At 37.9% G+C, this 144,179-nt stretch overlaps 1 protein-coding gene across 2 annotated transcripts; it reads left to right on the top strand.

Annotated features, from left to right (window-relative positions):
• The first annotated feature begins 35,790 nt into the window (after positions 1 to 35,790).
• Positions 35,791 to 136,116, top strand: LOC120529645 (5-hydroxytryptamine receptor 5A-like). 2 transcript variants are annotated; one of them, XM_039753630.1, is made up of 4 exons: positions 35,791 to 35,876; positions 46,342 to 46,391; positions 99,427 to 100,197; positions 134,873 to 136,116. In XM_039753630.1, the coding sequence occupies exons 3-4, from the start codon at positions 99,478 to 99,480 to the stop codon at positions 135,203 to 135,205; spliced, it is 1,053 nt and encodes a 350-aa protein (XP_039609564.1). In that variant the 5' UTR covers positions 35,791 to 35,876; positions 46,342 to 46,391; positions 99,427 to 99,477; the 3' UTR covers positions 135,206 to 136,116. The 2 variants fall into 2 exon arrangements, with proteins under 2 accessions (XP_039609564.1, XP_039609565.1); XM_039753631.1 differs by having other exon boundaries at positions 35,805 to 35,876; positions 46,345 to 46,391.
• Positions 136,117 to 144,179: the final 8,063 nt, after the last annotated feature.

Genomic DNA, 144,179 nt, shown 5'->3' with positions numbered 1-144,179 from the left:
GAATGTAAGTTAAATTTAGTCATCATTGCATAAATTTTTCTTCACCATAGAAATTTAAAGACTAAATTCAACTTCCATTCCTACCAAAGATATTTCTGGCGACTAAATAGAACCTATTACTGTATATCCAAATTCGAGCTATTGAGCTGTCGCCTGCCTGCCTGAATAAGTCACCCTCGCTTCGCTCTTACTTTCTTACCGTTCATGGCTAGTCGCGGAAAAATTATAAAATGGAAGGGGGATTACACTGAGTATGGCTTTACCAAAACAATTATTGATGGCGAATAAAGTATCCATTATTCATAAAGCTTCAATTGGTGATCTGCTTTTCTGCGTTAACCTCATATTTTTTCATACTTCTTCTCAAACCAAGGGGGGGGGAGGGTAAAATCAATCAGGAAGCGCTGATCAATATAATCGGTGTACCAGGAAATCATGCATTGAGAGAAGTTCCCCTTTGCTTGGAATGCAAAGTGTGATTAAATGCGTTATTTTTTAACACGTTATGGAGCACATGCATCGAAGCTTCTCAGCTGTGCTTGTGCTAAGAAAAGGAAACATTTTAAAAATAACGTAACACGATTGTCATTGTAACCTTTTGTAAGTAGTGCCTGCAGGATTCAGAGTGTGGAGAAACTCTAGAGACAGTGTCACAAAGTTGGTTCCGCAAGACTGCGTTAGCTGCGGAGCACAGCTTAGAGCGAAATGAGGTGAATGAGAGGGGAGATGATGACGTGACTCCCTCACCCACCTTAACTGTCAATCCCCCCACAAAGACAGTGTCTCAGAATTTGCATAAGCACAGCCCTTCAACAGCAATTTTAACTTAGTTAGAAAGTGATCAAAACTCTCGTTTATATCCTGCATCCTCTCATTAAACTTGTATCCCGCATTAGCCGTGGGCATGACAAACGCCAGCAGCAGCCTGTCCATGAACTTAATTTAAACTTTAGGTTTACACCGTGCTTTGTTTCTGTAGTAGCTGCACTCATGAATATGCTTGTATGTGTCAGTCGCTCGCTTCTTCTTGTTTTGCTGCCTTCTCAATTGTATAATGCATGTTTTCTTCAGCGCTTTTTGGAGCTCTTCCTTGTTTTCTACATACTGCGTTGACAGTTCACGTGATTACGTGGGAGGCGTGATGATGTCACACAAAACTCCGCCTCCCACGGCCATCAAGCGCAACTCCATTACAGTGTATGGAGAAAAATACCTTCCAGTTATGACCATTACAAGTAGAATTTCAAAATGAAACCTGCCCAACTTTTGTAAGTAAGCTGTAAGGAATGAGCCTGCCAAATTTCAGCCTTCTATCTACACAGGAAGGTGGAGAATTAATGATGAATCAGTGAGTCAGTGAGTGAGTGAGTGATTGAGTGAGTCAGTTAGGGCTTTGCCTTTTATTAGTATAGATTTGATTTGACTTGTTGTTGATGGTTCTTCAATGTACATAATATAAAACTATAATCATTGTCTTGCGGTTTATTCCTCAAGTATCCATCCCAATATCTGAGTATGGGGCAGCACGGTGGCGCAGTGGGTAGTGCTGCTACCTCGCAGTTAGGAGACCTGCGTTCGCTTCCCGGGTCCTCCCTGCGTGGAGTTTGCATGGTCTCCCCGTGTCTGCGTAGGTTTCCTCCCACAGTCCAAAGACAAGCAGGTTAGGTGCATTGGCGATTCTAAATTGTCCCTAGAGTGTGTTTGGTGTGTGTGTGTGTGTGCCCTGTGGTGGGCTGGTGCCCTGCCCGGGGTTTGTTTCCTGCCTTGTGCCCAGTGTTGGCTGGGATTGGTTCCGGAAGACGCCTGTGACCCTGTAGTTAGGTTATAGTGGGTTGGATAATGGATGGATGGATATCTGAGTATAGGCCTACACTCTCGGTTTTTGAAAATAAAATGACACTGATCGAGAGACTGACTAGGTCATCATACAAGATCAACATATTGTTGCTGACCAATCACTTTTGCTTTAAAAACATCGTTTAACAATGAAGTGATACAAACAAAGGTAGGTAGGCGAAGAGAGTCTGCTAAGTGATGAAAAACTAAACATACTAATGTTTTTTTTTTGTTTATTTTATATTTGTTAATTTATCTTTTTTAGTTCATATTCACAACTCAAAATACCTGATATTGTGAAAGTAATCCATTAGCGGAATTATATTTTAAAAATATTTGTCTCCCTTTTTTCAATGTTTTTTTCTCTCTCAAAATAGTTGAAATATCATATTCTTTTTGTTCTTAACATCAGCCATATCATACATATTGTATACCAGGGATTTTTCCTGCCTTACATCTAAACCTGCTGCGGTATGTCCAGGTTCCTGCAATCCTGCTCTGGATAAACAGGTTTAGATAATGTATATATTGTTCTTAATCTCAGATGCTGTCTCTGTTGTTTTGTGCCTGTCCGTACTCCTAGTACCTGCTCTTGCTCTGTTCATTATGGGTTTACTGTCCTTAACTGCCCCTAACCTTGACACTACATGCTTGTTTTTCTTTGTTTCCCTCAATACAGTAAGGTGGGGTCTGCACAATGATTCAAGTCTAAGAGCCCTGTTCTTCCTAAGCCCCTGTGATTTTCATGAGAAAATATTTTAAAAATTATAAAATTGTGTAAAATTGTTCAAACTCAGTATCTAGTTTTGATTATGCTTGTTTTTATCAGACAAAAACAAAACCAGATAATAAACCATGTAGTGTAGAAGCTTCCACTAACATTAAACTAGTATCCAGATCTGTTAAGTGTACAGTTCTGTCTGATTGTGACACAAAGCTAAACTCCATAGGAGCTCCATGCCATAATTACTAAAACTAAAACTAAAATAGAAATGTCTTTGTGAAATAAAAACTAAACTAAAACTTAAAATACATGATAAAGGAAAACTACTGTATAACTAAACTGAATTTCCAAGTAAGGTCAGAAAAAATATAGAAATAAAAACTAATATAAAAAGGCAAAACTATAATAACCTTGGTGTGTACTGTATGTATTGTAACATGCAGGGGATGCAGGAGACAGAGGAATGAAATTAGGTTCTTTATACTGGCCCTAAAAAGGATCTTGTGGCATCTTCAGTGCCATTTTTGCTATAACACTCAGGTCTACATTTAATTTCTTGAAATCAATTCAATTCTTTATTGTCATGTGTACAAGTACCATGTACAATGAAATGCTTGCTTGCATGTGCCCCCGCAGACAGTGAACATAGACAAAAAACACAGACAATAAATAAATTAATATAAATAAGTAAATAAATAAAACTAGAATCCTAGGAATAAATGGAGACAGTGGCAGATGTATATGTGCAGGTAGCAGTGGAGGTGACACAAGGTTACCGATTGTTCATGAGTCTGATTGCAGTTGGGTAGAAACTGTTCCTGAACCTGGAGGTGTGCGTCTGAGTGGACTTTAGTCACTTCCCAGATGGGAGAAGGGTGAAAAGCGACAGTTCAGGGTGGCTGGGGTCCCACCTGATACGGTTCACTTTCCTGAGACAGTGTGTAGTGTGGATGTCATGGATTGCAGGGAGCTGTGTGCCCGTGATCTGCTGTGCTGTATTCACCACAATGATAGCAGTCCTAGCTCTGCAGTCCTGAACTGAGCAGTTGCTGTACCAGGATGTGATGCATCCTGTCAGGATGGATTCCATAGTACACCTGTAGAATCTGCACAGGGTTGTGGGGGACATCGGGCCTTACTCAGTCTCCTGAGGAAGTAGAGGCATTGTTGGGCTTTCTTGACTACTGTGTGACTTGACCATTTAAGATCATCAGTGAGGGTGACTCCGAGGAACCTAAAGCTGCTGACCTGCTCCACAGCCTCACCTCCGATGTAGATCAGTAGGAAAGAAACCAGAGGTCAGCGAGGCATTAAAAAGAGAACAGATGTAGGGGATCAAGAAAGGAGAGATTGACTGTACAGATGTGAAAGAATGAGATTCAGTGCACAGGTGGTGGGTCCTCAGGTTACAGAATAGGTTCAGAAATACAGATTACAGTTCAGTTGTGGTGTTTCCAGTGAATAGTCTTCAAGTTTGTGTGGGTGTTTTCCAATGGCTCTGAGCCTCCGATAGTTTAACGACTAGTTAAATGGTTATTTAAATTAATTATGAAGTTAACCTAATTTTTTTTTCTAGGTTTAGGAATCAGATGGCTGTGTGAACCACAGCTGAATCACCATAGTACTGACAAAGAAGTAATTCAGAGCCACATTTACCACACTTTGTCCGGGAACAAAGTAAATAAAAGCTGTAGCTCAACAAGTACTAATCTTGATGGACAGTACAGTCAGCAATCACAAAGTCTAACCCAAGGCAAATGAGAGACAGCTCGACAAAGAGAGACAATGCTTGCTCAAGATCATTTCACATGTATCAGAGACATAACGACAAACCATCACCTCCATTTCTTGTGAGGACAGGAATCAAACTATAAGAGTTCTGCTTATACTTTGACTTTATAGTTAGGGTAAAGCCAGGAAACATGTTACCATACACCTCTACTAATTTATGAACTTTATACATAATTTGAAACACTTATCGTCATAGTTCTGGAACTGGAGAGAGAGATAATCCAAGGTAAGAACAATGCTGACAGGCCACATTTCTCTCTTGGGAAAATACAAATTTGAATTGATTGCACCCTGTGGCGCTGAATTGGTCAAAGATGATACACATATTGGTAGATGAATGTTCAGTATATCCCCCGCCGCAAACAAATTTCTTTGTGGGATACTAAAGTTGGCCAAACTAAACACCTTAGGCAATTTCACACAAAAATAATTTAAGAATTACCTGAGTACAGGAAAACGTTAATATAAATAAATAAAAAACAGAACAAATACATTAAGAACAATACTTGGAGTTAGGAAAAGTTGACAAACATGCTTTGAATTTAATTTTAAGACAGTGAATTAAAAAGTTGGAGAGGTTATCTTAACCAGATCTTTATTCTCTCTTTATTATCTTTTAATTTGAGAAATTACATCAAAAACAAATTTCTGACAGCAGCTATTACAATTTTTCTCTCTAATATGCTTCTTTACATTCTGTATGAGTCCTGCAACATTATATGGGTTAATGCAGGCATTACTATTAATATAGAGATGAAGACATGTAAAATATTTCTCAGTTTTTTATTATAACGCTGCATAGTTTTAAATGTATAACAAGAATGATTACAGGATGATCTGTGGAAGGTAAAAGTTATTGTTTTTCACTTTCTGATTCCAGTAGAAAAGTTGGAATCCTGGTTGGTCAGAATGGCTTATTATGGCTTTCCTTTCTCATCCTGCATTACTAAACTTTATCAAACAGTAGAGAAAATGTAACGGATTAAGTGTGTTTCCTTTATCCCCTCATCTTCTACTGATAGTACACGTTTGCAGGACCAGCTCAATACTACAGATTTGTTTATCTTGAGCTTAAACGCTTACTTTGTGTTCACTCAGAAATTTGTAAGATTTTAGACTGCTAGAAATATAGAATATATTTCTTAGAATAGCAGTGGAGCATGATGATATTGAATAATGATATTATCTCAGTTACTTTAAATGTGTGTCTATTAGATGAAAATAAAAGCTGGATGTCATATAAAAAATTTTGAATTATGATGAACAGTTCAAAAAATATATTTAGATTTTTTTTTAAGCTTAAGCTTTGAAGAAATGTCCGCTGAAGAAATAAATGATTACAAAGGAGAAAAACAGAAAAGGCAAGCTCAACATTATTCAAGAAAGATTCTCTGAATGGTGATATAGTTGAACTTGTCATGACGTGAATTTAATATCTCCCTGGATGTCCGCAGTGATCAGTCAATGTCCCATGAAACTGTATAACAATTCCCAAAGGAAACCCTGTAGCAAACACATTTTATTAAAACCATTTTCAGACTCACACTGAATTGTAACAAACAACAAGTCATTGTATGAATGTTAGCAGTAGGTAGTTTTAAAACCAAATGCAGATAATGCACTGGAAAAAAGGAGGCCATAGGGTTAAATATGCTCTGCAAATTTGGTATATTTTAATAGACCAGTAGTTATAATCAGGACAACAAAAGAATCAGCATTCATTTTCTAATTTAGCTATCGATCACACTAAAAGTGCTGAATATACTCACTTTAGGAATTTGCAGTTTTATTAGGAATATGTCACACAATAGCAGGATCACAGAACAAAATATGCAAAAGCAGAATGAATCTTATATAGTTACAGGCTGAAAAACCAGAATAGTGTTGAACAATAGCAAATTAATGGTTTTTGGGACCAGGGTTCAATTTCTGGTTTAATCACTGCCTTTATAATATTTATACATTATTTTTAGTTCACATACATTTTCCTAAGATATCCTTGTTTCTTAACCACCTTCATTATTGCTTGTTATGGATGGCTGCCTTGTCCAGGGATATTTTTTGATTTTTTTTTTGATGGCTACCAGTACCTCATGACCATTTAATGGAATAAGTAGGTTAAAATTGGTACTTAAATTATTACTTTGATATGAAATGTTTACATGCAACAAATATATTGGGAACAACTATTGGTCATGACAAACACAATGTTGCCTTTTTTTGATTTTGGTCCTACATTTTTGGTTGTGTGGGATTCTTTTATTCATGGCACATCAATTTAAATTTAAAAAGCATATAATATACAGTAGAGGACTCAATTTCTTTTGGTGGAGGGCACAAGTTATTTTAAGGCTTTATACTGTAAATCAGATGTGAAGGTATATGTGAATTGTATTTTACAGAGGGCAATAATAGAGAGTTTAAAAAAAGGAATATAACACCTGAAAATAATCCGATCACGTGGTAATTTGTTCAAAGATATAAAATTATCAATATCCAGTGTGTGTGTGCATGTGATAGGTGGCTCAGTGGACAGTGGTACTGCAGGCAGGAAAAAGTGGCAAAGTACAAGGGGGGTTCCTAGCAAAACAATAGAACTGGACAGAAGTGTGTTCTGGCAAACATGAAGTATGTTATCATGCCTGAGCAGAATGAAAAGAACCACAAGGAGGTTAGTATGTCATCATTTCACATTGGATACTCCAGAAGAGCAAGAGACATGGCCATCCAGGAAGAAAAGAAAGATAAGATAGATAAAAATAGGCAAGTCTATCAGGACCCTAAAGGACAGGAAACCCAGTAAGTGACAGGAATGCCTGAATCTTCTTAGATTTAAACAGAAAGAGAAAGAAAAAGGCATGGAAACTGAGAGATTAATTGTGCTATGGTTAATGTACAGTTGGTTTTACCCAAAAGATGAGTCTAAACAACATAAGACATACATTCATCCATCCATCCATCCATTTTCCAACCTGCTGAATCCGACCACAGGGTCACGGGGGTGTGCTGGAGCCAATCCCAGCCAACACAGGGCACAAGGCAGGAACCAATCCTGGGCAGGGTGCCAACCCACCGCAGGACACACACAAACACACCAAGCACACACTACGGCCAATTTAGAATCGCCAATCCACCTAACTGGCATGTCCTTGGACTGTGGGAGGAAACCGGAGCGCCCAGAGGAAGCCCACGCAGAACATGCAAACTCCACGCAGGGAGGACCCAGGAAGCAAACGCAGGTCTCCTAACTGCGAGGCAGCAGTGCTACCACTGCGCCACCGTGCCGCCCCATAAGACATACAATTTAAAAAAAAAATCTTTAAAATGGCTTTATCACAACAATAAAATCAATTACAACTCAGGATTATTTCATCAGTGATCCATAATTGAATAGTTTGATTTCAGTTGCGATAAAGCAGAGATGCAATTCATTATGAACAGCACAACTTGTAAGACTACTTTTTGAAGACATATTTGGATGGGGTTACTCTTATTTATTTTTTCTGCATGCATTATCTATATAGTTGGCAGGTGAAGAAAGCATATGCAGATGGCACAAGACATAAGAAGATGTAACCAGGACATACACAGCGAGAATGCAGCAGGCCTTCTACGAGCCAATGTGGGTAGAGAGGGGCTGCCAAAAAGCAGTTTTTAGGGGGCACTATACAAAGAGAAGAATCACAGTAAACTAGCAATATACTCCAAGATTTCTGTGAGTAGCATACACACCCACCATGGTTAGGGTTAGATTTAGACAACGTGCTGTTTAACAAAAGGTGGACTAATTGGTGTGGTTTCTGCACAGTCCAATGGAAGCCACATTGGCCTAGTAGTTTTCAAATTTTTAAGAACTCGTCCAGCTCCAGAAGTGCATTTAAGAATCCTCAGCCAGTTCTCACAGATGAATTTTAAAAGGTCCTTGGTGTTAGGAGCCAAGTCTGGAATTGACAGGCAAGCTGGCAGGGTCCAGGCTACCACCAGTAGACATTAACACTCATTTAAGTCTATGGATTCACCATATACAAAGGGGCTAATGCCAGTGAGGAGATAAACATTGCTATTAAAAGTATTACTATTTTATTTTATCAAATTTTTATTGGACAAAATAAAACAATGGACTATAACAAAACAATAAGTAGAAACAATAATCATGCAGTACATCACCACACCACACCACACCACACTCACCCACAACACACATACCTTAAAAATAAGATAATAAGATAAAAAATAGATACGGCAGGAGCAGGTCACCAGGGGTGACTCTGCCAGTAAATACAGAAACAAGAGAAGAAGTAGAAAATGAAAAGGACAGAAATCTGAATTACAGATCTAGCACTGCCCAGTCCTTTACTAAGTGGACTGCATTAGTCCAAGTCTGAATAGTGGAGCTGGGTGAGTGGCTAATCCAGGAAGCTGAAAGTCCCAAATGTGCGAGACTACAGAGAGAGGATGTCCAAGTGAGGAGAAAGCGCAGTTTTCAGGATGTTTCCAATATGTGGCTAACAGCAACTTTGAGGCTAATGACACTAACATGGATGTTCTTCCGATGGAGAGAAATAAAACATAAAGGGGGAAAATCTAGTAGTAGCAGCAGCACTAGATGAAACAGAGAGATAAGTGAGGAAAGAACTGAAGAGATGGAATCAGCAACATAGAACCAAAGAGAAGTTATGGGTTGACAGTCTCAGACCATGTTGAGGAAGGTTCCAAAAACACTGAGGGAACAATGGTGGCATGCAGAATCAAGGGCTAGGACCATCAAATGACAGGTTCATGGGGTAGGATATAATTGATGAACTGTTTAAAATATTATTAGAATTTAAAGACAGAAGACACCAAAAATGATTAAACAATTTACTAAAGGCAAAGCAGTCAGTAGCTAAATGGTCATAAAGAAGCATAGAGATTTAAAGCATGATCGGGCAAATAAGAATGTAAGAACATGGGAAATGTGTTCACAGGAACAATCTGTTTATTCCCCATTCAATTCCCACTAAACTAACACATCAAAAATGCCAGAATGAGATTTAAAATAGGTAGAAACAGGCAAAAAAAATTGTAAAAATACTTGATGGAAAAAAAAACATTATTTACAATTTAAAATAATTCAAAACATTCAATCATAATATTGAAACAAAGACAGAAAGCAAGTAAAACAGGTGCACTTCTGTTTTATTCTTTACTCTTTCCATCGTGTGAATGCCACGTGGTTGGTATCACCTAATAAAAAAATTAAACTGCTTTGACCAGAGAGAAGAGGGATGAAGAAGGATAAGCTCTGGGCAATGCCTAATAGGAAGTTCTTGAAGATGTAACTTTTAAGTACACTACTAGGAAAATTGTTCCTTGATTTTACATTTACTTGTATGAAAAATATTTTATATCATAGTTTTCTCCATCTTTTGTATCCACATTTTCTAAATTAGTGACACAGGGCAGGGTTGCATACATCTACTCTCTCACACACCGGGCCAATGCAAAGTTGCCAAATAACATAATGTGCAAGTCTTTGGAATGAAAAAATGTGATAAAAGAAAAAAAATATTTATATTACATGCTTCCAGTCTCTTAATGGTTTAATAGAATTTAGCGTAACAGGGAACTAAATTGTCCCTCAGCAGTATTGCAGACAACACAGAACCAACCCTGGCTAGAGCACCAATGCAAAACATATTCACACGCACAACTGCTTTCACTAACAAAGAACCAATTTATAATCACTTCCTTATTTATGACACTTAACTTTAGTATAAATGCAGGAGGAAAACCACAGCACTACAAGAAAAAAACAAAAAGAACATAGGAAGGATGTGCCAGCTCCACAGAGACAGTGACTAGGTGTGATGTCTTCTGGAGCTGTGTGTCACAATTGAGCCACAGTATTGCTTTTATTATTTTACATTTTGTATGATATATTGTTAACAAAATTTTCCTCGATAAAGGACATGTTTTAAATTTTGAATTGACATCATAATTGTTACTTCCTTCATGATTTTAAATAATTCTATGATAACCCTTAATCTCCATTTCCAAAAGCTGTAAAGGTCGGTCTTTCCTCAAAGTTCCTATTCTGCTGTCCTGGAATAAATCTTATAGTCCCTGGGCTTTGTCTGCTGTAACCTTCTTGTAATAGGAAAGCCAAAACCTTATAAAGAATTCTCAATGTGGCCTTACAAGCACATTATAAATGTTAAGAATAACCTCTTGTGAAGTCACATTGAGAATTCTTTATAAGGTTTTGGCTTTCCTATTAGAAGAAGGTTACAGCAATCCTAGACAAAGCCCAGGGACTATAAATACCTATTTTGCTATTCTGGAATAAAAAAAGTGCATTATAAATGTTAAGAATAATCTCTTGTGATTTGCATTCGACACATTGTGCTATACAACTCAGAATTCCATTAGTCTTTTTAACAACTTTTGGTTACTGTCTAGCTCTGGATAGTAATGAATCCAGTAGAACTCCAAATTTATTGTCAGAAGCTATTCTTTCAAACTTTCAAAGTCATATTATGAAATGAAATGATATAACATCATTTAACTTCTCCAAATAAAATGTTACTTTAATTTCCATTAAGCCTAATTTGACACATATTCACATTAATCTGAATATAATCCAGTAAAATATGTGGGCATTTCGAATGAACACAGAGGTGCTGCTGCCACACAGCTCAAATGTTCATTATTCAACAGTCCTGTGCTTTGGAACTTAGTAGTAAATAGTAACAGAACAGATATAACTTGAGTATAAGTGATTACAAAGAAAGTTATTTGAATCAACAGACTACAGGTAAATGGCCAAAGCCTGAAAGAATTTTCAAGATGGACAGGAGTGAAGTGTATTCTGTGAAAACAACAACAGTAAATACATTTCATGTATAGCTCAAAATCACACAAGGAATGCCTCAGTTGGCTTTAACAGGCCCTGGTTTTTAACAAAAAAAGACTAAAAAAAAAACCTTGTTGGAAAAAAACTGGAAGAAGTCTTGGAAAAGACAATTCAGAGAGAGATCCCCTTCCAGATAGTTTGGGCATGCCATGGGTGTCAGAAAATGGGGTCAATACAACATGCTAAACAGAACAGAAGTAATCCTCTTCATAGAGCTAAATGGCCAATGCATCGTTGCTACCTCAAAGGATCTTGGAATATTTTGAGAAGGCAGTATCTTTGCACCTTAGTTTCAGCTTTTGATTCCTATGGGAAACTAACGTTGACTTTTTTTGATGGTCAAAGGAAGCTTCCTGTGCTGGGAGAATCTGCCAGTACTTCAAAAACCAGGTGCTTGTTTTGGGCAAGAAGTGTGGAGAGAATGGCTGCATTTTATTAGAACTTTCTTCAAAAAGAGTCTCAGTTCAGTTTTTAGTCTAGTGAGTGTTCTGTTGCCTTTTTGACACTTTAACAGAAGCCATGGATATTTAAATGGAGCTTGTTTTTGGCTTACTGTAGCTCTTGAACATTTGGCAGGGAGCTCCATCACCAGCAATCTTTCTTTTCACTTTTCAACTTCTTCTTTTTTTGGCTGCTCCTGTTAGGGGTTGCCATAGCTGATCATCTTCTTCCATATTGTCCTGATTTCTCCATCTTGCTCTGCTACACCTACCACCTGCATGTCTTCTCTTACCACCACACCTTCTCTTAGGCCTTCCTCTTTTCCTCTTGCCTGGCAACTCTATAGACAAAATTAAATAAGTGAATTAAAAAAATAACAAAAAACATATTCTGTGGCACATTTATTTATTATGTTTAGATCTAATGCCCTTTTCTTGATTTATTGTCACATTTATCATTACTTTTATTATCTGCTTATGCATTTATTTACATTTTCCCTGAAATATTCATGCATAGAAGAAGAGGTTCCGAAAACACTGAAGTCCCAATTCAAGGGGGTGAGGGTTGAGGATGAAGACTTGGTTCAGTCGTTTCAGTGAACATGTGTCAGCACTGTTCTATAAGAAAAACAAAAAAACAGAAAGGATAATGAAGGAGAAGTAATGATACATTGTGGTAAACTGGCAGAAAACAATGCAAGGTACAAGTTTGGTCAGTGTATTCAAAAGATGCTCCCCTCCCAAGCAATTGTTTAAAAGAAATCATAAATATGATAAAAAAAATAAAATCATAGACGTATATGTATTTTAACGAATGTGTTTTGCATAATAAGAAGCAAGTAACAAAAATGATCGAAATGAAAATTGCTTCTTGACGATGGGTAAATATGACATTTTTTTCCCTGGGATTCTGGAGGGCACGTTTAAGAGCGCTGGATAAGAAGCGTTTGGTTTTATGTGCTACTGCTATTATAGCTGTTGAATATCCATTGCATGTGAATGAGAAAAACAAAAAATAAATATGAGATAGAAAGTACCAATAAAAGATATATATCACACTATCATTATTACTCAAACTTGAAGTTAACATTCAGTAAAAAAGTATTTAAAGTACCTGCAATTCCTACACTTTATATTTGTGGTGTATGAGTTGTTTTTGTATCTACCAGATTTTAATTGTCCAAGTCACCCCATGTATATGTAATATGGGATAGCATAAGATATTCTCAGAAATAAACCTACTTTCTTAATTTAATCTAAAATGCAACAAAATGAAATAGTTATATGTATTTACCCATGAGTCCATCTTAACACTGTCCGTCTGCCTATGCAAACTCTTCGCACTTCGGGATAGGCTTTTAACTTCATAACTGAAATGATATTTCTGTTTACTGCACAGTAAGTGCATAACCTTTACAAATTAGTTTACTTACCATAAATACTGAGAAACACGTTGATCGTTTTAATCTATCGCACTTCAGTGTGTCGGCCGCAGCTCAGATGTCATAACTCTAGCTTCTTTTCAGTTCAGTCCTGTGGCACTCTGTTGGGTAAAAGCAAATTATTTTTTCTTTAATCTGTTGTGGACATGCTCTCTCAAAGATGTGCTGTGGATCACATGTCACGTGGCCTTTATCTGGCTTGTAATTGCACTTCTCACCCTGTTGTGAAAATCCAGTTCTGCTATGCTTGGCTTGACCCAGTGTTCTAACGAAACATCTTACCTATTGAAATGATCTACTCACTGAAACCACGCATGCGCAGACCAAAATTACGCAACTTAGCCTTACTACATTAATGCATTTATTACAACTTACTGCATAGGTATTTACTGTCAACATTTTATAAGTTGTATATTTTGCATGTGTGACTTTTAATCTTGTACAGGCCATTGTATCCATGCACGAGTAATGACCGTCTTGTGAAATCTTTGCTTAAATGATGCATATAGAATAAATTGAGAAATGTTAACATTTCCATAAATTTGATTTCTAAATACAACATGTTAAATGATGACATGGTATAACATTACAAGTTTAATGTTACGACATACAATAAACTATGGTAGGATACTTCGACAAAGTAATTAACTTGTAACAATATAATGGTCCAGGGAATAGCCATAGTATTCCAAATACCATAACTGTTTTAGCGTTGTTACTCTCACTGCACCTTCTTCTTCTTCTTTCAGGTGCTCCCGTTAGGAGTTGCCACAACGGATCACCTTTTTCTATATTACTCTCACTGCACCACTCGGAGTATTTATATCACTGTATCTGAGTGGGGAATCACAGCAGCAGCTGATTGGAAAGAGAATTATCGGTATACAGCTTCAAGCACACGCTGTCTCAGCCATGGCAATACGTTTCAAAGCCTTTCCTATACAGACCTCGCGGTTCAGAAACAGTTTCATCCCAAGAACTTTACACGCACTCAATCAATTGCTCCTTGTAGAACTGTGTGTACTTATAAGTACAATTACCCCACTGTAAACTTGCACTACAGTTATAATATTACACAACCTGAGCCACTTTATAAAGCATGTATTTACATATGATGACAATATAATTTTTAAGGTGAAGTGCAGCAGAATATGTTTATTATATTATACAGATAAAACTTAAACTTTATTTAAATCTATACTAATAAAAGGCAAAGCCCTCACTGACTCATTCACTCACTCATTCACTCACTCATTCACTCACTCACTCACTCACTCACTCACTCACTCACTCACTCACTCACTCACTCATCGCTAATTCTCCAACTTCCCGTGTAGGTAGAAGGCTGAAATTTGGCAAGCTTATTCCTTACAGCTTACTTACAAAAGTTAAGCAGGTTTCATTTCGAAATTCTACATGTAACGGTCATAACGGTCAACAACGTCCGCCATGTTGAACTTTCTTATTTATGGCCCCATCTTCACAAAATTTGGTAGGCGGCTTCCCTGCGTTAATTGAAACCGATGTACGTACTTATTTCGGTGGTATGACACCACTGTCAGCCGCCATATTGCACTTTCCAACGTCACTAATTCTCCAACTTTCTGTGTAGGTAGAAGGTTGACCCCATCTTCAGGAAATTTGGTAGGCGGCTTTACTGTGCTAAATACCGATGTAGTACTTATCTTACTTACGTACATATATACGTCCATAGCCTGCAGCTCGGTCACTGTGTGAGGCGGCGTTGGGTCCCCCATCCCAACACCTCCCACGTTGTTGGCTACCTGCCTATATAAGGCCGTCCGTCGCTCCAGTCTCTTCATTCCCTTCCTTGCTTTGCCACGGGATTCACGTCTCCCTGCTAATAACTACAGCCTTTTTATTTAATCCACGGCTTCTCCGCTGTTTTATTGTTTGTTTATTATGATTATAGTTATTGTGGTATTTTAGACTTACTTTACATTGTTCAGGTACCCATTTCCTTTATCATTCCAACCGTACCCCCATTAATATGTCTATAGAGGTGATCACCACTGATCAAAGAACTGTCACTTACCGATTGGTTTCTATGCCCGGAGATGGCACCTGCCTTTTCCATTCTCTTTGTTACATATTGCATGGCCATATCAGGCTCACTCTTGATATCCGGAGGAACATTGTGTCTTATGTATTGAATGACTGGGACAGGTTCAAGGTGTGGACTGATGATGGTACAGGAGATAATTATACTACACAGTAGCACTATAAGAGTGAAATGCTTAAGCCCTTCACCTATGGTTCTGCATGTGAGTTGCTGCTGAATTGTTTGGTTTTCGCTTTCAAGTGTACCGAAATGGCCAAATATTTTACACCTTTCGACAACTGCCAATGCCTCTTAAACATCTTAGATTCACAGGTGACGATTTCAGTAGTGGACACTTTGATGTTTATGAATGTTTATACTCTCAAAAGCTGGATGCGAAGTTATCGATGAAACTGGTTGCATACTTACAACGCTTGACAGATGCCAAATGTCACTTCAACACAAGATCTGCAAATACTGTCGTAATTGAAACAAACCATGAAACTCAAACCGATTATGACAGCAGCAATCCAAGCTGCGAGATTTGAGACAAGATTACTTTTCACATGGCCAACTGTTTGTTGCATGCTCAAGAGTAAGCTCAGTGCACAGCTTGGTCATATTACAACCGGATCGCGGAACTGACAATGTGGTATACAAAGAGATCCTTAACAAATTATTGGTATATTTTCCCTCAGTTTAAAAAGGTTTAATTTTCTTCTTAATAAAAATTTTAAGGCAGTACTTCGCCACTGCGAAGCGCGGGTATTTTGCTAGTAATCTATATTCTTCACTGGGACTGGCGTGAAGGACAGAATAATTAAACATTTACTATGAAGATATTTGAATGTTCCTTAAACGTTGTGATGAATCGGCGCTCTAAGCTTATAGATGGCTTAACGTCTGTTACAGAGCTGATTGTGTGGCAATCGGTTACTCAGAGAAAGAAAAGCAAGGACTGCAGGGGTGGCCACGCCAATATATATTGAATATAAAACAGAAAGAGAAAATAACGACACAGCTAAAAACGCAGCGGCAAATTTCGACAAAAGTCGACACGAATGTAATGGATTCTGTGTCCAGTCGGAGGAAGAGAGACGGTTTAAGAAGCAAGTAGTGATTCACACACATAGAGCACATAGAAGATCACATACAAAACAAAGTATTTAATGTGCTACTTTAATTATGATGTGATTTGAGAAACTGGTTAATTAAACGATTTTAAGATGAAGTTTATGATGTTCTACTTTAATGACAAAATAAACAACATGATTAAAGTGGAAATTTCGAGATTGAAGTTGACATTTCGTGCTTTTTCCCCACTGTGTGCCTTTTTTTTCTCTGCACCCTAATAAGCTTTCATATGACTATCAGACGGTGGGATTCGACTCGCCTTTTCACGGTGACTTTGATATCTGACAACTTTTTTTTTATTTCCGGCACTGTGCGACTTTGTGAACATGAGCTTTCAAGTTTCTCCAACACGCTATGTTGCTTGATCAACTTCCCTCTCTGAATAACTAAAATACTGAGATGTATACGTGATATCATTTTCATGATGATGGGAGTTAAAGCACGTTATTAAACATGGGTTTCACGGCGCAGTGATTGTGCACGACCTTTGATGAAATTATTTATTGCAGCAGTACTCATGGGTGGCTCTAGGCAGAGAAAGAATCGGTGGCCCCTTCGCCCGCCAATGTCAGTATGGTATTTTATGCACGGTGGATGGCCATGTCCGTTGCGGACACTGCATAGCCGCCTCGTGCTTATGACACTAGCGTTTAACTTTTGTCGAAATTTGCCGCTGTGTTTTTAGCTGTGTCGTTATTTTCTCTTTTTGTTTTATATTAAATATATATTGGTGTGGCCACCCCTGCAGTCCTTGCCACACAATCAGCTCTGTAATAGATGTTAAGCCACGTGTAAGCTCAGAGAGCAGATTCTTCAAAACATTTAAGGAACATTAAACTATCTTTGTAGTACATGTTTAATTATTCTATCCTTCACGCCAGTCCCAGTAAAGAATATGGATTATTGAAATGAAGTTAAAGTTTTACCTGTATAATATAATAAACATATTTTGCTGCATTTCATCTTAAAATGATATCGTCATCATATGTAAATACGCGCTTTATAAAGTGGCGCAGGTTGTGCAATATTATAAGTGTAGTGCAAGTTTACAGTGAGGTTATTGTACTTATAAGTTCAAACAGTTCTACAAGGAGCAATTGATTGAGTGTTTTTTGGTTCTTGGGATGAAACTGTTTCTAATTCTCTTTCCGATCAGCTGCTGCTGTGATTCACACTCAGATACAGTGATATAAATACTCCGAGTGGTGCAGTGAGAGTAATATGGAAAAAGACGGGAACAGCTGAAAGAAGAAGAAGAAAGTGCAGTGAGAGTAACAACGCTAAAGCAGTTATGGTATTTGGAATACTATGGCTACTCCCTGGATCATTGTATTGTTACAAGTTAATTACAATCAGATGCATTACACTAATAAACAATATACGGTTAGTTTCAGTGTATTTATAAAGCTGCGTCAGGAAAATAAAGAGTAACCATACAGGACGCTGGGTGCCGCCAGTCGGCAAAACAGACCGAAGAACTTACGTACGACAAGGTATGAGGTACAGTGGAAAAGTGTGTGGCTTTACACCAAGTGTAGATTATATATATTGCTATTTGAACGTGGAAAAGTTCTTATGCAACATTTCTGTGCATACGCACTGTTTATACATGAGGCCCCTGGACTTTTTCAAAAGACGGAAGGAAGAGACGTCGGAGCGTCACACTTGAGATCGGTCTTTAAAGCCCCGTCCTGACACATCCGTCCTCCCTCATCAGCTATGGTGCGTGTAATAGCACGGAAGCCTTTTCTGTTGTCATGCCAGAAAGAGATTTGCACGACAGAATAGAATTCAATACAAGCAATAGGGATGCGTGAAAATTCAATCATGTGACAAGAATAGAACCCAATACAAACAATAGGGACGCGTTTAAAAACAGTCATGTGCCAGACAATAAAAAAATAATTGCGCATGACAAAACTAAACCTCCTGTTAATGCACACCAGCTGCATTAAAAAAAAAATTGTGTGTCAGAAAATCGAAAGACCTTCTAGTAATCATCACTCACTCCAGTAGGAATACTTGTATGGAGGATGATGTAAGGAACAACTGGCCCACATGTGGACAGTTGCCATGACATAACTAAGTAGCTAATTTAGTTTGCTCTCAGGCTGTGCCAGTTACTCCTGCTCTTTTTTGTTTTCAGTGCATCAGACATTAGTAGAGGTTTCGAAAACACTAAAGACCAAATTCAAGGGGATGAGGGATGAAGACTCAGTTTCAGTCGTATCAGTAAACAGGTGACACTGAGTGTTTTAAAAGGAAAAACAAGAAAGAGTAATAGAGAATGAAAGGAGAAGAAATAAAACTATATTGTCAAATAACATAAAGCAATGCAAGGTAAAAGTTCAGTAGGTGCCTTTGGGTGGACTTCTTGGGCCATATTAAAAAAAAAGTTGCCAACCAAACCAATTTGTAAAACATCAAATTTCACATAGGTTTATAGGCTTTTACTGAACATGTTTTACTTATTAAAACTTAAAATAAATAAATAACCTGACTCAAATTTACTTTTTGTCAAGAAGAGTGAAATGTGTTGTTATTTTGCCTGGACAGCAATTTCCTGAGATTCTATAAGACAACTTTCAGAGTGCTTGGTTTAAAAAGTGACAACAAACGATTTCAGCTTTAGGGTTTTCTTTGAACTTCTCAGGTATAATTTGAAAAAAAGTGTCTTGATTGTTTGTGTTTTTAAACGTTTTTGGATGCTGAATTCCCCATCACGAAACCTATTTTTAGCTATCAATTAGTAATTTTGTTTTATTATTTTCACACTATAACTAAACATCAATATTTTATTTTAATGTTGCTTTGTTTGAATTTTAATATTTCCAAATACTGAAATCTATTTTTAAAGCAAGCATTTTTTAACAGGTTTTAATTACTTTGAGCATCATTGGTTCGTGTGGAGACCTGAAACTTCTGCGTGTATCTTACCGAGTCTTAGTCAGGATAGGCACAATAGATTTGCTGGACCTGATAGTAGAACACAAATTTCAAATGCAGAACTAGATGGTTTGATAAATGATGGAGAGGAAAGGGGGATTGTGTGTATCCCCAACTGCAGATCCAGTCAAACACATGGATCGCTCAGGTGTCCCCATATAAATCAATAGTGTTCAATTACTTCAGAGCAACAACACTGCCAATGCAGTTTAATGCAGTGAGGAGTGAATACATCTGTACATGGGAGAGATGAAATAACCACTAAGCAAATTCATGGCTCATAAATAGGAGGGCTAAATCCTGTGGTCCACACTCCTTTCAGCCTAGTGAAGTTGGTGTCACCCTACTTGAGCTGAAATTAGATAGATAGATAGATACTTTATTAATCCCAAGGGGAAATTCACATAATCCAGCAGCAGTATACTGATACAAAGAAACAATATTAAATTAAATAGTAATAAAAATGAAAAAAAAAAAAAAAAAATTAAAATAAAATTAATCTCTGCCACAGATGTTAAACTGTCCAACTTTAATCCTACAATGGAGCCTGCCTTCTTAACAAGTTTGTCCAGGCGTGAGGCGTCTTTCATCTTTATGCTGCCACCCCAGCACACCACCGCGTAGAAGAGGGCACTCTCCACAACCGTCTGGTAGAACATCTGCAGCATCTTACTGCAGATGTTGAAGGATGCCAACCTTCTCAGAAAGTATAGTCTGCTTTGACCTTTCTTACATAGAGCATCAGTATTGGCAGTCCAGTCCAATTTGTCATCCAGCTGCACTCCCAGATATTTAAAGGTCTGCACCCTCTGCACACAGTCACCTCTGATGATCACAGGGTCCATGAGGGGCCTAGGCCTCCTAAAATATAGGTATATATATATATATATATATATATATATATATATATATATATATATATATATATATATATATATATATATATATATATATATATATATATATAGGTAGCTTTGACCTGCAGAATTTCCAATTTTAAAAGAGTCAACGTCCCCTTTAACCTATTTGTCACAATCTCTGAAGAGAAGGGGCGGTGTCCGGCCAACTCAATCCTTAAGCAGACCTAGACAAAGTCTCACAGAAGTTTACTTCTCCATGCTACTAACTTAATCCTTGAAGGGCCGACAAATGGAAACCATCTAACTGGAGACAGAGGTTGTACCGTACGTAGAGCTCATTTCAAACTACACATGGCTCGCCATCTTCCTTGTCATGGAGTTGTCTTTTATGAGACCGTGGAAGGTTTATACTGGTTTTCCAAGCTGCTGGTCCCTTAATGATTAGTTGAAACATTGATACTTTGAGGAGTGTCTCTCTGAGAGGTGCTTGTTTAAATCCCACATCATGGTCCAGTAATGATGCATAAACATCTCTCAAAATCTCCTTTCATGCTCCAGTGGCTATTCTGACACACTATGGACACGGCTGAGTGGGAAAGAGCCCCAACTTTGTAAATCTCCTTCAATATGACCTATCTAGAAATAGAGAAGGAGAAAAAGGAATGTTTTTGTGAGCATTTCAGAATTCACTCAATTTGTGCTTTATATTACAGAACACCATTATGCTCATGCTACACAACATTCCTTCTTGCGATCAATTGCCCTGTCCGGTGGTAGAGTGCATGCTACACAATAAAGTGCAGATGCCTTCATGAACTGCAACATCTTTCCCCCAACAAAGAGCACCAGATTCCAAAACTTCATTGTTTCAGGAAAACGCGTTGAGACATGACTGTTTCTATTGATGTGACTTTCGTAATATATATATATATATAATTTGTCCCGGAAACGTGCTCGCAATCCAAAGCACTCGTATATCAAAGCGAATCTCCCCATAAGAAATAATGGAAACTCAGATGATTCATTCCACAACCCAAAACTATTCATATAAAAATAATTAATGCAAAATATAAAGTAAAATACATAATACAAGTTAACCTGCTCTTTACATTTAAAAAGAATCATGGCTGGTGTGAGTTTCTAAACTCATGTGGGATTCCACCCAACGGACGACACGCGGAAGAGCGTCCCAAAGCAATCGCAGTCTCCCAGCGCTGTAGCAGTTCGCCGTATAAGCGCATCCAAAAAGATCGCAGACATGCTATAAGCGCCTGTCGTCAATGGGTCATACAAGGAACATTATAAAGATCCCGCTACAATAAATAACTGCGCTGTTGCTGTTTCAAGCTGAATAAAGCTGGTGTTAAAGTACTGAGACTCAGCTTCGTGTTTTGGGGAGCAAGATGGGGACTCGTACTTCACAGCGCACACACACACACTCACAATGCTGTAGTAAACAGTATACGCTCGTACGGATGTTGACTATATGAGTGAGGCACACAGACTCAGACGGAGAATAGGAGACGATTGCCAGAGAGAGAGAGAGAGACGCGCTGGGCGAGCGAGATAAGGAGAGAGAGACAGAGAGACTTACTGGGCGAGCGAGCGAGCGAGATAAGGAGAGAGAGAGAAGAACCATCAGCTCAGTTGTGATTACATGACGCTCAGCAGACAAAGTGTATCCATACTACTCGTATTGCAAGACATCGCTCGTTTATCAAGTCAAAATTTATTAAAAATTTTTGCTTGTCTTGCAAAACACTCGTAAACCAAGTTACTCGTAAACCGAGGTTCCACTGTATATATATATTGATTTTAAAATTCTGCTTATGGTTTATAAAACCCTAAATAATCTCACTCCATCTTATATATATCGAAATGTCTGACACCCTATATCCCAAATCGTAACCTTAGATCCTCAAATGAGTGTCTCCTTACAATTCCAAAATCTAAACTTAAAAGAAGTGGTGAGGCGGCCTTCTGCTGTTATGCACCTAAAATCTGGAATAGCCTGCCAATAGGAATTCGCTAGCTAATACAGTAGAGCACTTTAAAACACTGCTGAAAACACATTACTTTAACATGAACTTTTCATAACTTCAATTTTACTTAATCCGGATACTCTGCATGTTCAATTCATCATAATAACTATTCATAGTGGCTCTAAAATCCGTACTAACCCCTACTCTCTCTTTTGTTTCTTTGTCCGGTTTCTTTGTGGTGGCGGCCTGCGCCACCACCACCTACTCAAAGCATCATGATGCTCCAACATTGATGGACTGAAAGCCAGAAGCCTACGTGACCATCATCATCAACTCCTTCCGTGAGATCCCTAAATACAAAGAGGACTGTTTCATTTATGTTAGGTAGATTGCCCAGAGGGGACTGGGTGGTCTCATGGTCTGGAATCCCTGCAGATTTTTTTTTTTTTCTCCAGCCGTCTAGGGTTTTTTTTTTTTTTTTTCTGTCCACGCTGGCCATCGGACCTTACTTATTCTATGTTAATTAATGTTGACTTATTTTGTTTTCTTACTGTGTCTTTTATCTTTCTATTCTTCATTTTGTAAAGCACTTTGAGCTACATTTTTTTTTGTATGAAAATGTGCTATATAAATAAATGTTGTTGTTATATATATATATATATATATATATATATATTGTGAGGTTTCTGAACTCTGTTTGGACTCCCCTGCCTCAACAGGACGACACGCCAAAGAGTGATTGCCTTGTCTGTGGAATGCTGCCTGTCCATTGCAGAAGCAACCGCAGGTTTGCGGCGCTGCAGCATAACACTGCAGAAGCAACTCAGAGCCAATTGAGGTCGCGCTATAAGCACCTGTCATCGATGTGTGATGCAAGGAACATTATAAATGCAGAGAACAGTATTACTTGGCCACTAACCTGGCCCTGTGTTTGCTGCCTGTTTGCTGTGTCTGTGTATTGGAGAGTGGTAGATGACCGCTACAAGTTGAATAAAGCTGGTTTTGCTGAAGTACAGAGACTCAGCATCGTGTTTTGGGATGCAAGACAGTAAATCATGCGTCACTATATATATAGTAACCACAAGGGGGAACCACTGAGCCCCAAAACACAGACACAGTAAAACCCAACACAATGCTGAGATACAATAACAGATATTTATTTACCCAAGATGCCTTTTAACAATCACCCTTGCAAAGAACAATGAACAAACCACAAGACAAAGCAAATTTTACACCTTCTGTCCTTCAATTAAGTGTTGCCTCCCGACTCTGACGTAATCTCAAGTGTGGTAGCAGGTTTTTTTTTAGGTTGACCCCGGAACTGCTTCCAGCTTCCTGTCTCAGTCCTTTGAAGCACTTCTAGGTTGTACATGAACAAGTGCAGTCCACCCCCAGCCATGCCCTCTAAACTGCAGCTCCAATGCACTCTGTGGGTGTCCTAAAGTGATCCTGCCCTGAGAAATGCTGCCACCTATTATATGGGGTAATAAGCTGCTCCTGGTGGCCTTGTATGCATGTCCTTCCATGGCCTGCTGGCCGGGTATGAATCCTTCATTTATCCCAGCCAGATCACAATCTGATTATTTGGGTGGTTACCTACCAGGTAACTCTTGTGCTTGATCAGATGTTGGCAAACATCTGCCACGGGGATCAAACTTCGGACATCAACGCCTGAAGCAAAGCCTCTGATGTTGTGCTGGTGAAGATCGGAGTATTACACTCTTAGGTCTGAGCTGCAATCTGATTTACCTACCAGGTAGTGCTTGTGGTTGGCCAGCCAGTCGGCAAACATCTGTCATGTCCTCTCAGTTGAAAGAAGCAGATCATAGATATGTCCTTTCAGGACTACCCAAGAAAGACATCAATTGGTTGAAACTAGTGCAGAAACCAGCTGCCAGAATCTTAAGTAGGAAAAGAAAATTTGAGCGCATCTCTCCAGTTTTCATGTCATTGCATTGTTTACCTGTGCCATTCAGAATTGACTTTAAAATACTGCTAATGGTTTACAAAGCTTTAAATAATCTTTATATTTTGGAATGCAATCACATTTCACCCCAGGTTGTAACCTTAGATTGTCAAATGAGTGTCTGCCTATAATTCCAAGAGCTAAACTTGGTGAAGCAGCCTTCTGTTGTCATGCACCTAAAATCTGGAATAGTTTTCTGATAGAAATTTGCCAGGCTAATGCAGTGAAGCATTTTAAAAAACTGCAAAAAACCCACTAGTTTAACATGGCTTACTCATAGCTACATTTTAGTGTATCCCTGTTAAGCTGTATTTGCATTGAATTGTCATATTTATCAAGTCTCTGCAATCCATACTAATTCCTACTATTCTCTGATGTTCCTTTTCTGGTTTTCTGCAAGGCGCCATGCAGTCCCTACATTGATGGATTTAAGGCAGTGTCCCAGGAGTACACATGACCATCATCATCAAATTATTTCCCATGAATCCTGAAAGCCACAAGGACTGATTTAGATAATTTATATTAGGTACAATGCCAAAAGGGAGCTGGGAAGTCTCTTGGCCTTGGAACCCCTGCAGATTTTTTTTGGTCCTTCTGGAGTTGTGTTTCCTGACCTGTTGGCCATCTGACCTTACTTTATTCTTTTTTACTTAGTATTGCCTAATCTTATTTTTGTTTCATATAAACTTTTCTTTCATCATCTTGTAAAGCACTTTGAGCTACACCATTTGTATGAAAATGGGCTATATAAATAAATGTTGTTTTTGTTGTTTTTATTGATCAAGGCTTTTGTATAGGCTGTTATAAGAAAAATGTTTAATGCTGAGATATATTAGAAGAAACTGAAACAAATTATTAGGCAATTTGGGCAAGTTTACCCCTTAAGAATGAGGTATTGTGTGTTGTTTAGTGTATGCAAAGAGAGAATTCCTATAGGCCTTAACTCATATCAGTTCATTCAAATTATTGTTTGGATGACGACCAAGGGGAATGTTAGCTGTTCTAAAAAAAGACTGAAACATTAACTTTGGTATCATCCAGAATACTAAATAACCATTCTCTTTAATGATGAGCTGAAAATGCAAACTGGCTCTCAGTTCTTTGATAACAAATAGAAGAGCAAACACTGCTGACGTCAGAAACCGATTTTAGTCAACTGTCTTTCAAGTGCCTGTTGAAGATACTGTATATCTCTTCAAAAAGTATATGACAAATGCCACCCTGTTCTCGTTTGCATATCAACAGCTTATTCAGATCTTATCAAATCTCTTTTCACTGTGCTTTGCTAATATGTTGGTAGACCATCAAGCAATTCTGACATCAGCTGCCATACTAAGCTTTCTTCTTACTCTTTACCTTAGATTGTGCTCTCAATTGCCTATTAAATGTGCATTGTCATGCCAAAAACACACAGATATACCATACCTTGGGTGTAACCTGTTTTATAAAAACAGAATTCATAAACTGGATCAAGCTGATTTAAAAACAGATTTACGGATATTTTATAGGCCACCATAGTCAAAGTTAAGTCCACAAGAAGAATGAGTTAAAGATATGGGTGTGCAATATATTTCCAAGCAAAAAAATAAATGAAATAATGTAATTTTTCAAAAGAAAAATTGGAACAGTGAGTATGAATGCAGAAATTATTTAATAATCCACAGACAAAAGTGAGGCAGTGACATGTCAGATGGGTGGCACTGTGGTTAGTGCTAACATCTCGCATTAGAACATTAGAACAATCTAGACGAGAACAGGCCTATCCACTTCCACATCTTCAGAGTAATGGTTTGAAACAGGTCAGGGAAACTTCTTTTATAGTGAGGCAGTGGAGCTTGAACTCTGAAATTGCTCCGGTTGACTGCTTTCAAAAGACAGACTGGGAAATGATGTGCAAGTCACATGGGAATAATATTGACTCAGTCACTATATCACAGACTATATTAACCTCTGCCAACACTATTGTACCATCGAAAACAGTGAACAAGTTTCCAAACAACAAACCCTGAGTTAATAAAGAGCTAAAAAGTCTCCTGAATGAAAAAATTGTTCAAATCTGGTGACAAAGAGACCCTAAAGTGCACACAGTGAGTGCTGAAAAAACACCTGAGGGAAAGGAAGAGTAGGGAGTTTACCAAGCTAAAACAGAAGTCAATCTTTATGATATGAAACATGTTTGGAATGGACTGGGTATAATTACAGGACTCAAGCAATCCAGGGCTCAGGTGTTAGAAGAGAATGTGGACAAAGCAAACTTCCTGGACCGAGCTGGGAGCACAGTAAATCATTTATTTTGATTTCTTCAGTGTCTACATTACCATCCAGCCATCATTGTTAAGAGGTAAGCTCAGAGATATGCATGTGGATAATCCTATAGAGTCCTGAATGATGGACTATCTTTCTGGCAAACTACAGTTTTAATATATCAAAGACTGTGTCTCTGACGTGGATGTCAGCAGCACTGAAGCACTACAATGGACAGTTCTGTCTCATATTCTCTTTACCCTGTACACATTGGAATACAAATATAACATCAGATAATGCCACTTGCAAAAATTCTCAGCATTAATTGGGCATATTGGCAAGATTGATGGACAGAGTATAAGGGTCAGGAGGAGAACTTTGTCACGTGGTACAAAAAGAATTGTCTGCAACTTAACATCAGCAAAACCGTGGAATTGGTTATTGACTGTTACCAGACCAAAGAGCCTCTATGCCCTGCCTCTATTGAGGGAGTGGATGTAGAGGTGGTGCACTGCTACTAGTACTTGGGGGTGTACATCATTGACAGGCGGGACTTTAATGTGGATAGTGGCATCCTTCACATTTTCTACAACTCTGTAATGGTCAATTCGATTTTCTACACTATGGTATGTTGGGCTGGTTATGTCAATTCAAGAGACACTATGTGAATCAGAAAGTTGATTAAGAAGGCTCAGAGACACTCTTGACCCGCAGGAGGTAGTGGTGGAAGAGTGAATTATTCAGCAGAAGTTTGTCAAGAAATTCTACCTGGGCTCCTTTATCCCTCCAGTAATATGCTTTCACACTGTAATGCCTCACTTTGACTGTGACTGCTCTTTTTATTTTGAGTCAAGTCAGACATTTTCTTTCTTTTTAGTAATTCTGGTGTGTATTTGAGGGAGGTTCTTGTTGTTTGTTACAATATTTATTTATTAAGCTTCTATAAGAATCTATCTATCTATCTATCTATCTATCTATCTATCTATCTATCTATCTATCTATCTATCTATCTATCTATCTATCTATCTATCTATCTATCTATCTATCTATCGTATAGGTTAATTGGTGACGTTAAATTGGCCTAAAATGACTAAGTTCAGTCAGTGAGTAATTCTACCCTGTGATAGAACAGCACCTCAGGGTTGCTTTTTTTCTAGCAACTGATGCCACTGGATTTAGCGCTGGCCATGGATGCAAAACTATTGTACACTATATGCCATATAAAATTTTTTGAGTATATGATACAAACACCAAACAAAATCTGATGAAGCTTATGTCCTTATATGCCTCGACATAAGAAATCAAAACAAGGATGAGCGCCAAAATTTACCACAAAGAAATGGATAGTTCTTATTGGAAACAGAAATCCCCAACTAATGAAGCATGACATTTTAATAAATTTTTTTGTTACAAATTATCAGAAGCATGCTATTCTGCAAGCTCTTCATAATAATAATGACAAAACCGGATTCTTTATTAACTTTAGACAAAGAAACTGTTTATATATGGTGTGCATAAAATACTGCACATAGAAAATATTCTAGAAAAAACTGTTACATTACATCACAAAACCTAGTGACAGGCTAAAGGGAAAATTCAATTTGAATATTCAAGCAGCGAAAAGGCCTCTTTTTCTACTCCAGATGGCTTATTTGATTAATTTGACTCCCATTTGGGTTCACTGGCTCCTCTCACATTTAAACATATGATGGCTCTGTTTCTGAAAATACTTGATACTTGAAGTTGATATTTGAATAATGTGCCTCTTTTTAACAATGACGTTTCTAAATAGTCCTAAACCTTGGTATTTTAATCAAAATCAGGAAGCAGGAACACGGATACTTCCTAATTCAGGAAGATATTACAACGGCATTATATCTAATATTGCTTTTCTCGTAAACGATCTGACCAGATAACCTAAGAAACACAACATATACCATTTAAGAAATGTAACTAATATGCAAGATCTTCTAATGTCTCTTCCCGTCATTTTTTAAAAGGTATAAGGGACTCTGTTTCAACCTCATGAATTGTACAGCGACTGAATAGGCACTAGAATGTTAAACCACATTTCAAAACTAAGAATGCTTGCTTGTTGTTACCTCCAGTTCTAAAGAAGCCATGTTTCACATAAAATAGATTAAACTGTCAAGCTTATTGCCACAGAATTATGGTTTAGGAGCAGAACTAAAGGAAGTATTAGACGGAGGAAATTTTTAATTTGTGTTTATAATAAGAGAAAATAATTATTTGCAATGCAGTGAAAATAGTGATTGGACTCTTATGCTATGTTCATAGTAAAAATTGACACTTTAATCCGCTTTGAATTAATTTTACAGATATATGGATATGAATTGATGTCTTACAAGATTTTTTTTTTTTGCTGTAGTAGTACTGTTTACAAGCCGAACAATGCACATGTAAAGAGCTTTATAATAAAGATGTCTCATGTGGCTGAACTTGCCTAAGCTATGAATGTTCAAACAAATTAACACTTTAAACAGCATAGGAGGAGAGCCTAAATCCACACACAACTCAACTTCTTCTTCTTCTTCTTCTTTCGGCTGCTCCCGTTAGGGGCTGCCACAACGGATCATCTGTCCGCATATGGATTTGGCAAAATTTTACACCGGATGCCCTTCCTGACGTAACCCTCCCCATTTATCCGGGCTTGGGACCGGCACGAAGAAACACACTGGTTTGTGCATCCTCAACAACAGAAACATTTAGAATCACTTACAGCAGGCAGAAAAATAGTTTCTGTGTACTTGGAAAATATTGGAAGATGTAAAAAGAAATGACCTGAATGAGTACTGCAGCACTTTTCAGAAACCCTGCCCATCCATCTGCCTTCTAATACACTGATCCAGTTCAGGGTGGCTGGGAGTCAGGAAAATACTAGAACATTGACTGGAAAGTAAACAAACTTCCTCACACTTAAAACCTACTAATTCACTGGCCAATTTAGAGTAGCCAATTAATCTAATCTGCATAAGTTTAGAATGTGAAAGGAAAACCAGAACAAGGTTCAAATTCTACCCCTGAAATTCTATGACACTCACCTATACATGTCAGCTATATATATATATATATATATATATATATATATATATATATATATATATATATATATATATATATATATATATATATATATATATATATATATAGTACTAGCTGCCACACACAGCTCTGGCCGTGTAGTAGTGAAACAGGACAGTGAGGAGGGCCCTGCCAAGCTCCTCAGTCCTGACATCACGCTTCTGCCTCTTCTGTTTCAGATTAGAGCAAATATATCACTGCTTCAAGCAAACTATGATTCTTAGTGTGATGATAGAAGTTGCAAAATCAACTGGAATGTTCAAGCGAATTATAGAAAAAAACCTGATTTAAATCCATTAAGTAGTTCTCTCGTTCACTCGCTAAGCAGATGTAAGGTACACCCCAAGGCTGGCAGGTGAATGAGTAGGGCCCTGCCCCTTCCCCTTGGCCTGCTGTGTGTCTCTTGGATTCTCACAGATAAATCGGTACCACAAGCGAACCATGATACATAGCGCAAGGAGAGAAGTCGCACAATCAAGCGCACATTATAGAAAAAACCTGATGTGAATCCGTTAAGTAGTTCTCTCATGAAAAGTGGACAGATATACAAGACAGACAGACGTTGGATTTTATATATTGTCACGCATGAGTGCATAGGGAGCAGCTGAAGGATCCGACACGCATTGCGACAACCTGCGCCAGGGGACAAAGCCGGAGCACTAACCTCTCTCTCTCTCTCTTCTCCCATAGAAAGGACAAAATGCAGCTGCCATGATCCATCCCGCATAAAGAAAAAACAAACGCCATCACTTCCGGGTTCTTTTCTGGTCCCCTGTTGATGTCCAATAACCATCCACCACCACGCCTTCCCAGCATTCCACGTCCCTAATTTCCTGTCTGCCTCTTTATAATGTCCGTGTAACCATCCCTGATTGTCTGATGTAATTTTCTGTTTGGATATTCTGAAGACCGTTTTTTGTTACAGTATACAGGGCCTAAAAACCCCAAACCTTTATGATCTGTTTGTGTGCTTATTACAGTGGCGTATCTGGCAGGATTAAAGCCTGAAAAAGATATCAGAAGGGCAGGACTTGAACTAGGTCCACAACACCATGGCCACCCAGCTCCAGGCACTCGAGCTGGAACAGGTGACCACAAAGGCGGAGCTGGCTGAAGCACAGAGACGGCTGGCAGCGGTAGGGATGGTAAAACCAGAGCCTTCACGACCCCCGCCTCCTCCTACCATTCCCCTCTCGGATGCGGATGATATAGAGTCGTACCTCTCGATATTCGAGAGGACGGCTACCCGCAACCAGTGGCCACAGGAGGAGTGGGCTTCCATTCTGGCCCTGTACTTGAAGAGCCCGACGGAGCGGGCCTATCATGACCTCCCCAAGGCGGAAGCTGCCCAATACGACCTCCTTAGGGCCAAGATCTATAAGCGCTGCGGCGTGACTTCTGGCCAGCAGGCGAGGGAATGGCGTCACTGGAAAATCGCCCTCAGCGGGCTACCTAGAGCACAGACCTTCGAGTTCTGGGGTAAGATCGGACGCTGGCTATGGCCAGACATCAACCAGGCTCGACAGGTGGTCGAGCAAGGCATGTCTGAGGTGTTTATATATGCCATGCCTGATTATCTCACCCAGCAGGTCCGGAGGCATCCTTTCAAGGACATGAATGGCCTTTTGGAGGGACTTGAGAGACAGCTGGTGGTCAACCAACTCGGGGAGTCTGAGAAGCTGGCCCGTGGGGTCCGACAGGGATGTGTGGCCACCCTGGAGGCCACCTGCCGCACCGCGGAGGCTTCGGCTAGACCGAGGGACAGACTACCCACCCCGCCGCGCTGTTTCAAGTGTGGCGAGATGGGACATATCGTCAACTCCTGTCCCCTCAACCAGGAGCCCATGGACTGCAGCTGGATTAAGGGTGAGAGGTACTGTGCCCTTTCTAATCCTCTGGCAGTCCACAATACAGGAGTGGTGTTGGTAAATGGGCATTCGGTGGTGGTCCTGTTCGATCCCGGGAGTAACATCACCATTGTTGTTCACCGTTATGTTTTACCGTAACAATGGCGAGCTCCTAATTACATGTGTGCATAGGGTGACCAAGACATATAAGTCCGGCATCTGCAAGAGAGAAAACGGCTTTTAGCACCCCTAGCGGGCACTGGCAGTACAAGGTACTCCCATTTGGGCTGCACAGAGTGCTATGGCCCCACCAGTTCTATTGTGCCGCCTACTTGGATGACGTGGTCATCTTCTCTGACACCTGGGAGGAACATGTACTGCAGGTATTCGCCGCCCTCCTGGCGCTAGCGAAAGCCGGGCTTCATATCAACCCCCGGAAGTGTTTTTTTGGTCCGAACGAAGCCAAATATTTGGACTACCTGGTGGGAGGAGGGCTGGTGAAGCCACAGTTTTCAAAGATAAAAGACATCCTCGAATGGCCCCGTCCGATAGTCAAGAAACAGGTGCAAGCCTTCTTGGGTTTAACGAGTTATTATCACTGGTTTGTACCTCGTTTTTCCAAGAGAGTTGAACCCTTGACTGATCTAATAAAGAAACGGTCCCCCTTCCATGTGGTGTGGAATAGCGAGACAGAACGGGTATTCAGTGACCTAAAGTTGGCCCTAACAACGGCACCTGTTTTGAGAACCCCTGATTTTACTCTCCCTTTTCTCATCCAGACCGATGCTTCGGACACAGGTCTCGGTGCTGTGCTGAACCAGTGCATCGATGGTGTCGAGCACCCCGCCATATACCTCAGCCTGTTGGACTGAGAGATGCAGTACGCAGCAGTGGAACAGGAAGCTCTGGCCATCAAGTGGGCGGTGACGTACCTGTGGTACTACCTATTGGGCTGGGAGTTCACGCTCCAGTGGATGGCCCTTCATCGGGAGTCAAATCTTTGGGTCACTAGATAGTTTTTGCACTTGCAGCCCTACAAGTTTACCGTCACTTATCGCCGGGGTAACCTCCAAGCCAATGCTGATACCCTCTCCCAGGCTTACGACCTCTCGTTTCAGGCTGCCCGACTGGATGGGTCTGGGCTGAAGGGGGGGTAATGTCATGCACGAGCGCATGGAGAGCAGCTGAAGGACCAGACGTGCATCACAACAACCCGCGCCAGGGGACAGTTACAGTATACAGGGCCTAAAAACCCCAAATCTTTATGATCTGTTTTTTGTGCTTATTACAATATATAGAGATGTACAGTATAGATCACATGATCTTGCAAGAATACCCATCTTGTTTCATGCAGTATTTGTGATTCTTAGTTTCAGTTTGTTTTTTGTTTTGTAATGTCAACAAAGTATTCTATTCACTAAGAAGGGGGTATACCAGACTACCAAATCTGTAAAATTCCCCTTTTATTTTTGTGATCTCACAGACAGATACATTATCAGTGGGGAAGACAAAGTGCAATGTTTTCAGACAACAATAAGAACATCTTTAAATCATTTGTGCTTACTAAAAAGGATTTTTTTAATTGTCAATAACTAGCCGTATTGACTTAGCTAAGCGTTGAGAGGTTGCAGTCTAGCTTTGTGTTGTCTCGTTTTATAATACAAATTTATCTAGACATTCTACTTTTGGAAATATATTAAAATGATTTAATGGGCTATTACCATCTAATTAAACAAGTCTATAATCAGTAACATCATATGTAAGTGCAGTGGATTCAGAAAGTATTAAGACTGATTCACTTTCTGCACAATTTACTGTGTTGTATATTTAATTTTCAATGGATAATATACATTATTCCTATTGCTCTACAACAGATAACCCATGACGATAAAGTGAAATAATGCTTTCAGTTGATTCTAAATTATCTGCTCATCCACCTAGTGGAATTAACATCCAGGATCCACTGTACTATTTCCCTTGATAATTTTAAAAACTTCAGTCATGTCACCTCTTGATGTCATTTAACCTAAATGAATTAACAGGTAAAATTAGGGCAATAAACTCTTAAATATAATACTTTCTTAAAGGCACATTACTAGGATGTCTCTTTTTTGCAGAACCATCCTTCTTTTAATATATAAAGCTTTAAATGATCAAGGCCTTGTTTACTTATCTGAACTTATAATTACTTACAAACCAGAGCATACATTGAGATTTCAATAAGGCAGCCTATTTGAAATTTCAAGGATTAATAAAATAACAGTGGGAGGTCAAGATTTTAGTTACAGGGTCTTGAAACTGTAGAATGATCTGTCTGCCTCTTCATTCTCAGCTTTTAAGTTCAAGCTGAAAACTCACTACATTAGTCTGGAATACCCTGACTAGAGCTCTTGATTAGCTGTGCATACTGAATTTCTGTTTGTTACTCATGTGGGCTTATGTATGGCATATAAATATAATCAATATAATAATTATAAATCATTACTAACTTTTTACTCTATATATCTTCTCAGAATCTGGATGTGACACTTGACGCCACTGCTCTCCTGCATATGGAGATGAAGGAGAATTGGAATAATCATACGAAAAGATTTTCTCATCAGATTGGACATGCCAGCACACTCTACTTTAGAATGCCCAGGAGGAGGTGTTGTGGCTAGTTGGCTGAGGTCTCCAGGACTCTGATTATGTATGATTTTATTTTTGAGTTTCTCTGCTATAATTTATGATATCTTTTGTTATCAACTGTCCATAGTTCATCAATTAATTAATGGACATATATTGCTGGTTTCCATTTATGGTTAATCAGTCTCTTGTTTGACTGAATGTTTTAACAAATCGGTATTTGTATGTGTACTAGTTCAGTATTTAGTAATTTGGATAATCTGTTCATATATTTTAACTGAAAATTGTTCACAGTGCACTGTACCTGCACTCAGTGAAGAATGCTATACAATAATAAATCGTAATATAACGTAATGTACGGTATATAGTATCTACTTCCAGACCTGCACAGCTACCATATAATCATGTAGGACCATTTTTAATCTTTTATGTTTTATTTTGAATATCAGTGGTGAGAAAAAGTTATAAGCATGCAATTTTCATTGCAATAGCACTTCCATCAATGAAATAAAGACCATCTGTGCTCTTCTAAACATAATAGCGCATGCATACACACACACAGACATAACTGAAAAAAAGAAATGTGCAGTGGTGGGAAGTCAATCTTATATTGCATCTTAAATGAAAGTGAGTGAGACTGGTAGTTTGGCCATGTGGGATTTTAAAACCATTTTTACTGAAGCATGTCAAAGAATTGGGTAATTTCAGTTTGTGAATTTGAATGAGGATAATCCAAGCTACAGAGCTGCTATTTAAGCAGACCTACAGCTGCCAATTTAAACTAATTGGAATATCTCAGGCTGCCCGTAATAGCAACATTTACAACATCACTTCAATGTCTTATATTTTATATTTATTAATATTCTTGATCAAATTTATCAGGGAACAAAATAAGAAACTAATCTACTATTTCCTGTAAAAATATAAATGTAATACTTTTAAATGAATATTGAAAAGAATATACTTTTGAGAACACTTGTTCACCCTAAGCAAATGTGACAATCAAAAAAAATGACTTCCAGTCAGTGTGATGAAAAGTGGGGTCTTGCTGAAAGCTAGTGACGCACACTTTCACACCCCAGTGAAGAGCTTTGACACCTCTGACAGGAAAGGGAGAAGGGATAGTAAGTGTACATTACAATGATCTGAACAAGTAATCAAATACAAATGGGTCTTTCATAGGAAAAAAACACTTATTTACTCCATACATGCGGACCCTTTTTATATACTTTCTAATACCTTAAGTTTCAAAAGGAATTAGACAAGATGTACCCTAAAAGAGGTCGCCGCATATATGTGCATTTTATAAATACAAATCTTTGGTAATGAAAGTGGATTCTGAATTGAACTTGAATGGTACAAAAGCACATAGAATAAATCAAGCAGGATTCTGAAAACCCGAATCGAGGGTCTAATTGTTACAGAATGTTCTTATAGGGAATGAACTCTAGACCTTTCTCGGTGCATCTCATTTTAATTTATTTTTTAAGAATTTACTTAGGTTTAATGAGTAAAGAGACAGTAAATTTTGCAGCAAAATCGGCAAACTGGTTTACATTCTCCCAATTACAGCTCTCAAGGGAAAGCTAAGCAGCAGCGTGTTCTGCGCGTCTTCTGGACAATGGGACTTCAGTTCTTTGTTAACGAGCCAGACTTTACCGGCTGTTCTTCATATAAGCCGTGGGAAACAAAACCAAACAAATAATAATAACAATAAAGTATCAATATTAATACTGAGTAGACACCATAATTATACTTGTTTTAAAGCGCTGAAGGCTGATATATTTACAAATTCACCTCATTCCCCCTTTCTATTGTACTGTTTGGTTTGATCCAATCTCGGTGTGCTGACAGCCTTGAGCCCAGCATTCATACACCCTGCAAGAGGTGGTGAAGGAGGAGGAGGTTCTGTGCGAAATTACGGACTAAATAAACAAATAAACATGGGGGTGAAATGTAAATTTTAAAAATTGATTTAAGGTAAGTCACCCTTGAACGGCGACCTTTCATTTTCCATCCTGTGAATGACTGAAAATTTGCTAATGCCATTTCGCTTTTACCAATATGACTTGAGTAAAGAATATGCTGAATTTCAAAGTACAAGCAAATATAGACAGTTTGGTGGGAAAAAAGTTTGTCTCTGTGAGTAAGAACACATACACTGAGATTTCACAGCAGTTTCGTTACTAAGCCTGTCGCCACTTCGTGATTATTGCATTTTTGTCTGTTTTCGTATGCCACAGTGTGACTAATGCAACTTTTTTACTTTTAAACAATGACGTGTATATAGTAGACAATGCCAGCAGCTGTAAATTTGGAAATGCGTTGTATTCCTTTACTTTGGGAATCGTGACACTTTTTGTAACACGTTTAAGCGAATTATGTGATTATTTAGTAATTATCAAGTTCATTACTCTAAACCTGTAATCTTGACTATTCATGATACTGCAAATCATGTGAAGCAAACCAGCTTTGTATAGCAGTCAAAATACATTGGCATAGTAGTTTCTTAATCCACTGAAATCGGTAAGTCGATATTTATCCCATCAGTTGAATGTCAATTAAACTACTCAAACCTAACATGTTTGAAAAGGCTTTTTACTGCACGAGATTTTCAACTCTGCCATTATCACGAATCAAAAGTGAATTTATGTAAGATCTGACTTTAGGTCGATTGCATTTATGTTATTTGTCGTGGCATATTTATGAATTCATTTAGTCTTTGATACTGTCTGTTTCTACTGATTGGGATTAATGCCCACTGTTGCGCTGCTATGCTTAACCCTGACAAGGCATGAATATTTCGCCAGGAGCGGGAATGTATTTTTAAACTGGAGTGTCTGCAGTCTCTCGAGAACACTATTCTTCTGTGACCTGACTTCGCCAGCGCAAACCCGTGAAATAACGGACCACAGCAGTACTAGAGTCATTTCTAGCGTTCTTTAGCATGATGTTCGAATGCTAGATATTATCTACCCAGTTCACTTTTTAGATCTTTTATAAAAAGAAATCTAAGTACACGTCTATAATAATAACTACACATAATTACCATCCCAGTACCATAGTAGTAAAATAAGTAAATACATAAAGAATACAGAATATTTTGATTTTAGTTTGATATCTGTATTATTGTCTAGTAAATCGTATGGGAAAATGAATGCTCGCTGGAGTGGTGAGAAAACGTAACGCCGGTTCTCCTTGTCCATTTCACCCACGTTTGAAGCGCAGGTGTTGGAGTGCTTTCTGGCCCCTTATGACATCTCGCATCTTTGCCGCTGTACCGCTCCAAATCATAGACTTCAAGATTAATTCTCGTCGTGCTAACAACCTTGATTAAAAAAAAGTGAGAGATTCTTACACTTTGTGCACAGCGATTCATTCCGTGTCTCCATGTGAACTATATCAAAGAAAATATGAGACGATCAACGCGTCATTCTTTTAATTAGGCCAGCTCGCAATTCTCCTTCTTTTGTCTCGGAGGCAGTGGGAGGTAACTGGGGCGTCATTAAACTTTACTGAAAATGTCGTCCTCTTCACAGTCCTAATGGTTGTCTCCTAAATTACAAGTCGTCAGGTTTCACAAATCATTGACGATGTGCACATACTGTAATTGTCGTGCATTTAGGACTCGCGTTTCTTTCTTTCTGTGGCTGGTGTAGTATCAGAAAAGTCAAGCCACAGTATTTCATGTCTTCAGTCATTGTGATATACCATGTGTTTAATAATCCTGCATTGCTGCTTAAAATGTTCACATGGAAAAACTAGCTTGTTGGTCAGCTGAACTTTGAAAAATGAATATTTTAAAGAATTAGTTTATTTTATCTTATTTTACATGAAATTTATTTCAAATACACAGAACGTGAATGATTCGCAGCGGAACGCCTGCTATATGTGTATATCACACACACAGAAGAGTAAATTGCAAAACAATTAACTAGTCAACGAATAAAAGAAGCGTAATTTAGAAAATTCACATTCCCATTCTCAGTAGTCTCCTGGCAGTTGCTCGTATTGAATACTTTATCAAAACTACAAATTTTTATGCTTTTTGTATAATGATACTTACACTGCGTTAACAGGGAATACACCATACCAATATTTTTAGCTAATATGTTAACTCTTTTCTTTCCAGAGTTAAGTGTAATGCATTTTGGCTGACACTGCAGTGGTGTGGTAATTCCATCTATTTTTTGAAAGATATGTTAAAAGCAAATGCAAATGCTGGTTGTTTTGGAAACTGGTGATTTTTTCATATACAGTGTTATATTTGTTGTTAAAATAAATTACCACGTACTGAATAAACTAAGCAGCATACATTTTGTTAAACATTAAGCCAGTAGGTAGCCTTTTTATGATTTGAAGTAGTTAAATTATAGTTAGAAATGTAGTTGTCCATACTTTATAACATCTTTGAACATAATTTAAAATGTGGATTACATTTGAACCATATGTGAGAAAATATAAGTAATACCAAGTTTGTCTGACAATGGTAAAGAGCCAAAGCCTTAATTTATTTTCTACTTTGGGGTGTATTTATGGACAGGAGAATGTGGAAGTAGTGAATGTAAATGTACGTTGACTGTTGTGATATAATAATGTGTCCCAATAAGCACAATTTATTTTTTGTGTGAATGTTTTATATATATATATATATATATATATATATATATATACACACACAATACTTAGGAAATCATTAGAAAATGTGAACCGGAACTGGATGACTGGGTTTAGGAAATGATTGGATTGGCTTCCCATTTGCTGTCCTGGAAAATGCACTTTAAAATATACCATTAAGAAAGGATGGAGCTTAAAAAGCTGAAAAATATGGATGGTGCTCTGCGTCAGTGCTACCCTGAAGGAAATCATGACATATCTAGTAAATGACAAGACAGAGTGAAAAGAAAATGAGGCATTCCATTAGTTTAACTACATAGTTAACAGATGTAAAGGAAATAAATTCAGATTAATTTGCAATTGTAAATAATGGAATCCAATTATTTCACCAATTATTATTCAACTGCCACAATGTACATCAGATTTGACAGTGCATTTGCACTCTTATGAACACTATATAAAAAAATACAGCTGCAGTGCAAAAGAACTGTCACAGCTTAAAATGAATTTATATATTTCTTTTGTTTATGAAAGAGTGTTCTCTGTCATCAATACATAAAAGCTGTTCATGACAGATGTGTTGAACTAATTGTTTTCCCTATATGCCATTGAAAAGAGATAAAGCAGCATCCAAAAAGTTTATCAGATTGGCCTATTCAGTGTTTGAATACCAAATACATTTTATTATGACACCACTTTACAATAAGGCACATTTCTATCCAGTCATTTTCTGAACGTGCTATATCTATCATAGACTCGCAGGGCAGAAACAGGAATTTTGTTTTATTACATTGTAAATTCAGGATTTGCTAGAATTATAGAGAATATGCACCCTTTTGTAACAAATGTATTACATCTGACATTTCATCATAAACCTGTATAAATACATTCATGAACACGTACACTGATTTCTTGTACCTTCACAGTTGCAAATTGCATGTAGTTCTCTGAAATGTCTGAAAGAGTCAGCACTATTACATGAGATCAAGTCATCAACATTTTCTGCTGTGCTGACAGCAGCTTACTTGAGGGAAAAAGGTTGTTGAAAACAAACTTAGCTTTGATTGACTCGTGATGATGAGGCCATGCAGAGAAACATGGGCTCGCTTGTTGTGCTGTCTATAAGTCAAGCTTAGGCAGACTTTTATGAAATCAAAACAGTGTCTACATGTCAAAGACAAATCAACCTTTCAGATGTGGTGAAATCTTTTATGTCTCTGCAAGAATACCATTAAAGACATAGAAATTTCAGTTTGCAAGCTTTAAAGATTTCGGGTGGTCTTTATTGTTCAATTCATTCTTTTTAACCTGTTTTTGGTATAGTAGTATTTTTATATTTAGATGACAATTTGAGCTGAATAAAGTCGCATGTCTTTAAATGTGACATTTTCATATACATGATCACTTAATAATGGCACAATGTAATTGGTTTACTTAGTGAATGATACAAAGAAAGGGGAAAATGCAGTATTTAGAATAAAACACTCATATTCATTCAGCATATATGGTATGGTAAGACTTTACACATTCTTTCACCAGTTTTATTCTGATCACATTGCACAAAAAAAGAAAAGCAGCAGACATGCAGGCACTGCCAGAGAGTCATATTAAGAAATTTTGTCATAAACCCATGTCTGCAATAAAATAATAACTAAAATATCTATGTGTTAATTGAATATCACAGCTAGCAAACATTAAGAACATTCAAAATTGGTCTGTTCCTTTCAAGACATACTGTACAATATGTGCCTCTAACTCAGTGAAATAGCAGTTTGCTTTTTTCCCTCTTTGAAACTTGTAGCAATCAACTGGAGCACAAATGGCTGACACCAATTTTGATAAACAACTAACAATAACTACCTTTATAGTTACTAAGATTATCCTCCTCTGAGGTGGCAATAGACAGAGAGGTGATGTCCCAGTAAGTGATTTGTCCATTTATTTTTATAATTTATATGTTTTTCTTTTACATCGAATGCTCCATTGCTTGAGGTCGTTAACCGTCTGGCCGATTTCTTTGTGCAAATTAGTAGTAGCTGGTACTCTGGTTTCCTCCCACATCTGAAAGTTATACAGATTATTTTGACGAATGGTTGCATTGGCCTATTCTGAGTGACAGAGTTTGCATGTAAGTTTACAAACTCCAGATAGGTGGCCAACCAACCTCACTTATGATACTTCTAGGATAGACCATGTCCCAAAATATGTATAAATAGTATGACCATTATATCCCAAGCTCATTGGAACAATTCTAATCTATAGTATCCCAAAGAATCTGAACATGAATTCCATAGTTGTTTGGAAAAATAATTCTTTTCATTTTAAGATGATTCATGACTTCCTTATTTTTGACCTTTGCTGCATCTGTATGTTCAGTATTATTTTAAAATATTTCTTCTTAAAAGCTAATATTTTTTGCCTGCTTTTTGGCTTTCAGATTTAATTCTCACAAAGGCAAACCCCAAAACTACAAGTCCTGAGAATATACTTTTGTCTTCCGTGTTGAATGTTTTACGTTTACAACATTACTGGATGCTCTCATCACTCTTATTGCCCATTGATAGCCTTGTGATTCTCATTGCACCATTTTAATTTAAGAACATAAGAGAATGAGATGTATTCATTAAGTTTGTCAGGTTTATTTGGTTAGCCAATAAACAAGTTATCCCGGTATCTCATTCAGATGTTTTAATCTATTTAACAAATTTAAATTCTTAAGCCAAACGTTTCAGTTTTTATAACAATCTAACAGTGTTTTTCCTGTTGCATTGAATGAGTCTACAAATCCTGGGTCATTGACTTCACATCTATACAGGCCAATGTCACATCTTTTGTACTCTCTATCTACAGCCTTGTTAGTATGCATTAAGATGATTATACTCATACCTAAATCTATTCCTATTAATTATGTTTATGAATATGCTGATGTGCTGTCTCTCATACAGTACATATGATAACAAGAACATCTAATCTGTTTTCCTTTATCTACTGCTGTGGGGATGCATCCTTTTCAGAATGTAGAGAAGATGCTGCAGTATTACGCAATTTTGTTCTTTCTACTGTCATTATACCTCTGTCATTCATGTCTTTAGAGCACAGAGCTCTAGGTTTCCTGCTAACCTGACTGTCTCTATTGATCTCATATGTTTCCCTGTTTATTAGAAGCATTATCTTTATTTTGGACCTTTCAGACATTTTTGTCCATATGCTGCATCAGCTAACGTAAACTTCTTGTTTTTGTCAACTTCATTGTACATGTGTAAGCATTTTCTTCCTTTAAGCTTCAGAGTTTTTTGGTCAGCTTTCTTGGATTCACTCAGTCTCTTTAGTATGTCACTCAAGCTAAAGTCCTGAAACATGATCTAAAGAGGTTAGCCTATAACATCATTGTAATGTTAAAGCAACTTCTTAGCCAGCCTCACTCTTTGTGATCTCCTTCTTGGTGATACTGTGGCATCTTCCCTTTCCTGTGGTTGACTACTACTGGACCAAATGTCCTGCCACCAGTATTGGCCCAATTAAAAATGAAGTTACATGAAAGAAATATAAATGTAATGTTTCTAAAATCAGAATATTGTGAAGAATATCACAAACAAGTGCAAAATTATTCATTTTCTGCAAGGACCCAGCATTAAATGTAGGTATGTTTTCATTTTCTCCTTTGAAATGATTTCCTGTTTACTTGATGCACATAATGGAAAGAGTAAGTGCATTGTTCATCACCTGGGCTTACAGATTGTGGCCACTTAGTATCAAATATTCAAAAGAAGAATGTAAAAGTATAAAAACATTTTAATTTAATAAGAAACATCTATGAAACAAAATTAATCTTATTTTGTGTAGTGCCATTTACAGTATTTATCTTCAAATAAGACTGCAATTTATTATCAGCCAGAGAAACGTATGTGTACACATACAGTATCGCCAAACCTAGGGAAAGCTTGAAAAGAAAACAGTGCCATTATAAATGTATACTGCATAGTTGTAACACAGGAAATACTTTGCACAATTATTTTGGCAGTAATTTCAGCCTTGATTCCTCTTGGGTGTACAGTTATTGTTGTTAGATGTGCACTTCTGAATTTAGGGATTTGCATTTGTTGTTCCTTGAAGATTCATTCAGGCTGAAATGAGAATTTCACAGAATTTTAGTCTGTTAATTATTTCAAGGATTTCCAGTGAATTTCAAGTCTGAGGTTTGACTGAGCCACTGAAGAACATTCATCTTCTTGTCTAGGTTTGTTTCGGCTCAATGTTTAAAATCACCAAGTTAGAATACAAATATGCCCAGTCTGTTGTAGCCAGTACTGAATAGGTTCAGAAAATGGATATGTGAATGGAGAACCATGTTACTTGTGGTATCATTCAGAATCTCGTTCACATGTGTTAGCAACATTCAGGGAAACAGCCCTGTCTAGGAAAAGTCTGAGTGATTATGTATTATTTAATTTTCTTAGAAATTAAATTAATTGTCCTCAATCAGGAGCCTAGTAACCTTACATGTGCATTTTCAGAATTCTGTGTTGGAATTGTACAACAAGGTCCTTGGTCTTCCAGGTAAAAGTTATCCTCTAAAGTAGGGGTCTGCAACTCCAGTCCTGGAGAACTGCAGGTTTTCATTCTCACTCTTTTCTTAATCAGTGACCAGATTTTGCTGCTAATTAACTCTTTGCCTTAATTTTAATTGATACACTATCTTAAGACTCAGGCCCTTTAATTATTTCTTTTTTCCTTAATTAGCAACCAAACAATAATAAGACACAAAATGTACCAACACAAACAAAAACCTTCATCCATCACAAAAAAACTGAAAATAATGAAAGGTGAAGACCTTAGTAATGCTGATCTGCTCAAGTCCACAAAACATTTTGACAACATTCTTAAAAAAGAAAATCAACAGTTTTGGAAATGTCTTCCATGACAGAATGAGCACCATGGAATTAAATAACGGGTTTAATCAGCAACGAGAATTGGCTTCAAATTAAGAAACTGAATGAAATGAAGTTGGTTGGAGTTTGAGGCCCCAACTCAGTTGGTCATCTGTTGGCTCAGTTCACATCGTTTAAGGAGAAAAGAATCAATTCAACGGTCAGAGTCTCAAGAAAAGTCAATGACAATAAAGGGAAATAGTTAATTAGCAGCAAAAACTGGTCACTAATTAAGAAAAGAGTTATATTTTAGCTCTTAATTGCTGGAATTGGAGACCCCTGCCCTAAAATGTACTGTCAACTGTGTGACTTTATTATTTTTTTTAAACACATTACTTTCCTGAAGTGATCTCATATAAAATCTTGGATATATACTAGAGCATTTTTGTTTCATTATTTTAAATTATTTGTAGGAAAATATATTTACTTTGATATAGTTTAACTTTATTGGCTCATGTGTAAAGATGAGGTGATAAACATTACATACAATAGTATTTTAGTCTCGGTTTGCATTAGAAATATGAATAAAAAAACATTTAAACATTTAGCTGATTTGAAGATGAAAACCATTTATGAAATTACAAAACTGTTGGCACCTAAGCCTCACACATAATCACCATGAACTGTACAGAGAAAATAATGTATGAACATAGATTCATTGTCAAACTGTAAATCAAAATGCGTACAACTGGAGCAAGTCAAGTAATATAAATAGAAAAGTGTGTTCTGGCAGACCATGTAAAATGGGTTTTCAAACCTGTCCTCGTTGATCTTCCTCATTTTACACACTTTGATAATGCACAATGAGAAGAAGATCTATATACAGTCAAGTCTTCCTGCACTTCCACATTTCATAACACAAACATGGAAGCAACACTGAGAGAATTGTCAAGCAGCGAGCAAACAAAGTAGAGAGAAAGCTTGAGACTGAGATTTGAGTGTGAAGTATGGGCATGCTAAAAAAAGATTTGTTAGAACTTTCTTGGATTCAGAACACATTATTGTGAGTGCAAAAAGTGATATTTATTGTCATATATAGCAGATGTATATGTCAGTGAGCTCTTGCTGATTTAACAATTATAACCATTAATGGCTTGGCTAGTTCATCTGCATACAGATAGGTTGGTGATGCACACAATAGAATGCAGCATGTCAATATCCCTTTCACTGATTTTAAAGTAGAATTATATATATATATATATATATATATATGTATATACAGTGGTGTGAAAAACTATTTGCCCCCTTCCTGATTTCTTATTCTTTTGCATGTTTGTCACACAAAATGTTTCTGATCATCAAACACATTTAACCATTAGTCAAATATAACACAAGTAAACACAAAATGCAGTTTTTAAATGATGGTTTTATTATTTAGGAGAAAAAATCCAAAACTATATGGCCCTGTGTGAAAAGTAATTGCCCCTAAACCTAATAACTGGTTGGGCCACCCTTAGCAGCAATGACTGCAATCAAGCGTTTGCGATAACTTGCAATGAGTCTTTTACAGCGCTCTGGAGGAATTTTGGCCCACTCATCTTTGCAGAATTGTTGTAGTTCAGCTTTATTTGAGGGTTTTCTAGCATGAACCGCCTTTTTAAGGTCATGCCATAGCATCTCAGTTGGATTCAGGTGAGGACTTGGACTAGGCCACTCCAAAGTCTTCATTTTGTTTTTCTTCAGCCATTCAGAGGTGGATTTGCTGGTGTGGTTTGGGTCATTGTCCTGTTGCAACACCCAAGATCGCTTCAGCTTGAGTTGACGAACAGATGGCCGGACTTTCTCCTTCAGGATTTTTGGTAGACAGTAGAATTCATGGTTCCATCTATCACAGCAAGCCTTCCAGGTCCTGAAGCAGCAAAACAACCCCAGACCATCACACTACCACCACCATATTTTACTGTTGGTATGATGTTCTTTTTCTGAAATGCTGTGTTCCTTTTACGCCAGATGTAATGGGACATTTGCCTTCCAAAAAGTTCAACTTTTGTCTCATCAGTCCACAAGGTATTTTCCCAAAAGTCTTGGCAATCATTGAGATGTTTCTTAGCAAAATTGAGACGAGCCCTAATGTTCTTTTGCTTAACAGTGGTTTGCGTCTTGGAAATCTGCCATGCAGGCCGTTTTTGCCCAGTCTCTTTCTTATGGTGGAGTCATGAACACTGACCTTAATTGAGGCAAGTGAGGCCTGCAGTTCTTTAGATGTTGTCCTGGGGTCTTTTGTGACCTCTCGGATGAGTCGTCTCTGCGCTCTTGGGGTACTTTTGGTCGGCCAGGCCACTCCTGGGAAGGTTCACCACTGTTCCATGTTTTTGCCATTTGTGGATAATGGCTCTCACTGTGGTTCGCTGGAGTCCCAAAGCTCTAGAAATGGCTTTATAACCTTTACCAGACTGATAGATCTCAATTACTTCTGTTCTCATTTGTTCCTGAATTTCTTTGGATCTTGGCATGATGTCTAGCTTTTGAGGTGCTTTTGGTCTACTTCTCTGTGTCAGGCAGCTCCTATTTAAGTGATTTCTTGATTGAAACAGGTGTGGCAGTAATCAGGCCTGGGGGTGGCTACGGAAATTGAACTCAGGTGTGATACACCACAGTCAGGTTATTTATTAACAAGGGGGCAATTGCTTTTTCACACAGGGCCATGTAGGTTTGGATTTTTTTTCTCCCTAAATAATAAAAACCATCATTTAAAAACTGCATTTTGTGTTTACTTGTGTTATATATGACTAATGGTTAAATGTGTTTGATGATCAGAAACATTTTGTGTGACAAACATGCAAAAGAATAAGAAATCAGGAAGGGGGCAAATAGTTTTTCACACCACTGTATATGTATGTGTGTGTGTATATTTAATCAAGTGTTTATGGTTTTATGAATTTCCTTCTCTTTGCTCCCAGCAGAGTGGAGACAGGGTTGTGATTCTCTGAATGTAAGCATCCAGGAGTCTGTGAGTACTTTTTTTTTTCTTTTTTTAAGTAGAGTAATGTGAAACTATGTTTAATGTGACTGCATTCAAAACTTCTAGGTTCTTCATAATTAATAAAAAGGCACAGGTATTTTATTTGGGGTAGCGATTCAAGAAAATAATATTAAGACTTGTTTTGTTTCATAGGTTTAGTTTAGCGTCTCAAGGTTAGACAAATGGTTTTCCTTACTTACAGTTCCTCAACTTTTGTGTACAATTCTTCTTCTTTTGGTTGCTCCCGTTAGAGGTTGCCATAGCGGATCATCTTTTTCCATATCTTTTTATCCTGTGCATCTTGTTCGGTTACACCCATCAATATTGACTTTTTATGTTATTCTGTGCCAGTCCCATATTAAACAAAGCAAATCACACATTTGGGACTTTGCATTCTTTCTCCCTGCGGAGTGATAAGTATTTGTAAGTGTAGTTCTCTCTTATGCAGGTCGCTTCTTAGTGTGTGCTATAATGGGAGAGGAGCTCATGTGTAAACTAAAAACTGATGTACTCTGAATTGCATAAATAAGTGTTATCTAGTTTAATAACATTTACCCCAAACTACTGATCAAATAAATTTTTACTTTATTCCCTATTTAACAAGTTGAAATGAGTCCAACTTAAAAACAAACAGGAAACAGCAGCATCACAAGCTACCCGACTTGTGTTTGCAGTTCGAGTGAGCAAAAGAGACAGAGAAAGAGCATGAGAATGGGAAGAAGAGAAAGGCATTGTAATAACAAACAGGAGAATGCCTGCTGCACATTCAAAACCCTACCTCTCAACATTTATTCCTCAATCTGTTACATAAATGTGAAACATGCAATAACTAGCAAAACATTTCAGTACACTTCATAATATGCAAAACACACTGAAAATTAAACATGCAAATTTTATCCTTTTCAAAAGTGGACAAACAGGATGACTACCATCTGTAATTACAAGGGGAATGCGATGGTGGTTGGCAGCAATTATGGGTCTTGAAGACACAAATAAGGCAAAATTGTGTTGCTAACAAAGTTTCAAAACCACTGCTTTATATTAAATGTTTACCAGAGTTCTTGGATTTTACCATCACTAGTTTGGATGACATGGTGCGAGGTCAGTGGTTAATGACGCTACCTACCAGCTCTAGGGAACTGAACAGTCTCTGCAACTTTGTGTGTTTTTTTTTTTGGTTACTGCAATTCACCTCCAATACCCCAAAGATGTGCCTGTCAGTACCTAGTATCAGTGAGCGCAGGTGTGTGCATGAATGTCCTCTTCAACAGATGTAAATTTCCGCTTTGTGTCTGACACTGTTCAGGATGGGTTATGACAATTTTTGAACCTGTGTTAAAGGAAGCAGGCCCAGATAGTTTGCAATATAAAAAGTTAGGACATTAAATAATAATTAATATATAGCACTTCTTGTACTATCAGCTATCGTGAACCATAATGTACACTGTTTAAATAAGACAAATGCCTCTTGTGAAGAACAATACCACAGTATTTAGCTTTCCTGTCTCAAAATAAAGAGATCTTTGTTCAATAGCCAGTCACATCATTGATTTTCTAGATATTCTATTTTCTTCTCACATCTCAATGATGTGCATGTTAATTCAATTAGAAACTAAATTATCAGTGAGACCATTATACTGTAATAAAAATGGACTTAAAAAAATCAGATTTTTTATCATTAAATATTTGGATAAACTTACCATTAATTATCATTCTTTAGTCTTATTTGACAACAGAACCATAGGAAGAAAATATGTAGAGTTGACAACAACATTGAATGGAGTGAGCCTAATATGAAGAATATAATTGTTAGTCTTACACAGCAAATACAGGAACTGAATGGCCCTTCAAGCCCATATTCTTTAAGTGCTTCCTATACTACACAATATAGTACACAGTAATAAGCTTCTCCATATTAAACCTATTCACATGTGACCAGATTGTTTCTAAATATCTGTAGCAGAGCTGAGAGTTGCTTCACTGACCTATGGCCAGCACAGAATCTGTGTTTTCTTCCTGGACCTGATCTGCTACTGTTGGATGCATAATCATAGGCTTTCATAAGTTGGTTGTGAAGTGTGTTCTCTTGATAATTTGTGTAAACCCTCTTGTCTTTCCTTTAAAAAAAAAAAAAACACTCCACTTCTTAGTTCAGAAGTACTGTCCACACTTTCCATGAAATATTGAAGAGTGTTAGCCCATCACTCCCACAATATCCAGAATTGTCTAAATTTCTGGTCAGATCTCATCCACCCCTTCAGGCTTTTTAGTACAGAGCACTGTAGTAACACTTACCAAAAACATGGACTAAGCCCAAATCAATGCTTCTGGTGCTGCCTCCATGTTCAGGGTGTATGAATCAAGTTTAAGTGTTCCTCTGTGTACTTCTTATATCCCTTGACAGTATCCAACATTGAGTTCAGCATTTCCCCACCCTTGCTGAGAACAGCCAGGGTAATACACTGTTTTTATTATTACACCAAATTAGATAGATAGATAGAAACTTTATTAATCCCAAGGGGAAATTCACATAATCCAGCAGCAGTATACTGATACAAAGAAACAATATTAAATTAAATAGTAATAAAAATTAAAAAATGAAAAAAAAAATAAAATAAAATAAAAAAAAATAAAAAAAGCAAACAATAACTTTGAGTAATGTTAGCATTTACTCCCCCGGGTGGAATTGAAGAGTCACATAGTGTGCCGGAGGAACAATCTCCTCAGTCTGTCAGTGGAGCAAGACAGTGACAAAAGTCTGTCACTGAAGCTACTCTTCTGCCTGGAGATGACACTATTCAGTGGATGCAGTGGATTATTCATGATTGGCAGTAGTTTGCTTAGTGCCCGTCGCTCTGCCACAGGTGTTAAACTGTCCAACTTTAATCCTACAATGGAGCCTGCCTTCTTAACAAGTTTGTCCAGGCGTGAGGCGTCTTTCATCTTTATGCTGCCACCCCAGCACACCACCGCGTAGAAGAGGGCACTCGCCACAACCGTCTGGTAGAACATCTGCAGCATCTTACTGCAGATGTTGAAGGATGCCAACCTTCTCAGAAAGTATAGTCTGCTTTGACATTTCTTACATAGAGCATCAGTAATGGCAGTCCAGTCCAATTTGTCATCCAGCTGCATTAATATAAATATGAAAAAAAAATCAGTTACACAGTCATGATAGTTTTAGTAACTTGAAATTCTGAGATCATCACAGACAAATTGCCCATCTTTTGATACATTAAGCTTCAGTAATTGTTTTGATTTGTTCTTGACCTTTTTCTACCTTGTACTTGTCACACTTGAGTGTGTGTGTCTGTGTTAGAACTACTTGCTAAACTAATAGGTAACTGGTATCTTCATTCTGTTCTTAACTCTTGTCGTTCTTTTACTAAACTGTGATTTCTGGGTTAATTGCATGTCCCTTCTAAATGGATCAGGTTCTGCTGACCTAAAACATGTCAGAGTTTTCCTTTTTCTGAAAAACATACCCAATATCCAACCATTCTGTTTCAAGTTGTGCTCCAAAAGTTTATTTCTGTTTATGATTGCATTGTTTTGTCTTTAGCAAACATGTTTATCATAAACATCTGTTTTAAGTTTTGTTTGTTTGTTTTCTGGTAATATGACTAACACCTATCAGATAAGGTTGATTATGATGTCCTTCTTAATGCTTACATTAGGCCAGCATCTGCATTCATTCTCTGTGACCTTTCCACTTGGTGCTTTGTAGAATTAATTGGAGTGACTGGTACCTGCCGCTCACATAATAAAACTTCCTCTCCTGATGTTTGCAGTCTGTTTTCCCTGAAGGTGAAAACAGATCTCCACTGAATTTGTCAAATCAGTTTAGCTGCTGGTGAGTTTCTCCCATTAGATCATGTTATATTCAAGCATGAAAAAATGTTTCATTTCTGTGCTAATAATAAAAATTTCACTTACTCCAATCATCTTTATTGATCCTTAAGAGTACTGTGTCTCAATGATATTAAAGTTTAGCATTCTTTCTGCTACTAAAATCTTTTGAATATTAAAAAGGGTAAATCAAATTTCATTCTCCTTTGTGTTTGGAGTTGTCAGCAGTTGTTTAAAATGCTATGGCTTCTTACTGTATGTCCAGTCATATTTTCACCCCTTTATATGCAGAATTTCTGTGAATGTATTTTGAAAATAAAACAATCTAAAAGTGAAAACATTCAACAATTGTTTTAAGGTAAGTTAAAAAGCTTACTAGTGTAATAAATATATTTTTGATATCAAATGCCATAATTCAGATTTTTTCATGATTTCTTAAAGTAAAACCCAATTGAACATTTCTGCATATTAAGTTTATAGAAATTTAAAATTCTATGTTTAGTTAAACAAGGATGTCTGCAGAAGAAAGAAGATGGTCTTTAATTGTGAATTTTGTTTAGACTAAAAGTCATTAGCTGTTAAGTTCCTCCAAGACCAGGAACTAATTTCGAATAGTAACTCTGGATCATTCCACAAAATAGAGGACAGACAGGGTGTTGGGACCAATACCAGGCTACTTTCTGAAAGTAGCATTTGCTATATGTAGGAAGTACTGAAGAAGGGGACAGACAAGTAGGTTACAAATATGCCCTTTAAATGGTTGTTCTGAGCCAGTGCTTATTCAAATCCTGTTTACCTTATTTATCACTAAAGTTTAAATAACAAAAAAAAAAACAGTTAAAATTAATGAACTTTACATGCTTTATAAACTTACCCCAAGTGTTGCTTTTTAACTATACAAATGAAAGAAATCAGACTATCTGTAAAAGAGGTCAGGCAATTATTTAACAAAGCACGGCTAATTAATTTATTAGAAAATGAGAACCTAAGCCCAAAATACCAACGTGTGCAATGTCACTTATGCAAAACATTCTCCAAATCTACAGAAATTAAAGATCAGCTGCCTTTCTTTTCTCCTTTAGACTAGTGTGTGACAATTGTCTCCTTTCATCCATCAATCCATTTAATGACCCCACATATTTCACTACTGGCTTATGGTGAGCCAAAACTGTGAGAGACATAATTTGCAGTCTGTTATTACAGCTAATACATTCTAAGGCAGTTTAGCATCGTTTATCAAGGTTCCTACTTTTTTAAAAATTGGAAATAGAATTAAAGAAATTATTAGAGCATTAGAATAATCTAGATGAGAACAGGCCATTCAGCACTACAAAGCTTGCCAGTCCTATCCACATATTTCTTTCAAAAAAACATCAAGTCAAGTTTTGAAAGTCCCTAAGGTCTTACTGTTTACCACACTACTTGGTAACTTATTCCAAGTTTCTGTCTTTCTTTGTGTAAAGAAAAACTTACTAATGTTTGTGCAAAATTTACCCTTAACAAGTTTCCAACTCTGTCCCCGTGTTCTTGATAAACTCATTTTAAAATAACTGTCTCAATCCACTGTACTGATTCCCTTCATAATTTTAAACACTTCAACCATGTCACCTCTTAATCTTCTTTTGCTTATACTGAAAAGACTCAGCTTTTCTAATCTTTCTTCATAGTTCATTCCCATGTAGCCCTGGAATCAGCCTAGTTGCTCTTCTGTGGACCTTTTCTAGCACTGCTATGTCCTTTTTGTAGCCTGGAGTCCAAAACTGCACACAGTACTCCAGATGAGGCAGCACCAGTGCATTGTAAAGCTTGAGCATAACCCCCTTGGACTTGTACTCCACACATCGTGCTATATAACCTAACTAGCAAAATACACACGCTTCGCAGCGGAGAAGTAGTGTTTTAAAGAAGTTATATAAAAGAAAAGGAAACTTTTAAAAAATAACGTAATATGATTCTCAATGTAATTGTCGCAGGCTTATTTTAGTATTGAGAGTGAATTTGATGATTATCCATCCATCCATCCATTATCCAACACACTATATCCTAACTATAGGGTCACGGGGGTCTGTTGGAGCCAATCCCAGCCAACACAGGGCGCAAGGCAGGAAACAAACCCTGGGCAGGGCGCCAGCCCACCGCAGATTTGATGATTGTAAAGAGTTTAATTTATGATTGTAAATGTTGTGTATGAGAAATGCACATTTTTAGGATATAGGGATCTCTTTGTAAACAATGTTTGTAGTTCTGCCCTCGGGCTGTAAAATGACCAGGCTGTCTGTCTGAAAGTGTTTATTTGACCTTTGGACCTCAGGCTTCACACATTATATAGTTTATGCCAATATTCTGTCATTTACTACTAAAATATATAAAATGTTTCTGTTTTAACAATGTGTTTACACAGATTATTGTAGAAACGGAACACACATGAAATGCATGTGTTCCAAATAACAATCTATTATTTCCAACAAACTCCCAACACTTCACTCCCAGATAATCAATTAAAGCATGAGCTGGGAGAACTTTGTGCACGTTTTGCAGCTGTGGGAGGATGGAATAGTAGGCTGCTTGCTGCTTGTCTTTATCGGCACATTTACAGGACAAAAGACGCTGACGGAGAGGTGCGAACGGATTTAAGGTGGGCTGGATCTACAAGTTTTTTCTTAGGCTCTAGTAATTCTAGTGTTAAGGATAAGAGAGTTGATCATTAGGATACAGAAGGAATGGCTGCTGAAAATGAGACTTTAATGTCATATCTGAATGTTAAGTAATAATAGCCATTAGAAACACTAGTGATGTCTTGGCTGTTTCTTTTACATCAATTTAATGATATCTTAATAAAGTATCAAAATGGAATGAAAATTTTTGGGTGTATCCAGATTTTTTACTGCCACTGTATATATAATATTATGATAATAATATAATTTTAAGTTTAATATACTTTTGCCGTGCTGTAGTTTGACGATGATTATCTTTATATACAGTATATATATATATCTTTATATATTTAGTATATTTATATATAATATGCTACCGTGGCTGTTCGTTTGTCTGTCCAGGATTTTAAATTACCTGTAGTTCGCAAACCATTTCACCTATTGACCTGAAATTTGGTACACATATACTATGTGATGTTTACTATCCGCTTATGGGGTGATGATTGACTTTTTATTTTTATTTTATTTTATTGTAGAATCAACTCTCGGCAGCGGGCAGCAATGCCGTGCATGTGTACGGGTGCCGTTCTCATCCCTAACATCTTTGCCATCACTTCCCCTACCTCTTCATATCTTAAATCATTCTTGAGGCAGATTGATGACTTAAGTGCCAGCTTAAGTTAAAAATTAAAGAAAACATACTAAGTAATTGCAACACAAACACTGACAGAATTTTAACGTGAAAAGATGCCGACAAAAGAAGAGAAGAAGCGGGCTGCTAGGGTGGAGAAAAGAAGAGCTGCTCAGGAAGCAACAAGCGCATCAACCTCTAAGCAAACGAATGCTAAACTGACAGAGAAAGATTATGAAAACTCGGAATGCCCAAGTCAAGTGTATTCACTGCACGTTATCGTGCAGTGCGCCTTTACTAGTATACATATAAATAAAATCCAATGTCTGTCTGTCTGTATGTCTGTCCACTTTTCACGAGAGAACAACTTAGCAGATTTAGACTGAGTTTTTTTCTATAATTTGCTTGAACATTCCAGTTGACTTTGCAACTTCTCTCATCATGCTAAGTATTATAGTTTGCTTGCAGTACAGATTTATGTGGATTCAACAGGGGAGGGGCCCTCTTCATTCACAAGCCAGCCCCCGTTCAAGTCGGTCTACCTGTCGCCACATGTTAGAGCATACCTTGCCTCCGCTTAGCTAGAGATACATGTATATGGGTGTGGCGGTGTATGGGAGGCTGCAGGCAGTGTGGGGAAGGGTTTGGACGAGGACGAATAAGAATCAAGAAATGCCGTGTCGGCTGCATGTGGGCAGGATCGTTTTTGAAAAGGAAGGAGGATGAACCAGAAGAGAAATCTATACGAGAAGAGATGTGTGTGTGTGTGTGTGTGTGTGTGTGTGTAAAACAGAGTTGCTCCTTTTCCATTCGAAATGCATGCATACAAATTATACTATGGAGACTCCATTGACACATATAAGAGTTCAGGCTCTAAATATGTGTTTTTCCTTTAAAAGGATAATGCTTCATTCTCTTTATCCATCCACTATCAAATGGTAGCAGAAACATAAAATGACATGGTCTTATCATTTTGTTATTAATAATAATAATAATATTACTAACAGCCATGAAAGTAGCATAATAGTTATGTGGTCATAGCTGCTGCCTGGTAGTTTCAAGCCACATGGCCAGTTGTTGTCTGTTTGGAGTTTGCACATTCTCCCATGTGTGGGTGTGTTTTCTTCCTGGTATTCTAATTGTTCTCTGTTGTCCCCAAAATCGTGTATGTATCAGTTTATTTACGACTATTAAGCTGGCCTAGTGTGTGTGTGGATATGTGCATGAATGCCCCTTCTGATGAACAGCCACCCTGTCTAGGATTTTTTCTTGCCTTGTGCATAGTGCTGTTGGGATAGGCTCCAGCACCTGATGGTTCAGCTAATCCTAAATTGGATTAATATGCTATTATTACAATGACTATTACATTATCTGTTTTTCATATAATGCTAAAAATGTTTTTTTTTCAGATCGTCAGATAAATATTTACAGTTGAGCTGCCTTTCCAGGATATTCTATAGATTTTAGAAGGAATATCTAAAAACAATAGATTATTCAAAGGTACAAACATAATAAAAATAAAAATTTGCATATGCATATATTTAAAAAGATGCAAGCCTATCATAACATGTACATACAATGATTAATATAAAAATGAGTTTCACAACAATAACAAGCAACACACTTGAATAAGTTAAATATACTGAGAGCTAAATGCCTTTGCATATACAGTAATTTGGTTTTAAAACTACTTCTTAAACCTGTCAGCTGATGTTGAGGCATTGATGTACCATGGGAGAGTTTTACATTGCTTCCTTGCTTCTTTAAAAAGTATAGCTCAGGGATGCAAAGTATTCCAGAGTATGTACAGTAAGTCTAAGAGTACATGTTGATTGGCATTGACAATTATTTCTATTAGATATTACGTTTTTGACTATTAAATGCTATAACAGTTTTTTAAAAGTAGATTAACATGTCTTCTGGAATAACTAAAAGTAAACTGGTGATGTGGGATGGTATTGTTTTGTGATGTTCTTGCTGTTGCAGTATATACTGTAGTTATAATCTGTATAACACACTGATCACAAATCACTGAACAGAACAGATCATATAGCACATTTTTTTAAGGAATATCTGTTTTAGTAGTTGGATGTAAGATGGATGGTATAACATGTGGTATTGTGTAAATGAAACAATTCTAATTTGGTTACAATGGAGATGCATTTAGTAAAGAACAATGCAGCCCCCGCCCCTCAAGTTATTCACAGATAACGTATTCAGAACATTTAAAATTCTAGAATTTATGAAAGCTTTTTTCATAAATAATATCTATAAAAAATTCTTTCTTTCTCGAGTTAAAGGATATTTTTAGACATTCAGTCCTTTACATTAGTTAAACTGTTCTGTAATGCTGTGATATTTTCACACACAATCAACATAAGTGCCCTTCTGCTTGTGCACTTTTAATCAAATCTCTTCTTGAAATTGTATAACTAGAAGAAATGTATTGTGTGATTCAATTGTATGCAGCCTGTGCAAAAAAAAAGGCAAATACTGAATTCAGTTAAATAAAAAAAAAACAACAACAGCAATGCTTAATAAAAGAGGGGTGTTTCTACAAAGTTATTTATTTCTTTCTTGCATGTAATTCTTTGTAGATAATACCTGGCTCTCCAAAGTCAGACTTTCTGCTGTACCTGCTCCTTTGTGAGTTCTGTCCACCCACAGGTTTCTAGCCACAGGAGCTTTTCAACATGAACTGGCTGACCAATTGGGTATTTCTCAGGCATCACTGAGTCATGCCTCGAAAGCTGTTTTGGATGGTATTATCCGCTTATTATCCAGTGTAACAAAGGTGCTATATAGGCGCCTGACCCGACACGGAGGCACGTATAAAAAACAGAAAGACTTTTATTGTATCTTCAGCTGTGGGACACGTCTTCCCCGTGCCACACAGCCCAAACACAGTCCCAAAGCACAATAAACACAACCAACAATCCTTCTTCTCTTCCACCACTCCTCTTCAAGCTTAGTCCTCGTCCTCCCGACCCTGGCTCCTCGAGTGGTGGTGGCTGGCCCTTTTTTATAACCCACCCGGAAGTGTTCCAGGTGCTTGACCACCTGGTCCTAATTGCCCCTCCGGGTGGGGCTGAAGATTCATCCAGCCAGGCTGCTGAGTCCATGCAGCTCCCCCTAGCAGCCATCCGAGCCCCCAACCAGGCTGTGGAGGACTTCATCTCCCATGGAGCCCTGTGGGTGGTTGGGGAATCACCGTCAGCCATGGTGGCTGCCACCAAGGGTCCCGGGGGAGGTACTGGACTGCCCATGGTGGCTTCCCCGGAACATAAGCAGAAGGGGCGTCCCTGCCTGACATGGGACCCGGCTGTCCTTCACACCAGATATGTAAGGTTTCTTTACACTGTTGTTGAAAGGGCACACATCAAAGCACAATTCTCATTCTCTTTCTTATGATCTAAAAGTAATGGCACTACTACTGGGAATGCAGCTTGCATATGTAGAGGTACTGTTGTTTAATTTGCAAATAGGATAGCCATGCCAAAGAGTCTCATTACCTTAAAAAGAACTGGCTACTCCATAAACATTTGGTTTCATGGCAAAAAAGTGTGTCAGAGAAACCACTTGTTGACTCAAAAAAGTTATTTTTGCATCCTGTTCACTTTGACTGATGAACAAGGAAGGTAAAAGATTTTAATATTTGAGACAGCTGTTTCCATGTATAATTGATGCTAAGATTAAGGAAGGTATATTTGTTGATCGACAAATCAGACATCATTAATGACAGGTAGTTCGAAGACTTGCTGGTGGGGTCAGAGGAAATCATATGGAAGGTATTCAAGGATGATTTTGAACTTTTTTTGGAAAATGCAGAGCAGCAAACTACATTTAACTGGTTCAAGCATTTAAAAGTATTAAATGCAAAAAATTGTTGAATATTAATTTTCTGCAGTCACACTTGGAACTTCTTCACTGTTAATCTTGGCGTAGTAACTGAAAAATATGTTGAAAGGTTTCACCAGGACATCGCAGCTATGAAAAAGCAACATCAGGGCAAGTAGAATCTATTAATACTAGCCAACTATTTTTGAACACTGAAATAAGAAGTATCAGATGCTAAGTACAGTAGAGGCAAAAATAAGTAACTAAACAATTTTAACTCAGTTGAACTAAGGCAATGTGTCACTATCATTAAGTGATTAGACACCCTCATCAGACCAGCAGAACTTGTTCTTAACCTCAGTGCCTTCTCTTTTGATAACATTTTTCAGCAGCTCAGTGTACCATTAATATGTACTAGAATGGGCCTTGCTATACCAACATACTTGCCAACTGGGTAAAAAAGACCATATTGTTTTCTTCCTGCATATGAAATATGTGGATGATTGTGTTGGTGCCTCATTTTGCTCCAGAGGACATCTAACAGATTTCACTAATGACTTTACTAGTTTCCACCAGTCTCTCAGGTTTACAGCTGAAGATTCTACCACAGCTGTACCTTTTTAGATATTAGTGTTTCTATCAGCTTTCCAGGACTAAAAACTGTTTATTACTAGCTAGCCAACTCACACAGTTAACTTCTCTACACCTCTTTCCATTTTTGGCATACTAAAATCCTTAGACTCTACTTCCTCAGCAGTGATATGTTTTACTTCTGTAATGAAGCACAATCAAGCAAAGGTGCTGACTTTGTAACATCCATTCTGTCAGGATCCCAATGATGATACCCACAATCTACTGGTCTGACCATTCCATCCTAATACTGTATCTATCCCATAGGTCATTAAACATAATTTCCCCATTAAGCAGACTGAACCATCCATAGGAGCCTTTTTCCCTAACCCTCTCTTGATATCCTTTCATCAACCTAACGTACGCAAACTTCTCATCTGAAGCTCACTTTACAAAGAAGAGACACATCTAGGAATTTTGAGCTGTAATGGGAGCTGCTGTGTCATTTACAAATACAGGGGGCCCTTGGGTTACAACACTGTTCTGTTCCTACAACAATGATGTAACCCAAAACAGTGATGTAAGTCGAAACACACCCTACCCTAAGTCACTTACCTATCCTAACACATTTGCAAAATCATAATCTAGAACAAAAAAACACAACTAAGTCACAGAAAAAGGAAAAGGACATAAATACACTGTACTGTACACTGCACTGTAGTAACAGAAAAAATGACAAAAAATTAGTGTAAAAAAAATTCCTTACCTTTATTCCTTCTGATCTCTTTACAATGTCTAATTTCACTTCCATCGTGATGGTTTACCTCTTCTTCGAAGCACTACCATCTGAAGACTCTAACTTTCATTTAGAATCCATGATAAGGGCTAAAAAGTTGCCAAAGCAACACAAACCGAACACTTCCACTACGTGCAACCAAACTAGTTCGCCCACGTAGTCTGTAAGTATTCACTAACAGCGTAAGCCGAAACACCCACGTATCAATTTTTTTAAGTTTGTATGGGAGTGAGTGTTGTAAACTTGAAACGTCGTATATCGAGACGTTGTAACCCGAGGACCCCCTGTATGTCACAAAGAATACCCTCATACAGTATCTGGTCACTCTAGTAAAGTCAATATTAAATTAGAGACTTCTTGCCAATCTAAAAGTCTTATTTACTGCATTTTTTGTAGCAAGTGTCCAGAAATCTACATAGGTGAAACAGGGAGACGGACAGCAGACTATTTCAGGAAAAACATTCAAACTGTTAAGATCAAAGACTTCAGTTCAAAAAGTCTATTGTAGAACACTTCACATCCCTTGATCTTGGCCACACTGATCTTTCTGTTTGTATTATTTTGTGTTCTTTCACAGGATTTCCAAGAAGAAACAGAAGAAGTTGAGCTCATTCTCAGCTTGGGATCACATATTTCTTCAAGTCTCAATGACCAACTAACTTTTTAAACTCTCCCTTAGTATTCTCTTATGACAGCTTTTTCTCTCCTACTCTCACCTTTTCTGCTTTCATCTGTCCTGACTTGTTATCTCGTTTCCCTTCTGTGTACCCCTGATGAACACGAACAGTCAAAATGTTGCAACTTTACCTTCTCTCTTCTTGTAGATGGAAATAACCTTTAACTTTTTCATACTGTGTACTGGCATACATAAGTGCATTTGGTCCCTCACCAAAGAAACTCATCATTTTATAAGCTCACTTAAAAGCAACCAAAACCAACTGCACTGTCACACTTTTTTCCCCAATTAATTTGTGCTTTTGGCACATTGATGCTTGTACAGGCCATAGTGAAAATTATTTACATTTTAAATGGTAAAAGGTCATAAATATCTATTAAAATGTATGATGCATTTCCATAAAATTAATTAAAGAAGATAAAAAGTCCCAAAAATCATGTTATTTTCTAATCCACATAATCTAGATCAGGGTCATGGAGGGCCGGAGTCTATCCCAGCAAGCACATGGTGCAAGGCAGGAACAAACCCTGGAAAGGGCACTAGTCCATTGCATGACGAACACACCCACATCTAAACACCATCGACACATTAGGGTCAGTATATGAACATTAGGATCAATTTAGTGTTGCCAATTCACGTTTTTGGATAGTGGGAGGAAATCCATGCAGACATGGGGAGAACATGGCAGTCTTCATGCAGGGAGGACCTGGGACATGAAACTAGGTCTGCAAGGCAGCAGCACTACCACTGCATCACCAGGCTGCTCAAAAATTGAAATGTGTCCCTCTAATTAGGGGGCAGCCTCTTGCATTGGGATGTTTTGTTGTAGTTTCAAAATTGCTTAACAAAATTATTTTGACAATAATGGTAAATGCTTAATGCCTCAGTTAGAAGTTACACATATTATTAAAAGATTCTGTTCAAATATGCAAATATAAATATACAAATAATAATGCTAGACTACCGTTGATGTAATTTATTTATGGGATTTAGTTCACAAGTTTATAATCATTCAGTTCAGTTAACTGCATCAGATTATAGTGCTATTTATTCATTCATATTCAATAACTTCTTATGTATTCTTTAAATATTTATTTCCAAAAGTTAGTTGAAGATAATTACTTATTATCTTGTTGCACATGAAATTTCTGTTTTTACTTCTTCATATTGTCTATAATAAAACTGTAACATTACAGTTTCAATTTTGCTTAAACCAATTCACTATCAAAGGGAGCCAGAGCCAATCCCTGTGGCACTTGGTACAAGGGAGGGAACAGCCCTGGGCAGGGTGCCAGTCTATCACAGGGCCCTCTTGCACACAACAACACAGGAACCAATTCGGAATCAACAATTCACCTTAATATCTTTGAAAAGTGGAAGGAAAACTGGAATGCCTGGAGAAAAATCCACACAGACATTAGAACCAAGTATGCTGGATCCATGAAGTAGTCGTGCCACCCTGTCACCCTAAATGTAGTTATTTATCAGAAACACTGTCATGAAACCATAATGCCATGTTTTATGATGTTAAGCTGCTGTGGTTGTGTTAGAGTAGCATTCTGGCACTGGAAACTTGGTTTGGATTATCAGCCCAGGATCGGTCTGTGTGAAGTTTCCACATTCTTCATGTGCCCATATGTTGTTTTCTTTCACATCCCAAAGATGAACTTGTTAGGATAATTGGTGACTCTATATTGGCCTTGTATATACTTGTACCCTGTTCAGGAATTTCAACACAAAATCTCTAGATCTTTGAGGCAGCTAGGGCAAGTACTGGGCATAGTATTGCCATATTGAAATACAAAACAACAGAATTTGCCACTTAAGAGTGTATAATATATCTACCCATTGATTCATCCCTTGTCCGGGCCCTTCTTTTGCTGTGTTGTAGCTCCTTGGATCTAAGTTCTAATTGCAACCTAGCTACAGTTTATGTGAAGTTTGCATTCTCCCCACATGTTTGTAGGAGTTTTTTTCAAGACAGGGTATCACAACAATAGAGGACTGCCTGTGGGTTATCTGTTCCCCAAGTAAGTTGGGTGGCAGCATTTCACATGAGCAGCTTCAGTCTAGATTCCCACAGGGCTGCATGGGAATTGTAGTTGGAGCATGCAACCCTGTTGGAGACCTTTGGAGGGGCAGCTTTCTTGCCCTCATCTGACTAACCTAGATGAGTTCCCAATGTTTCCTGGTGATGGACCAGAAGTACTTCTGGGTTCCACATTAAAATTTGCCTGTTCTTCTCAGCTGATTGAGTCAGAGTCAGGAGAGTAGTAAGATGATGCTTACTTGTAGTGGAGGTGATGGATGAAAAGTAAAGGAATGGGACAAAAAAGTGATAATGAATTGGCACTAAAAGAATATGTTGGTGTTCTGGCTAGAGTTTATTTCTTGCTTGTGCAAAGTTTCAATTTTAGAAATTCACTAATAGGTGGCTGTTTGAAGTGCAACACGTTTATTGACTTTTGAAAGTACTTTTGAAAAACCTGAGCACACTGTTAACTATTGTACTGGGTGTAGTATGTGAGAATGAGATAACTGACACGTTTGCAGGAAATGATTAAAAGGAAATACTTCTTCAAACTATATCAGTTTATTAAAACTGTGACTTGTGATAAGTATCCATATTGCAATAAGTGTAAAAGTACCCTCTGTTTGGGACAAATTAGTTCTGTATTCTTGTTAATCAGTTCCTTATTTTGTAGAATCATGCAAAGTATAAACAGTTGTATCTAGAATCAGTGTGTTGTAACAAGCACTGGCTCTCCATCCCTATTTTGAAACATAGCATCATTTAATAATGTAAAGAAAAATGCTACACTGAACTGTACAATACATATCATGTATGTTTTTCACAAAATAGACCTTCGCTAACCATAAGACGTATTATTCTGAAACCCACTTAATGATACCCACACAACCCTTGGCTTCTTGGCTTGTTATGATTTTTTGCTTACTATAGTATTTTGCATTCATTGTAAAATAATGACACTTTCTTGACCACTAATCTTTAATATAATATTTGGAAACAAAATATTATAACAGAAAACAACTCCATCAAACATTTGAAAAATAGCGTAGAAAGTAGAATAGTATGCTACAAAGGTAATCCTTGAAACTCATCATTGAGCACCCATCCAGATAAGAGAGCCATGCAGCTTGAGACCCCTGTTTAAAATGATTCTTTGTAAAGAATAAAACAGCAAATAAAATTAAAAAGGTTAAGCATTGGCTCAGCCTATTTACTTTAGGATTAAATTAATGACAACTTGCAATTGTTTGAATAATTTTTGAACAGATCCTCATAAAAAAAATTACAATTTTCCAGTTTGAGATAATATAGAATAGTATGGACTGAAATTCTTTCAATTGAGCAAAATAAGCCACGATTTTTGTTCACAGAAATAGTTTGAAATATCGATGAACATCTTTGTCTCCTGCTTGGATCACTCAAGCCTTTACTTTCATCCTGTATGATTTCCCACAGGAATATATGCTTGGCAGCCTGTGCAGCTCAGAATAAAACAAAAAAAAAAAAAACACAATTTTAACACCTGCATGATAAAAAACAGCATCCCCATTGCTTCAAGTATTGTTTCAAAATGCTTTTGTCCATATCTTAGCCCAGATGTTTACACAGCCTCTTGGATTATATCCCCTTTTGTTTTCCTAAAACACGAGTGTGGTGTTGTGATTCTAAATGCTAGTGTAATTTTGTTGTCTTATTAATTTCAAAAAATACAATATATCCTTAAAACATACCAAATAGTATCCTAACTTGGACAATACCAAATGCATTCAGAATGTACAAACACGATTTTTAATAACCTAAAAGGATGTTTTTATGTTTTATTTTTTATTATATTGGCAGAGCTGATTGTGGTTGGTCCTTCCTACAGAGTAGTCCTTCGTAAATTTCAGTCTTACAACATAATAAACTAAAAGTTACATCTTAATACATGGACATTCACAGTCAATTAATGGGGTAGCAGGTCAAGACCAAGAAAAATAGTGAATAACTAGAGCCTAAACATTGGTGTTAACTCTCAATTAAAAACACAGTCGTTATCCATTAACCAGACTTTCAGAAATAGCAACAAATGTTTGGAGCCAATTCACAGTCTTAGACAAACCACCCAGTGCAATGCTTGCTTAACTAGCATTAAACTTGTGACACCACATGATGCAACATTCAGGAGACGTAACTAGCAACTGGAACCCACATTTTAGCAATGGGTGCCTAAAACTGTGCCTCCCATTGAAAAATGTAATGGGAGAATGTGATAAGTTAAAAATGGCAACATGAAAATAAAACATTCAAAATGAATTCCTTGGTTATCAAAACCCCAGAAACAGTGCAAACTGAAAATTAAAGGACCAGATAATGGGTAAAAAATAGTTTTTTTTCATTAAGCTTAAAAATTTCAATTACAATCTTAGCTTGTAACACTTGCTCTCAAACCTCCAGAACTTGTAGAGTGAAATAATATTGTCTCATTCATTGTATGATGACAACATCAATAAGCTGATGACAGTGGTGCTAAAGCAGTTAGAATGCTGAAATTTGCATATATGTCTTCAGTTACAATTACAAAGAATACAGTGCATGAAAAAGGTTTGGTCTGTCATTTTATTCAATGAATATGTTCTATCACTAAAATAACTAGGTGCCCTAGTTAATATGATTTATATATGTATAATGCTTTCTACTTTTTAAGACTCATCATTTATTTCAAAGAAAATTCACATAAATTTTAGATGGTTGGAATGTCATTAATTCAGCTTTCAGCTTCATTTCAATATTGGGAGTAAATGATGAAATTAGACTTGACATCTACCTTAATTTCAGGTGACCTCACAATTCACAATAACAAAACTTTTAATCATCAGGTTAACTATCTTCAAACAAATTATTCAGACATTCAGCTGATCTGGGGCCTCATGTATAAACGGTGCGTATGCACAAAAATGTTGTGTAAGAACGTTTCCACGTTCAAATCATGATGTATAAAACCTACACTTGACGTAAAGCCATGCACTTTTCCACGGTACCTTATACCCTGTCGTACGCAAGTTCTCTGCTCGGTTTTGCAGACTGGTAGCACCCAGCGTCAAAGCAGTGCTACTGTTCCTGTGTGGTTACCCTTTATTTCTTAGAACCACATTCCTGATGTGGCTTTATAAATACACTGTAACTAACCACATATAATTTAGTAGTGTAATGCATCTGGTTGTCATTAATCTTTTTTATTTTGGCACTGTGCGACTTTGTGAACTTGAGCTTTCGAGTTTCTCCGATACACTATGTCACTCGATCAGCTTCCTTTTGTTGATTATACCACTGTTTAAATCAACAAATAGTATGTTTTTTTCTTTGCCTCCACTTGGTATTCACTGAAATTCTTATATATTCCCCCATGCTTTTCCCATTGTCTTTTCACAGAACGCTGAGCTTAAGGGCGATTTATTTTGATTTGCATATTCAAAGAGGCATAATTCTGGGAGGAATTGGGGCAAGACAGCAGGTGCATGCACTTACGTTACTTTTAACGCTGACCGGGATTTATGTAGCGGAAGAACACGGAAGTTGGAGTACGCACAGATTCCTGCATCTTGATTTTTCTGTGCATAAGCACATTTCAGCTTTTGTGCTTGCGTCATGTTATAGTGCGAATTCTATGCACGGCGTTATGCATGAGACCCCAGGTCTTCAACAGACTGGGCTGGCAACAGGCTGTGTAATGTGAAGCTGAACATACACACAGAAATAATATTATAGATCATGAGTTCAGTAAGTATGGGAAGCAATCATCGGCAATGGTAAACGAAAGCACTTGACCAAAAATCAATAGTAAGAAAGGCAAACAAAGTTTCTGCTCCACTTTAGAAGTAGACTACATATATTTGAGAAAGATGAGGAGACTATTCAGTATATTAAGAATGTTTGTTAGTTAATAGGTAGGTCATTTCATAATATTAACATACTTTTAATAAGCTGACAACATTTCTCCTTCAACTACATGACTTTCCACAACCCCTTTTGTGGGTCCTTTTTAATATTAATTATATTAAGGATGTTGCCACAATGAAACAGTTACAAATCATAAGATAATGTTTTACTAATATGTTAAATTTATATGAAGAAGCATTTGAATATGGTGCTATAGTTTTTAATTATGATTTTTATTTTGATAAAGTATCTTATAAGAGACAAGTGGTACAAAAAATAAAACATTAATCTACAGTGTGTAGACTGGTGTAAAACTGACTTGTACAAATTGGCAATTGGACCACTGCCCTTTTAATTTGCATAGGCAATGGGACTAGAGAGTGGCTATGGTTGTAGACAGCATTAAACTAGGTATTTTGGCAGATATCTAATATTCAGCAAAGCCATTTACCCTAACCTTGCTCACTAGTCACTATTCAATTAATCTATGCAAAATATTGTTAAATACAATGTGTCTACAAAAGTACGACTCCAATTTGTTCTACATAGTGCTATAGTAACATTTCTGTTAGAATGAAAACTTGGAAAGGTTTGGGTGAAATGTGCTGTTTTCTAAGTGTTATCTATAGACAGGTGAAGAGCATACACACAATGTATGTAATATAGAGACCAGGGGGCCATGAGCAAAGCTCCTTGGGGTTTCAAGTTCAATGGTCATTCTTTTGAGAAGAGGGTTCCCCCTTGGGGTTTCCAATTACTTGTCGGAGTCTGGGAGAAGACGTTGATTTCTGGGAGACTTCCAGAGCTTCCAGGAGACATAGCTTGTCTGCATCTAGGTCCCCATAGTACTGCTGAAGTACATATTTTAAAGAAAAAACTTGCATCAGATCTAGTAACTTCCATCATAACATTAATCACTTTAATGCTCTGTAGTCTTGAGTGAAAACATTTTTTATTGAATTACATAGTCTTGAAGCAGCAAACATGCTTGCACATGTATTTGTGTTATATAAGTGTTACATCTGTCAGGTTCACTTGTAATAGTCTTTACTTGTTAAAACTTTTTTAATTCATATTTTACAGTAATTAGCTTTAAATATTTTTAACAAGGGAAAGATATTAATAATAACAGAGGTAAAAGCATATACTGTCATTAAAAAAACTTAACTTTTATAATATCTCATCTTGAAAGTCACACCTACTTTAGATGTCCTCTGAGCTCTTATACAAAGGGCATCTTTTTAAAGGTGCTGAAAAAGCATTTGGTAACTGTGCAACACAGGATGTTCTCAAGATGGCTTACAAGAACATAACAAGGTTAATTATCATTGCATCCATCTTATTATATTAGCTAAAAGTCTATTTGCTCATGAATTTACTGTAGTTCTTACTTAAACAACAACAAAATATTAACATGAACTTCATGGTTAATCCGTGTGTGATAGTTTCCTACTATACTTCATACAAAGAAATGCTTAAAGTTGCAGTGTAAGCAGTAATCTGCATGAATCAAATTTGGGATAGAACAGTAGTTTATAAAATTGCATCCCACTTATTTTAAGTAACACAGTAATTCATTTCATGTACACTGATTTGTAACAGATTTAGACAAAGATGTTTAGGTTTGTAGGATGATAAAGTTATTGTTTGTTAATTTTTATGTATATTTATATTTTGTCAACGCATAACTCCAAAGTGACATCACTGCAATTTAATAATAGTGCTGATTAATTCTCTCACAAATTTAAATTAATTGTTACTGAAATCTGCTTAATTATTGGTTATAGATGTGCTTTACTCCTTGAACATGTTCATGAAATGTTTGGTCACATATTAGAAATATTTGATGATGGTTAAACTCTTCACCCATAAATCCAAAAAATAAATAGGTTTGAGGACAGCATTAGTTTATTTATTGTCTAAAGGGCACCTAAAACAAGACACATCAGTGTTGATCGTTAAATAAAGATTTAAACTATAATAAGGGAAAGGTTAGTTATCTGTTTGTAACCAACTTAGGGTTTAGTTAAAAAAAGATTGATATTTTTGACATTAAAAACATTTATTTCTATAGCACATTTTCATGCAAAGACTGTATCTCAAAGTGCTTTACAATATCATAGAAAACATTGTAAAAAAAAAACTAAACAAATTAGGAACATAAGAAAAAGAATGAATAATTGCTAAAAATAGTATATTACAAATATTTCAGTATGTATTTACATAACACAAGTATATATAAGTAATAGAAAAAAACAGAGGCCTTACATTTAGATTAGTTAAGTCTCTAATGACAGGGAGGACAGAAACAAGAAAAAGAAAAAAACTCCAGGGAAGAGATGCTGATCAAAAAAACAAAATCTGCAGGGGTTCCAAAGCCAAAAGGCTACCCAGCCCTCACTGGACATTCTACCGAACATAAATGTTCTTAAGTAGTTTCTCGTTGATTTTTACACTTTAAGTTCGAGTATCAAATTTATTCCAACATCAACACCAGCACCGAAAAAACAGAAGAGAAAGAGGTAAGGAGTACAGAATAATAATGATTGCAAATCTAAGAAGTATATGATATTCCTTTTCATATAAAACTATTAAATAAATGCAGCTATGAAAAAAGCCAGGTTAAAATAGTGGGTCTTTAGGAGTTTTTTTTTATGTTTCATTCTGTCAGTGTAGTGTATTTCTGTTGGTAAAGAATTTAAAATTTTTGGTGTAAAACAGCAACAGGTTTTCTCACCACTTTGTTTATACTTAGCTCTTGAAATTAATGAGCAAGCCAACAATTAAACACACAGAATTGAAAAAAATCCTAAAACCGCCACCCCTCTCTGACAGAGTCTGTGATGTCTTTGCTGTTCTGCCAGCCAGCCGGCTATTGGTGACCTGTTGAAGTGTGACATTGGGAGTGAGCTGGGGTGTGGACGAGACTGTTTGCTAAACTAAACCAAAAGCTGTTGTCATGATGACTGATGGCTGCTTCTTGCATCCTTTTCATTCACAACTATTAACATAAGCAATCAAAATAAAATTTGCTCCTCAAGTCCTTGAATCTCCTTGAGTGCATTTACATGCACACACAAAATTGGGATAAGGTGAGTATGCCAGTTAAGGTAGAAGCATTTTAAGCTTGCAGTAATCTGTATGTGCTATAAGCAAGAAGCTTTTTAAAGGAATACTCTCTCTGAAATTTCTTTTATCTGTTACTCATGCTGAATTTTCTGCCGTGATAGCTGAGACAAATATTTAATTGCAAGTTTTAGGAAAAACCGGGAGCCTCATGCATAACGCCATGTGTAGAATTCTTACTATAACATGACATAAGCACAAAAGCCGAAATGTGCTTACGCACAGAAAAATCAAGATACATATATCTGTGCGTTTGCCCACTTCTGTGTTCTTCCGCTCCATAAATCCCAATCAGCGTGAAAAGTAATGCACGTGCACGCGCCTTCTGTCCCACCCCGTCTCCTCCCAAAATTAAGCCTCTTTGAATATGCAAATCAATATAAATAGCCCTTAAGCTCAGCGTTCTGTGAAAAGGCAATGGCAAAAGCAAGAGGGAAAATATAAGAATTTCAGCGACTAACAAGTGGAGGCAAAGAAAAATGTACTATTTGTTAGTTTAAACAGTGGTATAATCAACAAAAGGAAGCTGATCGACTGACATAGCATGTTGGAGAAACTTGAAAGCTCAAGTTCACAAAGTCGCACAGTGCCCAACATAAAAAAGAAGTTGTCACATATCAAAGTTGCCGTGAAAAGTCGTCACGTAGCCCACCATCTGAGTGTCATATGAAAGCTTATTAGGGTACAGAGAAAAAAAAAGGCACACAGTAGGAAAAAAGCACAAAATGTTAACTTTAATCTTGAAATTTCCACTTTAATCACATAGTTTATTTTGTCTACTTTGTCATAAATTTCATCTTAAAATCGTTTAATTTACTAGTTTCTCAAATCCCACCGTAACTAAAGTAGCACATTAAATTCTTTGTTTTGTATTTGATCTTTTGCTCTATGTGTGTGAATCACTACGTGCTTCCACTTTCTCTTTCTCCAACTGGACACAGAATCCATTACATTCTTGATATTACAGCTCTCTGAATAATTAAAATACTGAGATGTATACATGATATCTTTTTCATGATGATAGGAGTTTAAGCATGTGATTAAACATGGGAACACAGTGCGTGATTGTGTGCGACAGTACTGTCTCTTTCAAACGTACTAATCTCCAATTCTTGTCCTTACTTTTCTTTCTCCAAATACCCAATCGCCACACAATCAGCTCTGTAATAGACGTTAAGCCATCTATAAGCTTACAACGACGATTCTTCAAAACTTTTAAGGAACATTGAAATATCTTTGTAGTACATGTTTAGTTATTCTATCCATCAGCACAAGGTAGGATGAATCCGTGAACTAGCTAGCTCTGCGGAACCGTGTGCACACATGTTTGATTATTAACAATACAGATGCTGCATTTCATCTTAAAAATGATATTGTCATCATATGTAATTACACGCTTTATAAAGTGGTGGAGGTTGTGCAATATTATAACTGTAGTGCAAGTTTACAGTGAGGTGATTGTACTTATACTGTAAGTACAAACAGTTCTACAAGGAGCACTTGATGGACTGATTGATTGTTTAAAGTTCTTGGGATGAAACGCTGAACTCTGAACCGCAAGGTCCGTACAGGAAAGTCTCTGAAGTGTTTTGCCATGGCTGAGGCAGCATATGCTTGATGCTGTATACCGATAATTCTCTTTCTGATCAGCTGCTGCTGTGATTCCCCACTCAGATACAGTGATATAAATACTCCGAGTGGTGCAGTGAGAGTAATATGGAAAAAGATGATCCGCTGTGGCAACACCTAACGGGAGCAGCTGAAAGAAGAAAAAAAAGGTGCAGTGAGAGTAATAACGCTAAAGCAGTTATTGTATTTGGAATACTATGGCTATTCCCTGGACCATTATATTGTTACAAGTTAATTACTATCAGATGCATTACACTAATAAACAATATGCGGTTAGTTTCAGTGTATTTATAAAGCCGCGTCAGGAAAATAAAGAGTAACCACACAGGAACAGTAGCACTGCTTTGACACTGAGTGCCGCCAGTCTGCAAAACTGAGCGGAGAACTTGCGTACAGCAGGGTATGAGGTACCATGGAAATGTGCGTGGCTTTACGGCAAGTATAGGTTTTATACATCGCAATTTGAGCGTGGAAATGTTCTTACGCAACATTTCTGTACGTATGCACCGTTTATGCATGATGCCCCAGCTGAACAACATTTATTTATATAGCACATTTTCAAACAACAGATGTAGCTCAAAGTGCTTTACAGGATGAAGAAAGAGAAAAAAGACAAAATATAAAGATAAAATTAAGCAATACTAATTAACAGAAAATAAAAGTAAGGTCTGATGGCCAGGGAGGACAGCAAAAAAAAAACTCCAGACGGCCGAAAAAAATATGTATATCTGCAGGGGTTCCAGGCCACAAGACCAACCAGCCCCTAACATGAATGATCTCAATCAGTCCTCATATTTTTTAGCTATTACATGGAAGAAGTTGATGATGATGGTGATGTGGACTTCCGGCCTTCAAACCATCAATGTAGGGACTTCACAGTGCTTTGATTGGATGGTGGTGGTGCACCACAGAAAACCTGGAAAAGAACAGCAGAGGTAGTAGGGGTTAGCACGGATTTGGGACCCACCAAGGATGATAATGATAATTAAATGCATATACAGAATAAACTAACATAAAGCTATGAGAAAGCCATTTTAAAATAATGATTTTTTAGCAGTTTTTTTAAAGTACTCCACTGTATTAGCCTGGAAAATTTCTATCTATAAGCTATTCCAGATTTTAGGTGCATAACAGCAGAAGGCTGCCTCACCACTTCTTTTAAGTTTAGCTCTTGGAATTCAAAGCAGACACTCATTTGAAGATCTAAGGTTATGATTTGGAGTGTAAGGTGACAGGCATTCTGAGATATAAGATGGAACAAGATTATTTAAGGCTTTGTAAACCATAAGCAGTATTTTAAAGTTCTTTACCTCTATCTTGACTTTTAATCCAAATGGATCAATTTTAATTCTAATACCCTCATTATATCCATTTTTGCCAACTACTAAAAGTTCTGCTTTCTCCCTGAAGGCTTTATGCCATGCTAGAGTATGACAACTGTAATATGTTCAGTAATATGCAAAAAAAGTCGAAAATACAATGTTCTGCTATGATTGGACTCTAGTAGTGCTCAATTGGTGATTAGAAGTATGAGATAAGGAAACATGTTTGTCAGATCTCAGTCCTATTGAGCAAGACATCAGCACTGGTGGCAGTGTACATTGGGAAAAGGTAACAATTCCAGAGACCTAGTGAGATGTAGTGAAATCTTCTCATATGATGCAGAATTCCTCCAATAGGTAGTTCCAACTGTTACCATATAGGAATTTAAGAGACTTCCATTCACTAATGTAATTGGTCTTCATGTAGTGGTTCATCAACTAGTGATCTGTCTAGCATTGATTTATATCTCACGCTTGATACCCCTATAATTGGCACCAACCCCAAAGATGTTAGAATTAGATAATGCAGGCAGAAAAAGAGTAGGCAGAGTTTGTGCAGGCATTATTTTATAGTTGTTAAGGAATTCAATACCAGACCACAAGGCTGTGTAAGTTCAGCTTCAGCCTCTGACTCACTTTAAGACCCTCTGCCAATCACCCAAATTGCGTTTTTCTTTATGTGACACATACACTCACTAGGTGGTCAAATTATTTGGAACACTATCCAAATACTGGGTAGGCCTCTGCACTTAAAACAGCACAATTCTTCATTGCATGGATTTCACAAAATGTTGGAAATACTCCTTTGAGATGCTGGACCATGTTTAAACAATTGCATCATTCAGTTTCTGCAGATTCATCAACTGCACATCCTTGAATCTCCAGTTCTACTACATCCCAAAGGTGTTCTATTGGATTCAGTTCCGGTGACTCGGAAAGACACTGAAGAACACTGAAATCATTGTAATGTTCATGAAACCAGATTGAGATGGGTTTTGCTTTATAATGCTGGAATTAGCTTTTATAAGATGCGTACATTTCTGGTCATGAAGGGATGCATATGGTCAGTAACAATACTAATTGAGGCCTGGGCATTAAAGCAAAGCCTGGACTGTTGACACAGGGCAGGTTGGATGCATGGATTCCGACCCTACCTTTTGTGTGTTTTAGCAGAAATGGTAATTTATCTGTTCAGGCTATGTTTTTCTAGTCTTCAACTGTCTAGTTTTAGTGAGCTTTTGCCCAATGCAAAGGTTTTCTACTGTTGTAGCCCACCCGCCTCAAGGCTTGACATGTTTTGCATTCTGAGATGCGTTTCTGCTTATCACAGTTGTACAGAGTGGTTGTCTCAGTTGCTGTAGCCTTTCTGTCAACTCAAACCAGTCTAGCCAATCTCTTCTGAACCCTCATAAACAAAGTGATTTTTTTTGTCAATTTCAGTAAACTCTAGAGACTGTTGTGCATGAAAATACCTGGAGCAGTTGCAGAAATACTCTAATCAGCCTGTTTGGTACCAGCAACCATACCACTTTCAACATCACTGAGATCACATTTATTCCTCATTCTAGTGGCATTAATTGATGCTCCCGACCTGTATCTGTATGATTTTATGCATTGCACTGCTGCTACATGATTGGCTGATTAAATAATTGCATGGATAAGGACAGATACAGGTGTTCCTAATAAATCGTTCAGTTAGTGTATACATACAGTTAGTTATAGGCCTATGGGAAACCACTGCTTTTCATTATTGCTTTAGAAAGATGCTATATAAAGTAAAGGATGTTGGTGTAAATGGTTGGATGTGTATTACTACTTCTATAATAATGAGTATTTTAGATTCAGTAGTAAGCATGTATTTCAGTTCTTATTAGTTCCTTTTGTTAACCTAGTTCAAAGTTCTCTAACAATCAGCGTTTGAGAACACACTGTATGGGTTTCATTTACCATTGTTGTGAATTACAGAAAGGCTGTAATAAAACTGAATAACAATCAACACTGTTTAAAGATTCAAAACGAGTTTTCATTGAACCATCAATGGTTCTCCAGGTACAAAGGAGAAATGTAATAATTGATTAAATATTCAAGTGAAAACAGTATGTGATACAGCAGGATTCTTCTTTCTATTTTACAGCACAGGATTTAAGAAGGGTGCTGCTAAGAGGTGGTTGAGAATGTCAAGAAATTACAATACCCCGCTTTTAAGTAGCAATATAATTTGTGAGATACCTTTCATGGTAGACATGCTCATCCTTTTGATGCTGAAGCAGTATGCTTATTGATCCTGCTAAAAGTAAATTACATTCACTGCAGTAAATGATGAATGGGATTCACTCCAGTTGATGCCTAACCACTTTGTTTTCAGCTCATGATGTGTGAAAATAGAGAAAGATCCTTATTTTACCAATGGTTGCTTCATTTTTACATATGAGAAGATACTATTAATAATGTGTAACAGGATGAACGTGATCATCTTAATCTATGTTCCTGTGTTTTTCTGATTTTTCTTTGTAAGTAATTCTCTGATGACTAATACTGTGAAAATAAAGAAGAGAGAAATAAATAAATAACTGTACAAATATACAAACCACCACTAAGAACTGCTGAAAAAACTGATTTAGTATAATGTATAAAAAAATCATGTATTGTTAATAAAGATATTTACCTCAATACGCACTCCAAGACACTTACAGCTATTCCTTAAAGGAAGGGATCTTAAAGGTTTTATTCCGAGGATCCAAATAAAAACAATATCACACTAGGACCTTATTATAAAAACAGTATAAGGTTTTGTTTCCGTTTAAGACAATTTCTCCCATGCCTATCATTAGTAGAAAAAGTGAAAAACAAGCATATTGTTAGTATCAATGGTAACTTAGTCACCTCACTCACAACACCAGATAAGGAATAAAGTAGTCCAAAAAAAATAATTGGTGCAGTTTTTGTACCTTGAACTAACTTTTTTTAAAATAACATTTTCAAATGAGCTCCATGATTAACAATACTTAAATTTTCAAATGCATATATAGGTTTTCAGTTAATAAGTTTTTAAACAAAGCCCAAATGTTGAGCCATGTAGCTAAATTATTCCTAGAAATGCATGAAGTATTTGTATTTTATAAGGGTGACAGAATAAAGCTTGATGAAGAATTCTGCAAATAGTCCACGCTGGAAGGTCTAATGCTACTGGCAGACATTATTTTGAACTCAGAAGGCTCTGGACTACAGCCTGTCTCACCATTTTATTATTTCCTGGTGTTATTACAGTTCCTTAAATATGTCCTTTACATTACTAGTATTTGAAAATTGACAAATTTTAAAATTGTGTTACATGTAGAAATTCCTACTTGCTGAGACATATTAAACTTAATTTTTGTTTTTTTTTGCATCTCAGTTATAAATTTACATCCAGTGCATATCATATGACAAACACACGATGAGGCACAAATCAGTTGTCCTTGGCCAGTGAAACTGCCACATCAATATATTGTAGATACCGTCACCTTATAAACTCACCCCTCAAATACTCCAAAGTTCATCACATCCTTGTGCACCGCCCATTATTTTCAGTCTGACATTTCAGTTTAAGGGCCGATTTAGGGGCGATTTATACTTCACGCTCAGAACGCGTACGCGCCCGCATCATGGCTGCCACGCGTTCCCAGCGTTCATTTCATGCGTCCTTTGAGCAGGTCCTCAGAAATTAACGCGACGCATGCGCGAGTTGCAGTACCAGCAAAAAATCGGGGGGCGCAATGTGCTAAAAGTCGGAATGTGACGTCAGAGTCTTTGTTTACTATCTACATGTGACAGCAAGCCTCTATGGAGATCCTTCGGGGATCGATGTGCGCGCTTTGCTGTTTGATGAATGGTTCAAAGTGGTGAAACAAAATGCCGACATACAGATGCATTCGTGGTGCTTTTATATTCAAGCGTCGCGTATTCCTGATCATAATGACACGATACATTTTAAAAGTCTCACATACCATGTTTTGTGCCATCTATTTTTTATTTTTTTTACTTTACCTGCTGTCAGGTCCAAGAAGCTCGTAGCGATTAAAAACTGGGATGAAGTTTACAATGGTCTGCTTTAATAATAAAGTAAACTAATGAGGTTAAAGTGGACATTTCGAGATTAAAGCCGAAATTTCCACTTTAATCACAAAATACACGTTTTCACCGTGTCTTTTATTTTTTTCTCAGTGGCTCAAATACAGCGCTATACATTATGTGCCGATGTGAAGTTGAAAATAAAAAATAGACGGCACAAAAGATGGTATGTGAGACTTTTAAAATGTATCGTGTCATTACGATCGGGAATATGCGACGCTTGAATATAAAAGCATCACGAATGCATCTGTATGTCGCCATTTTGCTTCACCACATCAAAGCATCCATCCCGTAAGAACGGCATAGAGGCTTTCTGTCACATGTAGATAGTACCGGAACGTAATGACACGATACATTTTAAAAGTCTCACATACCATCTTTTGTGTCGTCTTTTTATTTTTTTATTTTTGCAACTTAACAACAGCAGCATAATGTATAGTGTTATATTTGAGCCACTGAGAAAATAATAAAGGACACGGTGAAAACGTGTATTTTGTGATTAAAGTGGAAATTTCGGCTTTAATCTTGAAATGTCCACTTTAACCTCGTAGTTTACTTTATCATTAAAGCAGACTGTCGTAAACGTCATCCCAGTTTTTAATCGCTACGAGCTTCTTGGACCTGACAGCAGCGGAAAGCAATAGATTGCCACACAGAACAAATTAAATGTATGATATTCCAACTCTCTGCACATTTAGAATCTTTAGATTTATACTTGATACCACTTTCATGATGAAATGCAATAAAGTGTGTATGTTACATTTTACATATAATTTCGTTTAAATAATGAATACTGTTAATAATTACACTCATGGGGGTGTCACGGTGGTGGAGCGATAGCACTGCTGTCTCGCAGGGAGTTATGTTGCTGGTATTTCCTGCTTGTCTTCCACACTGTGCTCCGGTTTCCTTCCAAAGATATGCAGATTTGGGGATCTGGTGCCGCTAAAATGACGCTAGTGTATGTGTGTGCTTGTATTCACCTTGCGATGAGCTGAGGCCTCGTCAAGGGACTGTTTCTCACTCGTGCCCAATGCTTGCTGGAATGGACACATCCCTGAATTGATGGATTTAATCAATAAACATCCTTTTCAGAGATATTGCGGTAAGGTGTAATCAGAATTTAATAGGTGTTCTTGGCAATTCACAACACAGAGAAGCCGAACCTGTTCTCACCATGATGATATCTCACACTGCCACCTGGTGGATTCCTCCAGATTTACGTAAAGTACGCGCGCAAGAATGAACACTACAACACTTCCGTAGCAGGAGCGTCCGCTGCAGCATTCGTCGCGTGAAGTATAACTCCGGCCTAACACTGAAGACCTTTAACCACAAAAACTTGGCTGTGTCATTCTCCCCTCTCTATACCTTTCCTATACTTGTCTTGTTATGTCAGTCATTCTGCATGACACGACGATCCCTCTCACAAACTGGAAAACAAAATTGACATATTTATTATATTTTCCTACCATAGAAATCAAAACTCTCTTTGATGCTTTTTGATAGGCTACTGTATATCTCAGATTACATGGTACTCCAATAAAAATCTCATTGACTAGAAGGAGTTATATCACTTGCCACAGATTTTGCACATGGGAGAACTCGGATCATTTTACTGCATAATCATGTGGCTACCATCACAAACATGTCCATGACCCATGTTGGATTGAGACTGATAGTTTAAGAAACACTGCTTTAAACAACCACAATAATTGCCATGTCTCCTGATACCTCTTGTAATACAGAACTCATCTGACAACATTCTTTTACTGATGTCAATATTCATTGGAATTCACCAAAATGTTTTTTACACCGAACTTGCTGGGTTTGCTTGTGACCTTGTTTGTCATATTTTTCCCTCAAAATTCGCCATCAGGTTGGCTTACAGTAACTTTTTTCCCCAACACCCAGGAATGCTTTGCAAGGCCAGCGGGAGATGACAGAGCTGTAGCAGCCATGTTGGATGGGGAAGTCACTGCCCAATCTGTGCTATCTGCATATACAGGACTTTCACACATGTATACTATAAATGTACTCCACCTCACACTTTAAAGCACTACTCGATGGGTTTCACACATGTGTAAATAATTAATGGTGTGTATACACGTCTCATGTCATTACTTGATCGGCACTCCATTTAGATTAGCACCCTGCATGTTTTTTTTAAAAAAAGGAAAACTTCACTCAACTTTACACTTACACTACAGCATGGCCTGAACTGAACTGTGCATACAAATGCATAACTCACTCATTAGAGGATTATATTAGCTGATTATAATGGGAATGTTCTGAAAATACTTCATTGTTCTTTGTATATTTATTGTATGCTGTGTTTTCAATGCTGGATTAAGCATGTTATGCTCTCCGCTCCGTAGCATAGATCAGATAGTGACAGGAACAGACTCCTGAGGATAAAACACTGATCCCCTGCTTCACAGGTTCTGTGAAGTTAGTTAATCGTAGCGATAGAAGCATAGAAGATGCAAAGAGAGAAAGACAAAGGACCCAGAGTATTTTGGACTCGGATTATAATTTTATGCCAGGGAGGGACAGTGGAACAATGGTTAGAACTGCTGCATCAAAGCTCAGGTCACACTTTTGACCACAAAAGTTGGTCCAGCATAGATGGCCTCAGTGACACTTTAAAGACCAGTGTACCATTATAATTCACTCACAACTAGTTCAGTTTGCTCATCACTAGTAGTCATTATCATCCCTCCCTATCAAATGTGTAAAAAAATTAATAAATGTCAGTAAGTGACTGTGCCCTGTAGGTGAACTGTATGATAGTGCATTTATGGTATTCATGGTTTTAAGCACAAATGAGTCCTAGGTAGAGAACTTTCCAATTGAAAGTAACTCTGAAATTATTTACAGTAGGTGGCAACTAACAGTCTTTGGCAAAGATATGATACTATTGTTCAATGTAACATAATTTCACAATCAAGGCATATGTGGAAGTTTAAGATAACATGAATATGCTTCAGTATGTACTGAAAGTGGTTCACACCTTCTGGTGGAAAGTCTTTTGGTCCAAACTACTTTAATATGTATCAGGTTATCCCATGAACAAGCTAGACTACACAAGACTATAATTGACTGAAATATATTTTATTTAAGTAAATGTATCCAGGGCAACATCCAACTTTCAGGCTTTGCCAACCAGCATCACTGTTTTCGTAATGCACCAAATTAACATCATTTTGGACAATACTCTTTATATACTTATCAGGCAGCCTTGGGGTCACAATCATTCCTATTCCATTAACAGCTGTATTGGTGTATTTCCAGAAGGGATTAAAATGGAAAGGGACAAATTGATTGTAATAGCCTACACCACACTACAAGCATGTAGATTTATTCCACCTTTTATAACTCAGTGGGTAACTGACTTTATGTAGAATCTGCAATTAGAAGAAATTAGATTGTTGTTTAGAGGATCCTAAACATTTTTAAAACATGGAAAGACAATTTAAAAAAATTGGAGTAAGCATTCCTATAGAATCCCTCGACTCTTGGCTCTCCTCTCTTTTTCTTGGGTGACCATTGAATTCTTGTTTCATTGGGTTTTGTTTTCTCTATTTTCTTTTTTAATTTCATTCTCTGGTGTTTTTTTTTCTAGATGGATTTTAAGGTTATCTACTCTCTATATATATAAAATCCTAAGCCTAAAAGTGCCACGATCTTATGTCATGTTTTTATGTCATGCTTTAAATCTGGCTTATTTTAAAACCTACATATATATGTTTGGTTACATTCTTTTCATAATTTATCAAACTTTAATGTGATGTTGTTAGATTTTTAAATTCTAAAGTAAAATATCAAGAAAGTCGTGGGGCGGCCTTACGGGCCGCAACTGGGGGGTTTGGTGCCACAGGAACCAGGGGGGCTTGTAACATATCTTTCTCTAATGGAGCGGCTCAGCTGTGGGATAGATGGGGGCCCAGCGCCCACCCCCAGGTTTGGTGAGCGAAGCGAGCAGTGGGCGGAGCCTCCTAGTATGTTTTATAAGTTCTGCAGGTTTTGTCTGCTTGATTGTATACTATGTTACTTTCTTGAAGTAAGATTAATTTTTAAAATATTTTGGTTAAAAAACATAATAAATATCTATTTATTCACTGCTTTTTGTTCTCATTTTCTTCCTCTACTCCAATTAAAAATTTATTCAGTTTGTTTTCCACAAAGATTGCTAATTGCAAGGCTATTCAAACTCATTAAGCCCTTCTTTCCTTTATTTAAAGGTCCATTTGAAAGCTGATCATAATTTAAAATGGTTAGTAAAAAGGTGTTCATTGGGCTGGTAACCCTGAAAGGATTAGCAATCACAGTGTGGGTGCTTTTGGGTTTTCTTTTACTTTTCCTGTTTTTTTTTACTGTATAAATTGATTAATTCTGCTTATACAGGCTTTGTTTAGTTTATTTTCTCTTCCAGTAAACATTTGAACAAAAGTATATTATGGGATTGCTTCTTTAATGTTTCATGGGCAGTTAACACAGAACCCCAAGATTGAAATATTAGGGGAGGTGACGATTTCTATTTTATACATGGGATGAATAAGAGGGTGTGTTCCAGCTCTAGAGTGATCTCACAAGTCACGTCAAGTGGCTTTACTGTCCATACACAGTATTGCAACATACAGTGGCACAGAATGGCATTAATCAGGACCACAGTGCAACATAAACCTTGTACAAAAACACAGGACAAGTGCAAGACAATTGAAAAGCTATACTTTAAATGTATGATTAAATAAATAAATGGTAAATACAAATAAAAACAACAGTTGTAACAAATGTAACAATTGTACTGTGCATAAATAAACTACTAGGAGTAGAACAGGCAGCACAAAGTTCAGGGCCTGGACAGCCAAGGGGTAGAAGTCATTGCAGAACCTAGCAAAACTCGTTCAGTTTCTACAGAACCTTCTGCCTAGTAGAAGCTGGACCAAGTGATTGTTTCAGGGGTGGCTTAATAAAGATCACTTTAATGGAGAGCAGGTATGTCCCAATGATCTTTTCTGCGGTGTGCAGTATTTGTGGTTAAAAAGCTCTTGACGGTATCCCTGTAGGATGAGGGGGGTAGTCTTGTCTTGTCTAAAGTGGAGACACTGCTGTGCCTTCTCAATTATAGAGGTGGTGTTAATTGATCAAGTCAGGTCAGTTTTGAGATATTGTTGCTCTTGCCAGTTGCACTACAGTGCACTCAATGTACAGTGGGGTGTGCGCAGCATGGGCCTTTCTAAAGTCAACAGTCCTCTCTTCCATCTTGTCCCCATTAAGAATCAGCTTGTTACTCTTGCACCAGTATGTCAATCATTGTGTCTCCATTCTGCAAGCTGACTCATGCTAATTGATGATGTGACCTACTACCATTGTGTGTTCAGCAAACATAATTATAATGTGTTATAGCTGTATGCAGTTGTACAGTTGTGAGTTAACAGAGTGAACAGAGGTGAGCAGACTATACAGTCCTGTGGGGGATCAGTGCTTATTGTGATGGTGCTGGATATGGTGTTTCCAATGGAGACTATCAGGGCTCTCTCTGTCAGGAATTCCAGGATCCAGTTGCATAGAGAAGTGTTGTATAACATTTAATGCAAGTTGATTTTCACAAAAGTGAAATACCCACAAGGTATATTTTCACAAGGTGTCAAATGACAATTCAAACCATATACTGGATGTACTGTATAGCTAATATACAGAATTATCCCTCTCACCCCTTCACCACTTAATAGCTAATGTGTTGTGAGCATACTGGTGTAATAATGGTTGTCTTTGCATCTTCCAGATGGATACTGCACATTGGTAGTGGTAAAACTGGCTCCCCAGTCTCTGTATAAAGCTTTTTCCGTAGCTAAAAAAGTGCTATACAAAAGGTAATTATTATTATTATTGTTACGTATTCTGTGTTATCGGTTTTAAAAGATGACATAACAATATCTTACTAACTGACTGCAGTTCATAAGAAAAATTGCTACAAAATTCTGTCATGTTCTAATAGTACTGAACAAAGTGCTAAAGTTTAGAAGCAAACTCATTTCTAGATTTTGGAGCTTGCGTCATATTTACAAAGGTATTAGTATGATTAACATGGCTTCTTCAGCAGTCCTTGGTCCTGGAAGGACATACTGGTTTGGAGGTAATATAAATAATGTGTTTTACTACAATTTGCTAAATCCTCTGCCTTGATGCTAAACCTAGAGCAACTGGATCATTTATTGTGTATAGTCCATTGTTATTAGGGACAGAGCTAATCATGATATTTTTCAAAATTCATAGACAATGACACTACCTATTGACTACTGAAAAAGCTTCTGAAAAAGAATGTGCTAACTGATCTGCACAGGCATATAAATTCAACAACACTTTCAGTCTATATTATAAGGTTTGGCAAGTTTTACTTATGTAAATTGGTGACCTGAGTGTTAATTCAATTTCATCAGCAGACTGAACATTCTTTACATTGTCTATTGCCTTTGTCTGTTTTGAAAGTAAGATTATTGGTATCAAACCTGCAGTAAAAATGATCTGATCATTTGCAAAATGAAGTTGTTTAGCAACTTTAATGCAATGCTTCTTGGGCATATAGCAAATAGATAATTGAAATCCTAGGTGATCTTTCATTACCTAGCATAGTTTGTGTATACACATTGCCTTATATTCCTTAATTGTACTCTTATATTCTTTCTGCACATGTTAAAACATTTCTTTTTAATTGTAAAGGTTATTTTATTCTATTGGTCCCAAGGGTTATTGTTTGGCTAAATTTTATACTTCTTACCTGGAATGAATAAATCCTCAAAGATATTAATTTATCTGGAAATGGATGTCTATCACTCATTGACATTCTCTGTTTATAACACCTTAGTCAGTGTATTGAAAACACTACTAAAGTGCCTCATTTACTTTATGTATACTTATGTACTTACTTATATGTAACTTCCACCCTATTTGCTTTTGTCTACCATAGTGATGACTTAAAGGTGAATTTCGGGAAACCAGGTAGTACTGTTGAGATATAACTGTTATTAACGGTGCTATAGCAGCGATCATGACAGTTGTTGGTCCAGGTGGAAACGGTGACGCCCTGAATGTGCAATTATAAATTCTCATTTATGCAGACACAATGCATACAATAATTAACATAGTTGCCACCAATGATTCTAACACACCATCAGTCACAAGTTTATTAATAAAAATAGTGGCTGCCTGAGTGTCAGCAGGTGGAGCAATGTAAATAGCAAAAAGTCTTATTTGAAGCTTTTCTTACGGAAATTAGTAAGATCTATACTAATAAAAGGCAAAGCCCTCACTGACTCACTCCCTCACACACTCATCACTAATTCTCCAACTTCCCGTGTAGGTAGAAGGCTGAAATTTGGCAGGCTTATTCCTTACAGTTTACTTACAAAAGTTAAGCAGGTTTCATTTCAAAATTCTACACGTAACGGTCATAACGGTTGACAACGTCCGCCATGTTGAACTTTCTTATTAATGGCCCCATCTTCACGAAATTTGGTAGGCGGCTTCCCTGCGCTAACCAAAACCGATGTACGTACTTATTTCGTTGTATGACGCCACTGTCGGCCGCCATATTGAACTTCCAATGTCACTAATTCTCCAACTTCCAGTGTAGGCAGAAGGCTGAAATTTGGCAGGCTCATTCCTTATAGCTTACTCACAAAAGTTAAGCAGGTTTCATTTCGAAATTCTACACGTAATGGTCATAACGGTTGACAACGTTCACCATGTTGAACTTTCTTATTTATGGCCCCATCTTCACGAAATTTGGTAGGTGGCTTCCCTGCCATATTTACTTTCCAATGTCACTAATTCTCCAACTTCCCGTGTAGGTAGAAGGCTGAAATTTGGTACTTATTTCGGTGGTATGATGCCACTGTCGGCTGCCATATTGAACTTTTCAATGGTCTTTGTTACTTATGGGCTCATCTTCAAGAAATTTGGTATGCGGGTTCCCAACGCTAACTGAATCCTACTTACGTACATATATACGTCCATAGCCTGCAGCTTGGTCACCGTGTGAGGCGGCGTTGGGTCCCCCATCCCAACGCCTCCCACATTGTTGGCTGCCTGCCTATATAAGGCTGTCCGTCGCTCCGGTCTCTACATTCCCTTCCTTGCTTTGCCACGGGATTCACGTCTCCCTGCTGATAACTACAGCCTTTTTATTTAATCCACGGCTTCTCCGCTGTTTTATTGTTCATTTATTACAATTATAGTTATTGTGTAGGTATTTTAGACTTACTTTACATTGTTCAGGTACCCATTTCCTTTATCATTCCAACCGTACCCCCATTAACATGTCTATCGAGGTGATCACCATCGATCAAAGAACTGTCACTTACCGAGTGGTTTCCATGCCCGTAGATGGCACCTACCTTTTCCATTCTCTTTGTTACATATTGCACGGCCATATCAGGCTCACTCTTGATATCCGGAGGAACATTGTGTCTTATTTATTGAATGACTGGGACAGGTTCAAGGTGTGGACTGATGACAGTACAGGAGATAATTATACTACACAGAAGCACTATAAGAGTGAAATGCTTAAGCTCTTCACCTATGCATCTGCATGTGAGTTGATGGCTGCCGCTGAATTGTTCGGTTGTCGCTTTCAAGTGTACCGAAATGGCCAAATATTTTACACCTTTCGACAACCGCCAATGCCTCCTAAACATCTTAGATTGACAGGTGACGATTTCAGTAGTGGACACTTTGATGTTTATGAATGTTTAAACTCTCAAAAGCTGGATGTGAAGTTATCGATGAAACCGGTTGTATACTTACAACGCTTGGCAGATGCCGAATGTCTCTTCAACACAAGTCCTACAAATGCTGTCGTAATTGAAACAAACCATGAAACTCAAACCGATTATGACAGCAGCAATCCAAGCTGTGAGATTTGAAACAAGATTACTGTTCACATGGCCAACTGTACATTGCATGCTCAAGAGTAAGCTCAGCGCACAGCTTGGTCATATTACAACCGGAGGGCCGATCTCACAATGTGGTATACAAAGAGATCCTTAACAGATAATTATTGGTATATTTTCCCTCAGTTTAAAAAGGTTTAATTTTCTTCTTAATAAAAATGTTAAGGCAGTACTTCGCCGCTGCGAAGCGCGGGTATTTTGCTAGTCTTCAATAAAGCAGTAATAGTTCAATGTCCTTTGTGTAGACCTGGTGCTTTGCTATAATTTGACATGGTCTACAGGATTCTCATTGATGTCTATTCATACCCATTTGCTTGTTATGTTCTTGACTTCCTGTCCTAATCCATTCCCATGAAAGAAAAATTCCTCAGCACTGTAGTCGAATAAAGGTCCATTGCTATTCAGCACATTTTACCAAAGGCAGATCAGGAGTGCCAAAACTTTGACAGATGTTAAATACAAGCTCGTTTGTTTGGTTTTTTTTTTGCCTTATTCATAATAATATGTGTGTGTCTACATATAACTGATGGGAATGATCATTCAAAAGGTTGCCTTTTAATATCACAAATCTTGTGATAGCCGTGTCTTTGAAGCATTTTTATGTTAATGTTCCATTAGTCATATTATATTTAAATTGGTGTGATTAAAGGCATGAGGCGAAATAAATGTAACTTTCAAAATTACAGCAAGACTATGAATAAACTAAAAACTAAACATATGCTGTATGTAATTCTGAGCAAATACTTCCATCATAAACAGAACATTTTCCTGATTCTTCTCATTTGAGAAATTAATCAAGCAAAAAAACAAAGCCATATTCAATTCAAGGTAGTGTGACGGATGATGCACATGAGCAGGTGCCCCAGCCGGGATGGGGCTAGGATCAATACCTGGCCATGAGACCCCTTGCAGGCCACCAAAATCCAAAAGAGGGTCACAAGCTAGTGGTTAGGCATGTGCAATATACATTGTTTACAATTATATCTTAATTGCTGTTTTAATGATGTGCGAGATTAAATTATCGAGTATGTAACTCGCTTTGCAAGAAAAACACAGAGTTCATTCACTAATGTAACAATATAGACCACTGCGTGTGCACAAAGCGAGTTGCGTAGGCGTGCACGTTCAACAAGACGCAAGTTAGCGTTGCTTGCTGCATCAAAATGAGTGAACAAACAGCACCAGATAATAAAACCTCGCCATCTACGTCGTCAGAGATAATTGCCAGACGTAGTTCATTCTCACTCGCAGGGCAGTGGTTTTGTTTTGAAAAGACTGATGTTGCTCAAAAGACGGCAATCTGCAAACTATGTGGTAAATCGGTTGCTGTTAAAGACAGCTCGACAACTAACTTGTTTCACCATTTGCAAACTAACCACTGCACAGAAAACGAAGAATACGAAAAGCTTAAGGAGTCAACTGTCCAGCACAAGTCTAAAGTAACCAAGGTGCAAGCACAAAGACACACTCAACAAACTGTAGCAGACTCATTCTGCAAACAAGTGCCTTACGACAAGGAAAGCAACAGATGGCATGACATAACAAATGCCGTCACCAATTACAGCACAAAAGATATGGTGCCAATTCAAGTGGTTGAGAGAGATGGTTTTAAACAACTTTTGAATACTTTAGACCCAAGGTACACACTGTCTGGCCGAAAATATTTCAGTCAAACAGCTCTGCCTAAGTTGTATGAGTCGTGTCGCCAAACTCTGACGCATAAACTGCAAAAGGTTTCACATTTTGCCACAACGGATTTATGGTCAAGCCGAACATCCGAGCCATACGTCTCCCTGACGGTGCATTTCATTGAAAAAAACTGGCAACTGCAAAGCTTCTGTTTGCAAACATCCTACTTCCCAGAAGATCACACTGGCAACATCATTGAGCAAGGTCTGAAAAATGCGCTGGCATCATGGTCACTGCGAGAAGACCGCATGGTTTGCATGACAACAGACAGCCGGGCTAACGTTGTCAGTGCACTATGGATCAATAACTGGAAGAGGCTACCTTGTCTTTGGCATAGGCTTCATATTGAGATTGGTGAGTAATTTGGGGTTCCTCAATAAAATGCAGTTAAGGTTAAATTGATCTTATTTATTATGACGTTTAAAGATATAAAAAGACCTGATAAGTAAAGCTGTAGATGACAAAAATATAATTCAATATAATTTCAAATAATACATTACATTATACAATAAAAATACAAGAATGTTGTAATGCAATTATTATATACAGTACACTTTGAATGTTCCGTTAAATTTTATATTAAATGTTTTCCAGAGAGGATCATGCAGGATCCAAGGATAGACAGAGCCATAGGAGTTTGCAAAAAGTTGGTTGGAGCTTTTTCCAGTAACTGGAAAAAGAAGAAAGCACTTGTTGATGCACAAGAGCAGCTCAAACTCCCAATGCATAAACTTATCACCGAGTCACCAACAAGATGGGGCTCAAGACATGATAGATTGATTTACTGAACAAGAAAAAGCCATTCCTCATGTTTTGACTGCAGACCAAAAGCACAGGCATCTTGTCCCACCCAACACGGCAAGATGTTGAAGTGCTGGAGGCAGTAAGTAAAGCACTAGGCCCTCTTCTGGAGTTCACAGATGCTCTTTCAGGTGAGCAACTTGTAACAGTTTCTTATTTAAAACCTGTGTTGGCCTTATTCAACTCTGATGTCCTGGAGGTGAAGTCTGATGACACAGACCTAACCAAAAAGATCAAACAAGCCATTCTAGAGTATCTGAACTCCAGATACACCGAGGACTGTGTAGACGAGCTGTTGGGTTTGGCATCCACACTTGACCCACAGTTCAAAAATCACTTTAATAATGATGACAGGATCGAAGCCATTACAATGGCAGCTGCGAGAGAACTTATGGCTGTGGCGACAGAGGAAGACAGCCCTACCTCAGGACTCTCAACTGCTTCAGCTCACCTGAAGGCTGCAGAAACTGGATCAGGGAGGGAGCAAAAAGAAAAAAAAAGTCTTTTGGCAGCTATTTCAAAAAAGCTCAGCAATTCAGAGAAGACGAGACTCTGCCCACTGCCATTGAAAAAGAGATCAAGAGCTACTTAATGATACCCGAGGTGGACAGTGAGGTACTGTAAATCCACTTGAGTGGTGGAAAACACAAGAAATAAATTTGCCCAGATTGGGGAAACTAGCAAAAAAGTACCTGTGCATTCCTGCCTCAAGCAGTGCTACTGAGAGGGCTTTCAGCACCGGAGGAAATGTTGTAACATGTAACCGTGCTGTTTGAAGCCAGATGCTGTGGACAGACTGGTGTTCCTGTCACACAACTTGAAGTTTCTCCAGTAGAATTTTACAGTTCTCATAACTTTCTCAAAACTCATAACTTTGTGCAATATTGAACAAAGGAAGTTAGTAATTTCTTTAATAGTGTTAGTTTGTGTAAAACTTGTTTACACATGCTACTTCTGCAGCATGTTTAGATGTTTACAGTATAGTACAGTATGTTAGATTTGTGTTCTTGCTTGCATGCCGCACATGTTCAGTTCATGACCTGTAATTGTGATGTTCAGGTATTTTATTCCCTGTGCGTTTATAGCTTGTTTACATGAATAGTAGGTTCTCTCATTTTAATAACAACAACAACAACATTTATTTATATAGCACATTTTCATACAAAAAGTAGCTCAAAGTGCTTTACATAATGAAGAATAGAAAAATAAAAGACACAGTAAGAAAAGAAAATAAGTCAACATTAATTAACATAGAATAAGAGTAAGGTCCAATGGCCAGGGTGGACAGAAAAAACAAAAAAAAAAAAAACTCCAGATGGCTAGAGAAAAAAATAAAATCTGTAGGGATTCCAGACCATTAGACTGCCCAGTCCCCTCTAGACATTCTACCTAACATAAATGAAACAGTCCTCTTTGTATTTATGGTTTTCATGGAAGGATTTGATGGTCACGTAGATTTCTGGCTTTTGATCCATCCATCATTGTTGGAGCATCATGATGCTTTGAGTAGGTGGTGGTGGTGCAGGCCGCCACCACAAAGAAACCGGAAAAACAAACAGAAGAGAGAGTAGGGGTCAGTACGAATTTTAGAGCCACCATGAATAGTTATTATGATGAAATAAACATACAGAGTATCAGGGTTAAGTTAAAGTGAAGTTATAAAAAGGCCATGTTAAAATAATGTGTTTTCAGCAGTGTTTTAAAGTGCTCTACTGTATTAGCCTGGCGAATTCCTATTGGCAGGCTATTCCAGATTTTTAGGTGCATAGCAGCAGAAGGCCGCCTCACCACTTCTTTTAGGTTTTGTTCTAAGGAGATACTCATTTGAGGATCTGAGGTTACGATTTGGAATATAAGGTGTCAGATATTCCGATATATAAGATGGGGTGAGATTATTTAAGGCTTTATAAACCATAAGCAGTATTTTAAAGTCAATTCTGAAAGACACAGGTAACCAGTGTAGTGACATCAAAACTTTAGAGATGTGCTCAGATTTTCTTTTTCTAGTTAGGATTCTAGCAGCTGCATTCTGCACTAGTTGCAAACGATTTATGTCTTTTTTGGGTAGTCCTGAGAGGAGTGCGTTACAGTAATCTAGTCGACTGAAAACAAACACGTGAACTAATTTGTCAGCATCTTTCAGTGATATAAGAGGTCTAACTTTAGCAATGTTCCTTAAGTGAAAAAATGCTAAAATTCAGATTACAGTCAACAATTACCCCTAAGCTTTTTACCTCCGTCTTGACTTTTAATCCTAATGTATCCAGTTTATTTCTAATAGCCTCATTGTATCCATTATTGCCAATCACTAAGATTTCAGTTTTATCTTTATTTAACTTGAGAAAGTTACTATTCATCCATTCTGAGATACAAGTCAGACATTGTGTTAGTGAATCAAGAGAATCGGGGTCATCAGGTGCTATTGATAAGTACAGCTGTGTGTCATCAGCATAGCTGTGGTAGCTCACGTTGTGCCCTGAGATAATCTGACCTAATGGAAGCATGTAGATTGAGAAGAGCAGCGGACGCAGGATAGAGCCTTGTGGAAATCCATATAGTATATCCTGTGTCTTTGAGTTGTAATTGCCACAACTAACAAAGAATTTTCTCCCTGTCAGGTAGGATTCAAACCAATTTAAGACACTGCCAGAGAGGCCCTCCCATTGACTAAGGCAATTTCTAAGAATATTATGATCTATGGTGTCAAATGCAGCACTCAGATCTAAGAGGATAAGAACAGATAAATGGCCTCTGTCTGCATTCATCCGCAAATCATTTACTACTTTAACGAGTGCAGTTTCTGTGCTGTGATTTGTTCTAAAACTCGACTGAAATTTATCAAGAACTAGCAAAATAAGAAGTATTGTGTTAAAGAAGTAATGAAAAAGAAAAGGAAACATTTTAATAATAACGTAACATGATTGACAATGTAATTGTGTTGTCATTGTCATGAGTGTTGCTGGCATATATATATATATATATATATATATATATATACAGTATAGATATATTTATATATATACAGTATATATACACACACACACATATAATCATATATATACACACATACACATATACTGTATATAGATATATATATACACATATATATACACACATACATATATATATATACATATACATATATATACACACAGACACACACACATATATATACATATATATGCATATACATATCTACATACATATATATATATAAACTGCTCAAAAGAATTAAAGGAACACTTTGAAAACACATCAGATCTCAATGGGAAAAAGAAATCCTCCTGGATATCTATACTGATATAGACTGGGTAATGTGTTAGGAACGAAAGGATGCCACATCGCTTGATGGAAATGAAAATGATCAACCTACAGAGCCCTGAATTCAAAGACGCCCCAAAAATCAGAGTGAAAAAATTATGTGGCAGGCTAGTCCATTTTGCCAAAATTTAATTGCAGCAACTCAAAATTGTACGCAGCACTTTATATGGCCCCTGTGTTCTTGTATACATGCCTGACAACATGGTGTTGTGGGGGATCTCCTCCCAGATCTGGACCAGGGCATTACTGAGCTCCTGGACAGTCTGAGGTGCAACCTGGTGGCATTGGATGGACCAAAACATAATGTCCCAGTGGTGTTCTATTGGATTTAGGTCAGGAAATTGTGGTGGCCAGTCAATGGCATCAATTCCTTCATCCTCCAGGAACTGCCTGCATACTCTCACCACATGAGGCCAGGAATTGTCGTGCACCAGGAGCCACTGTACCAGCATAGGTTCTGACAATGGGTCCAAGGATTTCATCCTGATACCTAATGGCAGCCAAGGTGCCTTTGTCAAGCCTGTAGCGGTCTGTGTGACCCTCCATGGATATGCCTCCCCAGACAATCATTAACCCACCACCAAACTGCTCATGCTGAATGATGTTACAGGCAGCATAATGTTCTCCATGGCTTCTCCAGACCCTTTCACTTCTGTCACGTGCTCAGGGGGAACCTGCTCTCATCTGTAAAAAACACAGGTCACCAGTGGTGCATCTGCCAATTCTGGTATTCTATGGCGAATGCCAATCGAGCTGCTGGGCAGTGAGCTCAGGGCCCATTAGAGGACATGGGGCCCTTGGGTCACCCTCATGAAGTCTTTCTGGTTGTTTGGTCAGAGACATTCACACCAGTGGCCTGCTGGAGGTCACAACGACTTTATTTAATGTTAGCTAAGACCCGGCACTTCAAAGTTTCTTGCTACAGCAATTTTAACTCCGCAACAAAGTGATCCAAAGTCTCGTTTATACCTCATGTCTTCTCATTAAACTTGTATCTCGCGAATACCATACTCGTTGTAGGCATGACAAACGGCAGCGGGAGTGTGTCTATAAACTTAATTTAAACTTACGGTTCACACCATGCTTTGTTTCCGCAGTTGTGTAATTCGGTTTTTTCTTCAGCACTCTTTGTAATTGTTGCTTTTTGTCTGTGCACTGCGTCAGTTCACGTGAGCCGCTCGGTGTACATGCATCGAAGGTTCCCAGCTGTGCTGGTGCCATCTCGTGCGATGTCCATGGCTGTATTTAATGTTAGCTTAAAAAAGGGTTAGCACTTAAAAGTTTCTCTCGCAGTTTCGCTGAGTTTGTGCCAAACACCACCCTGACCATCTCATCTCTTTCTGCATAAGCACAGTCCTTCACCCGTGAATATTTAGCGGCAGTGTTTCTATTGGATTGCCGCTGACGGACGGCTTTATATGGGCAGGCACTAAATTACGTGGGAGGCGTAACTCCGCCTCCGATGGCCATCGAGCAGACGTCTATTATAGTCTATGGACGAAAAAATAGGTTCCAGTTATGACCATTACACGTAGAATTTCAAAATAAAACCTGCCCAACTTTTGTAAGTAAGCTGTAAGAAATGAGCCTGCCAAATTTCAGCCTTCTACCTACACAGGAAGTTGGAGAGTTAGTGATGAGTCAGTGAGTCAGTCAGTGAGTGAGTGAGTGAGTGAGTCAGTGAGGGCTTTGCCTTTTATTAGTATAGATAGCATGTTTATTGAGGTGGTCATTTAACTTTTCAATCACTGCCTTCTTCAGAATTTTACTTAAGAAAGGCAGGTTAGAGATGGGTCTAAAATTTTCAAGAGCCAAGGGGTCGAGATTATGTTTCTTAAGTAGGGATTTAACTACAGCAGTCTTAAAACAGTCTGGGAAGACCCCCGAACAACCCCCGTTGTTGTTGTTGTTGTTAATCCCAACTGGGGTTCCGGGAACAACAGGCGCTGGCAGGAACCAACTAGAGTGGGCGCCAACACATCGCAGGGTGCACACACTCACACAGCCACACCCACACTCACACAATTACAGGGTAAATTTAGACTCGCCATTCAGCCTACCCTGCACACTTTTGGACTGTGGGAGGAAACCGGAGCCCCCGGCAAAAACCAACGCAAACACGGGGAGAGTGCACAAACTCCACACAGAAAGGACCCGGGTCTTTTACTTCAGTTTTAATTAAATAAATAAGACCTGTTTTCCTGAACTGTTTCATTAAGCTACAATTAATTTTCTATTACCAAGACCAAGCTAGATCTTAATAAGACTTATAAACACGTTTAAAGGATGCAGAATATCTTGGAATTATTGTTAGCATCAAAGTTCCAGAAAATATTGAGATTTTTTTTTCCAATATCGCACACCCCTACTAGTGGTTGTGAAACACTGATCTAAGGGGTATGACATAACCTAGAAGTTGTGTTTTTTTTTTTTTTGTTGAGAAAGGAAAGACTCTGCTAAGGGTGAGAAAGAGACAATTATAGGCCTGATACAGAATCTCCCCGGTAACTGACAAGCCTCCAGTTCTATGCCATCTTGATGGCAGCCTTGCCTCTCAAAGCCTTTGTTACGCAGGCAACATTTAACTTTTCAGTACACAAATGAAATTTTGTAAAGCAAATATATTACAAATTGTGCAGCAGTAATTTAATAAGTATAAAGTACTCTCATAGAATTAAGAAGCACAAATACACTTTATGATCTCAATTAGGGCCCCAAAAGATAATTAATTGTAAGTGAAATGTACTGTCTAGGTGTCATTTGGGCGCATGACTGGCTTTCAGATTTTTTTTCTCGGAATGGTAAAGGAAATGTACAGATGACATAATATTCAGGTATGTTAATTTTTTTCAGATTTGAAAGTATTTTACATTTTGTAGTTGCTTTGAAATATCATTTACCACATTTTTGTTTATTAAACATTTTGTATAACACTAATTCATATTCAAAAATAGCAGTGATAATAGAAGATAATAGAATACTGATACATGTGTCAGCAGACTACATTAAAAACATGCTTTTTAACAGTATTTTATAATATCAAGTACTCAAAAACATAACCCAAATGGAGAATGTTGTGGTTTATGTAGAAAAGAAACTCCAATTGAAGTAATGTAAAAAGGGCATTAAATAATGTCCTATTGTTAGTCATTGGAGTTAAATCTGTTAACTGTCTAGGTAAAGTTGAACATAAATTAAAATAATTTAAAGCTTTGCCGATAAACTATGGTGTCAGAGAAACACTGAATCAGTATATTGTGCAGATAGTGTAGCTATGAGGTTATTTTTAGGGTACCGCAAATACTGAGTGTGTACACATAATTTCTTTCCTCTTGAATTTGTAGATAAGATATATATATATATATATATATACAGTATAATATAAAGGTAATATAAATATTGCACCTGACCCGGCACAGATGGACACAGAGACATGTATAAAATGAAAGACTTTTATTTTTCTTTTCAGCTGGAGGGCATGTCTTCCCCGTAATCCCTCCAGCCACAACACTGTCCCAAGCACCAAAAGTAACCACACCACTATTCTCTCTCTCCGACCACTACTCTCCACAAGCTTAGTCCTCCTTCTCCCAACTCTGGCCATCGATTGGTGGTTTCTGGCTCCCTTTTATCAGGCCCCCAGAAGTGCTCCAAGTGGTAGATTGCTGGCCTCCAGCTGCACTTCCAGGTGCGGTGAAACCAGTGCCCAAAAGGGGCCAGTCGGTCCTGTTGCAGCATCCCCCTGGCGACACCTGCGGAACCCCACAGAGCTGCACAGAACTCCAACCCCCATGAAGCCCTGGGGGAGTCAGAGGCACCGCTGCAACCTAGGGTTGCTGCCACCTTGCGTCCAGGGGGAGATACTGGGCTTCCCATCCTTGTCCCCCTGGCAGATGTGGTGAAGGGGCGTCCCAGCCAAGCATGGGCCCCGGCCATCTGTCACAATATATATATACAGTAATCCCTCGCCATATCGCGCTTCAACTTTCGCGGTTTCACTCTATCGCAGATTTTATATATAAGCGTAACTAAATATATAACGCAGATTTTTCGCTGCTTCGTGGGTTCTGCGGCAATGTGTCTTTTTTCTTCCTGTACATACTTCCTCAGTTGGTTTGCCCAGTTGATTTCATACAAGGGACGCTATTGGCGGATGGCTGAGAAGCTAACCAATCAGAGCACGCAGTTAAGTTCCTGTGTGCTGAATGCGATGTTAACCAAGAAGTCTCGTCTCACTCATTCAGCATCAACGTGTTTCGCTGTGTAAAGAGTTAACTTTCGTGCTCTTTTGTGTTTATCTTTGTGCATAGTCAAGCCCTTCATTATGGCTTCAAAACGATCTGCTCTGCTACTGCTTCAATGAGGCTATGATTCTTTTTATTTAAAAAGTAGGAAAGTAATATAAGATCTACGGCAGCAGTGTCCTTTTAACCAGGGTGCAAAATGAGTTGTAAGTGGATGTAATAAGGCAGTAGTCTGGATGAAATCTGCTTTAGGGATTTGGATTGAAGTCTGCTGGAAGAAGAACAACAACGGTGATATACAGTTGCCTGAAGAGGCTCCTTTAGAAAGAAGAGCTGTAACGCTCTCCTTTGTTGTGCAATAAAACTAAACTCATCGTTATTGGACAAGTCGTCCTGTCATTGTTGGTGAGTAACTATAATTAATTTTCTACTTACAGTACTTAGTACATGTACGTACGTTTAGTGTCACTGTACACACATTTACTGTATACAATTTTTCTTGCATTGTACGTATTTATTGCTGGTGGCCTGTCTATTGTAATGGCTGTAACATATGTGATATCAGAGACACTCGATATCTTTAAAATAATATTTAGGTTTTACTGTATATAAACAGTGTGTTTACATACATAATTTCAATGAATCTTACCTAATATCTAAGAGAATACAAAGGGTTTATGCTGTATAACTGTGCTGGGAATATTTATAAACAGTGTGGGAGAGTTTATAAGGGCTTAAAATATATAAAAATAACCACACAAACTTATGGTTTCTACTTCGTGGATTTTCACCTATCGCGGGGGGGTCTGGAACGCAACCCCCGCGATCGAGGAGGGATTACTGTATATATATATATATATATATATAGTCAGGGATGCCAGGAGCGACGACCCGGCTGGGACGCCCTGAAGGACCGGAAAAGGGTCTACACCCGCCCTGGATCACGTAGGGGCCGCCACCCTGGTTGCTTTAGGGGCCACGGGTAGAGGGCTTGGAAGCCCAACCCTATAGGGGCCTGTGGTCACCATCAGGGGGTGCCCCAATGCCTTGGGAACCCTGGACCTCAGCACTTCCGCCACACTCCAGTGCTGGGGGGAAGAGAAGCAGGGACACCCGGAGAGCTTCCGGTAGAACAGCCGGCACTTCCGCCACACTGGGGCGTGTCAGCGGGAGATTGCCGGGGAGCACCTGGAACACATCCGGGTGTGGATAAAAGGGGCCGCCTCCCTTCATTCGAGGCTGGAGTCGGGTGGAAGCAGGACAAGGCAGAAGGAGCAAGAGTGGAGGCGGCCCAAAGAAAGGCAAGGTGTTGTTTGGCCAGGACTCTGGGTTGTTTTCTGTGTGCACTGAATATTGAAAATAGACATTGTAAATAAACGTGTTTGTGGGTGAAAACAACTTGTCCGCCTGTCTGTGTCCGGGCCACGTCCACAATATGTACAATATATATATATATATATATATATATATATATATATATATATATATATATATATATATATATTATTTTTTTTATTTTTTTTACGATTACATTATATCAATAGGAGAAGAGAGTTGGTTTACTAGAGGTGCAGAATGTAAGAATGCTTTCTCGGCATTTGACCGACTTATATTGGGGATCCATGTTGTTGTCAAGAGATGCTGTTAGACGAGCAAAAGAGGATAACATACAACTATGGTTGAAATGACCTCTTAAGGTAAATCTAAAAATGTTAACTAATCTGCAATTAAACTTGCAAGGAGCTGCAAAGCATAGATGAGACATCATAAAGGGGTTTGAGAGAAAAACTGGAGGGAGAAAATCTTTTATAACCTTTGTTAAATGCATTACATTGTGGACATGAATGGAAAAAATGGGATATTCATGTTTTGGAGGGAAGCGATTATTACAATTTGAAAACTGATTTTTAACATCTTTGTAAATTGTGTGCATTATGTTATAGTGGAATGGTTCTGTGATACACAGAGAGAAATTTAAACATTTCATTTTGTGGTTCTTGAAAGCCTCATATTGAAAGATTCTACTTGAAATATTATTTTGTCCATCCGTGATAAAGATATGAGGTATGGGACTCTGATAGGCCAAAATGAATTCTGTCAAGTGAAAGTCTCAGATTTTTTTTTTTTTAAGTTTTTGGTCTAGAACAGGGTTCTTAAGTTCAGTCTGGGGTACCACTGTGGCTCCAGGTTCACAAATCAATGAGTAACTCTTATGTACATCCATTAATCCATCCATCTTCCTAACATGCTTATCCAGTACATGGTCAAAGGGCAGTAGAAGCCTATCCCAACAATGATTGGCGCAAGGCAGGAACAATCCCCAGATGGGGTGTCGGTCCATCACATAGTGAATAACACACACACTCACACATACTAGGACCAATGTAGCATCACTAAAACACCTAATCTTGCATGTCTTTGAAAGAAAACCAGAGCACACACAAAACATCTGAACATGAACCCCACTCTTCTTATTACAAGGCAGCAGTGCTACCACTGCACCACCGTGCCACTCCTCTTCATTCCAATTGATCTGTTTAATTATGCTGGCCTTCCTCTTTTTATTTTGCATTCAGAAAAGGTATTTACATTTAGAAGAAATGTATATTTCTGCCATACTTTTAAACACATAAATTACTTTTTACCATTTTGATTTTTAATTCACCTTGCAATTTGGTGTCTTGATTGTCTCCAGACAGGACAGTTACTGACAGAAGCAGTGCAGTAACAAGTGCAAATGATATTGATTGTTAAAGAGAGCACCTACATCAATGTCATGTTCATTTGTGTGCGAATTAGTAGTAAAAACTTAAATTGGTGGTTTTCAGGATGACCTTAACTGAGATGATCATTCATACCACCTTCTTTTTTAAACTGGACTCCCACATTTTTGAGTCAAGCTGTTTTTACGCTTTTACTGCTGTTTTTGCATCAGTCCAAAATGACATAAATGGGTTTGCTAATGTAGTACTGGAATATTGCAAGCATTTTTGATTTTTATTATTTTTCTTTTCTGTTTAGTTTAGCCTTTCCTACTAATTAGCTTAGAATTCAGTGTCATTTGCATCTGTGTGTGCACTGCTTGTTACTGTCAGTATTTGGATACAATTAATCGAGCAAACTTCACAGAAAAATATGAATTTAAAAGAATATGGTTTAAGAAAGTTAACATTTAAAGCTATGGCATTTCTGATTCTGATTTTTTGTATAAATATATTAACACATTTTTCTGAATGTAAAGTAATGTAAAAGAAAGGCTAGCTAATAAATAATAAGATAAATTAGAAGTAAGGCTGATGCATTGATTTGTGAAGCTGATTGAAATGAAAACCTGAAGCCACAGTGTTACCCCAGGACTGAACTAGAAATCCCCTGGCATGGTAATCAAGTTAAATAATAAAGCTGCAAAAGTCAAACCTGACTCTGTTAACTCTGTTAACTGGAGAATGGAGAAATGTCTTATTTTCACTTGTGATCTAATCACATGACCTATGGTTGTGTGGGCTCAACAGAATGCATATCTCAATCAGCTTTCATGCAAGTGAAGACTGCGTTTGTATCCCTCATTCATTTTTTAAACAGGAGAAGGACATAAGGAGCTTCAAGAAAGTTGGATGCAGTTTTCTAAGGGTCAGCCACCTTTCTTTCTCAGCAGTCACATTGCCTTTGCCTTAAGCAGGATTGATGCATAAAGAACTCCCACGACAGCGTTCCTCCTGCAAAAGGTGAAGTGTAGAGTATCTTGCCAGTCTTGGCTTGCGTGAGGCTTGACATGCACTATGACGTCAAAAAGTGACCTCTCTAACATACTTGTGAGCATTGCTGCAATCACAAGGAGGGATTTTATATTTAGATTTCACTTCACATTTTTTATGAGAGGCTTCAAACACAAAATAAGACAATAGCATTTGAGTGAAAATTACAAAGTGTGGTGTTATTTGGGCATAATGTAATCACAAGAAAGCTGCCACTGTAATACATACTGTCGATTTTGTCACTCAGCAGTTACAGTACATAGTTCTTCCTTTAAGGAAAATTCATTATATTTAAAACTCAGCTATTTTTGAGGACAGAATTTAAATTTTAAATAATGAAAAGCCATTTTGTAAAATGAAATTGAAACTACTGAGAAAGGGTTTCTGTTAAAAATGCAATAAATATTACATTTAAATCTTTATATGTATTCTACTATCTGATCATATCTTCTGCTGTACTGGGAATAAAGCATTTAAATATCTATGTGTATTCTGCTTATTTTACATATGCAGGTCACATTATGCTTATAAATATCTGTATGCTTTAGTTGGTAAGCTCATGCCATAACCCATTTTAAATGTTAATATTGTATTTATTTTTGTTATGATATAAATTGTTCAGTTTTGCATTTGTTATACTTTTAAAAAAATCTATATTAAGCTTTTTTTAAACAATACTGTATGTATAGCAGGTAATAATGTTAAAGTTCATTATGACTGAATACCCAAAAGGACTTGAAGGAATTCTCAGCGTTTCTTTAATTTTAATCAAGCAAAACATTTAGATTAACATAATTTTATACAAAATATTGATTGTTAATATGATAATAATAGTAATGTGATTAAACGTGAACCTGTTAAAATTTGCATTTGCTTTTAGACTTCTGGTTTTATTTTTATTCTGTTCAATGTATGCATTTATTGCTTTCATTTTATTTATCTATTAGATACAGGAGTTTAAATTGGTCATAAACCTGAAACTGTAACAGTGTCTAATGCATACATTTCAGTTGTTATCATAAAGTTACATTTTTTGTAATCCTAGAAATTAGCAGCAGACAGTCCTGATCTGCACTTCTAATCCATTGACTTTCTTTTGAATATTGCAGGTTAAGTCAATGGGATCAGTCGTGTAAGGAATTTGACTCAAACCAAGATTAATGTCAGCTCTGCCAGAAGAAATGACTTTTTCGAATTTAACTGTTTCAGCCAACAATGGCACACAGGATGAGGACTTCTACAGGCCTTTTTCAGTTTTCAGTGTTTTAATATTAACTTTGCTTGCCATGTTAGTCATTGCCACTTTTGTATGGAATGTACTCGTCCTCGTTACAATTCTCAGGGTAAGAACATTTCACCGTGTCCCCCACAATCTTGTTGCTTCAATGGCCATCTCAGATGTGATGGTGGCTGCCCTTGTGATGCCTCTTAGTCTAGTTCATGAGCTCAACAGCAGGCACTGGAAACTGGGGCGAGTTCTATGCCAAGTGTGGATCTCTTTTGATGTCCTCTGCTGCACAGCTAGCATCTGGAATGTTACAGCTATTGCCTTGGACCGATATTGGTCAATTACCAGACATTTAGAGTATACACTAAAGACAAGGAAACGAATATCGAATATTATGATTGTGATGACCTGGGTTTTGTCTGCAGTGATTTCGCTTTCCCCCTTGTTTGGCTGGGGAGAAACCTATTCAGAGGAGGCTGAACAATGTCAAGTTAGCCAGGAACCATCATACACCATATTCTCAACATTTGGGGCTTTTTACCTCCCACTTTGTGTTGTTCTGTTTGTGTACTGGAAGATTTATAAAGCAGCAAAATTTAGGATTGGATCCCGTAAAACAAACACTATTACACCCATGGCTGAAGTGGTTGAGGTAAGTTTGTCCTTCTCTATATTCTTTATATATTGTTATTATAGTATATAATCATAATCATTTTTCAATTTATTGTGTTTACTGTTAATTATTTTGAATCTTTATGTAAGTTGATGACTTAAAGGATATCATTAATGTATTTGTACCATATTTATAGCATATGAGGATTTCTTGTTTAATTGGTAAAGGTTTTTGGTATGCAGGTTACAGTCCATTTTTATTTATGTAGCCACTGATCACACAGATTTCAGATCTCTCTTTTATTCATTGGTCATGTCCAAAATGATACTTGGTGATTTCTGATAAGGAGAGATACAGTATAAATCAGTGGTCTCAAAACTGCAGTCCTGGAGGGCCCCAGTGGCTGCATGGTTTCATTCTAACCCTTTTCTTAATTAGTGTCCCGCTTTTGCTGCTAATTAACTTATTTTGCATTCATTTCGATTGACTTGCTCTTGAAGATTCAGGGCCCTTCACTGTTTCTTTTTCCTTAATTAGCAGCCAAACAATAATGAGATACAAAATGAGCCAAAACATGACCAGTAAACTGTGTCCATCATACAATATCTGAAAATAAAGAAAGATAAAGGTCTCAGGAATGCTCAGGTCCCTAAAACATTTTAACACTGTTCTTAAAATAGAGAAAATCAACAATTTCGGAAATGTCTGCTATTGCACAATGAGAGCAGCAACAAGCTATGGAATTAAAGAACGGGTTTAATTAACAACAACAATTGGTGCCTAATTAAGCAACTGGTTTGGATTGAAATTAGATGGAGTTTGAGGCCCTGACTTAATTGGTCTTCCTCACTTCACATTTAATTTCTGTTTGGGTGCCATTTAAGGAAAGAAATGAAGCAATTTAGAGGAACAATGAAGAAATTCAGGGGAAGAAATCTTAAAAAACAAGTCAAACAAAATGAAAGGAAAAGGAGTTAATTAACAGCAAAAACAGGACACTAATTAAGGAAAGGGTTAGAATGAAAACCTGTAGCCACTGCGGTCATCCAGGACTGGAGTTTGAGATCACTGGTATAAATGATAAATATATGCAGTCATATGAAAAAGTTTGGGAACCCCTCTCAGCCTGCATAATAATTTACTCTACTTTCAACAAAAAAGTTGAACATAACAGTGGTATGTCTTTCATTTCCTAGGAACATCTGCGTACTGGGGTGTTTTCTGAACAAAGATTTTTAGTGAAGCAGTATTTAGTTGTATGAAATTAAATAAAATGTGAAAAACTGGCTATGCAAAAATGTGGGTCCCCTTATAATTTTGCTGATTTGAATGCATGTAACTGCTCAATACTGATTACTTGCAACACCAAATTGGTTGGATTAGCTCGTTAAGCCTTGAACTTCATAGACAGGTGTGTCCAATCATGAGAAAAGGTATTTAAGGTGGTCAATTGCAAGTTGTGCTTCCCTTTGACTCTTCTCTGAAGAGTGACAGCATGGAATCCTCAAAGCAACTCTCAAAAGATCTGAAAACAAAGGTTATTCAATATCATGGTTTAGGGGAAGGCTACAAAAAGCTATCTCAGAGGTTTAAACTGTCAGTTTCAACTGTAAGGAATGTAATCAGGAAATGGAAAGCCACATGCACAGTTGCTGTTAAACCAAGCAGGTCTGGCAGGCCAAGAAAAATACAGGAGCGGCATATGCGCAGGATTGTGAGAATGGTTATAGACAAACCACAGATCACCTCCAAAGACCTGCAAGAACATTTTGTTGCAGATGGTGTATCTGTACATCGTTCTACAATTCAGCACAATTTGCACAAAGAACATCTGTATGGCAGAGTGATGAGAAAGAAGCCCTTTATGCACTCACGCCACAAACGGAGTCACTTGTTGTATGCAAATGCTCATTTAGACAAGCCAAATTAATGTTGGAACATAGTGCTTTGGACTGATGAGACAAAAATTTAGTTATTTGGTCATAACAAAAAGCGCTTTGCTTGGCGGAAGAATACCGCATTCCAAGAAAAACACCTGCTACCTACTGTCAAATTTGGTGGAGGTTCCATCAGGCTGTGAGGCTAGTTCAGGGACTGGGGCCTTTGTTAAATTTAAGTGTCAGATGAATTCAACCCAATATCAACAAATTCTTCAGGATAATATTCAAGCATCAGTCACAAAGTTAAAGTTATGCAGGGGTTGGATATTCCAACAAGACAATGACCCAAAACACAGATCGAAATCTTCAAAGGCATTCATGCAGAGAGAGAAGTACAATGTTCTGGAATGGCCGTCACAGTCCCCTGACTTGAATATCATCGAAAATCTATGAGATGATTTGAAGCAGGCTGTCCATGCTCAGCTGCCATCAAATTTAACTGAACTGGAGAGATTTTGTATGGAAGTATGGTTAAAAATACCTCCATCCAGAATCTAGACACTCATCAAAGGCTCTAGGAGGCATCTAGAGCCTGTTATATTTGCAAAAGGAGGCTCAACTAAGTATTGATGTAATATCTCTGTTGGGGTGCCAAAATTTGTGCACCTGTCTAATTTTGTTATGATGCATATTTTCTGTTAATCCAATAAACAATGTCTCTACGGAAATACTACTGTTTCCATAAGGCATGTCATATATTAAAAGGAAGTTACTACTTTGAAAGCTCAGCCAATGATAAACAAAAATCCAAAGAATTAAGAGGGGTTCCCAAACTTTTTCATATGACTGTATAATGAGAATCAACAGTGGTATTAAAAAGCCATATAATATCATAGATAGAGATACCAAATTAGGACCAAAGCACAGACGCGCAATGGGTGGCACCTCAGCACCACACTAGGAACAGTGTTAGTTTTTTTTTTACATTGACTGGAGTGCCAATCCTGCCACCAATCCCTGTGTTTTCACTTGCAAGTTGGAAGACCTGCTTGCAGGGTTGGATGCATGTTAATGTCAAACCCAGGAAGGAGCAATTGCAGGTTAAGGGCCTTGCTCAAGGGTCCAACGGAGTTGAATTACTTCTGGCATTTACAGGATTCGAACCATCAACCTTCTGATTCCTGGCACAAATCCCTAGCCTCAGAGCTTCACTCTGCCATATAATATTATGGGGTCAAAAAAATATTAGTCATTGCATAATTTAATGTTCCTTCATCATTACACAATCTGAAGTAGACTTTCATTCAATACTCGGGGACACAAGTGGAAATTAAGAGGATAGTGCATGTAGGACTGAAGCCAGAAATCATTTTTTTACACAAAGAGTTCTGGGACAGACAATCTAGACATGTAGTTGAAGCAGAAATCTTTACTACTTTTAAGAAGAATCTGGATGATATATTGGTACAGCTCAGTTAACAGATAAGCAAGTTTGATGGACTGATGGTCTTGACTATCAAATTTCTTTTGTTCTTGTGCCCTTATTTTATTTGAATTTGCATATGTTTGTGTCCTCACTTTGACCTTTTATCATCTTGAATCCAGATACTTTAAATTGGAACAATGTATAGTGTATGTGATTAGGAACTAAAGGAGTAGTCATTCTGCTGAACAGTAAGATCCCTACCTGGCAGTTAAGTGAATGAGGACAAAATCCATGCTGTTATAGCATACGCTATGATACTATAAATACTGCATGTACGTAAATGGGCAATACTTTAGGTAGGTACAGCAAAAATGCATTTATTATTCATTTACTTTTATGTAACAAAACCTTACCAAAGGCTTCTTTTAGTTTTCATGACACTTATAAAATATTATTAGATAGGTTATTCATCTGTGGGCACTGTGCCATATTGACACGATGGTAAAATTACTTGTTAATATGAAGGATTCACAGGTCATAATAAATATGCAATTTCAAGATAAATGCGTCTCTGTTAAGCCTCCTCAGACTACTTCAAAGTGAAGTTTTTTTGCAGAGATAAATAAATACTTTACTGATGCTTTGTAAGTGTTATGAAGACCCTTTGAAGTATATGTTAAGATCTTGTTACATAATGGTAAATGAGTAAAAGATGCATTTTTGCAGTACCTAAACTAAAGTGTTACCAGTTGGGTATGTTTCATTTTTGTTGTAGAGGAGCCAACATTCATTGTTTATGAATGAATTTAATAGTGCTACATTTTTGTAATTTTCTCCCCATATATTTAGGAGAATAGGTACTTGCATATAATTACAGAAAACTAAATGAAACATACAATAAATTATTCCATTTATTCAAAACATCAGTGCAATTCAGGTTTACGGGGAGCACTATTTTCTGTGGTAGTATCATTACAAGAAATCAAAGGAGTTAACTGCACTTATTTCAAATCAAATCAAAATCTTTATTGTCATTGTAGCAATGAGACATTGTACAATGAAATTTTAGGTGCAATTTTCTAGTGCAAAAAATAAAATAAAAACAAAACACAATTGCTTAAGTTAAAACTAAAATAAAAAGGGAATAAAATAAGTACCAAAATAGTCCATAACAGCAGAACAATATTTTCCACTCATACATACTTCATATTGCTCTTGTCCCTTATCCAATGTAAACATGAGAGTGTATTGTATTGTAAACATGAAGGTGCAATAGGTCAGATTGACCACTTAGCAGCAATCAGCATGGTGATGGCTGAAGGATAGAAACTGTTTCTCAGTCTATTTGTCTTAGTCTTTATGGAACTAAAATGTCTGCCTGAAGGCAGGCGTTCAAACAATGCATGTCCTGGGTGTGATGGGTCCTGAAGAATTTTCTTGACATTCCTGAGACAACAGGAACTATGTAGATCTTCTAGTGAGGGGAGAGGACAGTTGATTATCCACTGGGCGACCTTAATGAGCCTGTGGAGCTCTTTCCTCTGTGCTACTGTGCAACTGGAGAAACATGCACAAAGACATTAGTCCAGGAAGCTCTCTACTGTGCAGCGGTAAAAGGACACCAGCGGTTTCTCAGGGATGTTGTTCTTCCTGAGCACCCTCAGGAAGTAAAGTCTCTTTTGGGCCTTCTTCACTACCTCAGCAGTGTGTGTTCCCCAGGTCAAGTCCTCACTAATGGTGACTCCCAAGAAGCGGAAGTCTGAGACCCTCTCCACACAGTCCCCGTTGATGATGAGTGGCTGGATGTTGTCTGCCTTCTTCCTGAAGTCCACGATGACCTCCTTGGTCTTGATTATATTTAGGAGCAAGTTAATATTCCTACACCATGTTTTCACCCACTCCACCTCATCCCTGTAGGTGGACTCATCCCCCTAGAGATGAGCCCTACTACTGTGGTATCATCAGCTAACTTAACATTGGTGTTACTGTGGTGGGCAGGAATGCAGTCATGGGTATAGAGGGTATAGAGCAGAGGACTCGGCACACCCTGTGGGGAGCCAGTGCTGAGGCTGGTGGGTGTGGAGATATAGGGGCCTACTCTAACCCTCTGAGAGGGATCACTCAGAAAGTCTTTGATCCAAAGGCAGGTGGAGTGTGGAAGTCCTATGTCAGTTTGGTCACCAGTCTATGGGGTAAGATGGTATTAAAGGCAGAGCTGAAGTCTATAAGGAGCTGCTGTGTGTAACTCCCCTGCTGCTCTAGATGGGACAGAACATTTGACTTTTGTTTCTACAGTTTACTGGTATGCATCATCACAGGACATTTCATAAATAATTATATCTGGAACTGTTTTTGTTAAATCGTGTTTTTTTTAATCGAGTATTAAAACATATACTTTCTACCACTTTGAAATGGAAGTGGGAAGAAAGGGTAACAAGGTTTTTAGTTCATGTTGTTAAGATAATTTGAAAGAGTGAAAGGGTATTTATTCATATATTTCTATAAAACCTAAGAAAGTTTGTGATTTTTTTTTTGTACTTCTATGTTTTCTCAAATGGAAAACCATATATGTTCAATGTATTATGGTACACAAGACTCATAAGAGACATAAATAAATGGAAAGGTATATTGAAAGCTGAAGAGAGGGTATGATGGAGCAGTGGAACAGCCTTAGAGTTTCAGTACTCGAGATTTGACTGTGGACCTGATTATTCACTGTCTGGAGTTTATATATTCTCCCTCCTTTCATGTGGCTTTTCTCTGAGGACTTCTGTTTTCTGCCACATCACAAATATGGTACGTGTTACAGGCTAACTGGCGAATTTGTGTTAGCCCGGTACATATAATTGTGATACTACGTTTGACTATTCATGTTAGTTTCTGCTGTTATACTGTGCTGTTTGGATAGGCTGAGGCTACTCCTAAAAGGAATGAGTAGATGCAGAAATGGATGGAAGGAGGAATCAATCAGATAAAATGATATATATGTGACTGTGATAAATTCAATAACAACGTCCAATGAAGCTATTGCCTTTTGTGTTCTACTCCTGTAACAATATTACAAGGTTGATCAAAGGCAAAGTAAATTAAAAACCTTATTGCCATTTTAATGTTAGGTGAATGCAATATGACTTTGTGAAGCTAATGCTAGTAAGACATCAATACAAATCAACAATATAAGTACAAGTACAGTAAGCATCATTTCCCCAAATCCTAAAAACAACAAATTCAACACAAATGCATTTAGACATAGTCATCACATTAGTTGAGGTACAGATGTTAAGTTCATGCATCTCACAGCTTGTGGAGAAGTACTTTTACCAAATCTGGTTGTCCGTGTTTTAATTGATTTAAGTCATTTACCAGATAGAAGGAAACTGTACAGATGGCTGGTGATGTAGGAAGGATGAGATGGCATTACATTAGCGCTGTAAAGTTACAGTAAACACATATTGGAAAAGTGGTGACTAATGATTTTAAAAGTTGTACACATCACTCTCTGGTTGCTAACTTGCTTCAGGAAAGTGGTTTACATACCATACAGTGATGGTGAAGGTCAAACCACTTTCAATAATGGACCTGTTAAAAATGGCCATTGCTCCCTATGACACACTGAATGTCTTTACCTTACTAGAACAAACAGGCTTTGGTGAGCTAACTTGACCAATAGATGTTCTGACCTTTTATGATATTGTGCTAAAAATATGGTGATGTTCAGGAATTAGAAATTTTCTGATGCCTCTATATCCTGGTCATTGATGTATAAAGGCTTGGGTAAACTTTCTTAAATTAAAGTCCTGATTGCGAACTGTTGAAACCTCATATAACCTTATTGCTAGTAGATAGGATAATTACTTTAGATGAATGGCAGTATGTGAAGAAATGTGTCTGTATCATCTTCTCAGGAAGTATCACAGGAACTCCACAAATATGCATAAGCACATAGTTATTCTAAATAAAGCAAGCTTAACAGTATAATTTACACCTTGATATTTCATATGTTATATTTAGAGAAAGAGGTTAGGATCACGCGCTAATACAGCACATTGCCGCACCCACCGCATGACAGACCTCAGGATCCCAGATTAGGACCCAAGTGCAGCCATGCAATGAGTGACACCTTAGCACCACACTAGTTCAGATGGAAATGGAACAGAGTTAGGTATTTTATGATGGCAGTTGGTATTATATTTAGCCATTAACTAAATGCAGACAATAATGAGCATTTTACTTTTAAATAACTTTTTTATGTGGTAAGACTTTTCTACAGAGTCAGATGTGTTCTTGATAAAATGTATTTTTACTTTTTAGATACACACATGTTCAGTATCACTGAAGCAGCAACTGAGAGTCACCAGGAGACAAAGCAGCATCATGTAATATATGAGAACCAATCTTTGATGGCATGCAAGCCTATTGCAGAGCATGCTAATTCAATATAGAGCTTCTAGTTATAGCAACTCACAAGTATTTAAAGTATGTGTCATAACCAGATAAAATAAAGAAAACCATGAAAACAGCAGGAGAACATACAAACTCTACACAGGCAAAGTCCAGGTCTAAATGTTGTGGTCCCCGGCCGGACGCCCAGGAGGACGAGAGGAGGGCTTGTGCCTCCTCCACACCGCGAGGGGGCGTCCGTCCTGGTTCTGTTGGGAGCCACGGGTCGAGGGCATGGAAGCCCTACCCTGTAGGGGCCCGTGGTCACCGCCAGGCGGCGCCCCGATGCCGGTTTATCCCGTACGGTCCTCGGCTGGGGCTGGAGCCCGGCCGGGACGCTTTGGAAGGCCAGAGGAGGGCGAGTGCCTCCTCCAGACAGAGTGGGGGCGTCCGTCCTGGTTAGGCAGGGGGCCTCGGGTACAGGGCATGGAAGCCCAGCCCTGTAGGGACCCGTGGCCACCGCCAGGCGGCGCCCGTGCCTAATTATCCGGGAGCCCGCACTTCCGCCACACCAGGAAGTGCCAGGGGGAAGACTTTGTGTGGTGCCCGGAGAGCCGCCAGGAAGGCAGCCGACACTTCCGCCACGCTGGGGCGTGGCTAAGGAGAAGAGGCCAGAAACACCTGGGGCTTATCTGGGGGCATTATTTAAGGGGCCGCCTCCCTCCAGTCATTGGTGGATGTCGGGTGGAAGCGGACAGAGCTGGAGAGAGAGAGGACGGGAGGCGGCCAGGAAGGCACAAGAGACTGTGGGCCTGGACTTTGGGGAAATCGGTGCGAGAAGGCACTGGGGGTGCACGTGAGCACAAACTTGTAAATAGTGTTGCTTAATAAATGGTGTGTGGTGAAAATATGATGTCCGTCTGTCTGTGCCGGGGCCAGCGTTCACAATGTGAAGCAGCAGCACTAACCACTGAGCCCCCATGCCACCTGATTTTTATTCTAAAAATTTTAAATATGACAAAAACAAATGTCCTCTGTGAAAGCTAACTTTTATATTACTCATCTCAACATAGCTTCTATTTTCTTTGATCAATTTAACTATTTTCTATCTTTTTAACATTCATTCTTGTGTCTTTGAAGATGTTGAATACTTGGGGTGACCAAAAATTCCTAAAATTGTTAAACAAAAACCAACAGCAATTCGCTTTTAGTCTCCTTCAAAATGCACTCCTTCAGATGCAATACACTTGTCCCATCGCTTCTCCCATTCCTATGTCTAAAGCTTCCTGCCCTTTTTCCTGCATTTCTTGCACAGCAGCAAATCTTATTCCATTTGGTGTCAATTTTAATTTTGGGGAAAATAAATATCACAGAGAGTAAGATCTGGCAAAGCAACAGTCACGTGGGTTTCGGTCAAAAACTCTTTGACTGGCAGTGTGTTCAGGTTTACTGTCATGATGCAAAATTCAGTTTTGGGTGCTCCACTTCTCCAGATATTTTCTCCTAATGCTGTCCTGTAGAAGCCTCAGTAGTTGAATATAATGTCTCTGATTAACATTCTGTTCATGGGTATCAAAGTCATTATGAACAAGTCTATCAACAAGCCTCTGTTGAAAAAACAAGATCATCATTGCCTCTTGCAGGCTTGGAGAAAAAAAAATCTGGTAAGCATCCTGCATGATCGTAGAATAAACGTGAGAAATACAAACACAATAAACTTAGCATGTTGCCATGCAACGCACTGATTAACAAGACTGCAGGCATACAATCCCTTTTAGCGTATTCGATAATTATGAACTATGCCTAATCAATTCTAGGAATTTTTGGGAACCTCCTTGTATAAGCTCTCCAAAACATTTATAATTAATGCAATATATCATCATCAAAACAAAGTTATCTTCAATCAAGAATATATTGCTTTTATAATCCTTTTCCAGTGTTCGCACATGAACATATTGTAACTAGCAGTCATGTTCAGTTTTGGTCTGTAAATTTTAAAACAGCATAAATTGTTAACAAAACATTCTCAAGACCTTTTAATCCTGTTCAGGGTTGTGAAAGGTTGAAGACAATCCTGGCAGCATTAGGCACAGACAGACTGAGCTCCCTCCTGAATACACGGGGAAGATTTAGAACCATCTGTAAACCTAACACAGTTCTTTGGGATATGGGAGGAACACCAGAGTAGAAAAAGAATGACAAACTGTACACAGATGGTGTACAGAATTCAAACCCTGCCTCTGGACCAGTACGACAGTGGTGTTAACCACTGTGTCACAACTTTGCATTAAAAAAAAATATATATATTATTTAAATACAGTCATATGAAGTCATATTGCAGTCTTAATTCTTTGGATTTTTGTTTATCATTGGCTGAGCTTTCAAAGTAGCAACTTCCTTTTAATATATGACATGCCTTATGGAAACAGTAGTATTTCAGCAGAGACATTAAGTTTATTGGATTAACAGAAAATATGCAATATGCATCATAACAAAATTAGACAGGTGATTAAATTTGGGCACCCCAACAGAGATATATTGCATCAATACTTAGTTGAGCCTCCTTTTGCAAATATAACAGCCTCTAGACGCCTCCTATAGCCTTTGATGAGTGTCTAGATTCTGGATGGATTTTTAACCATTCTTCCATACAAAATCTCTCCAGTTAAGTTACATTTGATGGCTGTCAAGCATGGACAGCCTGCTTCAAGTCATCCCATAGATTTTCAATGATATTCAAGTTAGGGGACTGTGACGGCCATTCCAGAACATTGTACTTCTCCCTCTGTATGAATGCCTTTGTAGATTTCGAACTGTGTTTTGGGTCATTGTCTTTTTAGGAATATCCAACCCCTGCTTAACTTCAACTTTGTGACTGATGCTTGAACATTATCCTGAAGAATTTGTTGATACTGGGTTGAATTCATCTGACCCTCGACTTTAACAAAGGCCCAGTCCCTGAATTAGCCACACAGCATGATGGAACCTCCACCAAATTTGACAGTAGGTAGCAGGTGTTTTTCTTGGAATGCGGTGTTCTTCTTCCACCATGCAAAACCCTTCTTGTTTTGACCAAATACCTCAATTTTTGTCTCATCAGTCCAAAGCACTTTGTTCCAAAATTAATCTGGCTCGTCTAAATGAGCATTTGCATACAACAAGCGACTCTGTTTGTGGTGTGAGAACAGAAAGGGCTTCTTTCTCATCACCCTGCCATACAGATGTTCTTTGTGCAAATTGCGCTGAATTGTAGAACGATGTACAGATGCACCATCTGCAGCAAGATGTTCTTTCAGGTCTTTGGACGTGATCTGTGGGTTGTCCATAACCATTCTCCCAATCCTGCACATATGCCGCTCCTGCATTTTTCTTGGCCTGCCAGACCTGGGTTTAACAGCAACTGTACCTGTGGCCTTCCATTTCCTGATTACGTTCCTTACAGTTGAAACTGGCAGTTTATACTTCTGAGACAGCTTTTTGTAGCCTTCTCCTACACCATGATACTGAACAATCTTTGTTTTCAGATCTTTTAAGAGTTGCTTTGAGGATCCCATGCTGTCACTCTTCAGAGGAGAGTCAAAGGGAAGCACAACTTGCAATTAAACACCTTAAATACCTTTTCTCATGATTGAACACATCTATCTATGAAGGCTTAATGAGCTAATCCAACCAACTTGGTGTTGCAAGTAATCAGTATTGCATTCAAATCAGCAAAATTACAAGGGTACCCAAATTTTTGCACAGCCAGTTTTTCACATTTGATTTAATTTCATACAACTAAATACTGCTTCACTAAAAATCTTTGTTCGGAAAACACCCCAGTACTCAGATGTTCCTACACTGTTATCTTTTTTGTTGAAAGTAGAGTAAATTATTATGCAGGCTGAGAAGGGTTCACAAACTTTTTCATATGACTCTATATGCATACTAGGGGGCTTACTCCCTGCTTGCTTTGCTCGCCAACCCCCACTTCGCATTTCTGCCACTTGCATTGTGAAGAGGGGGGCTAAACACATCCCAAGGAGACACAGTCGCTCCTTCAAAACCCCCTCTAAAACGGTGATAAAATGGGAAACAAATAGTTTTGGTTTTTTTTACCTCCTCTTTGCTTGATCAGCTGCTGGCTTGCTGATGCTGCTGCCACCATGCCGCATGATCTGCATCTCACGCAATGCTTCAGACATTTAAAAGCCTGTACAGCAGCTGTCTTTGTCATCTACTCTTTATCGTTTTATTTCCGGCCCCAGGCGTGGTTAAATCTCTTGGCACAAAGTCTCACCTTGTGGGACGTGAGTTCTTGTTATTTTAGTTTATAATTTAAAAACTGAACAAGAATCTGAAAATCTAACAACATCACATTAAAGTTCGATAAATTCTAAAAATAATGATACCAAACATATATGTAGGTTTTAAAATAAGCCAGATTTAAAGTGTGACAAAAAACATCACATAAAATCGTTGTACAAAATCATTGCACTATTATGCTTAGGATTTTATATATATATATATATATATATATATATATATATACTTCAGGCACTAAATAATATAAGTTTGCAGCTGTCTAGTGCTGTTAGCTGCAGCCACACTGGACTTTGTTCGGTCATTCTTTCTGATCGTCAATAACAACTTATTAATAACAAGTACACACTGATTCTATTTTTGCACATATTTTGTACAGTCATTTTAGTCTGATGAGTGTCTTATGGGGTCTTGTTTGGTCATGTTTAAAAGGATACATGGAGAAGAAAAAAGGTGCTACGGTGTCTCTAACATTCCTTCCTTTTCTACACTTAGAGTGGAGGAAGAGGCAACTGAAGAAGCTTGATGCCACTTTTCCTCTGCCTCAAAGTTCCACCCCTTCTAGTGTGCCTACATAAAGGAAATGCTATACCCGGAAGCTGTCTTTCAGTTTGAACCAGCATCCACGAAAAGCAGATCACTTTGTCAAAGATCCAAACCTGCTTGCATACAAGCCGACTCACTTTTACGGATTCAATACCGGTGGCAATTAAAGTGGGTTTTTCTGGTTGTAGGCCCTATATTTTCCCAAACATCATGTCAAGCCCTCCACCCACACTGTAACGTTTCAGTTGGCTGGCGCATGAAGTGAGGCAATAAGGCCTCAGGAAGTTAAGGGCAGCATTATCATGTAACTTTCTTTTTTAACATTCTGAAATAAAACAAAACAGTTAAGTGTGAACCCTAAGAATTGCATACACATCCAGTGCCTTGTTTATATACAACCTTTTCAAAATTCTGAGCTGGAGTGGTACGAGAGAAAAGCCGGGATGGCAAAATGCAACTATAAGGATGATGAGTATAATCATCAAGTCATTTGTGATAGTGGACAATATTGATATTTGTGGAGTTTTAATGCAAGTTTTAATGTTAGCCCATTTAAGAGATGAAATATACTTGGAACTATGTATTCAAAGTCTACCACTGTATTCATGTTGCCATGTTGATTATTTAATTGTACTTTGCAACATCTGTCATTGTTATTATTACTATTGTTGTTATTATCTTTGTTGTAACATAGTGTATACTTTTTTTGTCCTTCCTCCCAATATTTATGGCAGGTCTGTGCCTTTGCACATTGTATTTTATTGTAACAAGCTGAAGGGACATGCTCCTCAGGTTTAAACTCTGGGAGTTACGGCGTATATACCAATAATGTCATTTTATAAAATTTTGTTAATTTCTAGAATTTGTTTAAATTGTCAGTTACAATGTCTGTTAAACAAAGTCTCATAAGTTTACAGTTAACAGGGTAGACACCCTTTTAGCTTGTAGGACAGTTTAAAACAACTGAGATATTTAGATTAGCACACAGAAGAAGACTACAGCCAAGTGTCGTTTTGCATTCAGTTTCGTATTATACATTGTATTGTTTTCAATACCATTTTATTGTTTTTAAGCTAATAATTTTTATTGTTTTACATTTTTCCAAAACTAATACAGGGTATATATATTTTATGTCTGATGTCCAGAGAATGCACTGCTTCAGAAAGCCTGTGCAGCAGTATATATTGGATGTGAATTAAGTGTATCATCTCATGCCTGTGAGCATTGCCCTCACCAGCATAAGCACTTCCTTTGGTACTAGCTGTTGCTGGCGTCACATTTGTATTATTTGAACGCGTCAGACCTGCTCTTCGTTATATTGTTGAATTTTTAAGACTTCATCAAACATTTTGCTACCCCTAGCATTTCAAATGGCCTCCTTACCATTTTGGTCTGGAGCCAGGGCTGCCTGGCAGGACCCCAACTCTCCTTACATCTCTCTTGTGTTTTAATTTATATTTTACTTTTTTATCTTTAGGTTATGATTATTTCTTTATCATAATTTTGTTGTCATTTTGTGCTGTAACTTTGTGTTTTGTATTTGTTCAAGAATGTCACCATTTTGCATTTCTTTCTGGTCATGCCCATATTGTTGACAGCTGCCTGGATTGTTCCAGCTGCATGACCAGAAGTTGTCATGAACACGAGGTCACAAGCCATTTCTAATTTAGGAGGGCATAGTGCTATCTTTAGTGTCCAACTGTGTCTTGATTTCTCCTCTAGAAACCTTTGTGTATTAGTAATTGTTGCAGACTTTGAAATTTTCAGACATTTTTTCTTGACATATTTGGGATTTTTAGTTTTCTTTTCTGTTTGACCTCTTGGCCCGTGCTTCATGATCTGATTTCTGATCATTGTCATCTACCGGTCTTACACCTTGTTGCTAATGGGCAGAACAAAATGATTTTTATAGTTAAGGCAAGCAAATGAAGATTCTTATTAACTTGATTATTTGAGGCAATAGATTCAAGAGCATTGCTACATTCAACATCTAAGAACAGAAGAATAAAACTTTTAGAACCAGCATAGTAATGTGTCTGTATTTTTAGCAAAGTCTCAGAAGTAGTCATGCAATACATGGCGGTATACTGATTATTTACATAAAGAGTCGTAAGAACAGCATGACACTTATCAAATTTCTATACATGAATGGTATTTTATCCATCCATCCATCCATCCATTTTCTAACCCGCTGAATCCAAAGACAGGGTCACGGGGGTCTGCTGGAGCCAATCCCAGCCAACACAGGGCACAAGGCAGGAACCAATCCTGGGCAGGGTGCCAACTGGTATTTTATGCTTTTACTTATTAATCACATGCATTATAAGATTAATATGTCGATCAATTCAAGATTTAATGTTTTAATTTTTTAAGCTGAACTCAATTTCCAGTCCTTATACTGTATGTTGTTAATATCAAGCAATATTTGAACAAAGGGGACAGTAAAACATTTTTAATATAATAGCAGCTTTTTTTGGTTAGCCTTGATTTTAAAAATAAGCAATGAATTTCAGACTCTCAAAACACTTTTGTTCTGGAAGTACATGCATCATTTCCTTTATTCCTTTATAATTTGTACTGGAGATAATGATAATTTTCACTTCTCCTCCTGCTATGAAGCACAATTTTCATTTAAGGTAATAAGATGTTTGGGAGGTTTCTCTGTCTAATGAGATCAATGCAGGAAATCTGTTTGTCCATGAAAGTATAACCTGTTGATGCTGCATCAGTGAAGAAGACAATTAGTTTCAAATGGAAAACAAATTGAAAGCGTATCAGTCAGCGTATTTAAAGGTGCTCATATTTTGCATATCAGAGGACAGCAAATTGTGTTTGATTTTAATTGCTCACTTTCATTTTCTTCTTCATTTCCTAACAAAAAAAAAATAATTGCAAATGTACTTTAGTTTAAAGTATAGCCACATCATGAAAATATACATAAAAGGCATTTCATTTGACGAACCCTTTTCTTTGTGTTGATGATGGATGTGTTTATTTTTCCACATCAAATTACATTTGAAATGCATATTTCATGGGCAGTTGACAATAATGTAATCATTCTCAAACAGTACATTGACAAAACAAAGAATACACTGGATGTTTCTTTTTTAGTTCTCTTCACTACTGTTCTATTTGACAGTTTTTTTATTAAATGCTTTTTACTTGACTTAAAGGGTAAATAATATTATTAAGAGTCTAGTATATTATGTGTCTGTGTATATGTGCATGTATACAGTATATAAATATACTGTAAATACAGTGGATTCATAAAATATTTAGACTCCTTTACTTCTGAACTTTCTGCACGTTCTTTTTTTGTGTTGTAGAGTTAATTTTAAACTGAAAAACATATATTTCAAAAAGCTTTGCAATTTTTAAAAAAATCAAAACTTATATGAATACTCATTCATATAAGTATTTAGCCCATTAATTCAGTACTTTGTAGAAACACCATTGGCAGCAATTACAGCTTCAGATGTTCTTGCGTAAGTCTCTACAAGCTTTGCTTACTTGGATTGATCTTTTATCTTATTCTTCTTGGTAGGGAAGATCCTCTCAAGCTTCATTGGATTGCTTGGAAAGTGTCTATAAACTGCCATTTTCAGGTCTCTACACACAAGTTTCATGGGGTTCAACTTGGAGCAGTGTCTGGTCTTCACCAAACATAGTGCTTCGAGTTCTGCACAAAGAGGTCAATTTATGTCTTCTCAGATCAAAGAAACATTCTCTTCACATTTTACTTCAAAGATCATTTGGCAAACTCCAATAGGAATGTCATATGCCTTTTACTCCCAAGTGGCTTTCCTTTAGTCACTCGGCTACAAGTGGCTGATTGATGGAGTACAGATGAGATAATCATCCTTCTGACAGGTTGTCCCACCTCAGCAGAGGACTTCTCTGACCAAAGTCCTTTTAGCCAAGTTACTTGGTTTTGCTGGATGGCCAACTCTACGAATAGTCCTGGTGATTACAAACTTCCTTCATGACACACTTATTGATGCCACTGTGTTCCTGGGAACATTCAGAGATTTAGAAATAAATTTAAACCATTACCCTGATCTGTGCCTCACTACAATTTTATTGCAGAGGTCTACTGAGAGTACTTTGCATTTCATGGCTTAATTTTTCTCCTGGCATACTGTAAATTGTGGGTCCTTATACAGAACACACAGGTATAGATAGGCCCTTCTAAAAAATGTCCTTTCTAAATGCTGTCCAATCTGTATTAAATTTGCCACATATGGACTCCAGTCAAGTTTTAGACACAACTCAAGGATAATTAAAGCAAATAGTAACTACCTGACCATAATGTGGAGGGCCACAGCTACTTATGTAACTGAGAGATCTCAGGTTTTCATCTATACTAATAAAAGGCAAAGCCCTCACTGACTCACTCACTGACTCACTGACTCACTCATCACTAATTCTCCAACTTTCCGTGTAGGTAGAAGGCTGAAATTTGGCAGGCTTATTCCTTACAGCTTACTTACAAAAGTTAAGCAGGTTTCATTTCGATATTCTACACGTAACGATCATAACGGTCAACAACGTCCGCCATGTTGAACTTTCTTAGTTATGGCCCCATCTTCACGAAATTTGGTAGGCGGCTTCCCTGCGCTAACCGAAACCGATGTACATACTTATTTCGATGGTATGACGCCACTTTCGGCCGCCATATTGAACTTTCCAACGTCACTAATTTTCCAACTTCCCGTGTAGGTAGAAGGCTGACCCCATCTTCACGAAATTTGGTAGGTGGCTTCCCTGCGCTAACTGAAACCAATGTACGTACTTATTTCGGTGGTTTGACACCACTGTCGACCGCCATATTAAACTTTCAAACGTCACTAATTCTCCAACTTCCCGTGTAGGTAGAAGGCTGAAATTTGGCAGGCTTATTCCTTACAGCTTACTTACAAAAGTTAAGTAGGTTTCATTTCGAAATTCTACACGTAACGGTCATAACGGTCGATAACGGTCTACAACATCTGCCATGTTGAACTTTCTTATTTATGGCCCCATCTTCATGAAATTTGGTAGGCGGCTTCCCTGCGCTAACCGAAACCAATGTACATACTTATTTCGATGGTATGACGCCACTGTCGGCCGCCATATTGAACTTTCCAACGTCCCTAATTTTCCAACTTCCCGTGTAGGTAGAAGGCTGACCCCATCTTCACGAAATTTGGTAGGTGGCTTCCCTGCGCTAACCGAAACCAATGTAAGTACTTATTTTGGTGGTATGATGCCACTCTCAGCCACCATATTGAACTTTCCAACGTCACTAATTCTCCAACTTCCTGTGTAGGTAGAAGGCTGAAATTTGGCAGGCTCATTCCTTACAGCTTACTTACAAAAGTTAAGCAGGTTTCATTTCGAAATTCTATGCGTAACGGTCATAACGGTTGACAACGTTCACCATGTTGAACTTTCTTATTTATGGCCCCATCTTCATGAAATTTGGTAGGTGGCTTCCCTGCGCTAACCAAAACCGATGTATGTACTTATTTCAGTGGTATGATGCCACTGTCGGCCGCCATATTGAACTTTCCAACGTCACTAATTCTCCAACTTGCCGTGTAGGTAGAAGGCTGAAATTTGGTACTTATTTCGGTGGTATGATGCCACTTTCGGCCGCCATGTTGAACTTTTCAACGGTCTTTGTTACTTATGGGCCCATCTTCAAGAAATTTGGTACGCGGGTTCCCAACACTAACTGAATCCTACTTACATATATACGTCCATAGCTTGCAGCTCGGTCACCATGTGAGGCGGCGTTGGGTCCCCCATCCCAACGCCTCCCACGTTGTTGGCTGCCTGCCTATATAAGGCCATCCATCACTCCAGTCTCTACATTCCCTTCCTTGCTCCGCCATGAGGATTCACGTCTCCCTGCTGATAACTACAGCCTTTTTATTTAATCCACGGCTTCTCCGCTGTTTTATTGTTCATTTATTACGTTATTGTTTAGGTATTTTAGACTTACTTTACATTGTTCAGGTACCCATTTCCTTTATCATTCCAACCATACCCCCATTAACATGTCTATCGAGGTGATCACCATCGATCAAAGAACTGTCACTTACCGAGTGGTTTCCATGCCCAGAGATGGCACCTGCCTTTTCTATTTTCTTTGTTACATATTGCACGGCCATATCAGGCTCACTCTTGATATCCGGAGGAACATTGTGTCTTTTGTATTTAATGACTGGGACAGGTTCAAGGTGTGGACTGATGACGGTACAGGAGATAATTATACTACACAGGAGCACTATAAGAGTGAAATGCTTAAGCCCTTCACCTATGCATCTGCATGTGAGTTGATGGCTGCCGCTGAATTGTTCGGTTGTCGCTTTCAAGTGTACCGAAATGGCCAAATATTTTACACCTTTCGACAACCACCAATGCCTCTTAAACATCTTAGATTGACAGGTGACGATTTTAGTAGTGGACACTTTGATGTTTATGATTGTTTAAACTTTCAAAAGCTGGATGTGAAGTTATCGATGAAACCAGTTGTATACTTACAACGCTTGACAGATGCCGAATGTCTCTTCAACACAAGTCCTACAAATACTGTCGTAATTGAAACAAAACATGAAACTCAAACCGATTATGACAGCAGCAATCCAAGCTGTGAGATTTGAAACAAGATTGCTGTTCACATGGCCAACTCTACGTTGCATACTCAAGAGTAAGCTCAGCGCACAGCTTGGTCATATTACAACCTGAGGGCCAAACTCACAATGTGGTATACAAAGAGATCCTTAACAAATACTTATTGGTATATTTTCCCTCAGTTTAAAAAGGTTTAATTTTCTTCTTAATAAAAATTTTAAGGCAGTACTTGCGCTGGCTGTGGTATTTTGCTAGTTTTTAATATATTTGCAAACCCTTCTGAAAACATGTTTTCACTTAGTCAATTCGGGTTAGTAAATGTTAATTGGTGGCCAAAAAGGGCAAATGTATCCATTTAAAATTAAATTTTCAACACAATAAAGCATGCAGAAAGCTAAGGGGTCGGAATATATATAAATATAGTGACACATGAGTCACTGTCTTGCACCCCAAAACATGAGGTTGAGTCTCAATACTTTAACAAGTTTATTCAACTTGAAACAAGAACAGCATGGTTATTAATTGTAGTGGGAGCTACCACTCTCCTATACACAGACGCACCGAACCGCATAGTCAGGGCCAAGTCAATGGCCAAGTTATACTTCTCCCTGCATTTATAATGTCCCTTGCATCACCCATCGGCGACAGGTGCGTATAGTGCGATCTCGATCGTCTTGTAGTTCTAGGTTACCTAGGCAATGGAGAAGCAGTTCTGCACAGATGCAGCAGACATGCTTCATTGCGCCCTCTCGTTTTAGGTCCTAAAAGTGTTCAGAAACTTCACAATATATATATATACTAGCAGAATACCCGCGCTTCGCAGTGGAGAAGTAGTGTGTTAAAGAAGTTATGAAAAAGAAAAGCAAACATTTTAAAAATAACGTAAGATGATTGTTAATGTAATTGTTTTGTCATTGATATGAGTGTTGTTGTCATATCTATCTATTTATATTATATATATATATATATATAACAAAATACCTGCGATTGGCAGCGGAGAAGTAAAAAGAAAAGGAAACATTTTAATAATAACGTAACATGATTGACAATGTAATTGTTTTGTCATTGTCATGAGTGTTGCTGGCATATATATATATATATATATATATATATATATATATACACACATCTATACACATACATATATACAGTTATATATATATACATATACACACATACATATATACATATACATATATACACATACTGTATATATACACACACACATATATACATACTGTATATACAACATATACATATCTACATATATACTGTATATACACATATATATACAAATCTACATATATATATCTACATATATATATTAGGTGGGACTCGATTAAAAAATTAATCCAATTAATTAGAGGCTGTGTAAGAATTAATCTTGATTAATCGTATGTAATCGACACGTAAATTTGCCCCAAATCGCAAATGTTTTTTTTTAATTTAAAACGGTTTTAGTGGGCTTACAGAATCAAATAATAGACATGGACAAGAATATTGTAAACTGAAGCTGTTTTAATTTCTGAAAAAAAGCTTTTAAACTGCATTTGAATTCAAAACAGAAACAAAAATATCATCCCTGGTTAAAATTGGGCAGACTTAAAAATAAAGTGGTAGTTTAAGTACTTTAAGTACATTTTCAGAATAGTATTGTCTTTAAATAATAATAACCAAAATTTCAACATAAAGTGCAGTTTTCTTCTTAAAAAAATAAGTCAGAAACATAAAAGGTAATTTGACCAGCTTACTCTTTAAACTCTGAGTAACATTAGCCAAAATTATTTTGTACATTAGGCTAAAACAGTGTGATCATTGAACATTTTGTAATTAGATGTATTTAGAATTACTAACGGTCACGGAAGTCCAATGATCCCCAGTAAGAGCCACAAAGTCCGCTTTCTGTAATGCATCTAATTTTGCTTGCTTTTCAGTGTGCACAAAACCATGCTTTTATCAAGGCTTCTCTGGTAGTCGAAATGATCAGTCGTAGGAACGCGCTTTATTCCGACTCTAACATTTTTGTAGCTGTGATGTGTGCATCAGTGTAATGGATGTACCAGGAAATCATGCATTGACAAAAGTTCCCGCTTGCTTGGAATTGAAAGTGTGATTAAATGCGCTATTTTTAACGCGCTATGGAGTACATGCATCGAAGCTTCTCAGCTGTGCTTGTGCTAAGAAAGGGAAAATTTTAAAAATAACGTAACATGATTCTGCTAACCTAATATTTTTCATACGTCCCAAACCAAGGAGATGCGAAGGTAAAATGAATCGGTAGCGCATACATAGTCAGTACACCCCTCTCGAATCGAACCTCAATGTCGGCGTTAGAGGCTTAAGACTCTACAATTAGCCACAGCGTGGCTTGTCTATGCTAAAGTATGTATTGTAGATCGGGTATATATATACATTTATATATATATACCCGTGTACGCAGTGGAGAAGTAGAAGTTATGAAAAGAAAAGGGAACATTTTAAAAATAACGTAACATGATTGTCAATATACAGTAATTGTTTTGTGAGTGTTATTGAATGTTGCTGTCATCAAGGATTTGATTATCATTATTTCTTTCAATCAGGCTCGTATTTGTAGGATGTGTTCAAGTTACATTCCGTGTTTGTCAATCGCTGTAAAGATAAGAGGTTTCATTCATCGATTAGTTCCTTACTGCATCAATAAACAGCTCGTCTTCCTTTTATCTGAGATGTGACAAACTGCATGCACGGTTTTTTTACACTGTCTTCCTTTAGCAGGACATTCACTTTTTCCACCGTGTGCTTTGTTTCCGCAGTAGCTGCACTTATGAATATGATTGTATGTATAAGACGCTTCATATTTTTTGCTGCCTTCTCAATTGTGTAATTCGGTTTTGTTCAGCACTCTTTGGAACTGTTGCTTTTGTCTGCGCATTGCGCCAGTTCACGTGAGCCGCTTGGTGTTCTTGCATCGAAGGTTCCCAGCTGTACTGGTGCCATCTCGTAATGTCAGCTAAGACCCGCACTTAAAAGTTTCTCTCGCAGTTTCAATGAGTTTGTGCCAAACACCACCCTGACCATCTCATCTTCCTCTGCATAAGCACAGTCCTTCACCCGTGAACATTTACCGCAGTGTTTGTATTGGATTGCCGCTGATGGACGGCCTTATATGGGCAGGCACTAAATTACAAACGCTAGTGGCAGCCTGTCTATGAACTTAATTTAATATAAACTTACGGTTCACGCGTGCTTTGTTTCCGCAGTAGCTGTACTTATGAATATGCTTGTATGCATCATTTGCTTCATAATGTTTTTCTGCCTTCTCAATTGTGAAATGGCGTTTTGTGCTCATGCTGTTTGGAGTTCTTCCTTGTTCTCTACGTACTTACGTAGGAGGCGTGATGATGTCACACTAAACTCCCCCCACGCCATCTCCAACTCAAGACTCCATTACATTATATGGGGAAAAATAGCTTCCAGTTATGACCCTTATGTAGAATTTCGAAATGAAACCTGCCCAACTTTTGTAAGTAAGCTGTAAGGAATAAGCCTGCCAAATTTCAGCCTTCTACCTACACGGAAGTTGGAGAATTAGTGATGAGTCAGTGAGTGAGTCAGTGAGTGAGTGAGTGAGGGCTTTGCCTTTTATTAGTATATATATATATATATATATATATATATATATATATATATATATATATATATATATATATAAAAATCCCAAGATTCTAGAAACTATTGCAATAGTCAGAAAAAAAATTGAAATCTAGAGATGTTAGGTAATTGAAAGGAACTATTGTGGGCATCTCTCTCCTAGGAGGTTTTGTTTTGCTGACGTGCTCGTATCGCTTGTGTATTAGCGGCTAAGCGAGTGACTTTCTTTGGAGGTTTCTTTTTGCTGGCGGCCTTGCTAGCATATCGCTGTTGCTCCTTTTAACCCAACAGACAGATATGCAGACACAGAGTAAAAGCACGAATAAGTTCTTTTAATTGTTTTTTCTTCTTCAAAGTGCCATTCAAGCACTACAGCCACCATAAACAATTAAATAAACAATGAATCAATATAATTCTCTTATCCACACCTCTCAACAAGCTCTGTCTTCCACCTCCTAACTCTGGCTCACCTGCTAGGACTTCAGCAGTCCTTTATATAGTGCCTGACCTGGAAGTGCTTCTGTTCTTCCTTCCATATGGCTTGCCAGCACTTCCAGGTCAGATGTAGAACTCTAATTCTTTAATCAGCCCGGAAGAATTTTGGGGCCCCTGTCCACATGATCCATTAGTATTTCTGGTCTATAGGGAGTCTATAGGGAAAGTATGACTCCTTTGACAGCTCCCCCTGGCGGCACCCAACAGGGCTGTGAAACTGCACTCCAAGTCCCAGGATGCTCTGCAGGAATCTGGGGCATCGCTATACTCCAGAGGAGCTGCCATCTAGCCTCTTGGGGGAGGCAGTATCCAAAAGTTGCTGCTTTCCCCCAACTTTTCCATCTCGGGGCATCCCATCAAAATATATATTTTTATATACTGTGTGTGTATGTATGTATGTATGTATGTATGTATGTATGTATGTATGTATATATATATACATACATACATACATACATACATACATACATACATACAGTATACAGGCAGTCCTCGGGTTCCGTATGAGATAGGGGCTGTAGGTTTTTACTTAAGTTGAATTTGTATGTCAATCAGAACAGGTTTATTATTTTAATAAATGCTATTGTTGACCGACATTTAACCAAGTGCTCTGCCAATGCATGATGGAGTTTCACCTCTCTCTGACCTTTTTATTATTTCTACTTTATTTTCAATGGTTGTGGTTTTTCTTTTCTTTATTGTATCACCAGCACTTGCATCAGATTTGTGTTTCAGAGACATTCTTAAAGCATGAAGACAAAAGGTTAAGATGAGCTCTTCTGCACAGCACTGTACACGCTATCACAGCAGGAAGGCACCCATCGTCAACACGTCTGATGTACTGACAAGAGACAACTTTCTGCTATGTGCATAATAGTATAAGAAAGCTTACTATTGAGAATGAATGGGGGCGGCGAGGGGCAATCCATCACCCGCCCACCACACAGTCACCCCCACTACAGTATGCTGCCTTTAGCGTCCGCCCACCGAGAACGAACACGGTGTGGCCAAAGGCAGGAAATGAATCGCTCACCACTGCCCCCATTCAACAGGCAGCCACCTGAGGCACACTACAATGCTACCCACCGCCGCCCTGTTCACCTACAATTTTCTTCCGTTCAGCCACAACTGAGTCACCGCTTGTAGTATCACCAGCCGCCCACCGAGGACGAACGGGGCAGCCGTGTGTGGTGGGCGGGCAATGAAATGCCCCCCTCCGCTTCATCCAGCCTGGGTCCAGTCAGGAGCAGTAGCTGCAGCGGTGTGGTGGTCGGGCAGCGAAATCGCCTCCCTCCAGCCTCCGTCCAGCTGTCGCTTGCAGCGTCCTCAGGCTGAAGATGACGGAGCAGCAGTTACTGAGGCGCATGCGTCGCAGCTGTGGCCCCGTTTGTAAGTTGTACGTCGGATATACAGTATAGAAAGAATCCAAGGAACACTAAGTATTTGCTTCTCTATCTTTAAAGTGGCAATGTGCCAGATCCAGTCCTGGCAACAGTACATTTAAGGTGACACTGTAATGTATACAAAATAGTGGCAGTGGGCTAAGGAGAGAAACCAGCTAATTCACCCCACAAACATAAAATAGTAAAGAGCCATTATGCAGTGGCATCATATCAGCATAAAAACGTGATTATATATTAATAGCTGGACAAAAATATTCCTTAGTCTACTGTTATTATTGATGTAAAAATGCTGAAAGAGTTTAAATAGTAAATAGAGTTCCTTTGATTGACTGCAATATGAATAAGCAGGTATCCTAGAAGTGCTCAGTGTTTGTATTTTTAAACACCTTTAAAATGAGTTTTGAAGATGCTTTTATTGGAAATAATGCAAGTCATATAAATTATTTAATTGTTCTGCTGAAAAAGAATATCTACTGCCTTTAACACTGATAATTTTCATCTGCTATTAATTTTATACTCTGCAGAATTTGTAATATAAACTATAAATCTTTCATTTAAATCAAATTGAATTTTGTCTGTCACATACTGATTATTCATATAGTACTATACATGATGAAATGCTTAGTTTCTCAATTCCAATGACTGCATTTAAGATGAATATAAAGGGACAATAACAATAATACATTGCTTTATAATAGCACAAATCTTAAATATAATTATAAATATGTGCTAAGTAATAAATAATAAATAAATAAATAAATAAATAACAATGTGCCAGAGTTAACTAAAAGGTATTATATAAATATACACTTTCCTTATTCAACATACGGATAGATTTTGGGAAAAAGCTCCTCCAGTGTCTCTCTGAACTAGATTTTGGGCAGTGGTACCTTTTATTTGACCACAGCACAGAGAAGAGGTCATTGTTGGTATGGCTGGTGTCACAGATAATTTTCTTTGCCCTAGTTAAACGTTTGGTTTAGACGTCCTGAAGGTTTGAGTGATGTGTTCAACTGACCACACCACTCTGCGCTGAGCTTTGTGGTCCTGCTGTGTGCTGTTCACAAATCAGTCAGTAATGCTACATGTCAGGATTTTTAAAAGCTCTTCAGATAATTGGGAGAGCATCCTGAAATCCCTGAGGTGTCAGAGGTGGTAAAGATGTTGATGTGCTTTCTTTGCCAAGGTGCTGGTGTGTCTCAACCAGGTTAGGTCCTCTGTGATGTGGACACCTTGGTTTCTAAAAATATCCACCCTCTGTACCTGAGTGCTGTTAGTATTGAGGGAGTGCCTCTGCTGTTATCTCCGAACGTCCACAATCATCCTCTTTGTCTTGATGACTTTCAGTAATAGACTGTTGTCCTGGTGTGACAGACTCTGCACTTCATTCAGGTAAACCTGCTCATTGTTGTTAGAAATCAGGCCTGTGTCATCAGCAAACATGACAATGATTTCAAGTCAAGTGGAGCTGTGCCATCATATGTGTAGAGGGATAACATCAGAGAACAGCCCTGTGGAGCACCTGTGTTAAGAGTGAGGGTTGATGAAGTGTAGCCATCCACTTGAACCACCTGGGGTCTGCCTGTCAGGAAGTTAAAAATTGAGTTGCATAGTAATTTAAGCAGGCGGGATATGATTTCTTAGGTACATAACAACAGACTGGGTTAAGAAGAGATTAAATATTACTCTGGTGAAAGCTGAGCAGCATAAATTTTAACAACACTTAATGGAATGCGATCTTTACCTGCTGCCTTTCTAGTCTTCACTTTCCTGAATGCTCTCCTTAAGTTGTGTTCCAACAAAGTGAGTGCGGCTTTCTTACTGACCGGTTCCTCTATAGCAGATGTGTTGGACTGCAGGCATGCATTAGCGTCATTCACATCTTAGCATGTGTAGAAATAGAAACTATCTACTGTATTTGAGACTAGCCTTTTTTAAATCAACAGCCACGATGAGGGTAGCATCCAGGTTATTGTTCTGATGGTGGCCCAGTGTCTCATACAGTTCTGTCTGTGCAGTGTCAGTGTCTGTTTGAGGTGTAATATATACATGCATGACACTGACCAAAATGAACTCCTGGGGAAGATAAAATGGTCTAAATTTACTCATCAGGAGCTCCATATTGGTCAAGGAGTAGTGTGATAAGATCGTTTAATTCCTGCTGTCACACCAGTTGTGGTTGGCAATAACATATACACCTCCATCTTTCCATTTGCTGGACCTTTTTGCTCTGCCCAATAGGGTAGAGAGAGAGAGATTCAGTAGGCTGAATTGCATAATCTGGTACCATCGGACTCAGTCATGTCTCTTTAAGACAAAAGATGTTGCAGTCCTAGATTTTTCGCTGGAACTTTATCCTGACTCATATGTCCAGCTTGTTCTCCAGTGACTGGAAATTGGTAAGTAGGACACTGGACAGCAGTAGTCAGAGTGCTCAAGCCCTCAGGCTGTTGTGCACTTTGGCGTGGTTCCCTTGGTGTTCCTTTCAGGTGTGTCTGCTGTTTTTGTTGTCGTTTTTCTGAAGGATATCATTCAGCCAAGCTGAGTTAGCGAATACTGTGTCAAAAAACTGGAGAGTGAACCGCAATCCTAAGTTTATGAGTGTCTGGTGATCACAACTCACAAAACTCAAAGTAGCAGGTGTAATAATGTTGCCCATAATGCAAAGTAAGAACACAGTCTGATTGGAGCCAGCAACTGTTCTAAGGCTGTATCATCTTGAAAGTAATATATATATATATATACAATATATATATAAACTGCTCAAAAAAATTAAAGGAACACTTTGAAAACACATCAGATCTCAATGGGAAAAAGAAATCCTCCTGGATATCTATACTGATATAGACTGGGTAATGTGTTAGGCACGAAAGGATGCCACATCGTTTGATGGAAATGAAAATGATCAACCTACAGAGCCCTGAATTCAAAGATGCCCCAAAAATCAGAGTGAAAAAATTATGTGGCATGCTAGTCCATTTTGCCAAAATTTAATTGCAGCAACTCAAAATTGTACGCAGCACTTTGTATGGCCCCTGTGTTCTTGTATACATGCCTGACAACATCGGTGCATGCTTCTAATGAGATGACAGATGGTGTTGTGGGGGATCTCCTCCCAGATCTGTACCAGGGCATCACTGAGCTCCTGGACAGTCTGAGGTGCAACCTGGTGGCATTGGATGGACCAAAACATAATGTCCCAGAGGTGTTCTATTGGATTTAGGTCAGGAAAGTGTGGTGGACAGTCAATGGTATCAATTCCTTCATCCTCCAGGAACTGCCTACATACTCTCACCACATGAGGCCAGGAATTGTCGTGCACCAGGAGCCACTGTACCAGCATAGGGTCTGACAATGGGTCCAAGGATTTCATCCTGATACCTAATGGCAGCCAAGGTGCCTTTGTCAAGCCTGTAGCGGTCTGTGTGACCCTCCATGGATATGCCTCCCCAGACAATCATTAACCCACCACCAAACTGCTTATGCTGAATGATGTTACAGGCAGCATAATATTCTCCATGGCTTCTCCAGACCCTTTCACTTCTGTCACATGCTCAGGGTGAACCTGCTCTCATCTGTAAAAAGCACAGGGCACCAGTGGTGCATCTGCCAATTCTGGTATTCTATGGCGAATGCCAATCGAGCTGCATGCTGCTGGGCAGTGAGCTCAGGGCCCATTAAAGGACATGGGGCCCTTGGGTCACCCTCATGAAGTCTTTCTGGTTGTTTGGTCAGAGACATTCACACCAGTGGCCTGCTGGAGGTCATTTTGTAGGGCTCTGGCAGTGCTCATCCTGTTCCTCCTTGCCCAAAGGAGCAGATACTGGTCCTGCTGATGGGTTATGGACCTTCTATGGCCCTCTGCAGCTCTCCTAGAGTAACTGCTTGTCTTCTAGAATCTCCCCCATGCCCTTGAGACTGTGCAGGGAGACACAGCAAACCTTCTGGCAATGACACGTATTGATGTGCCATCCTGGAGAAATTGGACTATCTGTGCAACCTTTGTAGGGTCCAGGTATCGCCTCATGCTACCAGTAGTGACACTGACTGTAGCCAAATGCAAAACTAGTGAAGAAACAGTCAGAAAAGATGAGGAGGGAAAAATGTCAGTGGCCTCCACCTGTTAAATCATTCCTGTTTTGGGGGTCATCTCATTGTTGCCCCTCTAGTGCATCTGTTGTTAATTTCATTAACACCACAGCAGGTGAAACCGATTAACAACCCCTTCTGCTACTTAACTGACCAGATTAATATCCCATAAGTTTCATTGACTTTATGCTATACTCTGATTAAAAAGTGTTCCTTTAATTCTTTTGAGCAGTATATATATATATATATATATATATATATATATATATAGTGACAGATAGGGGGCGCTGTCGTCCCCTTGAACCCTCAGATCAGACACTAGACACCAGGTAAAAGTCTAATAATTAATTTTATTTGGACAATAAAGTGTACAAAGCACCCTGCACTCCACTATACTCATAAACAATATCACAATTATCAAATCAATAATCAAATCCTCCACTCCCAGACGCGTTGTCACCCTCCCAACTCAGCTCACACACTGGGATTTCTCACAGTCCTTTATAGTCCTTGACCCGGAAGTGCTTCTGATTCCTCAGTCCATGTGATTACCCAGCACTTCCGGGTCAGGTAAAAACTCATCTTTTTCTTCAGCCCGATAGTATTTTATTTCTTCCGTCCTCGTGACTGTGAAGTACTTTCGGGCTATACTGAACATACGAGTCCTTGAGCCTCCCTGCAGCATCCTCTGGTGGCCCTCACAGTATCCAGCAGGGCTGTGAAGGGAAACTCCAAGGTCCATGATGCCCTGCTGGAATTCGGGGCATCTCCACATTGCAGGGAGGGCTCCACCTGGCAGCTTGGTGGTATTGGCTGGGATAAGCAGCCGGCCATAATCCACATTATAGATGTATGTATAATTTCCCAATAACTATTTAGTGGATTCCAGTATATCTGTTGTAATAATCATTATTTTCATTCTTTATATTTCTGAAGAGGGTCATAGTATTGACATGCTGAGCTGAGCTGGATGTTATAAGTTTCATATTCTACTGTGTCTATAATTCAGTTGAAAAGTAGTGTTATTTTATGGTGGTTTATAAGAAAAGAATGGTTAACAACTTTTTCCAGACATTTTTTACAGCTAAAGCACAGGCAGGCTACATGTCGTGCTCACAGTCAGACAGTGAGGTACAGTACATATAGAAAATTATCTGCAGCCTTAAAAATCTAAAGTCTAAAACTTTAGCCACTGCACCACACTGCTTGCTATAAAGAAAGTAAAGAAGGAAAGCAAATAAATATTTAGAAAGACAGTTTGCTTGTCTTATCTCATCTAATCCACATATGACTTAATTTAGGGCTGAGGGCTGTAGGGGGTTTAGAGTCTATCTCAGCAGGAACCAGCTCTAAAAAGGGAAAAGTCCAACACAGGTACAACCCTTAAATACTCACATTCATACAGGGTAAAATGTGGAATTGCCAAATAACCTGAATAATCTTTGGGAATGTGTGGGTAAAACCCACAGAGCCAAGCAGAAAGCACACAAATGTTGTGGTCAACTGAATGAATCCAGGAAGCAGGGTCCACTGTGCCACTATTCCATCCACAACGTATTTATAAGTCTCTCATTCCTAGCTTTTCATCAACATTCTTATGTTTTCTGGTTAAACATGTGGGGGCATTTTGCTTATATATTAATTTGAAATAAAACTGAACAACAGTCAAACTATAGCAAGTGTGTACAGCAAAAGTGAATTACTTCTGCAGAGTTTAGTTGCAGTGAGTGGATACCATTTGGCTCAAAAGGTGAATCCAAGGAGCAGACTCAACTCCAGCCAACAGCAGAAGCAGGTGTAGTGAACAGATATGAGGCAGTGCCAAATCTATTCAACTGATACTATAGCAGATGACAAAATTTCTTTGGCTGTAAAACCTTTAGATGTATTGTCTTTTCTACAGTATGCAGCACAGCATCATAAATAGCAAAATAAATCACAATTATTAACATCTGGAATCTAACCCATTGAAAGAATTTGTAAATCCAACATTTCAGTTATTTCACTTTTAAATTTAATTAATAAGAAATGTCTTTATCTGTTTTGGGTCATTATGGTACACAGAAAGTACCTCTGTGCTGAAGAAACACTGACTTTATAGTTAGAAATATTAATCACTAGCTTTCTGAATGTGTCCTATTAACACCTTCACTAATGATTTACTGTCATTCTTGTTATTTCCCGTTTTTGCTTCCAGTCATAAAGTAAATTTGATTTCCAATTTAATGAAAGTATCCTCTTTAGAAACAGAAATCTTTAGTGTGTTATTTCAAAGAGTTTTGGATAATAAGGGTAAGTCAATATTAGTGACATTAGTGTTGAAAACCAAACTGGATATTTTCCACTATGTTAATGAAGGGACTGGAATCACAAGTGGGAGGAAGAGAAGAAAGCTAGCATCTTAATTTAAATTAATTTAAGCATTTAAATGGCTTACTGTGTTGCTATTTTGGTTCTGTAGTGCTTGTCTGTAAAGTGTTTATTTCACTTTAGTGCTTTAGTCTTAAGTTGGTTTTAGTCACTTCTAAGGGGCTTCGGAGGGTTTTTCACAGCTTTATTTCCATTTATGTTCAGAGAAACAATGCATATATATGTGTCTTATTGCAGGGTTTTCTGAGCAGGCTGAACTGAATGGCTTTTATGTGTTAACACAGAATTACCAAGGCCTACGAAAAAACTTGTAAACCAGGCCCGCCTTAAATCTGTTCACACCTCTCCATTTAGAGTCTTTTGTGTTGTAAATGTGTTGATAAGCCCAAGCAACAAGCAGCCTGGTATCCCACTTTTATTTAAGACTATAACCAAAGAAACAGAAATTGGGTAAGTGTACTTTGTTGTCACAACTTCTTTGGTAGTACAGCGGTAAGAACTGCTGACTCCTATTCAAAAGGTTGCGGGTTCGGGCCTTCCTGTGTCCCAAAATAAACATTTTGAGTAGTGAGCAGTTCCTATTGTTACTATTATACAATAAAAACATTTGATTTGTCTGTAAGAGCTGATGTAAATGTATGGTATTTGTAAAGGTTAGCATTTTTTTAAATTCAGTTTTATTCTCTTAGTCACGTTCAGGCTCGCCCCGATCAGACCCTGCTGTTTTCCAATAAAGACGTGCTGTAACAGAAGTGGATGAGGGTTCTACATCAGAGAAAGAGAACAGAAGCCCTTCCCGTAAGAAACATCCACTCACATATAAGAACAACGTAGCAGCATCAGGTGTAAAGGCGACAAATGGCACTGTTTGGATGCAGCAAGAGGTCCAGCGTCCTCCAAACATTTATATGTTACTTATATAAAAGCCAGATCGAATGTTATTTACCTTGATTTATTTATTTTATCTTCCTACAGCGTAAAGTCACAATTAAACTGCAGAGCTTCCTGTGTTTGATCAATGCGGGGATGCTGATTGTACATGTATACTGAAGTGACTTTAGTTGCAGGTGGAAGCTCCACACAACCGTTGTTACAGTTCTGCCTTTGTCCAGAAATGGTTTCATAAGCTTTATGACCTTAGTCTCAGAAAATCATTCTCCTGTGGGGCGACTGGGATTTTTTCTTGAATAGGATCAAACACAGTTACGTATGGTACGACAGGAGCTTCCACCTGCACCTAAACTCACTTCAGTACACATGTACTGTGTCAGCGCGCCCATGTTGATCAAGCACAGGAAACTCTGCAGTCTACTTGTGACTTTACGCTGTAGGAAGATAAGTAAATTAAGCAAGGTAAATATATGTGATCTGACTTATATACAAGTACAGTGATGGCAAAAGTGTGACAGCAGCTTCCACCTGCAGCTATAGACTCTTCAGTACACAAGCAACTCTTCACGCTAATGTTTAGATCTGGACGATGTATGTACCCAAAAAAGAAGTTTGACTGCATTCTTGTGCCACTGCTTGCATGCTGAAGTGTCAGCAGGCACATTTCCTGGCATTACACATGCAATTTGTGAGCATGCCCTTGTCGATCAAACACAGGAAGCCCTGTAGTCTACTTGTGACTTTACGCTGTAGGAAGATAAGTAAATAAATCAAGGTAAATATATGTGATCTGGCTTTTATATGCAGTAAATAACATATAAATGTTTCTTATGTAAAGACCGTCACAAAACATAATCACAGACAGGACTTTGCCCGATACGTTGGCGAGCTCTGTAAGCCATGGTGTTTGGTTGAAGGACAGGTGTGGGGCAGACTGACTGGCTGGATGACACCCGACCTGTTGCTGCATCCAAATGGTGCCATCTTTCACCTTTACACCTGGTGCTGCTACGTTGTTCTTATATGTGAGTGGACTTTTCTTATGGGGGGTGGGCTTCTGTTCTCTTTCTCTGATGTTGAACCCTCATCCTCATCTGAGTTCACTTCTGTTATCAAATGTCTTTATTTGAAAACAGCAGTGTCAGATCGGGGCGAGCGTGAACACGACTGAGAGAATAAAACAGAATTTTAAAAAACGCTAACCTTTACAAGTACCATACATTTACACCGGCTGTTACAGACTCATATAAAATGTATGTTTTTATTGTATAATAGTAACAATAAGAGCAGTTCACTACTCAAAACATTTGTTTCGGGACGCTGGAAGGCTCGAACCCACGACCTCTTGATTATGAGTCAGCCGTTCTTACCGCTGTACTACCTAAGAAGTCATGACAATAAAGTACACTAACTCAATTTCTTTTTCTTCAGTTATAGTCTTGAATAAAAGCGCACTTGTTCTGTTATATTTGTACCTTTTGTGAAACTGCTTATTTGATATTTGGACTTCAATCTTCACACAATTTACACTTTGTGTCAAAATTTTGTCGTTAGTACTAAAACATAAAAAAAGTTTGTCTTTTATGTATGTGTTCACAATTTCCTGTCATCCTACACTTACATAGATCTTTGTAGACACAGAACACACATGAAATGCATGTGTTCCAAATAACGATATATTATTTAGCTCATACAGCTCTAAATACCTCAATCCTTGATAAACAAGGCTTGAGCTGGGAGAGCTTTTTTCCCTTTCTGTGGCGATGGGGGGGATGGGATAGCAGGCTCCTTGTGCTTATCGACACATTTGCAATACAATAGTCGCTGAATGGAGAGGTGCGAATGGATTTAAGATGGGCCGGGTTTACGCGTTTTTTCGTAGGCTTTGGTAATTCTAGTGTTAAGTATATTGGAATGCAACACAATTGGGACATTTTATTTTAGCACAGTTTTATCGTGCCATAATAGAAAACACATATCAACCAAATGATCGATTGCTTTTCAATAAAGTATGCAATATTATTGTCAGTTTAAAATCCAATCCCAAAGCATATTGTCGTATGTACAGAACACCAGCAGGGAAAAATGCACTCAAACCAACAGCTGTGATCTTTCGTTTCTTGATTCTCTTCCTTGCCATCATGAGCTGACAATTTTGCATGATTTTGATGTAAAGTAGAGCAGCAACCAGCCTTTTCAGTATAGACAGATTTAGATCAGTCACAAAATGTATCTGAGCAGTCAAGAAAAAAAAATTCAGAGGAAAAATTAGGATAGAGAAAATCAGGATAGAGTCACTTTTACCAACCATGTGAGAGTAGCCTTAAAGCTGCATGCTTTTCCAGACAAGAAATTTTCTCTGTCAACAACTGCATCCAAAAACGTTAGAATTTGTGAACGTACTCAGTATTGGAACGTTAAATCACTAATTACTACACCACCAATGTCACAGTACTAGGTCAATTTAAAAAAGCAGAAAATATATTCTATATGTTGTACTGTCATATTAAATTTTTTTTTTGAAAAGATTTAACTGAAACAATTTATCTGCATAACTTGCTTTTTATTTTTTTGCCTTTCTCCCAGTCTTTTCTTAAAAAAAAATCTTCATTGCTAATATTTTGGCCCCTGATTATTTTATATTAAAATTCATTATTATATGTCTAATATACATTCTGCAGGTTAAAGAGGCCTCCCACCAGCCGCAGATGGTATTTACAGTCCGGCATGCAACTGTCACCTTTCAGACTGACGGGGATACTTGGAGGGAGCAGAAGGAAAGAAGAGCTGCGCTGATGGTTGGAATTCTCATTGGAGTCTTTGTTCTTTGCTGGATCCCATTCTTCATCACTGAGCTTATTAACCCTTTATGCTCTTGCGATATCCCACCAATCTGGAAAAGTATTTTCCTGTGGCTTGGCTACTCCAACTCCTTCTTCAATCCTCTCATTTATACAGCTTTTAATAAAAACTATAACAATGCCTTCAGAAATCTTTTTTCTCGGCAGCGTTGAGAAGAGTTACTGTTTTCTGCATTCTATTTCTTGAATATGAACAAACAAAGTCTTCAGTGGCATATTTTATAACAACTAACTGTAACTGTGTATAATGTATGTGAATGTTACAAGCCCATTGTCACTGGATTCGTGGCACTATTTATATTTTTATTGAAAAATGTTTTTTTTTTAATTTAAATATTTATTCTGTTCTTTTAAGTCATTATCTTATTCTCTGTTAAACTACTTATGGTGTAATAGTTATTTCTGATTTACACAAAAGTGCAGTTTGTATTTTTTTTTATTTTATGAGATTATGAAATCCTGAGCTTCTTGAATCACGCATTATCTAATAATAGCAGCTCTTTATCTTTGTTCTTTTAAATTCTCTGTGATTAGTTATTTAATGAGTCATAAGATGCAACTTTCAGCTAGTCTCCCATTCACCAATAATTATACCAATCAAGTGGCTGATCACAGATTTTTAATTAATGGATACATCAAAGATCAGAAAGGGAAAATACTCATAAGATTTCTCAGGATTCATTAATAACAGTTTGTCTCAGAAGTGAAACTTGATTATGGTATTTGAAATTTAGAAATGACCAAATATATGTGCCAAACCAACCCAAATTTTATGTCTTTCATTTTCTGTGTCTTTATTCATGTATTAAAAAAAAATAAGCAAATCATAGTATTCAGAAATGTTTGCACTAAAAATAGGGTTCCATACTGTTATATATTCCTGGTCATCCCTAATTTATTTCTGTCTTACTGCTTTGACCAATTAGTAGTAACAGAGTTAATATTACAACCATAGTCAGCAAATAATTAAAAGCACTTATCATTAGCACAATTTTCCCTGTAAACTGTTTAATGACTTTCTAATTTAAACATTCCTCATTGGTAAGATTTAAAAAAATTGTGACAGTGAAGACATTTATTTTTCACATTACAATAAATATTATTACTGTTATTATTATATTTTGCTTTTTGTTTTCTCAACAGTGTGTCAGTTTACTTTCTAAGGACTTCCTCTATGAGAAGACTTTACACAGAATATGTTCAGATCTCAGTAGTGTGGTCTTTTGCTCTTCAGATGGTTTAATAGGCTTTAGCTCCAGCTACTTTTCAAATCCTTTCTTGATGGATCCCAGTGAACCCCTTACTTGTGGCACAATCTTGGCTTTGGTGTTCCACATATGTTGTACTTCTAACTGAACAGCTTTACATTTAAAGATCTTTTCAGCTTCTTAGACTGTGATTTAATGGTCATGAGATACGGAGATGTCAAAAAGCAAACATGTCTTCTCCTTCCTTTTATAGAAACAATGTGTAAACGATTGATTGCGGTCATTACAGATGGTAAACTCCTGCTTGATTGTACTGTCCTTAATGTTAATAACTGGTTGTGGGATATTCTAATGTCATCAGTCAGAGACTTCTGCATCAGATTCCTTGAAAACTGATCAATGTATAACAACAACAATTATTTATATAGCACATTTTCATACACCGGCTGTAGGTCAAAAGTGCTTTACAAGATGTGAAAGAAATAGATACAAGAGAATAAAAACAAATTAAAATAAGTAAGAATATCCATCCATTTTCCAACCCACTGAATCTGAACACAGGGTCACAGGGGTCTGCTGGAGCCAATCCCAGCCAACACAGGGCGCCAACCCACCGCAGATAAGTAAGAATAATAATTACTAAATAACAAAAAATAAATCAATGCAGGCTTATATAAAATAGACATGTAATTAGTACAAAAAGTAGAGTCCTTATATATATAGAAATATTGTCTTTTAAGTCTCTAAAGTTGCAGTCAATGATAAGGTCAGACAGCAAGAGAGAACAGAAAAAAGAAAAAAAAAATCCAGATAAGCTGGAGAGAAAAACAAAATTTGCAGGAGTTTCAAAGCCCAAAGACTGTTCAGCTCCTACAAGTTATTTTACCTAACCTAAATGTTGTTAAGTCGGTTCAGCTGGTGGTATCCGCATTTATCTGAGCATCACAGAGGGCTGTACAGTGCTTTGAAAATGAAAAAGCAACAGACAGAAAATGGAAAAGAAAAGGTTCATAATGATTGCAAATCCATGAAGAATATGATCATTTCAATAGACTAGATATGCATACAATAATTATCAAAAGCAGTGATGAGGATAAGGGAAGGTCAAGCTAGTCAAGAGCAATTTGATAGACAGTCAGTGTACATGGTTGAATTATTGTACAGAATTCAAGAAAGCCAATGGTTCCTTGACACATTTTTCTTTCTTTTTACATTATTATTTCCTAGTATTCCAATTTCTAGAAATTAAACTTTCACTTAACCATTTTTCATTCTAAAACTAGCAACACCCAGCAAACCCTCAATGCAACCCGACATGTTATACATAAACCAGATCTCAACCAGTGAAATTTCTAAGTATGTTATACTTGTATGCTTAACAACAAATAGCTTTGTGTAAGAGGCATGCTATTAATTTGATTTCATACAGAAGGGCTTTTTTTGTTTAAGTACAATGTAAAATTGCCTAATGGTAATGGGTTAAAACACACATCACAAACCGAATATACTTGATAAGTGCTGTCTGGTGCAGTGCGCAGTGTGTGAAATTCATATGGAGCCCTAGGTGGGTAGAGAGTGTCCTCCACAGTGTCTGAAGCACAAGCCTCTTCAGTTTCCAAAATGGTGCTCCTCAGTGTCTGCAGTGCGGCAGGTAGAAGCAGGATTCCAAAGCGTGTGCTGCTTGAGTTTTATAAACGGCGCCCCTTAACATTCATAAACAGTGTCCTAGGTTGCCGCCTACTTTGCCTAATTGACCAGCTCAGGTCTGGTATACTGTACAATGTATACATTCTAAATGTTTGCTTGCAGCAAAGTATAAAGAAGTGCCTGTGAGAATTAATCAAATAGATTAAGGACAAAGCATTTATACTGTATGTCTGTCTTATCAATGACCCTATTTGATTGCACAGCTGAAAAATCTAAGAGATTAAAAAAAGGTGAGAAAATAAATGTAAAACGTAAATATGTGAAAGTGATCAAAACTGAAAATGGAAATAGAGGGCATTGCTTTCAGAGTTGGTGGGTTTATAGTTAGTCGTTTTAAATTACTGACATAACTGAAAGAAAGTTACTACTTTACCAGGAGAATGTTAACATGTCATGCTATGCTTTATTGTATTTTCTGCAGAGTTCACATTACTTAAGTCATTTTTACATTTAATTGACCCTGTGACCCTTTCAGATGTGTGTCTCTTTTCAACTGTCTCTAAGATAATTTCAGAGGTGTTTTTCAGTCTGGAGGACAGGAATATGTGTGTTCAAGTGGTCGGAAACCGGTAGTGACATCATTAGGGACGCAACTGTCAATCACTACTTCTGCAAAGAGAGGAAGAGAAAAGTCATTAGACAACAGCATCAACCCCTGGTTGGGAGTATAATTACAGTTATTTGAGCTTTGAAGCTGTCTCCCAAGTGCACGTGTATATGAACAATGTTTATCATTTTCAGAAATCCTGGCACCATTTAGAATCAATTTAACCTCAGCAGGACTACAATTCATGACGTGTATACATATACTGTATGGAGACAATATTTAAACTAACTTGATAGTGTTTTGAAAACTTGAACATGGCTGAAAAAATTCTCAAATGACTTATACGAGGGGGAGTCACGCTAAAGTTAGAAAATTGAATGAACCTTAACAAAACTGATAATGCCATTTCTCAATGTTGTCTCCACCCTGCTCAATGCACTTGTGCCACCTGCCTGGAAGTGCCTGGACTCCAGCAGAACATATATAGTGTACTACATTTGTACAAGACTTTAAATCATATACAGTGTGACCTGAAATCACATTTTTATGCATTTCATCCTGTGTAATAATGTAATATAATGAAATGTCTTGTTTTTAACAGGCTAGTCATTTAATAATGCACACAAAAATACAAGGGGGACTTCAATTTAATATGCATCTAACAACATGCACAAAGTTCCCAATGGGTCTAAAATATTTGTTGTCCTACACTTGTTTGCTTGATTAATAAGTGTCCAACCTTAGGAATTATGAAAATCTGCACAGCCTACTCATATACATCATAAGAAACATCTCACATCAGTCAAAAAATAAAATGTATGTGATTCTTCATCAAGAGAAATAGGTGAGGAAGCAGCCCCCAATGTTATCAGAAATGTTATAAAAATGACTCAAAGTGGCATATAACTACAGACCATTAATATTTCTTGAAACAGTGCAGTATGAATTTAGGGGACACACATTTGAACAACAAATGGACACTTTTTCGGCAATAAAGCATAAAAGTAGGATTGTCTTATCGCATATTGTACCTTTTGAAAAGGGCCACTGGCCAGGTGTGCGTTTCAGATTTTGGTGCCCATCTATCCATTATCAAATCAGTATATTCAGTATATTTCCAGTATAATCAGTATATTTCTTCACATTATGATCAACCTGCAAATTTTATTTCGCACCATGTAAATATTTTTTCTATTAAACTAAAAGAATACTTTTTTAAATAGATTTCTGTATGGCCACAGCATCCTTACTGAATGTCTTTCTATGATTCCCTAAAATAAACAAGCACATGCACAGTCAGTATTATTGGTTGCAATGAGCTAATACATTTGCAAAATAAAACAATCACTTGCTAACTAACACATTTTTGAGTGGTGAGAATAAGCTTCCATAAGTTTAATTAAAAAAAAGGGTAAGATTTCTCCCACTAAATGCATTCATGTGATTGTACTGCTTTTTCACAATAAGTGACTCAACTGCAGGCAGTTCCTTTGGAAACTGCAATGACTGAAAAAAGAACACTCAAAAAATAATACTGTAATGACATAATATAGATAGATAGATAGATAGATAGATACTTTATTAATCCCAAAGGGAAATCCACATACTTAAGCAGCAGCATAATGATAAAAAACAATATTAAATTGATAAAATATTAAGTGATAAAAATGCAGGTAAAACAGACAATAACTTTGTACAATGTTAATGTTTACCCCCGGGGTGGAACTGAAGAGTCGCATAGTGTGGGGTCTCCTCAGTCTGTCAGTGGAGCAGGACAGTGACAGCAGTCTGTCGCTGAAGCTGCTCCTCTGTCTGGAGATGATCCTGTTTAGTGGATGCAGTGGATTCTCCATTTTTGACAGGAGCCTGCTAAGCGCCCGTCGCTCTGCCACGGATGCCAAACTGTCCAGCTCCGTGCCTACAATAGAGCCTGCCTTCCTCACCAGTTTGTCCAGGCATGAGGCGTCCTTCTTCTTTATGCTGCCTCCCCAGCACACTACCGCGTAGAAGAGAGCACTCGCCACAACCGTCTGATAAAACATCTGCAGCATCTTATTGCAGATGTTGAAGGACGCCAGCCTTCTAAGGAAGTATATTCGGCTCTGTCTTTTCTTGCACAGAGCATCAGTATTGGCAGTACAGTCCAATTTATCATCCAGCTGCACTCCCAGGTATTTATAGGTCTGCACCCTCTGCACACAGTCACCTCTCATGATCACGGGGTCCAGAAAGGGCCTGGGTCTACTAAAATACACCACCAGTTCCTTGGTTTTGCTGGTGTTCAGGTGTAAGTGGTTTGAGTCACACCATTTAACACAGTCCTTGATTAGGTTCCTATACTCCTCCTCCTGCCCACTCCTGATGCAGCCCATGATAGCAGTGTCATCAGCGAACTTTTGCACGTGGCAGGACTCCGAGTTGTATTGGTAGTCCAATGTATGTAGGCTGAACAGGACCGGAGAAAGTACAGTCCCCTGCGGCGCTCCTGTGTTGCTGACCACAACGTCAGACCTGCAGTTCTCGAGACGCACATACTGAGGTCTGTCTGTAAGATAGTCCACAATCCATGCTATTAGGTATGAATCTACTCCCAGGTATGAATCTAATATGACATGGAAAAGAAGGAAGATGCAGCAAGGAAAAAGTAAATTGCTGCAGATAGGTGTGAAATTTCTATGGGTTCAACTGTATATACATAAAAAGTCTTTTGCAGACAATACCTATGTACTGTGAAATTTAGCTTCAGGTTTAGCTGAAAAGCATGTTGATCTACAATACATACAGTGCTAAGTAAAACTGCTATGTAAAGTCTCACCACATACTTTTTAAAGTAAATGCCTATATCAGTTTTCACTTTTTCTCAATTTTAGCTTGTGATAGAATATTGATAATACTACTGTAAATACAACAAATAAACAGAATTCAAGTTTCAGCATTGTGCCTCTATCCAACTGTAAAAAAAAAGTTAACTTAGTCACATTTTTGCACAGCACACTTTACTAATGGTTGGCTCAGATTGCTTCTAAATAGATAACCATATATATTATGCAAAGTAAATAATCGTAGAGTAAAAAGGTATGCTAATATCAAATTATTAAAACAGACACATTTTGACTTAAATCTCTCTCTTTGTAGCCTTTACAACACATGTTATGCAGCAATGTTTAATTTTAATGTATTTAATGGATATTTTTGGTTCTAACAATGCAAAAACACTCTAACATCAACATAAGTGTCCAGGGCTTCCTAAAGTAATTATCCATAAAAACAGAAAATGACTGAGTTAATAAGTATGAATTGTTCTAAAAAGGCTTTTTGTCACAATTAGCTGGAATGTAAAATTAAAAACATCAATAAACATGTCAGTGTGTTTCTTGGTTTTAGCTAGCGACAGGGAGACAGAAAAAAATACAGTGAAACAGCATGTGGTGTAAAACCCTAACAGACCCTAATACTGTCATGAAAATAAATAAATAAATAAAAACACAAAGCTACTGGAGGAACTAAGCTGAGCTCACAAGAACTTGTTCCACCTTAACTCCATGGCAGTAAGTGTAGGGGCTTGCTTAATTAACTAACTCCTAAATGAATATTACAACACCGCAGTACAGTGAAAGAAAACTAAAAAGGCAACAGTCTTAAACAGTGAAAAACATGAGCCTGTTGTAAATCACTTTGAAAGTTCGATGTCTACGGAGTCATCTAACCCTAGCAATTACCGTAACAAAAGAACTGTTTTTTAGGAGTCTCAGTGAGGTCAGAATATTGGTAGAACTAAGATTCATACATCAAATCCAAGTTAAAAATTTAAAAGCACTATCTAAAAAGTATTCAGAGAGTTCACACCAAGGCTATCTTTAGAATTATCTCAAAATAAGGATGTTCATAATGCCATGTATCACATGGCATGAATCACAAGGAAGCAAATTGCACAGTAATCGTGAACAAGACCATGGAGGAAACCTCACAAAATTGTGACACCTAAGATAAGAACAAAATCCACAATCCAAAGTTTTACTTTTTCCTTTTGTTCAAAAGCCCTTCAATTAGTTCTTCCAAATCTGCCTCCAGGTTTCCCTGAGATTATTTAGGTAATCTGATAAGCAATTTAAACTAACGGTTTTAGGAATTCAGGTAATACTTAAAATTCCCTTATTAACATTCACTACTTTATTCGGTTGCGGCAAGCTCCTTTCAAAAAATTAAAAGTACAGTCTTTGAAAAAACAATCCAATGTAACTAAAATAGTAGTATAATTCTCAGTATGAAATAATTCTGTAATATATCCATGAGAACTTCCATCCATGGCCTCACAGGATGATGAATCAGTTGCAGCAGACCATGGAGGGCCTGACAGATTCTTTGCCCTTTTCCTTCTTCTTTCTCTTCTTAGGGGTCACCACAGCAGATCATCTTCTTCCATATCTTTCTGTCCTCAGCATCTTGTTCTGTTACACCCATCATCTGCATGTCCTCTCTCACTACATCCATAAACCTTCTCTTAGGCCTTCCTCTTTTTCTCTTTCCTGGCAGCTCTATCCTTAGCATCCTTCTCTCAATATACCCAGCATCTCTCCTCTGCACATGTCCAAAACAACGCAATCTGACGTCTCTGACTTTGTCTCCCAACCGTCCAACATGAGCTGACCCTCTAATGAACTAATTTCTAATCCTATCCATCCTCGTCACACCCAGTGCAAATCTTAGCATCTTTAACTCTGCTACCTCCAGCTCTGTTTCCTGCTTTCTGGTCAGTGCCACCTTCTCCAACCCATATAACATAGCTGGTCTCACTACTGTCCTGTAGACCTTCCCTTTCACTCTTGCTGATATCTGTCTGTCACAAATCACTCCTGACACTCTTCTCCACCCATTCCACTCTGCCTACACTCTCTTTTTCACCTTTCTTGCACAATCCCCATTACTCTGTACTGTTGATCCCAAGTATTTAAACTCATTCACCTTCGCCAACTCTACTCCTTGCATCCTCATCATTCCACTGACCTCCCTCTCACTTACACACATGTATTCTGTCATGGTGGTCCTACTGAACTTCATTCCTCTCCTCTCTAGAGCATATCTCCACCTCTCCAGGGTCTCCTCAACCTGCTCCCTACTATCGCCATAGATAACAATGACATCAGCAAACATCATAGTCCACGGGGACTCCTGTCTAATTTCGTCTGTCAACCTGTCTATCACCATTGCAAATAAGAAAGGGCTCAGAGCCGAACCCTGATGTAATCCCACCTTTAACTTGAATGCATCTATCACTCCTACCACAGACCTCACCACTGTCACACTTCCCTCGTACATATCCTGTACAACTCTTACATACTTCTCTGCCACTCCTGACTTCCTCATACAATACCACAGCTCCTCTCGAGGCACCCTGTCATATGCTTTCTCCAGGTCCACAAAGACGCAATACAACTCCTTCTGGCCTCTATACTACACCATTAACACCCTCAGAGAAAACCGAGGTGCATCTGTGGTGGTCTTTCTTGGCATGAAACCATACTACTGCTCACTAATCATCATCTATATATCTTTAATATTGTCAGAAATGTAAATGTGGAGAACACCTTTTTTTTCATTTAGAGTTTACAGAGTGGAACCTACATACTGTAATTCTTGTCCTCTTACATTTTTTTTTTCAATTAGT

The sequence above is a fragment of the Polypterus senegalus genome, chromosome 5, assembly GCF_016835505.1.
Source record: "Polypterus senegalus isolate Bchr_013 chromosome 5, ASM1683550v1, whole genome shotgun sequence".
NCBI lineage: Eukaryota > Metazoa > Chordata > Cladistia > Polypteriformes > Polypteridae > Polypterus > Polypterus senegalus.
This window is presented reverse-complemented; position numbering and strand designations above follow the sequence as displayed.

Bases quoted from the DNA above. Each gene is read 5' to 3' on its own strand.
- LOC120529645 (XM_039753630.1), top strand. From the start codon at position 99,478: ATGTCAGCTCTGCCAGAAGAAATGACTTTTTCGAATTTAACTGTTTCA. The intron at 100,198-134,872 runs GTAAGTTTGTCC...TACATTCTGCAG, and splicing joins CCATGGCTGAAGTGGTTGAG to GTTAAAGAGGCCTCCCACCA.